The sequence below is a fragment of the Aotus nancymaae genome, unplaced genomic scaffold (assembly GCF_030222135.1).
Source record: "Aotus nancymaae isolate 86718 unplaced genomic scaffold, 86718_ANA_hifiasm-v0.15.2.pri h1tg000053l, whole genome shotgun sequence".
NCBI lineage: Eukaryota > Metazoa > Chordata > Mammalia > Primates > Aotidae > Aotus > Aotus nancymaae.
In genome coordinates, this window is record NW_026988467.1 from 20949153 (window position 1) to 21051915 (window position 102763).

The following is a 102763-nucleotide window of genomic DNA, read 5'->3' on the forward strand; positions in this document are numbered from 1 at the left end:
GGCCTTGAAAAATTCCCTGGCAGGCCAGCAGTGGATTCAGAAAACCCCTCACTCGAATGTTCAAGGCCCAAGGTTGAACACTTAACCTCTGACCGCTTGGCCTTTGCCTTCCTAGGGGGTACAGGGCCCAGAAAGGCCTCAGCAAAACCCTCTCTCCCCTACTCTCTCCAGTGAGATCAGACCTAAATAAATACCAATGGCAGCCTTTGAAGGAACACTCCTAAGAAACAGGAGGGGTTAGGACCTTATGGATTAATTGTACCTATCTGAACTTCTCTGAGCAGAGCAGGTCCCGCCCTGCCCTGCCCCAAATCACCCCACCCCACCCTCACCTAGGAAGGCAGCACTGACCCTGGCCACCTACTCATTCCATTCAGCACGAGGGCACCAAGACCCTCTGTCCAAGCCAGGCCTTGGCCAATTTTCCTCCAATTTCAAGGAAATCCTCATCTCAACCCTCCAGGCCTGTCTGACCCCTGCAGAGAGGAGGAAATACATTTTCAGTGTTGTTTGCCACGGGGATAGTGAAGATTAATACGGTTTTGGCCACAATGCTCTCTTTTATCTGGAAGTGGACAGCGTCTTGTTTAACCGCCTCTTTTAAGACAGACCCAGCAATAGTGATTGGGCTGCTGGGGCCTGAGGCACAGGTGAGGGCTCACCTGGGGCCAAGGCAGCTGGGTTCTGTTCTTCCCAGCAGGCCCTCTCCTTCCAGGACTGAGGCTGCATTCTTCCTGGCTCCCCTCTCCCTGGCTGCCTCCTGTTCTGGCTGATTCCTGGCAACAGAGAAAGAATCTCAAGACGGCACTCTTGCTGCTGCTTCCTTCTCTGCCTGGGCAGAGGATAAGCCTTCTCTGATTTGTTACTTTTCAATAACTATAAAGTTTATTTTTTCTATTAACAGAAGAAATAATATCCACAGAAACAAAAATAAAGCATAAATCACCACTGACCCTAATATCCATAATACTCCCTGGGGTGAATTACTGTTTTCCCTATTCATATAGAGTTTTAAAATAGGAATGGACTAATTTACTAAACGTAAATGGAAGACTTAAAAGTAGGGAATCAGACCCAGATTCAAGACTTAGCTCAGAAACTCCCTGAAAATAACCTTAGTAAGTTTCACTCCTGGGCTTCACTTTCCTCACTTGCAAAATAAGGATACTAGTACTTACATCGTAAGGTGGTTGTGAGAATTATATGAGGTCAAACACTGAGTCCAGTGCCTGGAACATCATGAGGACACATAACTGCTAACAACTGTACTGAAACCACAGTAAATAATGTCCACGGTACTAAGAAAACCTCTGTAGCATCCTTTTAAACCGTAGCGGGCCATGCAGCTACATTCAGGTATCTTAACTTACTTCACTGAGTCTCTGCTGAGGGGTATTTTTATTAATTCTAATTTTTCAGGATTGCAAACAATACTCTGACGCATATCCTTGTAGGTAACTCTTTGCACACAAAGATTATTTGCTTAGACAAAATTCCTATGAGTGAAATTGCTAGATCAAAGGATGAGCTAAACCCGAAAGCCAAAGCTTGGACGGGCTCACTTTCCTTCCAGCAAGGAGGGCACTTGTTTTCCCTTGCCAGTAGTGTGATTAGCATTTTCTTTCATCTTTATCAACTGGATAAATGAAAAAAATAACTGCTTGTTTTCAGAGACTTTTATTTTTAAGGAGAGATTTCAGGGTGACTATTTAGACTCCATGATTTCTCATGTCCAAGGAAGCTCCAGGAAGAAATGTAGGTGGTATTATTGGAAGAACTGTGATAACAATCTAAAGTACAAAATGTAAAAGGGACTGAAAGCTGCCCCTTCCACCACTCTGCAGGCACAACTTCCAGGTCCATCCATGCCTTCAAAGAAGGGCCATATTCTCTATGTAGGGTGTGTGGCCTATCCCTCTACTTAAAAACATTATAATGAAGCTTATACTTTAAATGTTAAAATGTTCAAATGAAATATTAAGGAATATTTTAATGAGCTTTGCTGGGCATGGTGGCTCACACCTGTAATCCCAGCACTTTGGGAGGCTGAGGTGGGTTGATCACAAGGTCAGGAGATCGAGATCATCCTGGCTAACACAGTGAAACCCTGTCTCTATTAAAAATATCAAAAAAATTAGCCAGGCATGGTAGTGTGCGCCTGTAGTCCCAGCTACTCAGGAGGCTGAGGCAGGAGAATCGCCTGAACCCCAGAGGCAGAGGTTGCAGTGAGCCAAGATCATACCACTGGACTCCAGCCTGGGCAACAGAGCAAGACTCCATCTCAAAAACAAGCAAACAAACAAATAGCTGGGTGTGGTGGCAGATGCCTGTAATCCCAGCTACTTGGGAGGCTGAGCCAGGAGAATCGCTTGAACCCAGAAGGCGGAAGCTGCAGTGAGCCAAGATTGTGCCATTGCACTCCAGCCTGGGCGACAGGGCGAGACTCCATCTCAAAAAAACAAAAAAAAAACAAAAAACACCTCACTTGTAAAGAATATTTTAATAAGCTTTGAGTGAGTGCCCAGGACTGCACTTCTGTGACCCCTTAGCACCCATAATGGTATCTAGGATAATGCTTTGAAAGTTGAAGTTCAATCCAAAGTCCTTCACTTAACTAGGGGCACTCTCTCTGAACCCCAGTCTATCTAACAAACGGGGCCAACAATGCACTCTTGTCCTCTCCTCCTGGGGTAGCTGTATGGATCAGAGGAGAGGAAGCATAGGAAAACACTTTGAAAAGAGCTCTGAATATAGCAGAGATTGTTTTTAAGGGAGGTTGAGTGCTGAATGCTGTGAACTTAGCTGTGCACTGAGGCTGGAAATGGGAAGGGGCTGAGAGGCCTTTTTTGTAAGCTGGGTGCTCACTATAACACCAGCTACCTTTTATTGGGTACCTATTTGCCATAGGTTTTACATCAAGATCTCATTTAATTTAATCCCCAGGTTGACCCCACTGAGGCATGATGGGAAACTATTTACAGACTTGAAGTCATGGGTGCAGAGAAGGTATTGGTACAGGAAAATAAGAAGGAGTAGAGGAATTCAAACTTTGGAGGTCTTCCCTGGGGGCAGGGCGGGTAGAAGGCAACACCTAATTTGCCCAGAATGTCAGTAATTTGTGTGAATTATATTCATTCATCCATTTTTCATTTATTCAACAAACATTTATTGAACACCTATTGTGTTGAGACACAGGACAAGTACTATATGAGATTTATTTTCCCTTGTATGGTTTCTGCCCTCCAGTAGCTTACAAATCCTATCTACCTTACAGATATCATCAACCAACCTATCTACTTTTCTTCCTTCCCTGCCTACCATCCCCCTTCTATCTATACATCCTAGATCTTGTTCCAAAAAGGGACTAGGAAGCTTGAAAGGACTATTTCCACAACTTTGGGATCAGGCCAACTTCAGTTTGATTTCATCTCTGTCACTAAGGGGACAGTCAGGTGACCTTAGATGTTATATCACCTCTCTGGGACTTTTGTCTTCTGTAAAACAGGGATACTTAGAGCAGCTACTTCATAGGCCTCTTGAATTATATGGTATATATGTAAAACACTAGAACACTGCCTGACACATACTAAGGACACTGTTAATCTTATTTAATCCTCATAGCAGTCATTTCACTGAGGACAAACTGAGGTAAAAGGAAGTGGAATTGCTTATCCAAGGTCTCAGGCAGTCAACCTCAGAGCTTTAATAACTGGCCAACCATGTGACCCCATTTTACAGGTAGGAATGGGATAGAGCATCTAAAGCAAGCATCGCAGTGTTAAGTGCTCAATACATAACAGTAATTTTAATTGCAAAATCAAAATCAAATCAGATGGCTGAGCAGCCCGCAAGCCAGGCAGCCCCCAGCCTCTATTCCTGTGCCTCCTAGGGGATCACTGAGCAAGGACTCAGTCTTCACTCTCTTCATCCCTGCCCTTGCCCCAGGAAGGATAGGAACACAATGACCATTTGTCAATGGGAACTTATTTTAGTTTAATGACATTTAAACTGGGCCTTTGTATAGAATTTCTAATTACAAGAGCAATGCAAGTTCAATGTAGCCCATTTGGGGGAAGGCAGGGAAAACATTTAAATCCTGTTATTTCAGTGCCCACAGAGAAGCACTGTTGACATGTGGGTATGTGTTCTTTCAATATTTGAATATAGGTCAACAGATTTTCATTAAGCATTTTGGATAAATAAAAAGCATTCAAGTGTTAGAAAAGGATGGCTGTCAGCAGGGTCCTCGTGTCCAGCAGTGCATGTCCTGTCTGGTAAACAGCGCATAGTTGTTCAGCACACAACTTTCAGAGACACACAGAGGAGCCCTGGCTCTCACTGCTCACTCACAGTGGTCCTAACCTTTACTCCTCCCCAGCATGCCAAGGAGAAGCATCACAGTCTTTGGGAACAATGACTTCTGGATGGCATCATCATGGAAAGGAGGGAGGGAAGAAGGACTGTGCATCCTCCACAGGGACTGATCACAGCATCGGAGAAAGAACATCAGTAATCTAGAAAAGCAAATCAAGATGATTTTGATGGGGAACTCCACCCTTACAGTGATTCACCAGTCTGGTCTTATAGAGAGGGAAATTTACTGAGGCTCTGAGAAAATTTACTCAGTCACATAGTAAGTGGCCAGAGGTCTGGCAGAACTTGAGCCCAGGGCACTCCCTTAGTCCAGTTCTGTAAGAATGGAATCAGAAAGATATGGATTCGAATCTCAATTCTTTAACTTATTAGCTTTTGGCTTTTTTCTTTTTCTTTTCTCTCAATGATTCCCACTTACTGGTATTCATTTTTTTTTTTTTTTACAAGCGTCTCACCCTGTTTGCCCAGGCTGAGTGCAATCTTGGCAAAATCTTGGCTCACTGCAACCCACACCTCCTAGGTTCAAGTAATCTTCCTGCCTCAGCCTCCTGAGTAGCTGGGATTACAGGTGGGTGCCACCATGCCCAGCTAATTTTTTTTTTTTTTTTTTTAGTAGAGATGGGGTTTCATTATGTTGGCCAGGCTGGTCTCAAACTCCTGATCTCAAGTGATCTGCCTGCCTTGGCCTCCCAAAGTGCTGGGATTATTGGCATGAGCCACTGTACCCAGCTAACTGTTGACTTTCAACAAATAATTTAAACTCTGAGTCTCAGTTTCTTCACTTGTGAAATAACGTTAGTACCTTCCTCATTAGATTTCAATGAGAATAACGGGGAAAAAAAGGCTTTTCTAACAAGTATATTGAGTGCTATATGCCAGGTGCAGATAATGCCCTTCACAAGATTATCTCATTTAACTCACAATAACCCTATAAGGGGGGAATACAATTTTTACATCCCTTTTACAGGTAAGGAGAGTGAGGCTCAAAGAGCTGTAGCCACTTGCCCAATATCATGTAGCTAGTAAGTGGTTGGGCTGAGATTTGAAAGGAGGCCTGTGAGTCTCAGAGCAATACTATCATATCACATAGGTAAGTCTTGGCACAGTGCTTACAAAATACAAACACTAAACGGCAGCCATCATTATTTACTGTCGTTACTGTGGATATAATCATTATGTTACATTTAATTAGCTGGTCTCTGTTTATGTTTTTTTAAACTCTGTTTTTTTTTTTTTTTTTTTTTGAATAGCTGTTCTGTTTTAAATCTCCTCTACAGAGAAACCAAGAGCTGTGCTGATCCATGAAGGGGAAATAGGTGCCAGCCTTGCCTAGCCTCGGGCCATGTTCATGCCACACAGGAGCAGGAAGGGGGCAGCAGCAAAGCATGGGGAGTGTCTCTTTAAAGGCCTGGCGTCTCTGGGTTGTTGGGGTGAAGGCCTGGAATAGCACTTGTACCTCCTGCCTGGGAGGTATAACTCCTATTGGAGGGGTCTGGTGACCTTGCAAACTGGCTCATGGCGTCTCTGCCTACCTAACCCAGACCACCAGTCCTTCTTCCCATCCAGGGCACTTCTGTAGCCTTCCTGTGTGTGAAGACACAGAAACCCTCTGCCCTGTGATTTGGGTCTCTGCTGATCTCTGAAGATGGGCACGGGTGATGAAAGAGGAAAGACCTAGAGGCAGAGGGAGAGGACCCATTTTTAAAAGCCCAGCGAGCACAGACACGCCACCTGGAATCCCAGCCTACCCTGAGCCCAGCCAGCATGAGTCACCCACAGTCCTTCACCTGTGGGTTGCAACACAGATGGCAGAAACTCCACAGTCTTCCATGATGTGGGCAGACAGGTACATACAGAGGAGTGTGCCATCGTTTGGACTGCAATAAGCTTTGCAGTTATAGTTGGCACCAAATAGCCCTTCTGCCACCAATAACCTCTGTGAAGTGGTTGGGTACCCAGGCTCTGCTCTCGGATTAAATCTCAGCTCTAGCTCTACCACTGCCTAGCCCTGCAGCTTGAGTAGTTTACTTCAGTATTCTGTACCTCAGTTTCCTCATCTATAAAATGGGGACATCGAAAGTGCCTATCTCCCAGGGTTGCTGTAAGGATTAGACGAGACAACGCATGCAAAGGCTTGGCACAATGCCTGGTGCCCGTGGTATACAAAGCACCTACTAGGTGCTAGACACTGGAGATTCCACAGTGAGCGACACAGTCTTTGCTCTTATGGAGTTTACATACCAGAGGAAGGGGAGAAAGACAATAAACAATTAGAAAAATACCATAAGTCACATTACATTATATCATAAGTCCTAAGGGTTCTGCAGAGAACAGTAAGTAGTGTGATCCAGAATGACTGAATGTCTACTTTATGAACAAGGGTGACTGAAGAGGGCTGCTCTGAGGAGGTGGCTTTATTGGTAACTATTATTTACTATTATTTATCAGGGTCCCCTGGACTTCCCCCAACATAGCCTCCAGGGAGAAGTCAACCCCTGACACTTCTCCAACCCAGTACCCCCTCTCCAGAGGCCTGATCTCACTTCAAGAGGATTCCTTTGAATTCTGACTTTACCCTGAAAAACCTCCATAATTGGCAGGAATAGCTGAAACCTCCTTTGCCGTTCCCAGAGGAGAGAGAGAGAGGAGTGGGCCAAGTTGAGGTTCCCAGGAAGACAGAGCAAAAAGATAATCTGCCAAAAAGGGAAGGGTGGGGGAGCGGAGACTAGAATGAGAGAAGGAAAAAAAAGATGCCAAGATCTCTGGCTTAGATTTAATTTCAAACTAATCCTGGAAGAAGCTCTTTAAAAAGCTCTAACATTCTCCTGTTTGTGTCTGTGGATATTCTGGGGTTTACCAAGCTTGTTCTTTATAGAAGACAGCTCACAGCAATTACTCCACAATTACTTCATCTAACAGGCATTGAATTTCTCCCAAGTTCCCAATACAGAATGAAGCACTTGGAGCCTGTGAAATGACCAGCTGGTTGAGGCTTCAGAGGTGGCCGGCTTCAACTTTTCTATCCCTTCTGTGCTGATCAGAGGTATGTGGTTTGCCCACACCCCCTTCACACCCAATAAAAGGCTGTTCTCCTTTACTTCTCTGCCCCGTCACCAACACACACCCCACAGATTGTAAACTCCTCTAGAACTGTGACCCTGTTTTTTTGGCCTCAGTTTCTCCAGAACCCAGAGTAGGGTCTGGCACACAACAGGTGCTCAATGATGTCTACATTGAGGCCACAGACTTTTCAGCTCAAGGGGCAGCCAGATTTGGCGTGAGATGACTGCAGATTGGATCTGGGCTGGGACCTCCCTAGCTGTGCCCTTGGGCAAGGCACTTTACCTCTCTGGCCTCCATTTCCTCCCTCATCTGTAAAATGTGTGTTGAAGAGGAAGGAAAAAGCGATAATAAATCTACCACAGTGGGTTACTGTAAGAACCAAAAGAAGTCACTTGAGTAACTGTAAAATATTATTCTTAAATAAGATATTATCTTAAAGGGGAAACTGAAAAAAAAGGGAACTTACACAAAGATCTACCTGAGAAGAACTGCTCTCTCCTTTGAGAATTCCCTGGTGGTACAGAAGGAGGGGGTAAAGAAATTTGGGGTTGGGGGGATATTTCTGAGTATCTGGGATATTGACTAGAAACAGGAATCAAGTTTCCCTTTAAGCCAAGTTACCTGTTTGTCCCTGTACTTTTCCTCTAGTTATTTTGCTTCTTCACAACATTTTTTTCTCCTTCTCTCCTCCCTCATCTCCACCCCCCACCTCCTCACCAAGGAAGGAATTGGCCAGCTCCACCCAGCCAGTCCCCCTTAGCTCCGCCCTACGCGGCGGGCTAAGAGTTAACAGCTGCACCTGTTGAGGTATACCTGCAGTCGCCGGCACCTGTACCTGTAGCCAATCAGCGCCAGCACTGCTGGGAACCTACCTGTCAGCAAAATCTCGACACCCAAACCTCAACATAAATCAAACACTTCCCTGGGCAGGGAATGTCTGTGTCAGGCAAGAATTAGAGACAAGCGGTCAGCAGAGCCTCAGCGCTGATCGTCGGAGCCTGGGAGCAGGAAGATGTCGAATGAACTTGAGTGAGTAAACATCGGTGGATGCCTGCCGATCTCGGAGCGTGGAGGCTGGATGGGGTTTCCTGGAGGGGGAAGAGCGGGGAGGCCGGCACCAGGATTCACAGAGCAATTTGTAAGGGTAAATGAATGGGCTGACGATCTTACTTTGGCGTGTCAAGGCAAGCCCCAGTCTCAAGCTAGAGGTGAGTGTTTCCCTGGGAAAATAGTTTTTCTCATTCTCTTTGCTGAGCAGTTTCGAGCCAGGCAGGGAAACACAAGACTGAAACTGTGAAGGTTTCTGGCAGCACGTTTTGATACTCTGAAGGGGACTTGGAAATCAGACAACACCCCCAATCCCATCAAGGCTTTCTATCTTCTTGCCAAAAGGAACTTCTTTGAGGTAGTTCTAAGAGCTGTCTTAGGCAGAGAGTTGGGTTTCTCTAAAAGGACTTGTTTGCTGGAACAGTCCCAAGTGGGAAGGTTAGGGTGTGGTGGTTAAGCATGTGCACTCTTTGTAGTGGGCTTGAACTAAGTTCACATCCACGCTCTGTCCCTGAGTGATCTCAGACAAGACAGTCAATTTTTCTGGGCTTCATTTTCCTCATCTGGAAAATGGGTACAAGAATGCTTTGTAGAATTCTTAAAAGAGTTAAGTGTGATAAATGCCGTAAAACGCTGAGCATAAAGCCGCAGTCTGAAGATGTGTTCAATAAAATGTGGTTCATCTGATTCAGAGGCAGTTCTAAGGCTGGGGAAGCCGAGAAGTGGTTTTTGGTAGGTCACCTCTGTTGGCTGGCAGGATGCATGTGCCTTCTTGCTTACATCTGAGATTTAAGATCCCAACTGGCTGATGCTGATCTTCACCATGGGGTCCTGCTTGTGGTCCAGACCTTAGAATAGGTAGGACAAGGCTAGGCTCTGGGCTGCTTTAGGCTGAGTTCAAGGAGCTGGCAGAAGCCAGAACTCTAAACACAGGCTCTTTTTTTTCCTGCCACCCTCAGAGGTGAGTGGGCAGAGGCAAGGATTGTACCATCTTTTTCTAGCTACTCCTCAATGGATTGTTTTAAGAACTTGAAGATCTGTGGGAAGGGCAGTGGTGGGTCCTGATTGCAGGCAGGATTTTATGTTCCAGCTAGCCCTTCAGTTCTTCTGGGCTGGCCAATCATGTTCACAGTACAATCACTGGGGTTAACAGGCACATTTCTTTTGAATGAATTTCCCAGGTTTGACGATGTATTGACAATTTGACCACAACGAAAATAAAAGTAGGAGCATCGGAGCTGACACCTGGGTTCAAGTCTCAGGTCCAGCACTTACAGCTGTGTGATGTTGAGCAAGTCACTTAATCCTCACCTGTGGCCAAGCCAACCGTAGTATCCACCTCATGGGGTTGTTAGGGGATTTGACAATTTTAGAATAGTGATTGCTTTTAAGGCCGGTGGAGAACACGCTAGTAACAACATTGTTACTTCATGTAGAAATAACCAATCAATGAGCATTCCCGAACCTCTTGCTATTTTTCCATACTTTGAACACACAAAAAAATCTTGAGCCGTGTCTCCGTCTCATTTAAAGTTGCTGGCTAAAACTGCGGAGACCGCAGACAAAATCTATCCATTGCTGCACGTTAGGGGGTATGCGTTCTGAAGCTGGGTTACTTAACAGAAAGATTTCCTGCTTTTCTCCTCCCTAATGATTTGGATTTGAAGTCAGATCCGCTGACAGTTGAGGCTTCTCAGTTTGGGGTGCGGTGAGGGTAGCCAGTTGCCTGCTGAGAAATTGCAGGCAGACTCCAAGCCACCATTTGAGATTATAATGGCAGAGCCTGGGGGCTCAGCTGCCCCTACTGATAAAGGGAGGATACCCAGTGCTTGGCTTGCAAGTTCTGAGCTGCAGTGGCTGCTGTGGCCTCCTGTTTCCCCCACCCCGGAGCGCCGGCCGTCCCCGGATCCTCCAGTTAAGAGGACTCTCCAGAAAGTGCCAAGTTAAGAGGACTGGCCATAGCTTACAGCCTGGGGCCTCATGGAATGGCCAACTCTGGCCAGGCCTTGATATAGTGGGAAAAGTGGGACTTAACTGTGACTCTAAATTCTGCCACTTACCAACAGCAGGATCCTGGCGAATTTGTTTGTTCTCCCTGACCCTCAGTCTGCTGATCTGTCTGTAACACCTACCTGGCAGGAACAACTGTGAGCTCCCAAATGTGAAACAGGAGCTCCATCCGCGCCAGCCCGGTGGCCAGGCCCCGGGTGTAAGGCGGCACTTCGAAGGCTGGTCCCTGAGAAGCACGGAGGCCCGGGCGGTGTAGTTAGAAACCAGCTGGAGGTGGCTGGCGGGTGCTGAGCGCCAGGCCTTTCATGTGGTCGCAGCGATCTGGGTGCCTGGAGCCCACAGCCCCGGACGGCCCAGGGCTACCGCAGGGCGCAAGGGATCCTGGGCAGCGGCCGGGGGCGCCGGAAGTCGCTGTCGACCGCCCGGGTCTCGCGGGAAAACGGCCGGCGCCCGCGAGCTGCCCGCCGTCGGGTTTTCCTGAAGGTGTCGCGGGGCCCCTGGGGATTTGGAGCCACTGGGGACCTCGCCGGTGACCTCCTGTTTCCCCCCCGGATCGCCGGTCGTTCCCGGACCCTCCAGGCAGGCCCTGTTGACAGCTCAGGAAAAGAGGGTTTCTCCACGAAGGGGCTTGGCACACAGTAGGTCTAAGGCGCCGAGACAGGAGCGCCCCACGCGGCCTCGCTCAGTGGGCTCTGGGCCCCGCCGCAGCCGCCTGGAGTCTACCCCCAGCCTCTCAGAGACGCGGCTGGGCTAGGGGGTGGGGAGGAGAACCGTCGCAGTCCTGACCGCGGCCGCCGCCGGTCTATCTGATCTCCAGGAGCGCCGGCTCCAGACTGCCTGGAGCGCTGAAAGAGTTAACCAGGAACGCCTCCCCGCTGCGGTTTTGTGGTCGAAACCATGATTGCCAGGAGCAAATTTTTGTCGTGCACTAAGTGTGTTATTAAAAGTGGGAGCTACGCTGCTGCTGAATGAAAAGTTAAAAGGCCTCATTGAGTTCGGGCCGTAAAACCGGCGGACTGGGCCAAGAGGCCGAGAGCCAACCCTAACGGCGGCGGCCCGGGATGCGCGGGGCTCCTGCGGCTCCACAAGCTGCTGGGAGCGGACAGACACCCGGGCTCAGGCCAGGGTCAGGCTGCGCGGTGTCCGCAGCGAATGGCCGCAGCCAGGCTGTCGGCAAGAACTCCCACTGAACTACTGGAGGAGGGTTTCAGGGCTGAAACCCAAATGGGCTCGGCCGGTTTTCTCTTCTGTTAGAACAAAAATGACAGCCAACATTTATGGAGCTCCGACTCCGCATCTGACATTGTGTCGAGTGCTTGATAAATACACGATCTCCTTCATCCCTCCCAACAAACTAATGAGGGATGGGAGTGTAAATGCAGTTTTGCCGAAGAGAGGACCCAGACTTGGTTCAGTCTTGCCCAAGCTCTCACTTGGGATCTTAACCGGGTCTTAGCCCTGGGCCACTCTGCTAACTCTGTGCTTAGACTCTGAAAAGAAGATAAAGGAAATCTGCCAAACTGTTGAGAGTGGTTATTTCTGAGCGGAAGAATGTGGATGAATTCTAGTCTTCCTATTTTTCTGTAGGTTCCACATTGTATTTATTGTATTTTACAAACCTTTGTTACTTTTGCAATCGTTAGGGGGAAGAGAGGGAGTCATTATTTTTGAAAGAGAACACCTACAACAGTGTTCTCAAACTGTGCTCCCTGGACCAGCATCATCATCATTTGGGAACTAGTTAAAAATGCAAACTCAGCCCCGTCCTAGACCTACTGAATCAGAAACTGGGGGGGTAGGGCTCAGCGTTAAAGTGTTTTCACAGGCCTTTCAGGTGATTTTGATGCATGTCCAAATTGTAATACTGTTGCCTAGAAGACCAGGCAGAGGACTGGGAAAGCTGGAAGTTCCCAAATCCACTACTGACCTGCAGTGTAGTTGCTGAGTCAGCAGGCTATGCTTAGTTCCAAGATCACACCTGTGTTTAAAAGCCCAGCTCTGCCACCTATAGATTGGGTGACTTGGATGAGCTCCTTAACCTGTTAGTTTCCGCGCATATAAAATGATGATAAAAATACCCACCTCACAAGGCATGTATGAGAATGAAAAGGCACAAGGCCTGACTGTATTAAATAATTTAGTTCCTTTCCCTTCTCTTGCCTTCCCTCCCCTCTCTGGAACTCAGCTTTCCCATCTAAAATGCAGCAAATAATCCTGGCTGGTTGCTTCCCTCTCTTGATTCCTTTGCCTCCTAAAAACGTTGGAACAACTGACCTGGTCAAAGCCTGGAAGGGAAATTATCTCACCGATATTTGCTGTTATTTTGCTAGGCTTTTCCAGGAGGTCAGAAAGAATTGGGGACTTTCAAGGGGAGGGACAGAAAGGGGCCAGAACAGTGTAGCCACATGAACAGCAGTGGCCTTCACCTTTTTGTCCCCAGCACCCAGTATGTGGCCATTTATAGAGTAATCCTCAGTGAATGTTGAGTGAATCAGTGAGTGAATGAATGAAGGGTTGTGGCACCCTGGGTTTAGAGGAGGATTTCAACTTCTTTCACACCTCAGTTGAACAATAGATGGGGGGAAAAAAAGGAATATTGGACAAGACACCAAGAGGAGAATATAGCATGAAAGAAAAATTGCCATACAGGGAAGAATTTTTAAATGGGGAGAAAGTGAGTTTCTGCTATAAACAGGAAGGGGCACTTAGACAATTTACATGCAACTAAAAGTGTTTGCTGGAGCCTGACCACCGTCAACTTGCCCACCTAGGTCCTGACGACGAAGCTGGTAATGTGTGTTCCTCTTAAGTGGAAATCTCCAAGCATCAGGTCTGATTCTGCCAGCTAGGAACAGATACCCAATTCATAGGCCGGAGAAAGTGAGGCTGTGAATTGTACAGTTTGCTGGGGACTACCCCACAAAGTGAGTATTAGTAATCATCATCATCATCATTTTCGTGTGCTGGCACCATGCTGATTGCTCTACCTGCATTGTCTCATTGCATCTTCCAACAGTAATACTTCACAAAGTTGTAAAAAATAAGACAATGACTAGAAGTTAGCCAGCACCTGGTACTTGGTAATCCCTCAATGAACAGTAGCTCTTCTAATAATTCTGTGAGGTTAGCATTCTTATCGCCTCACATTTTACAGGTAAGAAAACAGAGGCACAGAGATGTCAGCTTGCTTGCCTAAAGTCACACAGTAAGTAGCAGAGCTGGAGCTGGAACCTAGGTGTGCAAAGCGCTGGGCCCACTCCCATAATGATGAGTTAATTCTGCTTCATTCAAACTGGAGTCATTACAGAGCCATGCCCTACACTCTGCCATTTCCCCACTGAGGCCCCCAAAGGAGCCCCCAGCCCATGTGACAAGGCACATTTCACAATCTGCACACCCAGAAAACCAGATGGGCCACTGGCAGGCACAAGAACCCTAGGGCGACCCTGTCATGCCCAGAGAACATCATGTGTGGGGCTGACTGAAAAATGATTCCTCTGTGAGCACTTGTGTCAGGGCCTCCCTGTGGGTGATTAGAGAGTGATTGATCACCGTTAATGAGGCTGGGTGGCTCATGGCAGGATTTAGCAAGTTGTTGACTGGGAGTATCTGGGTGTCAACATCCAGCTCAGGTGGCCCCTGGAACACTCTTCCTCCTCTGGCTAAAGGGAAGTGGGGTCTAGCCTGCTGGATCTGTCCTGTGCCACACGCCTCCTTTGGTGGAGCTTGAGACCACCCCCTTTGATGTTGAGTTTTCTTCCAACCTTCTGGAAAATTGAGTGAGTGCTTTCCTTTCCATTGCTTAAGTACTGAGACCTATCCTGCTGTATGCTGCCTGTCCTTAGGCAGGTTCCTCTCTGGAACCAGATTTTGAAGGTCTCTGCATCCTAAATTGCTAGAATTCTATCAGAAGGAAATGATACCAGAAGTTCTCAACTAATGGCTGAGACAGCATTTGCTTGGTCTTATTGGGGGTTTTAAGTAGCTCAGCCAGAAAGCAGTTGACATTTAGAGTCAGAAGGGACTTGTTCAGATGAAACCCCACTTTACCACTCTAGACTTTCACCGTCCTGGTGCCAAGAATGAGGCATGTTGGAGCCATGAAGGCTGAGGCTGACTGGGCATGGAGCAGCTGGCACCATACCCCTGCTATGCTGAGGGCCAGTGAACTGAGGAAAGGTCCCCCCTCACCTAGAGCAGTGGCCCTGGCAATTTGCACCTCCCCACAAACTGGACAGGAGGCCTCAGGAAGGGAGGCCTATCGGGTAGACCCCTGAGCTCCTCTCTTGATCTTGTTGCCAACTCTCTCCCAAATGGAGGAGAAGCCAGATGGGGAGACTCTTAGGAGGCAGCTCCCTGAAGGTTCTGGATGCTGGGAGCCAGAGACCTCAGTTCTAGGCCGGATGCCTTGAGGTAGCAGCTGGGTGGCCTCAGGCAAGCCAGTGGCCCTCTCCATTTCTCAGTTTTTCCTCAAATGAGGACAGTCATACCTTCCCTCCCTACCTGACAGGGGCGTTGCAGGATCAGAGCTGATGACAGATGTATGAGAAGCACATTGAAAAATATAACACTATGCAAATGTGAGGGATTATCAAATCTTGGACTTGGGTTTCCTCCTTAGTGGGCTGGCCTTCCTTAAAACAAGGTGACATATGCAAAGCACCTGGCTCACACCTTACACACAGTAGGCGGACAAGCTCTGGGAGCTGTCCCAGGCGGATGCCATTGATCTTGTCTTTCCTTTCATCTGGAAGGTCCAAGGTCCTCCCCACTTATCTCCACTCTCTTCCCCTCCACCCCTCTTCTGAACCAACATCCGTCACTCCCTTGGGTTCAAGCAGGTCAGAAGTCCTCTTGTTTCTTTTTCTTCATAGCTCTCTTCACCTATCTAATGTTAGCTGTTTGTTTTTGTGGTCATGTATGTCTTGCTGCCACTAAAACGCAACCTCTGTATCAGCAGAGACAACCTCGTTGTCTTAGTCTCCCAGGACAGGCTCTGGCACATAGTAGTTACTTGATAAATATTTGTTAAAACGAGGGATGGATGGTTACATGGATCAATGCCACCCAGGTTTATTGCTTTTTTAATCTCTCCTACATCCCTTCTTGGAAAGTAGTGTTTTTTTTCCTTCTTGGAAAAGTCCTAGCCACGGAGTTCCCAGGCCAGACCCTAGAAGTCCTGGCTTCATTCAGCCAGTCCCCTGCAACAGGTCACCTAACATCTCTGTTGTACATTTTCTGGTCTGTAAAGTAGGGATAATAACACATCATGTATGTTGGGAGGCTCTATGAGGTAATGAAAGTCAAGCAAGGTGTTATTACACTATCTCTTTTGTTTCTTTTGAACAGAACCTCATTCACAGACAGGAGGCTTGTGGGGGGATAATTTAAGAAGCTCAGGCAGTCTCCCCTTTATTCCCACTCGAGGGTTCTGGGATGATGATGGTAATGATGGCTATTATTAACTGAGCAATTATTCTCTGGCAGGCACTAGGCTAAACACATTTCTTACCTTAATGGACTTAATTCTCCTAACAACCCATGAGATGAACCCTACTCTAAAGTAGCTACCCCTAGTGACCCTCCATTATCTTACTATTAATTTTCTTCATAGCACTTATTACTAACTAAAATTAACTAATTTACCTACTTGTTTATGGTCTGTCTCCCCCAATTAGATTGTAAGTTCCATGGGAGCAGAGCCTTACCTGTCTTGTTTTAGTTGATTCCCAGGGCCCAGAAGAGTCCCTGACTGGCACACTGGCATATAGAAGACACTCAGGAGACCCATTTAACAGATGAGCAAATAGAAGGGCTAAGTGCCTTACCCAAGGACATGTAGTTAACAAACCCATACACTGTGACCCTGGTGCTGCCCCCTCCTACAGTGCTACAGGTTCTAGTGTGCTGTGTCTGCTAGAGATCTGATGTCAGGTTGTCCAGAGCCAGGTCTTCTCCCCTCCTCCCTCATTTCCTTTTCACTTTCTGGTAGTTTAGTTCAGTCTTGGACAGGGACACCAACAGAGAGTTGGTGGAGGCCCTGGGGAAGCTGACCTCATAGGTTGGGAGTCCCCTGGTTTCCCTTCTTTGTCTGGCCCTGTCTCCCATGCATAGGACTCACTCCTTCTTAGAACCCTTTTCACACTGATCCAGTATCAGCTCCTGGGACAATTTTTTTTCTCTCTCTCTCACCTACTAGCTCCTCAATCCTCATTTCTAATCTTTAAGAGAGCAGAGAGCCAAAAGTTCTTGGATTTTAGGATTCAACACACAAGTCAATGCTAACCTTATATATTAAGACTTTCTAAAAGCCAAATGCTTGGTCCCAGAACATTAGGTTGATTGCTGTTATGAACAGGCATGGGACACTGGGACTCCCAGCCCCTGACCGGAAACTCTTCCAGTCATCATCTTGTCTTCCTCTTGCCTTTGGGAAATTCCTTTCTGTTTTGCAGCAGAGAATTAGTTCAATGTATTTTGAGAAGGGAAATTTCCAGAATGGGAAACACATCTAGAAAAGAGACTAGCAGTGAGGTTGAGTACTGTACTGTATAGTCCAACAGCTCCAAGTTCAAGTTGAGCCACCATCACTTACTGGCTAAGTGACCTTGAGCAGGTGATAGCATCTATTTGAGTCTCAATTTCCCCTCCTGTAAAAGGAGACGATCATTCCTGTCTCTCAGGGCTATTGTGTGGAGTAGATGAGATGACACACAAAAATGGATGGCACTATGTTTGCCAGTGGTAAGTGTTTAAAGCACAGAAGCTGTTGTTTATCAAGGAATTAGACTTTGGGATCCCAACAGGATAGACTGGAGACCTCATAGGCCAGAAGAACCACCCAGGTGAACAGCAAACATTGTCTGTTCTTTTGTTTCAGAGTCACTTTATTGTTGCCTTCTAAAATTTATCTTTTTTAAAGGGTAAGGTAACTCCCAGCATCAAAGCTGATAATGGTCATCCCCTAGAGTCGGCAGACTGGGGCTCCAGGCCCAGGCCTGCCACTGACTTGCATAGTAACCATGTCTTCTACCACTCTGCAACCCCTCAATGTCTTACCCCCAAGCTGAACTGGAACACGGTGATGGCTTGTATGAATTCCACATTTATTATGTGCCAGGCACAGTTTTAAGCATTTTTCTTGTGCTGATATATTAATCCTCATGATGCTATGCGGTGGGTGCTTTTATTAGACTTGTTTACAAATGAGGGACAGTGCTAAGCACTGGTGGTCCCCACTGACCCAGGGGGTGGATCCATCAGGCATTTCCCTGCTTTGCACATGCCTGGTTGGTTGAGAGTTTCCATGAGCTCAGGGCTGGGCAGACAGCGATGGTGGCCACTCTGGACCTGCTCTGTAAATTCCTCTAAACCCCAGGCCCAGGAGGCAATGAGGAGGGGCCTCTTCTCGCCTCTCCTTGAGGCCCCTTGATTTATAGCCACAGAAACTCAGGGTGTGCCTCCTGCTCTCCGCACCCCTAGAACAGGAAAGTTTCTGTCATTTCTCTTTCCTGTGTGACAGCTCCACCTCCCTTCCTCTCAGAGCCCAACTCCTCACACCCCAGGGCCCGGTGGGATGGGAGACACTGTCCTGGATGAAGCCCCTGGGAGAGCTGCCGCCTCCTGTGTGCCTAGGTATGGCCTGGCCTGCTGTGCCCACTGGAGTGTGAGGATATGGGCCCAAGTGACCAGGTAGTGGGAAGGTACTTCCCGCACATGTTTGCAGGGGTCTCTGCCCACCCACTAGTCTGCCACCGTGCTGCAGTTTTACCACAAACACAGTTTTCTGCTGTGATAAAGATTGCACTCCTGCAGCAATGGAAAAGCAGTGTGGCTGAGTGGCAAGTGTGTGCCTTTGTGCTCAATAAGGCTCAGCTGAAATACCAGTTGTCTCGTGAACCAGCTGGATGACCCTGGATATTTTCTTGTTCTCTCCAAGACTCGGGTTCCTTTATCTTAACAGATGAAGCAAATGATCCTTACCTTGTAGTGTCCTTATAAGAAACAGTGCTAATGAACGGAGAACATTCATATGCATTATAGTAAATGGCAGCTGGCATTGTTCTTAGGTCTCTAACATGGGAGATCCTGCCTGGCTCATGTAGAAAGGGAGGCACTGGGGCCCCAGGAAATCAGTCAGTGCCCACTTCATCTCTGGGGTTCTCTCTTCATAGCCTGGACCACCCCATCTTCATACATTCTTTGCTCTAAATTGAACACAGCCAGAACATTTCTGCTTCTGTGCCTTGTTTGTGATTAAGAGCATGTGCAGTAACCAATGATTCCTCAAAATGTGGTCCCCAGACTGCCAGCATCAGCAGCACCAGCGAAGTTACTAGAAATGCACATTCTCAGCCACCCAGAGCCAAGGAATCACATACTCCAGGGGCGGGGCCCAGCAATCTGTGTGTTTTTAAATTATTTTTTAAATAATTGACACATAATAATTGTACATATTTATAGAATACAGTGTGGGATTTCAATGCGCCTTTACATTGTATAATGACCAAATCAGGATAATTGCCATATTTATCACTTTAAATATTTGTTTGTTTGTTTTTTGAGATGGAGTCTTGCTGTGTCACCAGGCTGGAGTGCAGTTGCATGATCTTTGTTCACTGCAACCTCTGCCTCCTGCGTTCAGGCGATCCTCCTGCCTCAGCCTCCCAAGTAGCTGGGACTACAGGCACGTGCCACCATGCCCAGCTAATTTTTTGTATTTTTAGTAGAGACAGGGTTTCACCATGTTGGCCAAGATGGTCTCGATCTCTTGACCTCATGATCCGCCTGCTTTGGCCTCCCAAATTGCCGGGATTACAGGCGTGAGCCACTGCGCTGGGCCCATTTAAAATATTTATCATTTCTTTGGGATGATAACATAAAAAAATCTACTCTGCTAGCTATCTTGAAGTATACACTACATTGTTCTTTGTTATAGTCACCCTGCCGTGAAAGTGATCTGTATGTTAACAAGCCTTCCAAGTCATTCTCATGCAGCTGAAGTTTGAGAACATTATTCTGTACCATTGCATCACCTTTCAGGAGCTTGAATCCCCTCTTGGCCACTCACTTACTGGGACCTTGGACAATTCTCAACTTATCTGAGCTTTAGTTTCCTCCACTATAAGATAAGAATAATAATAGTATCTGCCTTGCAGGGCTGTTGCAAGTAACATGTAATTTATGAAATGTGCTTAGCTAGTACCTAACTCATGGTCAGTATTCAATAAAGAATAGCTATTATTTTTAACATTCTCATTATTTGCATGTGTTATGTCCCTGCTCCTTCCCCCCATTGCTGAGTAAAATAATCCCCAGTGCTGAGTTTCCCCAACTAAAATGTCTGCCTGCTCCAAAAAGCCTTTCCCGATCTCTTTCCTTTGAGCCCTTGTGCCTTGTCTCTTGACCTATATAATGCCTTGCATTTGTCCAAGTTTCTCAGCACCAGTACCCAGGTCCTGCCTGCTTCTGTGTGCCCTGACGCCTTCAACTCCAATTCCTGGCTTCTGAGCAGCTGCTTGAAACTCTGCAATAAAATTGGTCTGAAATGCCATTTCCCAGGACCAGGTTCTGCCTAAGAGCTTACTCGCCCTGGCTCTCTCTGTCATAGACCATACTTTCTCCCAGACTTGAAATGATCTACAGCCTTCTGTGCCTTTCATAGTCTTGAGGACAATTTCTTCAGTAGAACTCATGATGGGTTATCTGGAAATTTTATCCTTATCCCATTGCAGCTTGTCAGTGGCATTTCCCATTCATGGCACGAATTCTCTTTGAATAAGAGAAAGTATACTCAAAAAAATACTCTGAAAGTATTTTATTGAATCCACTCTGCAGTCTTGAAGATCAGGATGATGACCCTCATGCTGTAGATGAGGGAACTAAGGCCTAGGTCAACAGTGCCTACATGGCAACATTTGGAATTGATCTAGCTCCAGAGTTTGTGTCCATTCTGCTGCCCCACACTGCCTAATGGTGGCAGAAGAGGCAGTTTCACGTTTTCAAAGCGAATAACTGAATTCCTGGGCATTGGCCCGTGGCTGCCCATTCATGGACCTTCCTCTGGGATAGCCTAAATTTGACCCTCTTATTTGCATTCAGTTTTAGGTCTGTGCGGCTGCTAAAGAACGACCCAGTCAACTTGCAGAAGTTCTCTTACACTAGTGAGGATGAGGCCTGGAAGACATACCTAGAAAACCCCTTGACAGCTGCCACGAAGGCCATGATGAGAGTCAATGGAGACGACGACAGCGTTGCGGCCTTGAGCTTCCTATATGATTACTATATGGTATGCCCGCCCCCTCTGGGGATGACCCTTCTAACTGAATGGGTGTCTTCACTTTCAGGCCTCATGGCTCAGCAGGCCACCATGACCACCCCAGCCCCTCATCTCTGGGCCTTTGCACATGCTGTTCCCTCTGCCTGGCACCCTCCCTTTCCATGGCTAAGCCCTACTCTGAGCTTTGGGTCTAAGCTTAAATGTTACTTCATTCACTCACTGGAGGGGAGGCCTCCTTACCTGGGTGCCCTCAGAAACCACCATCATTTTCCTTGATGCTATCAAGGATGCTTAGAAGCTTGCTGTTTACGCATTTATTTTTTCCCATCTTCCCCACGAGACTGAGCTACTGGAGGATCATTACCGAGTCCTCAGCATACCATACAGCCTGCCGCATAGTAGATGACACATGCGGATCGAGTGGATGGTGCCTGACCCACCCCTTGCCTGGTCTAAGCATGTTCCAAGACAGCAACGCTCTCATACTCCTCCATCTTCTTTCTGGCTCTGTCCCTCGGCTCTTACGTTTCCCTGTCATCCCCACGCACCTGGTCCAGCCCCACCACCTGGAGGGTACCATCTGCTCTTTAACCCATTCCCTTCCTTTGGGTTCCTGCCCAAGGCCCACCTTCTCTTAGAAGCCATCTGCCACCTTATCTCTCCTCTCCTGTCCTTCCTACTCCAGCTGCCATTACGTCTTTTACTGTTCTCTAACTACTTCCAGGACCTTGGCCTTTACTCTGGGAGACTGTTGACTCCTGAGAACAGGAATTAGGCTTCCCATATCTGATAAGTAGAGGTTGGACCAGTCAGGAATCACGGGGGTATAACGCATGACACAGCCCCCTTCCCACCCCTGGTGCCTGCGCCAGACATTGCTAATGGATTGCAGCCTGCATTCTCATGAAGGGCACAGGAGGGTGCAGAATCTTTGTCAATGTAGTAGTCCAGGCAGGCCCTACCCATCCGTCTGGATTGTCACAAGATAGCAAACTGACTTGCTGTCCCTGGGCTGGGCAACTGCTCCAAGAAACTGTCCTAGATTGGGGGATGAGGGCACACAACTAGCCAATTGTTGAGATAACTGGCTCTGAACTTGAAGATTTAAAGCCGCCTTTTACATAGGACCTCAAACTTACTAGCTTTGGTTCTCCTTCTGGAGTGGTCTGGTTGCCCTGCCCTCCCTCCTCCCCAGAAGACGGGTAGCATCCAAAGAGTGTTCAGCCCAGGTCGATGGAAGAGGCATTTGAATGGCTGCCTCGGCTTGGGGCCATGGTAGGAGCCAGAATTCTAGGTCTAGGTTTCAAACTCCAGCTTGGGATTTATAGGTTGAGAATGGACCATAAAATACAATCCAACACCATGTTCCCTTGACGAGAAGCCATTCCAGAGCCAGGATGGTAGAAGAGAGGCTCTGAAGGTGACACCGATAATACTGGTTTTAGCAAAGTACAGTGTCTTGATGAGATACACCTGCCCTGGCCTCCCCATCCCAGAGCACTCTGGATTCAGAGCAGCCCCCTGGACGGTGAGGACATGGGCTGATGGTGCAGAAGGAGCACTAAGTCGGGAGTTTGAGACCTAGTCCTGCCACAAATGTGGCTTTGGGTAATATAGTGCTAAAGGCAACCACTTACAATTTCTTACTGAATGTCCACCACTGCGTCAGGCACCTTCCTTCATACTCTCATGGGGTGTGATTAGGAGCCCAGGCTTTGGAGGCTGTGCTGAGTTGGGGTCCTGGTTCTAGCTGTATCAACCTTAGAAACAAATGAATTAGAATGTTCTAAGATATAACAATATTATAATTATACTTGTGAAAGGTCAGATTTATATAGTGCTCTCCATGTGCTAGGTGCTGTTCTGAGTACTCAAAATGATCCCTGAGGTTGGTGTTATATTATGATCTCTATACAGATGAGGATATGAAGAATGGAGAGGTTAAGGGACTTGTGTAGGGTCGCACAGCTAGTATGTGGTAGGCCTGGGAACTGAACCCAAGAAATCTGGATTCAGAATCCATGCTTCTAAGTACTAAGATGATAGAGTCTCTCTGAGCCCCTGTTTTCTCATCCATAGAGTGATGATGATATTAGTAACCATCTCAGAGTGGTTGTGAGGGTTAAATTAGAGACTAGAAGGCACTTAGTATAAGGCTTAGTCCATAAGAAGTACTCTGTTAAAAAAGTGATTATTTTTTATAAGCAAATATTCATAATCCCCTTTAAGTAGGTATTATAACCACTCACTTGACATATGAAGAAACTGAGTCTCAGAGAGGTGTAGTCCTTTATCCAAAGTCACAGTGCACTTTCAAGTGGCATTTCTAGGACTTACACCAGGCCTGCCTGACTACAAATCTCATGCCCCTTAACTACTAAGCTTGAGGTTCTTCTTCCCACTCCCTGACTTGGGGCTCAGAGTAAACATGGCTAGAGCTCCAGCCAGTGGAAAGGACTGGAGGCTTTTCTAGTGACCAAGTGTATTAGTCTGTTCTCACGTGGCTAATAAAGACAATACCCAGGACTGGATAATTTATAAAGGAAAGAGGTTTAATTGACTCACAGTTCAGCATGGCTGGGGAGGCCTCAGGAAACTTATAATCATGGCGGAAGGGGAAGCGAACATGCCCTTCTTCACATGGCAGCAGCAGCAAGGAGAAGTGCCAAGCAAAAGGGGGAAAGCCCCCTTATAAAATCATCAGACATTATGAGAACTCACTCACTATCAGGAGAACAGCAGCAAGGGAGTAAGTGCCCCATGATTCAATTACTTCCCACTCCCACGTGATTATGGGAACAACAGTTCACGATGAGATTTGGGTGGGGACACAGCCAAGCCATATCACCAAGTTTACTCCCCTGCCTGGCCAAAGCTGCAGGAGGGGGTTGAGGCTCCTACTAGCAAAACCTTAGCCAACAGCTATGCATAAATCCTTCCTTTCTCTCCTTTCAGGGTCCCAAGGAGAAGCGGATATTGTCCTCCAGCACTGGGGGCAGGAATGACCAAGGAAAGAGGTGAGGCTTGCCAACACCCTCTGCCTCTTTGCCCTTCCCCACCTCCACCTGGGGCCTCTTCCACACAGGCTTGACTTATCCATTAGGCACAGGAGGCCTGGTGCTGAGGGCCCACAACACATTTTGGGGTCCATGATAGTGTTTCAATTTCTTTTAGAATTCAAAGGAAAAAAAAAATCAATATAATTTAACTTGGATTATATTTGTCTTTGTACCAATGCACTTATTAAAGGTATTTTAAAATATTTTGGAAGGGGCCAGTGAAGGCTGAAGAGCCTAGGGCTCTTGAAAGTACTAATGAAACTCTGTTTGAAAACACACAAACACATGCACACACAGACACACACACACAAACATATCCCAGATGCCTGTAGGCCATGTGGGCTGGAGTTTACTGAAAACAAACTTCAAAGCCATAGTAATAGAGAAGCCCTGGAGGTAGCTTTTCTTTCCTCTTCCAAAACCCTCTCCCCTGCAGCCCCACAGCCTCTTGGGGAGGGAGGCCTGGGTGGAGGAGGGACATCTGGGTTCCTATACTTCCTCTGGCCTGCTGGGCCTCTGCCTGGCATTAACACCCCATGGCATTGGCGTTCCTTTCCTTTGGAAAGCTGCCCAGGCCATGCTCACTGCTAGATGGGCACCGGGAAGACCTTGCCCCTCTTTCTCCACTTTCTCCTTCCTGGCCAATCAGGTGACTTCTCACAAATGACCCTGTAGGGCCTCTGCTGGGAAGCCTGGAAAATCCAAACAGGCATTGCAGCTCTTCTAGTCACACAGCCTGGGCCTGCGGCTGGCTCAGGGCCCATCCCCTCCACTGCCAGGAACAGTGGGTTTGGGTACATGGGGACATTTCTCAAAACTAATTTTAAAAAATGTCATTAATCTTCTGATTACAAAAGCACCACCAGTTTCTTGCAAAAGTTCCAATTCTACAGAAATGTATAAAGTAAAAAGATTTCCTGGAATCCAGCACCCTTCTCTCCCCCCTTAACAGTTTGGGGTACATCCTTCCAGACCTTTTTCTAAACGTGTTAACTGTACTCACAGATACACATTTGTCCCACCCTCCCTACCTTGTACACACTTCCCCGGGGTTGACTCAATACAGTTGTTTTGAAGTAGGGACATTTTGGCACAGGGACATTTGACTTTGGCTAATAAATAAATGATTAAACTTTCAGGTTTTTTTTTTTTTTTAATTAACAAATACTGTAATGGATAAAACTGATGTTGCTCCCTTAACCCTCAGCCTGTACTTGGTTCCATTCTCAACACCTCCCTGCTCAACCCTATGGCCAAGTGGGCTGCCACAGTGTCTTGTTTCATGCCTGTTGGGTGGGCCTAAACATGACACTGGATCTAAGACCAGCATGTCAGTTGTCTTTCACTCTAGCCAAGGACCCCCCCACTGCCCCCAGAGAGAAGTATACTCAGCCCCTTTTCTTTCTCCCCAGGTACTATCATGGCATGGAATATGAGACGGACCTCACCCCCCTTGAAAGCCCCACACATCTCATGAAATTCCTGACAGAGAATGTGTCTGGAACCCCAGAGTACCCAGATTTGCTCAAGAAGAATAACCTGATGAGCTTGGAGGGGGCCTTGCCCACCTCTGGCAAGGCAGCACCGCTCCCTGCAGGCCCCAGCAAGCTGGAGGCCAGCTCTGTGGACAGCTACCTGTTGCCCACCAGTGATATGTATGATAATGGCTCCCTCAACTCCTTGTTTGAGAGCATTCATGGGGTGCCACCCACCCAGCGCTGGCAGCCAGACAGCACCTTCAAAGATGACCCACAGGAGGTGAGGGTCGACCCCCATTCCCCCATAGCATAGATATGTGTGTGCATGTACAGAAGGAGAGAAGATAGTGAACAGGTCAGAGCTTTGGAATCCATGGGGGAAAGAGTCCTAGAGTTGAGACAGGGTTGCCATGTACCGTTTTCCAAGTTGTATACTGTACAACCTGCATAGCTGTATGCACAACCTTGGGCTGAGGCTCCCCAGAGTGAATGTGACCATTTATTCTCTTGGGACTGTGTTTCTCTGCAGTCGATGCTCTTCCCAGATATCCTGAAAACATCCCCGGAACCCCCATGTCCAGAGGACTACTCCAGCCTCAAAAGGTAACTTGGTCTCCCTGGACCCTCAAACACCTGGGCAGTGGGCAGGAGGCTGCAGACAGAGCCCCACAGTGTCCCAGAGCATAGCAGGCACAATCAATGAGTAAGTGGGGGGTGAAGGCAGATAGATAGAGGGAGAGATAATGATTTCCACATCCCATTCCTGAGCTGTGATGGGGAGCTCAGAACTCGTACCCTATCAGAAAACTGAGGTTCTTTTATCCTTAGTTTCCCCTGGCTTTGTCACCCTTCATGGGTCTCTCTAATTTTCACTGGGCCCTCATTATTCAGCAGGATTGTGGCTCAATAAAGCCATTAAAGAGAACCCCCAAATTGAGGAAACTGGGGCCCAAGGAAGTAAAGTTATTTTCCAAGGTCGTATAGCAAGTCTATAACATAGCCTCGGGCCTCCTGCCCCACTGCCCTCTGGGATACTTCCTGCCTGGGAGCCTGGCCTCACTGTCCTCTCCCTCCTCCCTGCAGTGACTTTGAATACACCCTGGGCTCCCCCAAAGCCATCCACATCAAGTCAGGAGAGTCACCCATGGCCTACCTCAATAAGGGCCAGTTCTACCCCGTCACCTTGAGGACCCCAGCAGGTGGCAAAGGCCTTGCCTTGTCCTCCAACAAAGTCAAGGTGCGTTGGCCTGAAGCAGTTTTGGAAGGGGTGGAATGGGCAAGATGTACTTCCTCCTTGGCTAGCCACAGACCCTGGGGAAAGGTTGTTTGATAACAGCCCATTGCCATGGGGTTGGGGAAACCGAGGCAAAAGGGCAGGCCACTGGACCCAGGCCCTGGGAAGAGGCCAGGAGTGACTGTGACCAACTGTGCTTGCAGAGTGTGGTGATGGTTGTCTTCGACAATGAGAAGGTCCCGGTAGAGCAGCTGCGCTTCTGGAAGCACTGGCATTCCCGGCAACCCACTGCCAAGCAGCGGGTCATCGATGTGGGTGAGAGCCTTCTCAAGCCTCCATGCCAGCTCCTCTCTCTCCCTGCCCCCGCACCAATCAGGCCTCTTTGTTGCTCACGCCTGTTTCCCCACCCCGCTCTGCCCTCTGTCTCCAGGTCACACACTGTGGGGTTTGCAAGGATTTGCATCTATTGACTAGAAGCTGTGGCCTCTTTTCTGTATTGCTTTGGGATAAACAGGGCCCTGGGAACCCTAGCAGTGTCAGATAAATAGGCCCTGAAATGCTGGCCTGTTTGTCCCCATCAGGGGGCTGATGAAGACACAAATACACAAGATAAGGTGCAGGCAACAGGTGGTTTGGAAGGCCCGAGGCACAACACAGCACCACCCTCGGGCTCTCTCAGCAGGTAGGGGCAGAGCAGAGGCTCCCTATGTGTGCCATCTGGTCCCTGTCCCTAGCCCTGAAACAGGTGGGAGGCGCAGCCCACCCTCAAGTCTTCAGCTTTTTGCTCCAACACTCCCTTCCTGGCTGTGTGACCTGTGTCACCTCACCTTCCTGAGCCTCAGTTTGTTCAACTCTCAAATGGGCTGAGGCCAGCTGCCTTGCCTGCCTGTGGTGCTGATTTCTGCTTTGGAGCTCTGTGCACTGGAGAACATGATACACATAGGGGACTGTTTAATGACTCGTCTGAGAGGCTGGATAGCAGAATAGTGAGGAGCATGGGTTCAGGAGCTAGACAGATCTGAGCGCCAGCCCTTGCTCTGCCTTTTATTAGCCAAGAGACCTTAGTCAAGTAACCAAACCTCTCTGAGCTTTGTTTTCCTCATATATAAACTGAATATTCATAGCATAGTTGTGAGGATTCACTGAGGGCTTACCACATTGCAAGTGTTGAAGAAATGCTACTTGCTAGTACTACTACTTTTGCTACTGCTATTGCCCTATTGCTGTTGTTTTTACCATACTGCCATTGCTGCGGCTTCATGAAAAGCATAACCTCCACCCCCAGGATGATGAGCCTATTGGCAAAGCTTGGGATTCCCTCTGGGGCTTTGGCAGATCTGCTTCTCAGGCTGGACCTGTTTCTACATCTGCAGTCCAGGGCACAGAAATCCCTTTTCCTCCCTGGATTGAAGTGTGGTTCACAGGGGAGAGGACGTATGCCCCTGCCAAGAGTGAGGTCCAGTTTTTAATGCCTCCCTCCCAACGTGGCCCCACATCCCTTCCTTCCTGATTCTCCTGGTCTCCTGTGGTTTCAGCTGACTGCAAAGAAAACTTCAACACCGTGGAGCACATTGAGGAGGTGGCCTATAACGCGCTGTCCTTTGTGTGGAACATAAATGAAGAGGCCAAGGTCAGTGCTGGGGGCAGTGACTGGGATAGGACTGGGCTGCCCGGAAGTGCCTATTCTGGGGAAGAGGCACGATCCTAGCACCTAGGATCGTGGCATTTGCTCCAATGTGGGCACCCATGGAAGACACAGGACACAGTGTGGTGTGGGAGCTCAGGCTCGGAGCCAGGCAGGCTGGGTGTGACTTTGGACCAGTGCCTTAGTCCCTCTGAGCATCAGTTGTTTTGACTATGAAGTAGGAGTGGAATCATAGTCCCAACTGGTAGGTTGTAGTGAGGAGCAGGTGAGACAAGTAACAGGTAGAGCACACACCTGGCCCAAACATGGTGGCTATTGTTATTACTCCAGTCCACCCATTTACCAGATGGGAAAACTGAGGCTTCCGCATGGTCACACAGCAAGCAAGCCACTGGGGGCACCCAGGATTCCTGACTTCTTAGCCAGCGCAGAATGTCGCATGCGGGAGAAATGCGAAGGAGTCCGGTGAATGAGGGCTCGAATCCCAGTTGCCTCACTTCTCTGAGCCCATAAACATGAGAACAGTCACCTGCCTGCTAGGATTGGAGTGCAGCTCCCACAAGATCGTGCATGTCTACAAACTGGAGGGGCCTGAGAGATGGAGCCTCTGGTGATGTTTTCACGCCAGTAGTTAAGCCGTTAAGATTCTTCCAGCCTCAGTGCTTGAGCCTAGCCGCGGGCTTGCTGTGTGCTCGTGGGCCTCGCCGTGCCTTGGTTTGCTGTTTAGAGAGCCGGCATGGTGGAGAGGTGCTGGTGTGGGAGTCGGGAGCTGGGTACCTTCGGCCTGTCCCTTCCCCTCCCTGGACCAGGCTTACCTCACTCACCAGGGTCGGGTCTAGCTCATCTCAGGGGCATTTCTGGACAGGCTGGGGAGCTAACCCCTGCCTCCTTGCCTGCCTCTGGGGATGGCCAGGTTGCCTGGAGAAGATGGAGGTGCAGGAGCTGAAAAAACACAAAGGGAGCACAAAGGCAGGGATTATTATTATTCACACAGACACTGGGGGCTGGAGGAGGAGCTGGGGCCTCCGGTTCAGGCAGGTGGGGAGTTTCATGGGAAGGAAGAGATGGGTTTCGGTGGGGATTTTCTCACAGCCTCTTAAGCCCCCAGGCTTGGGTCTTTCTCAGGTGAGAGCTGGGTGGGGGCTGTGGGAGGGCTGAGCTGGCTGAGGGGGTGGTATGTCTGGCATGTGCCTGGGGGCCTGGTCCCCACAGCCAGGGAAAGAAGGGGGTCTGCTTAGACACATATCTCACATCCTGTTTGGGTCAGGGTCATTTCCAAAGGTAACATTCCAAAGACCAGGAGCCAGCCTGTGGTGTAGGGGTAGGGGGCTGTTCCCATGAGCCCCACAGAAGGACGATCACCAGGTAACCTTGCCAGGGTCTGCCCAGCTGAGACTGACCCCAGGCGGCCATCAGTTGGGCATAGGCTTTGGGATGAGACTTCCAGCTGTCCCTCTCGTGGCAACACTCACAACATATCAAGCCTACACCCCCTCACAGCCACATAAGATAGGTTTCATTATCCCCATTCCACAGACGAGGAAACCGAGGCTCAGTGAGGTAAAAGGATTTGTCCGAAGCCATATATGGCTAGTGAGTGGCAGAGCCCAGCTTCCCACCATAGGTGTGGGCGGCCCCACCGCCAAGCTCACTTTGTTATGCCCCATGCCTGACTCTCTGGGGGAATGGCAGCAATTACGGCCCTGCTTAGAGCTTCTATTTCCCTGGCTGTAAGATGGGGTGACTAGGATGGCTCCCTTCCTGTATGTGGGGTGGGATCAAATCAGCTGAAAGAACCTCTCACTAGAGGGTCCTGCGATGGCTGGAGTGGGTGGTGGGTGGAGAGGGGCTGTGTCTCTGGGTCAGCAGGAAAGTGGTCTCCCAGTGTTGGGGGCAGGGGACTCGGCCCTTTTCCACTTCCTTTTTCCAAGTTGCAGAAAAATGAGGCTCTGGATCTTAAGCTCCTAAAGAACTGTTGACATTCCCCACAGTCTCCCCACCTTCGGTTGCCCTTGGCAGTCTAGTGGAAGCCGTACCAACAGTGGTGAAGAGCCTGGGCTGTGAGCCTGGGTTCAAACCCCTGCTGCACCACACACCGCCCATGCCACCTCGGGAAAGTTGCCCACCTCTCTGAGCATCAGCTTCCCCATCTGTGAAGGAGTGCTGATGCATGCCTTCTAGGTGCCCCATGAGGCTTCAGGGTGAGCCCCAGGCACACAGACGGCTAGAGAAATAGGGTCACTGTGGGATGGTGGGACTGGCCACCTGGGCAGGCCACTCACCCAGCTGCCCCCTCTGTCCCCAGGTGTTCATCGGTGTCAACTGTCTGAGCACAGACTTTTCCTCACAAAAGGGGGTGAAGGGTGTCCCCCTGAACCTGCAGATTGACACCTATGACTGTGGCTCGGGCACTGAGCACCTGGTACACCGTGCTGTCTGCCAAATCAAGATTTTCTGCGACAAGGTGGCTGGAACGGGCAGACCCTACACTGGGCCTGGGGAGGTAGAAGGGCTAAGCCCTGACCCATGCATCCTCCTAGCCTCTCTGGGTGTGTGTGTCTGTTTCTATTTTTCTATCCCCTCTCCTCCTTCTTCGTCTCTCTTTCCTCCAACACCCCCACTCCTCCATCTCTCTGTCTCTCTGAGTTTCTTCTTTTCTGTCTTCTGTCTGTCTACCTCTCTGATGGCCTGTATTGACCTCAGGCAAGCAGGGCTAGGCCAGGTGCTGATACCTTCCCATTTCCTGGTCTTGCTCTAGAAAAAGAAGGACCAGAAGCCTGGCCCATATTTAAGATGCAAACCAGCAGCTGTGATAGTAGCCGGCCCCTCCCAGGCCCTTGGTGACCCTCTCGCTTCTCCTGCAGGGAGCTGAGAGAAAGATGCGCGATGACGAGCGGAAGCAGTTCCGGAGGAAGGTCAAGTGCCCCGACTCCAGCAACAGTGGTCAGTGGGGGTCCAGGGCTGGTGGGAAGGAGAGATGGAGACTCGCTGTGGGAGGGACCTGAGTAGAGGGACCTTGGGACACATTGGCTTCCTTCTCCCATCAGGAGTCAAGGGCTGCCTGCTCTCGGGCTTCAGGGGCAATGAGACTACTTACCTTCGGCCAGAGACTGACCTGGAGACGCCGCCTGTGCTGTTCATCCCCAATGTGCACTTCAACAGCCTGCAGCGCTCTGGAGGGGTGAGGCCATAATGGGTGGGGCCTGAGGGAGGAGCCAAAAGAGGGTCCGGCTCCTGGGTGGGGCTTGCCTTAGCACAGACCAGTGGGGAGCCACCTGCCATTTGGCCAGTTTCAATACCTTTATTGAATCCCAGGGGATTACAAAATGTATATATGGTCCTATAGCTTCAGTGACCTATTATATTGAAGAGAAGAATGTTATGAGGAAACAGATTTCATAACCATTGAAATGTTCATGCTTAGGGCACACAAAGAGGAGGCTTCTGATATCTGACTCCCAGTTTGATTGCAGCCACATGGAATTATCATGGCAGCACTTGTGGCTCTCACTGTGTGCCCGGTGTGGCTCTAAGCACTTCCCAAGCATCACCTTCCCTACCCTTCTCTACAACCCTATGAAGTCAATAATAATGTCTCCCTGGATTCATGAGGTAGAAATGGAGGCACAGAGGAGTTAAAAAACCTCATGAGACTGCACAGCTAGTAAGTGGCAGAGCCAGGATCTGGACTGAGGCATCTGTTCAGAATCCGCACCTTTCCCCACTAGCTGCTTTGCCTCTTAAGTAGCCGGGGCTGAGCGCCTGGCAGCCAGGAGTGGGCTGGGTTCCCTGTTACAGCTGTCCTCCGAGAGACTGCACCTGCCCCTTTCCCAGGCACAGTCCCACAGCAATTCAATGGCAGGGTCAAGACCCCAGAGCCTGTCTCCTTGTGTGCTTCCCTACCAGACAGTCCGAGCACTTCCTTCCTGTAAGGACACAGCTCCGCGCAGTTTCTGCAGGAATGTTTATACACATGGACCTTGGTGTACTAGGCATGCTTAGTGTATTGACTTAGAACAATGAGGGAGACAGTGGAGCTGACAGAGGGCTCGGCACAGGCGCAGAGCACTGACTATACCCCTCTTCTCTCTGCTGCCCTGGGAGCAGCACTGTGGCCTCACAGCACAGGTGCACGGGCGGCTGTGGGAACTTGTTCTCTGGGTTCTCCCCACTCTCTCACCAACTAGAGGCCCTGAGTAGGGAGATGACCACTCAGGGTGAAGGCCCCTGTGGCAGGTTGACAGCTAACCTGTGGGGGATGAGGGCGGGGCCCGTCTCTGCACCTGTGAGCCTGGGAGAGGGGAGCAGCGAGCAGTAAGGAACAGAGAGCCTGAGCTTGAACCCCACCTCTGCCTCCTGCTGGGTGTGTCATCTCTAAAGGCTCTCTGCCCTCTCTAGGCCTCAGCTTCTTACCTCACGAGACTAGATGATGCCTGCTCCAGACCACACAGGTGCCAGGCACAATGTAGGGTCCAAGAAGAGGGCCTCCGGCCAGGCTTAGTGGCACACGCCTGTAATCCTAGCCTCTTGGGAGGCTGAGTCGGCAGAATTGCTTTAGCCCAGGAGGTCGAGGCTGCAGTGAGCTGTAATGGCGTGACCACACTCCAGCCTGGGAGACTCTTTCTCAAAAAAAAAAAAGAGGGCCTCTTCCCCTCACCCCCTTTGCCCTCAGCTCCAACTGCCTAGTTACTGCTGCAGAGCCAACTGTAATTCGCAGCCCTTCTGGGCATGCGGGGGCCCAGGTGGGGCTCCGTGCGACTCCACTCTGACAACGTGGCTTTAGCATCTCCTGTGTGTTCATTGAGTCCCTGACCCATCCAGCTTGGAATGGGTGATTTCAGCATCTCAGGCCACTTAAGGGCACTTGTCTGAGCAGAATCAGCTAGAAAGGTGTTGTAAGAGTATTCTCCCCACCTCCCACCAAAAAATATTCCTCCCAGAGAGCCTCCAGCAGCCGAGGGCCCCCTCATCTTCCTGTGTGTGATGGAAAATGTCTTTTCTGCTTCATTGCAGGCTGTCCCCTCGGCAGGACCCTGCAGCTCCAACAGGTATGGAGAGCAGCAGCTGCTCACCTCCCTCCGCACCCGTGCCCTCTGCACCATGCCCACTGCCCCCAGCCTGCTTTTCTCTCTGCTCCTTGCAAGCGAGGGTGTGGGGCCAGAGGAGGAAGCCACCAGCTTCTGCCCCCAGCCCCCAAGCTAGAGCTATGCTCCTTTCTCACTGAAACTTCCTGGGTTTTTATGGGTTTGTTTTATGTGAAAAGTTGGCGAATCTCTGGCGAGACACCCGCTTGTAAAAAGGGAAAGAAAAAGACTCTGGTGGTGTAGACTCAGAAAGCAAAGGGGAAGCTATGCCGGAGGACTGAGCGGGGATGAAAACCCTCCATCTCCTTCCCCCAACACAGCCCTCTGGGGGCCTAGCTGGGGCCAGAGCCCCTTGGCACTTTGGCCTAGGAAAGGCTTTCGTGTCCTTCCCTCTGTCAGCCACAGCCTTGGTGCCCTGAGCAGCCCCTTTACCTCTCTGAGCCTCCGCCTACACATTTGTCAGATGAGGAAATAGTCTTGAGAGGAGGGCAGCATGGATATGGAGTCTTCATAAGTGGGAAAGTGCTTTATAAAGATCATTTGTTGGCCGGGCGCGGTGGCTCAAGCCTGTAATCCCAGCACTTTGGGAGGCCGAGGCGGGTGGATCACGAGGTCAAGAGATCGAGACCATCCTGGTCAACATGGTGAAACCCCGTCTCTACTAAAAATACAAAAAATTAGCTGGGCATGGTGATGCATGCCTGTAATCCCAGCTACTCAGGAGGCTGAGGCAGGAGAATTGCCTGAACCCAGGAGGCGGAGGTTGCCGTGAGCCGAGATCGCGCCATTGCACTCCAGCCTGGGTAACAAGAGCGAAACTCCTTCTCAAAAAAAAAAGATCATTTGTTGTTGTAATCAATTTCTTCCCCTACAAAATGTACTTTTTCACATAGTGCTTTCACCCCAAATTGTGTTGCCACTTGTCACCTCACAACAGCTTCAGAGTTAGGCGAGCAGGGTTATTGCCCTACTTTACGGATAGGGAAACTGAGGCTCAGAGAAGAGAAGTGCCTTCTAGTCCCACAGCTGTTAGGCCGCGGCAGCAGAACTGGAGCCCACGTCTGTCTTACTCCAAAGCCCACAATCCTTCCACCCCCACTGTCTCACATCTGACCTGATTTTTTTTAAAAAAGAACGATGATGATGATGATGATGAGACCACATTTACTGAGGCCCTACCGTGCGTCACACGGTGTTCTAAGGGCAGTGAGCATGGTCTCCTGTGGCCTCACACCACTCTATGAAGTACTGCTCTCGTTGCTTTCTCATCATCCCATTTTATAGACAGGGTCAGTGATGGGCTAAGGGGGTCGCTGATGGGCTAAGAGACTCACCCAGGTCACATAGCTAGTACATGGCAGGGCTGGGATTTGAACCCAGGCAGTCCAACTCCAGACCTGCTGCTTTGCCCACTGTCCCTCTGCTTTGCAGCCACCCTCGTGTTTTCTTCCCTATTTCTAGAGCCCCTGGAGGCCCAGCAGGGTCCTTCAGCCTCTAGGGATCCCCAAGTTCCTCACAAGCTCCCCCACTGCCATCCCCACAGGCTGCCTCTGAAGCGTACCTGCTCGCCCTTCACTGAGGAGTTTGAGCCTTTGCCCTCCAAGCAGGCCAAGGAAGACGACCTTCAGAGAGGTAACCTCCCACCCTCCCTCCCCATTTACTCACAGAGCCCACCCCAGCTCCTGCCTCCCTCATAGGCTTTCCCAAAGCCTCCTGGGGAGGGCCCAAGGAGCTGCTTTACCCCTTGGAGCTAGGTTTAGGTCAAGACTTGTGGGTAGGGGTAAGGAGGGCACTTTAGGCTGCTTGGAGAGACCACACAGGACTGGCAGCTTCTGTCTCCTGACTGCGTGTGGACGTGGGCGTCCTGGGCAGCTGGCATAGTCAACAGGCTCATTATGCTGGACGAGTCCCCTCTCCCCAACTTTTTCTAATGGGGGGGTGAAAGAAGAGTGGGGTTTTCATGTCTGGCTTTCTTGCTTTGACGCTCTAAATCTGTGACTTCTTGGGGTGAGGAACAAGCCCAAACCTCTGGGAGCTGTAGTTGACCATCAGAAAGCAACTGACTAGCAGCTAAGCTCAAAGCTTCCAGCAGCCATGAATTGAGCTGTGCGCTGTCCCTGGCATTTCCAGACACCGTCATTAATTCCCACAGTGACTCTACGAAATAGTGGGCAGAGCCTCCATCTACAAATAAAATGAGGCTCCGTGATGTTAAAATCACATTTGCAAGGTCACCTGGCTGGCAGGTAGTAGAGCAGGGATTCAGACACCACCACATCAGCACAGCCTAAGAAGGCACATGGGAATCTGCAGAGCTGGCCAAAGTGCCGCCCGGCTGTGGGCACAGACCCTTGGCAGAAATCCATCTTACAGTAACGTTTTCAGATTCTCCAGCCCCTGAGATGATCCTGGTCACATGATCTTCCTCGCAACCCTAAAGCTGCCCCTTGCTTTTCAGTTCTGTTGTATGTGCGGAGGGAAACTGAGGAGGTGTTTGATGCGCTCATGTTGAAGACCCCAGACCTGAAGGGGCTGAGGAATGCGGTAAGCTGCCTGTGGACCCCTCACCATGGTCTCCCTCCGGGCTGCTGTCTCTGCTTCTCAGCACACAGTTCTGATTTCACACAGGAGGGAACCTCGGCATGCTGGTGGCCTACCCGTCCCACCCCGTTCGGGGGGCCCGAGGGGCCCTGCCGGTGTGCCTCTGCGATGTTATCTCCCAGCCAGAACCCTGACTCCACCCTGGGAGTCGCACACTCCATAAATCCTCCTTAATCTGATGGCTGCTGTCTGACGGGCCAGGGCTTTTTGTTGGCTTTGCAAACCTGTTTCTGTTTTAATGGGAATGGAACCCAAAAAGACACACTCTTTTTCTTTCCCAGGGGGCCTTATTCCTCCTGCTTGTGGTTGGCTGGGGGCCACTGGCTGGGGTGGCGAAAGGTAATGACTGTGCAAGGAGACCTTCCCCAACCCCCTAAACCACCAGAGAGCTGGCAAAATGGCCCAGTCCTGAATAAAACCCAGAGCTGGCTTTGTGGCTGCGCCAAAAATTAAGCAAACACAGCCTCCACCAGGGCCAGCTGTGCCTGAAGGTGGAACCACTCGGAAAAGCCAGATGGTGTCCAGAGTTCAGGCCAGCAGAGGGAAAATGGCATCAAATAGTAACACTAGCTGGCCTTTATTGAAGGCCCACTATGTGCCAGGCAGTGGGTCAGACATGCCACCTGTGCTGGCTCATGTGCCCTTAACAACCTTGAAAAGTGGGTAGTATCTCCTCATTTCCCATGAGGATGCAGCCTCCGAGAGGTCAGGTGACTTGTCAGGGTTACTCGGCTCTTGGTGACAGAGCCGGGATGACGGCCTAGACTCTCTTCATGCTCAGCTGCTTGTTCTCTTTACACATCATCAGCCCTGCTTGGCATCAGACCCAGAAGTTGGGCTCACAAAAGGCCGTTAATGTCAGACTCAGAGGCTTGGGTTAGACGATCCCTTAAAGGGTCAGCTCCCTATCTAGTGCCTGCACTCCCTCTCTCCCACAGTGCTTCCAAGCTGGTGCCCACTTTCGACTTGTGTGCTTCCAGGAATGGAGAGCTTATTACCTATGGGACAACCCATGGTGTCTTTGTCCAATTTGCCCAATTTACGGTGAGAGAGTTCCTGAGTTCTTCCTTAGATTGACTTGAGATCTTCCTGGTAGCTTCCAGTCACATCATCATTAAAAGGAATAGTAGTCTAAGCACTTTTCTTGCCAGAAGGAATCTGTCAGGTCAGAGAATAACTGAGAAGCTGAACCCAATCCTTTTTCTAAAATGCCCAGAGAGGATGACCTCCCCCTGATACCCAGGACCTGAGGTTTGCTGCAGCTTCTAAGCAGCTACTACTAATAAGCACCAACGTTTTACAGAGCTCTTGCCCTGGGACAGGCACTGGGCTGAGCCCTTTCCATAGTTGGCTCAGTTCATGTGCAGAACCACACTGGGTGTATATCCTATTACTGTGCCCATTTTACAAATGAGGAAACCGAGGCTCAGAGAGGTGAGAGTGACCTGTTCAAAGTTCTGCATGTCCAGGTGGTGCAGCTGGGACCAGACTGGGCCTGCCTGCCCCAGAGGAAACTTCAGAAGCTCTGGGGAGACAGGCTGACTCTGGCTGTGTGATCTCAGACAGGCCATGCAACAAGCCTCTGACCCACAGTCTCCTCATGTAGGGAAATAAGTTCCAACATTTTCGGATATGATGGAGTGAGTGAACCTGGGGTCTAGGCCTTGGGCACATGGCTTATCCTTGTCGAGTGTTTGTGGTGATATAGGAAGGCTTACAATAGGATGGTAAGTAAAAAGGTACATAAAACCACATGGAACCTAAAAACATCTATACACACGACTGTACCCATGACCAAAAGATGGGAAGCCATACACGCAGGTGCTAATGATGTCTCTCTGAGAAACAGGATTATAGATGGTTGTAATTGTCTTCTTCATATTTGTCCACAATATGCATATATTTTACTTTTGTAATCAGAAAGTAAAAAAAAAGTGATGTCATAAAAGACTTGTATAAATCTAGCGTGGGCAGCAGACAATGAATCACCTCTTTTCCTTCCAGATCTCTGAGAAGTATGGGTTCCCTGAAGAGAACATTTACAAAGTCTACAAGAAATGCAAGCGAGGGTGAGTGCCTAGTTTACCCTCCCCCAGCTGGCTGCTCAGTGCTGAGCAGTGTTTGTACTGGGCCTTGGTGGAGGGGCTGAGGGGATGTGGAGTTGGGGTGGAGAGCTCCCCAGTCAGGCCAACGCCACTGGTCACCTCTCCATCGGCAGAGACCAGATATGGGTCCCAATTGGGAAGGATGGGAGTGGGAGACAAGTGGAAAGGTCTTTACATATGACCTCCTGGGTGGTGTGGAGGGAGAAGTGGAGGGTCCTGTGTCAGATGACCCAGGTTCAAGGCCATTGGAAAACCAAGCCATTTGATGATAATGATTATAGTGACCAGCATCCACTTGCCCACCACCATGTGTCAGACACAAGGCTAAGCACGTCCTGCTTAGCCCTCACAGCCACACTAAGAGGTAGATACCATAGTCACCATAGTCCACATTTGACAGATAAGGAAACTGAGGCTCAGAGGTAACAAGCAGTGTTCAGGGGCAGGAGGAGGGGATCAAAGGCACGAGGCAGACAGCCCCAACAAAGTTGCTGCTGGCAGAGCCGGAGGCAGGAAGGGAGTGGCTGGTGATCAGTCTGGAAAAGGAGTTGTGATTGGGAGTCATTTTGAGGAAATCCAGCCAGGGATGTTACACAGGCCTCCTCCACCTTCACTGGAGACTAGACCAGGAGTTAAGCTGTACCCTCTGGGGGGCAGGCAGTACCCGGCTGCCTGCCATGGGATCCTGGGGACCATAGTACCTTTGTTGTCTGCTCAGAAGATCCCGTGGGAGAGGGAGGTAGGGTCACATGGTAACTGCCCTCCAGACATCAGTCCCCTGGTCAGAGACGGTAAGCCTGGCCTCTACAACTTTTCCTGAGTAGGTCCCTTCACTAGCCTGGCATAAGACCCCCAGACAGTGAGGACTTGTTACTGCTGTTGCCAGCCCAGAGGCCCCAGAACCAGAGCCCTGGGAAATGCACTCCCAGCCCCTCTGCCCACAGCTCCAATCTGACCCTCCTGCTGTGGACAGTCTAACTCCAGTGGCATTTGCTAGTAGTCCCTTGGAGGTGCTCGGCCACTTACCCCGTGGCTATTGCATGTGGATCTTCCTTTTTAGAAGACTTTGCAAAGTGAGGCAGGTTTTGTACTCAAGCCGAGTCCCCATCCCATCAGACCCAGGGCCCTGGCCTCCTTCCTCACAGGCCCAGCCCTGCCTGCCTTCCTCCTCATTGGTTCCTACCCAGTCTCCCACAGAAGGTTGAGGGTGGGGGAAGGTGTCCATCCCTGCAGCCCCTAGGAAGGGTTTTTGTTTTGTTTTTTTGTTTTTGGTTTTAGTTGCCTGCCTGTCTAGAGTTTTTTGTGTCTTTTTTTCCAAGTTTCGGTTTCAAACTGAGGCTCACATGCTCTATAGAGTGAAATGCACTTCATGGCAAAGGGCAGGCTCTGCTTTGCCCAGACAAGCCCAACCCCACTCTCCCTTCAGCGCCGGTGCCCATGCCCCCTGGCTCCAGCCCCACCTGTGGCAGGCCTCCATTACCAATCCCACTCCAGGCCAGGCTGTGTGATTATGTGGGGGGTGGGGAGTGGGGGTGCATACAAGGATGTTCCCCAGCCCCACTGGCTAGCTTGCCAGAGGCCTTCCCTTAAGCCCCAGCCAGCTATTTAAATCATAATTCTAAAGCCTTCCATTTATGGGACACTTCCTACATACCAGGGACTAGGCTGCATCGCTCCCAAGCATCATCTCAGTGACTTTTTGAGCTGGGTATGATTATCTGTTTCTATGCATGGGGAAACTGAGGTCTGCAGTAGTTACGAGGTCATGAGCAGAAGCATCCCAGCCTTCTAAAGCCTGTACAGGCATCCACTCTGTTATCCTGCCTCCTACTTGTTCCTCTAACCACTAAGCAATGTGCAAATAAAGGGTGCAGCTAGGCTGGCCAGTTTATTTACCCAGCACCATAGCCCAGGGCATTACTCCACAGCTTCAGAGGCACCCCACATACCCCCAAGTCATGAAAACCTCAGCCCCAGGACTGCCCAAAATGTCTGAATGACAGTATTCCTCAAAATACCTCTTAGGAGAGGAGAGGCCAGGCTCATCTTCTGCCTCCCCCCAAATCCTCATGTGAGAAACAGGAAATTCTGATCAAAGGCCTGGTTTATTTGCATCAAACCCTCCTGAAAGTCCTCTGGACGAAGGTGGATAGAATCAGCTTTATAGGCACCACAGATTGCTGGAAAGATGAGCAAATACATTGTTTTTGCTGGCAGCTGGCCAGGGGTTTAATGTGACCCAGGACTGAAGACAGCTAGAAGGTGGAAAGTGACAAGAGGCCCACATTTGGTGACAGCGGTTCTGCCTCTCGGGCCCGTTGCCACTGACTTCTGAGAGGAGGGGTGTGTGGGCCCATCTGGAAGCCCTCTTGTGCAGGTGTGAGCTCAGGGCACTGGGAGGCCCTGCTGGGGAGTGGGAGGGATCCAGACATCTAGTTGGTGCACATACACACAGTGCCCGGCACCTAGAAGCACCCAACAAACACCAAACAAAACAACCCTGATGCTGACAAAGCGCCCACCCCTCTGCCCAGTTCTGGTCTCCCCCAGTCTGTTTCCAGCCTCCAGTGCCCAGGAAAAGAGTCCTTTGTGAAATGAAGGAACTCCAGGCAGGACCGAAGAAAGGGGAGCCTGTGATTACACATTGGCAGTCAGCACCCAGACCACTGAGAGCCCAAGCCTGGCTCTTCTTCCTGAGAGCGGCAGCTGCTTGACTGCTGGGAGAGACTTCGGGCCCCTGTTGTCTCCATTGCCCTCAGGGATTCCTCGTGCCTGCCACTCCTGCGCCACTTCAAAGAACTCTCCCCTAGCCCTGGCTTTTGCCTTCCTTCTATCCACTGCTTCCTAACTTGTATCTATAGGGCTTTGTTTCCTTCTAAAAATGATACAGTGGAAAGAGACAAAGGTTCAAATCCCAGGCCTGCCATCTATGAACTGTGTGTCCTTAGACAGATAACTTTGTTTCTTTGAACCTCATCTATGAACTGGGGTAATATAAGGATTCATCCTCCCAGTCCCTACTAGATTTAAAACTCCTGGAAGGCAGGATCTAGGTCTAATTCATCTCCATATGGTCCTTGTTTTTGAGCAAGGCCCTGCACATGGAAAGGCCTCAGTGAATGTAGGAGGATGAATGGGGAGATGAAGGACAGGTGGGCAGGTGGATGGAGGATGGTGGATGGGTGAGTGTGTGGGTGGATGGTGGATGGGTGAGTGTGTGGGTGGATAGTAGTGGATGGGTGGGTGTGTGGGTGGATGGTGGATGGGTGAGTGTGTGGGTGGATAGTAGTGGATGGGTGGGTGTGTGGGTGGATGGTGGATGGGTGAGTGTGTGGGTGGATAGTAGTGGATGGGTGGGTGTGTGGGTAGATGGTACATGAGTGGGTGGATGGCTGAGCAGATCCCAAATCTACTCACTGTGTGTGTAGGCGCATGGTAGAGGGTGGATGGGGATGTGAATGGGTGGGTGGATGGTGGATGGGGGTGTGTTGGGTGGGTGGACAGTGGATGGGGATGTGTATGGATGGGTGGATGGTGGATGAGGGTGTGTATGGGTGGGTGGGTGGTGGATGGGGGTGTGTATGGGTGGGTGGGTGGTGGATGGGGGTGTGTTTGTGTGGGTGGATGGTGGATGGGGGTGTGTTTGGGTGGGTGGGTGGTGGATGGGGGTGTGTTTGGGTGGGTGGGTGGTGGATGAGGGTGTATATGGGTGGGTGGGTGGTGGATGGGGGTGTGTATGGGTGGGTGGGTGGTGGATGGGGGTGTGTTTGTGTGGGTGGATGGTGGATAGGGGTGTGTTTGGGTGGGTGGGTGGTGGATGGGGGTGTGTTTGGGTGGGTGGGTGGTGGATGAGGGTGTGTATGGGTGGGTGGGTGGTAGATGGGGGTGTGTATGGGTGGGTGGATGGTGGATGGGGGTGTGTTTGTGTGGGTGGATGGTGGTGTGTATGGGTGGGTGGGTGGTGGATGGGGGTGTGTTTGTGTGGGTGGATGGTGGATGGGGGTGTGTTTGTGTGGGTGGATGGTGGATGGGGGTGCGTATGGGTGGGTGGGTGGTGGATGGGGTTGTGTATGGGTGGGTGGGTGTTGGATGGGGGTGTGTATGGGTGGGTGGGTGGTGGATGGGGGTGTGTATGGGTGGGTGGGTGGTGGATGGGGGTGTGTTTGTGTGGGTGGATGGTGGATGGGGGTGTGTTTGGGTGGGTGGGTGGTGGATGGGGGTGTGTTTGGGTGGGTGGGTGGTGGATGGGGGTGTATATGGGTGGGTGGGTGGTGGATGGGGGTGTGTATGGGTGGGTGGGTGGTGGATGGGGTGTGTTTGTGTGGGTGGATGGTGGATAGGGGTGTGTTTGGGTGGGTGGGTGGTGGATGGGGGTGTGTTTGGGTGGGTGGGTGGTGGATGGGGGTGTATATGGGTGGGTGGGTGGTAGATGGGGGTGTGTATGGGTGGGTGGGTGGTGGATGGGGGTGTGTTTGTGTGGGTGGATGGTAGATGGGGGTGTGTTTGTGTGGGTGGATGGTGGATGGGGGTGCGTATGGGTGGGTGGGTGGTGGATGGGGTTGCGTATGGGTGGGTGGGTGTTGGATGGGGTGTGTTTGTGTGGGTGGGTGGTGGATGGGGCGTGTACGGGTGGGTGGGTAGTGGATGGGGTGTGTACGGGTGGGAGGGTGGTCAATGGGGTGTGTATGGGTGATTGGGTGGTGGATGCGGGTGTGTATGGGTGGGTGGATGGTGGAGGGGTAGGTGGATGGTAGATGGTGGATGATGGGTGTGTGGTTAGGTGGATGGTGGATGGGGGTTGTGTGCATGTGAATGGATGGTGAATGGTGAATGAGTGGGTGGATATACCCAACTCCATTACATGCTCAGAAGACAGCAGGGAAGGGGCAAAGAGAAGGCTGATGTGATCAGCTCAAGTCAAATCTTGGTGAGTCTTTCATCAGGAGGAGCTCCTAGAGGGATGCTCTTTGCTAAAAACTATGGCTCTGACTCCCTGCAGGGGCCCACAGCCACGAAGGTTCTGTCTCTCTCAGATTGACCCAGGTCCTTGCCTAGAGAATATGGGGAGAGAGTGGGCCTAGCCCCTTAAGTCTATTGGACAATCCTCCTGAGATTTCAGCTTCCTGGGGATGCAACTGAGAGGGGCTTGCGTGGCGCCTGCCTCTGGCTCTGGCAGGGACGCCTGACTGACACATCCTAGCCTCTTGTTGAACCCAAACCACCACCCCTCCTGGACTTGAACTCACACTTCAGGTCTGAGTCCTCAATATGGTGACTGAGGGAGCATGGCGTCTCCCCAGATCTACATACTGGTTGCTTGAGTGTCCATCCTCTGGTGCACCAGGAAAGAGGCAATCTGGCATAGTAGCTGTGGCTGTGGGGGCCAGTAGGCCTGGGTTGAGTTGGGCTCGGCCACTGGGCATCGTGCAGTAAAGGAGACTGTGACTCCCCCACCTTGCAGGGTTGTTGTGAAGATCAGAGGGAAAGTTTGTGAGGTGCCTAAAATGTGGCAGGTACCCACTGAGTATGACCTGTCACTCATCCTTGTCACTCAGAAGGCCTGAAGACAGGAGGCCTGCTGTGTTCCAACCACATGCCCTCTTCTCTTTCAGAATCTTAGTCAACATGGACAACAACATCATTCAGCATTACAGCAACCACGTTGCCTTCCTGCTGGACATGGGGGAGCTGGATGGCAAAATTCAGATCATCCTTAAGGAGCTGTGAGGCCTTTCGAGCATCCAAACCCTTGCGACCGGCAAGGGGCCAGTGGCGACGTGGCCCCACGCCACACACAACCTCTCCACATGCCTCAGCGCTGTTACTTGAATGCCTTCCCTGAGGGAAGAGGCCCTTAAAGTCACAAACCCACCGATGTCAGGGCCAGGAAGAGACCTGGGAGGTCCCCTGCCCTGAACCCCCATCACATGCTTGAATCTGCTCCCTAAACTTCCTGCCAGTGCCTCCCGAAACAATGTCACCGTGGTTACTACCCACTCGACAGACTGTTCCCTCCTCCCAAGACCCCATCTGCAGTGGCCTCCTGCAGGATGCCCGTTAAGACGGTGGCAGCACGTGCTCCCTCCCACAGCACCACACCAGCTGGTGCGGCCCCCACTCTCAGTCTCCCTTCAACTTCAGACAAAGGATTTTTCACCCTTTGGTCAGTTAACTTGAAAACTCTTGATTTTCAGTGCAAATGACTTAAAAGACACTATAGTGAAAGAGTCTCATTCTCACAGACTTGCTCAATGCAAGATGTAAATAGCACCAATGACTGACTGGAACAAAGTGACCGCTGTGTATAACTACCGCCTTGCCACTCACTGTTGTATACATTTCTTATTTACGATTTTCATTATGTGTTATATATATATGAATATATTGTATATATGTGCAACATTTTATATTTTTCATGGATACATTTTTATCATTTCAAAAATGTGTATTTCGCATTTCTTGGACTTTTTTTTAGCTGTTATTCAGTGATGCATTTTTGTATACTCACGTGGTATTTAGTAATAAAAGTCTACCTATGTATTACTTCATATGCTGTGCTTGTTCCTTTTGGGAGGGTCTGCTGGGAAGAGAGGGCTACAGTGGTCGGGGCCTGGCTCTTCTTTCTCCCTTCACTCTGGCTCTGGGCTGAGAGCAGGTTGCCCTGGACTTGAAGGATGGTGGGATGTGCAGGGCACTGGTGGGGCAGAGGTGCCCCCTCCGGCAGGCAGCAGATTCCTGATGTCCAGATCTTTGTCTTTGAACGTTACAGCCTCAGGATCATTGACTCTGGAGAGAAAATCCCTGGAAGGGGGCAGAATGACCTTGAAGAGGACCTCACAGCTGGGGCCAGCAGGCAGCACCCAGGGCTGGGAGCCATATGACCTGAGTCTTGTGCCAGCTTTGCCCCTACTGTCTAGGCCAAGCCACTTTCCCCGGAGCCAGCTCCTACAGCTCACAGAAGCAATTGCATGCATCTCTTCCCAACTCTGCAGCAGTGTGGTCATGTTGGCACATTGAAATCAGCCATGGGGACAGTCAGAATTTGACAAATGCTACAAATCAAGGCCTTTATTTTCCTTTGAGAACAAATCACAGATTCAGGCTTGTTTTCATTTATCTTTTTTAAGCTGCCAAGGTGAAGTGGGTCTTTCTTCCTTTGGGAGAGCAGACTTACCAGCCACCGCTACCTGTATCCCTCCATTTCTCACTATAAAGGGCAGGACTCGGTCTCTGTTGGCTGTTTGTAATTATCATCTTCAGAGCCTCAGGGCTCACTGGTGGTTCTCCAAGACCACCACAGTGTGAGGAAGGGGCTGCAGCAAGCCCTGTGTATCCCCCCTAACTCCATCACCACAGCTCTGCTTCGCTCCACTTAAATATTAGGGTTTCTTGTAAACATTTGTCTGAATAAAACTTTTTTTTTTAAGTGTGAAAACCATGATGCCTCTAAAAATCTCCCAGTGCAGACAGAGTCTGTGGCCCCAATTCCCAAGCCCTACCTAGAGTCAAGGCTATGGGTAGGTGAGTCTCTAGCCTATGGTACAAAAACGAACGGGTGCCCAGAAGCTCAATAGTCAAGATAAGTAAGTTTAATTCAATATTTTTAAAATTAAGGCTGAAACAAAAATCCACGGTGAACAAAACAATTTTTAAGACAGGATTCGTGTTACTGATGTTTGCTTTTGTCTCGGGCTCCCACGGCTTGCCTGCCACAGAGGGAGGGACTCGGTGGAGCACCGGAGTTGCTCTGCTCAGCCTAGGCCTCACTGGCTGTGACAGCACCCTCAATGTCAGAGCCAGGTGATGTGTGAAGGTTACATGACAAAGGAGTGTGGAACCACAGCCACACTGTAGCTGCTGCACGTGTATAAAGTTCCCACTCCTGAGCTTCCCGCCCAGCAGAGCCAGCTGGGAAGCTGGAAGGTGGCGCTTCTCAACCTTCACCTATCATTGGAATCATCTGGGCAGATTTTACCCACACCTCCCTCCTCCCCACTGCCCAGATCCCACCCTGGAGGAGTTAAATCAGCATTTGTGGGAGGACCCCAGGCCTCAGTACTTTTCAAAGTTCCCAGGTGATTACAGTGTGCAGTCAAGGCTGAGAGCCACTTCTCTGGACAGGCCACAGTTGTGCAGGCCTTGAAGCCTTGGCAACTGCTCCGTGTCTGCTGGGGTTAATGCACAGCCTTCTCGCATCAGTCAAAGCCCCAGTCAAAGCCCGCCTGGAGATCAGGAAAGGAGCCAGGCAGCTCCCCACCCCCCGGGCATCTGTGCAGCCTCCACCGAAACCACCAGGGCACATTTCTTTTTCGCCTCCACATAAAGAGACAAAGGATATCCTGCCTAGAAAGGTCATTGGGCTCCATGGAGGGCTCCAGAAGCCTTGAGAAAATTCGGTCCCACCCTTAGAGAAAGTCAGGGAAAAGGGCAGTTCCTGAGCCCAGCCGCTGCCATTCTAAGATGATCTCCCACTACAAAGAAGAAAAAAGATCTAAAAGGAGTAAAGAGAGGCCTTTCCAAACAGATGGTCACTTTAGAAAGGAATCTGTGGGCTGGTGGAAAAAGCAACACCAGCCTGCAGGTAGCTTTCACCCAGCAGACATACCGTGAGTGAGTGAGGTCAGAAAGGGACAAATGAGAAAGGCAGGAGTGAGGGAATGAATGAACGTGTAATTGAGTGAAGGAATGAAACGGGGAAGGGTGGGGCTTCTAGGCTTGGCCACCTTCACGGTGGACTGGTCCTCCTTGAATCTGCGCTTCAGGAATCCTTAAGTCTGCAGCGGGAGTCGTGCTGGAAGCCAGCCTGGATGGGTGCGTGGGGAAGCGGCCAGGGGGCTCTGTCCACCTCCCTCTGCTCAGGAAGCCACTGGAGTCGGTGGGGCTGGGGTGTAATCTCCAGGAGCAATGTCTCCAGCTCGAGATAAAGGCAATGGCAGCAGCCCAGCTACCACACCAGGCCAGAGTGGCAGAGCCATCCCCCAAGTTGTCAGCTGCCACACACATGATTGGTCTCCTCCTGAGGGATGTCCTGGGGAAGCTGAGTAGGGCGGGCTGGTGGCCGGGGTTCTCCTCGATCTTGTGTGACATCCCTACAGCACCGGAATCCATTTCTTATCCTCGTTGTAGAGGAAGGACTGCTTTCCTGGGAGTTCTGGCTTGTATGTGGCTGTGAGGGGAGAGAGAGGCAGAGGCATTAGGAGAGAAAAGCCCCATAGCTGCAGTCTCTGGCATTCCACCTCGGAGCTGGAAAGGCCTGGGGACCCCTGTGCCAGCCCCTGCATCTTACGCGTGGGGAGACAGGAAAGAACTGGCACCAGGTGGCAAGGCAGAAGTCAGACTCTGGCTTCCTACCTTTCTTTAATTCTTCTCAACTTCTTTAACAGAACAAAATTTACAAAACTGTTTTCCATGAAATTCTAAAGACCTTGAGTAAAGCAATATTCTTTTTTTTTTTTTTTTTTTTGAGGTAGAGTTTCACTCTCGTTGCCCAGGCTGGAGTGCAATGGCTCACCGCAACCTCCGCCTCCGGGTTCAAGTGATTCTCTGCCTCCGCCTCCTGAGTAGTTGGGATTACAGGCATGTGCCACCACACCAGGCTAATTTTGTATTTTTAGTAGAGACAGGGTTTCTCCATGTTGCTCAGGCTGGTCTCAAACTCCCGACCTCAGGCGATCCGCCTACCTTAGCCTCCCAAAGTGCTGGGATTACAGGCATGAGCCACCGTGCCCGGCCAGTGATATTCTTAAAGAAGCAAGGTGTTAGCTTCATAAAGTGTTTTTTTGATTTAGTTCAGGGGTTTCCATAAAAGCAGAGCCATGAAAATTGTGGACATGCTTCTCTAGGAGATGAGCAGGGCTTGAGAACCGCAGCCCCAGGTGACCAGAAACTCTCGTGTTGATACCAACTCGGTTAATGAGGGTCTCGTGCACGGCCTCTCTGTTCTTATACTTGGGAAGCTGCTGGGGGAGCCCATGGCAGTTCAGGTATATCTGAGTTTACTGGAAGCTGAGCAGGCAGATGCCAGCATGTGCATGTACCCAGGAAACCCCTCGCAGAAGCCCACCTTGGCATGGGTCTCTGTGTGCCAGGTGCCTAGCACCACACAGAGCATGGAAAAGGCTTTCAGGCAACGCTTCTAGAGGATGTGGCCGAGCAGGGTCAAACCAGGATCCCTGCCCGTGCCCCGCTCTCTCTGGAGTTCACCCCTTGTACGGAGCATTTGCATGTTTGGCCAAAACTGAGTTCTCCTCGACTGAGCAGATGAGTCCCAGATCAAACCTCTACAGCCTTGCTGGTATGATTATCACCACATTTGCAAGGCCAAAGCTATGAAAATGACCTTCCTCCTGCCCAGTCTGCCTTATGTTAGTCTCACCTGTGAGTGTGGAGGGGAAGGAGTCTCCCTACCTGACGGCAGCCTCTGGGAGCAAGCCCGGGACCCAGGTCATCTCGGCTCCCTAGCATGGGAGCATCAACACTCACAGAAAGGCTGAGTGTAACCAAGCTGGGGGCCATTGCTGCTCTGCCTTCGTCCTCTTGTGCCACCTGCCACATGTCGGTCCCAATTGCTTTGGCCACAGTCAGGGTGTAGTAATTGTGAAAGCGCTCTGTAGAGAGCTACAAATAGGTCAGGAAGCACAGAGACCACGCACTGGAGTGAGTCCCTCATGATATTAACTCCCAGGAAGATTCCAGATGTAACAGGGGATCCCTGCTTATGCTTGCCTGTAAAAAGGGCGTGGCGCTAGATGGCCGAAAAGAGCTGCTCCATCGGATGGTCCTTAGTTAATTTCATTAACAAACAAGGCATAAATAGGAAACACCTGGCACTGACCGCCAGGAACTCACCGTGGACTGTGGCCAACTTGCTCTCCAGGGCTTCCCCATCTGTAAAATAACCTGGCCATACTAGACCAGTAGTTGAAATATTTTTAAGAAAAATTCTGGCTGGGCACGGTGGCTCACACCTGTAATCCCAACACTTTGGGAGGCCATAGTGGGGCAGACCAGTTGAGGTCAGGAGTTCGAGACCAGCCTGGCCAACATAGTGAAACCCCGTCTCTGCTAAAAATACAAAAAGCAGCTCAGTGTGGTGGGACGTGCCTTAATTCCAGCTACTTGGGAAGGCTGAGGCAAGAGAATTCCTTGAACCCAGGAGGCGGAAGTTGCAGTGAGCCAAGATTGTGCCACTGCACTCCAGCCTAGGTGACAGACAAGACTCCATCTCAAAAAAATAATAATAAATAAAAGTTTTTTAAAAATAAAGAAAAAGAACTTTTCTGACAATCTGACAAAAGCTATGGCCCCCTTTCCCAGGAAATAATGTCTGTATGTGCCAAATCTGCAGCCAACTGCAGAGTCACAGACCCCTTCGAGACGACCTTTAAGCCTTATAGATGCTGATGGTCCTCAGTTATGAATCCCTGGCCCAGACCATGTCTAAGAGCCCTTTCACCTTAAAAAAACAAAACATTTTTATACTGTGAAAATGTGAACTGATAACCCTTCCAAATCTACTCTCATCCCTGTAACTTGTTTGGGAAACAGCCTGTGAATCAGTGGCATTCAATGACCCAAGAATGACGAACAATTCCAGAAGATTTGGTTTTGATCATCATTTGAAACAATCCTCTGACCTGGGCCAGGCAGGCCTGGCTGAGATGGCGCCGCGGTCCACCGGTTGGTGTTGGACACGAATGATGCACTAGAGATGAAACGCTTGTGGGGCCCTAAGTAGTCCACGATCTCATACTGACCAGGACCTGGGAGAGGCGGCTTCGGGGGCAGAGGCAAAGGCTGAGCAGAGAAGTTCAGGATGGGGTTTTTCCTTTGGGAAAGATAAAATGGGAAGATGTCACGAAGGCAGTCTAGTGGGGAAGGCACAGTTTCTAGACACAGCCAAGACCTGCACAGCACCAACTTGTCTGCAAGAGGACTGGACGTGGCACCTGAGCCCTAACTCCACTGTAGTGAGCTGGGGACCCCTGGATCTGTTTCCTCATCTGCACATGGCAATCGTAACAGTACCTACATTGAGGTCACGGTTGTCAGGATAAATGAGATGATGTGCCTGAAACATGGTACTCAGGACAGGGCCTGGGACACAGTGAGAGCTCCGTGTGCAATGTTGGAGACGTGGAGCTAATCAGGAATGGCAGGCAGTGTGTATCTCATGTGCCAACTCCAATTGATTGGTAGTGCCTGGCTGGAGTTCTGTGAAAAAAACTGAAGCTTCGCATGGAGTCAATGAGAAGAGGCCTTGGTGATCCACTTGTGATGTCTGCCATGGCAGGGAAGAGAAAGAGGCATCCCACATTCCAGAGATTTGCCTTCCCAAGACCAGCAGGTCTCTAGAGGCCACTGTAACACTGATGTTCCAGAATCCTACTAAATATCATCCTGGCAAGGCAGGAGGCAGGAGTGGAAAAGCGCTGGGTTGGAAATCAAGAGGCTGTGTAACCCTTACCACTTATACTGCCATTGTTTTCAGGTCTGTCTTCACCTCCTTCAAGAAAGGGAGTCTATCTTTTATCTCTGATATTGAAACATTAAATGAAAGAGAAATAGGACCTGTACTTGAGTCCTAGCTTGGTCATTAATTCACTCTGGGCCTCAGTTTCCCCTCAGTAAAAGGAAGAAGTTGGGCAAGATGACCTGTGAGGTCCCTTCCTGCTGCGACCTTTCATGAGGCCTTGATTCAAAGTTCCACTGGATTGTCAGAAACTTCTGGGCTTGTTACAGGAATCATGCTACTCTCCCGACCACGAAATAGCAAGGCTGCCTCCTCCTGCCTCACATTCAAGGCTTCTTCTAAGGCCTCTCACCAAAAGGGAAGAGGAGGTTCTCAGCACTGAATGGCCAAGGGAGCCTGCCCCAGCACTCAACGACCAAGGAAGCTAGCCCATCCAAGCAGAGGAGGGGACTCCTGGCCACGGGGGCACTGCTGCACTTTATCCAACACCTTCTTAAACACAGAGAGCTTGAGGGGGCCCAAGTGATGTCTTCTCAACCTCCTTAGTTTTCTAAAAATGTTGGTGTACAGAGAGACAGAGTAACTGATCCAAAGTTAGAGAGCATGTTCGTAGGAATGCTGGCATAGAACGCTTGTCTTTGGAGCCTAGCCATATGGAGAAAGCATGACGGTGGAGGGGACTGAGTTTGAGACACACAGACCTGAGACTGAATTCTAGTCACCCCACTTACTGGCTGCAAGACAAGACCCCCGATCTCTCTGCAGCCTAGTGTCAGTGTACACAGCACGGCAAGGAACAATAACACTAACTTTATAAAGGAGTTATGATGAGTAGAGAAAAGGTGTGTAAAGCACCTAGTAGAGCACCAGCACACAGTAGGTGCTCAATGAAGGCAGTTGTTATTCTTCTGATGAGCCCTGTGTCAGCATCACTGTGTGCTGCTTGGTGGCAGGGAAGCAAGTGAGCCTTGTGAAGGACTGATTTCGGGGCCTTCCATCCCAGAGTCATGCTGAGGCAGGGGACACCCTTCCCGCTGTCAGGGAGGACACCAAAAGCCATCATAAACGTGCTTGGGTTCACATCTTGTAGGGGAGGAGCAGCTGTCGTGGATGCTTATATTTAGAACAAAGGTACCCACAGGGAAACGGGGGACCTGCTGCCTCCCTTTTTGCTCTGAATCTACGTGGAAGAACTGGTTATAGGGTGTAATCAACAACCTCTCCCCTTATAAATAAAACTGGCTTCTCCTTGTTCTGGCTTGCGGCTCCCCCTTCAAAACACCTCCAGACATTTGATGAGTTTGTGGCTGGCATCATGGAGAGACAGGTTTGATTCCTGGAAATTAAAGCTGGAATGAATCAACCATTGTATGAGGTCACGCCATCATTGGTCTGGGTCACTCCAAGTCCAAGATTCCCACCCTGTTCTTTGAGAAAACCATGAGGTATCTGCTTTCTTAGCCAAGGACAGCCTGCAGGAGGCTGGAACATGCAGAGTTAATGACTCACCAGTGTTCTTGGCAAGATGGGTTAGAGAGGTCCCTTGTCTTCCACTCCCTCAATATGCCCAGGAGAGGCTCAGAACCTTCAGCCCAGCTCTATGGATGTTTCATGTGCGCCAGCCATGTGTGCGGCTCTGGGCCAGGCATGCTTGGGAATCCAGACTGTTCTGTACTAAGACACGGACCTGAGTATCCTTAAGGGCTTGACAATCCACTGCCAGCAACAGTCAGGACTGGTGGCAACTTCAGGCAGTACGGGCTTTGCACTCACACAGAGCTGGGTCTGAATCCCCACTTCCCTGTTCACCAGCTATGTGTTCTTAGAAAAGGCTCTTAACCTCCTCAAGCCTCAGTTTCCTCCTCTATAAAATGGTGAAAATGATACCTACCACCCAGGATTTTTAGGAATTTTAACTAGTGCTTTACTTGTAACATTTGTTTAAAAACGAAATCTGTTAGAATAGAGGTAAAAAAAAAAAAACTGCATTTAGAGCAGAGAGAAAGAGACAGAGAAAGGGACAGAGACAGGGGGACATTCATTCCAACAGGATGAATCCAGAAATCCACCCAGAAATCCAGAAAATCCTCAGGTGGGGAAGGGCATTTCCAGCAGAGGGAACAGCGGAGCAAAAGTGTGGAACGGGGAAAGCTGTAGCTGCTGTGGTGGAAATTGGGACACAGGAGACGGAGGCTGAGCACCTAGACTGCCTTCAACCTTCCATCCTCCCGTGATTCCTGGGGCCTTCACTTGCTTCTGATCCTCCCCACTTACAAACTCTGATGAAAAGTTAAAGGCAAGATCTATCTATGGCCTCTCAATCCAGCCTAATCTCCCACAGTCCCATCGCTTCCGTTTTGCCTTCCAGAAACACCCAACACAATACGCTTCAGCAACTCCATGTTTCACCCCATCCCCTCTGTCGGGAACACCAACTTTCCCTACAAACTCGAATTCAATTCTTGATGTTCTCACTTGCTTCAGGGAAACCTCTCCTCCACCCACACCCCGTCTCACCACCCCCTACCTGACTGTCTTAGATGTTCCCATCCTGTGACTCAAGAGAGGAACATGGGTTTTGGAGATGGGTTTCAGAGGCAGAGGGACCTGGATTCAAATCCCAGCCCAGCCACCGTAAACAGCCTGCACTTCACCGTAAACTCGGAGTGACACACCCGCCTGGAGGAGAGGTGGAAGGACGATGCCAGATCACATCTGAGAGCTCTCAGCTCGGCGTATGTGGCCCCTGAGCACATTCTGGCTATTGCTTTGCACTTACAATGTTGCGTTTTCCATGGATTTTACTTGCCTTGCTCTTTAAGGGAAGGGATTGTGTCTTCCTCAGCTTTGAGGCCCCTAGCCCTATCCTGGGAACATTTGCTCAAGTGCAGAGAAAAGCAGAGGGCTTGCAGCAGGTAAAGGAGCCCAGGCATCTGAGCCCACCTGATGGTTTCATCCTCATCCAGGGCTGGTCCCTCCATGCCAAGGTGGGGCCAGCAAATCACAAAGGTCAGGCCGGATCAAACCCACAGAGCATTGTGACCAGAGCTTTTATGAGCCTCATTGCTCAGTTATAAAAGCCACCCTGGCCCTGCCCCGTGGAAAGAAAACATCTATCAAAGCCTCTGAGTTGGCCACAGCTGGATTAAGTGTGTTTGCAGCTTCCAATGTGAGCTGTTTGCAAATCACCCAGGAATAATGAATGTGTTAGAGGACTCAGCAGGCCACTTGGGGAAGGCATCCGAGACCCTCCAGACACTCCCAGGCACACATTCACTCTGCCTCAGGGATTCCCAGGGTTGGGAGGGATAAAGGGGCAATTTTTCTCATCATTAAAGGGCAGCTGATTGCCTCTGGGGTGGAATGCAGTATCTGTTTAACAGGGTAGCGGGTGACAGATTACAGCCGCTTGGGAAGAAGCATCCCATATCTAATTGAAAATCCCAGAGGAAGTTAAGGTGGGTCCAATCTAATTACCAAAACTGGAGCGGGGCCAACAGGGCTTGATTTTTCAGCTCTGGCTGTGACAAGACAGCGTGCCTGTGCAAATCCAGTGGCTTACAACTCCAGGATGCAGATCAAGGGTTAGAAAGACAGCCCGAGTATTGCACCTCAGTGCTGGGGAGCGTGAGTCGGAAGGCAGCGCCTAGGAGGAGCTATTTTGATCTCCAAAACCCTCACCCTGACTCACCCTAAGTCATTGAGTCACCACTGGGACAGATCTTGAAGACCTAAAGAAGTGAAACCTTGGCTGACACTTCCCTTTGCTTCTGAAGGCACCCTGGAAGCTGAGAAATCCTCTTAGCTTTTGAGTCAGCAAGGTGGCCATGGCCACGGAACACCTGATGGCGTGACCTTTAGCGAAGAAGTCAGAAATGTCAGTGCTCACAGCCAGCCAGCCCCTCACACACCCGACGGCATGACCTTTAGCTAAGGAGTTCAGAAATGCCCGTGCTCACAGCCAGCCAGCCCCTCGCACAGCATCCGCCCTACAGGGCCACACTTGAAACCCTAGGACGACACAGAGGACCCACTCACCTGTTTGATAAAAGTACAGGTTACCCTATGAGTTATGTGGGTTATCTCCTTTTATCCTTGCAACCACATGATGAGGTGTTCTTATACCAGTTCACCAAGGATGACTTTGAATTTACTGGGAGTTAAGTGACCTTCCTTCCCCCAGGCCCACAGGGCTGGTGAGCGGGGAAAGTGGAGTTTCCACAGGGCCTGTGATAACCCACTGCCCATGCAGCCTCCATGGCCTCCCCAGGAGATGTGGTCAGCTGTTCCCTGCTCTAACAGCAGCCTCCTGAGCTTTGATCATATCCACCCATCCTCACACGGCTGGGCTTTACATTTTTTGGCCAGTAACATGGGACTAAAACCTCCAGGGAGAATTCACATCTGCACTGATTCTTCCTGCACTCTGAAGAAAGCAGATCCAGAAGAACATTTCTGTAGCTGTAACTCTGCCTAAGAATGAGGAACCCATCAACTCCAACCCAAGACAGATGAGGGTAGGTCTCCTGCTGCATGGCTCATGTGTGTTCCCAAATGAGAAACACGGCAGCGAGTCACCACTGCTCCATGTAGCCATGGAGAGCTAAAGAGGATTAGGTCTGATGTGGACACAGTCCTAAGGGAAACTGCATGCAGATGGTGTCACTCTCAGGGGCCTACCGATCTCAGGACCCCGCGTGGCTCCTGTCCCTCTCTTCCCTCCAGGGACACAGGAGGAAACAGAACTGGAATTTGAGAAACTGGATTTTGGATATTTCCTCCAGAAATCCAGAAAATCTTCAGGTGGGGAAGGGCATTTCCAGTAGAGGGGACAGCAGGAGCAAAAGTGTGGAATAGGGAAAGCTGTAGCTGCTGTGGTGGGAACTGGGACACAGGAGACGGAGGCTGAGCACCTAGACTGCTTTCAACCCCCATCCACCCCTGATTCCCAGATCCTTCACTTGCTTCTGATGTTCAGCTGTCTTTTCTTTTCATTACATCATTTTCTTTGTCATTCACCAGGAACAGATGGTTGCTTTTTTTTTTTTTTTTAGAATACTCCAAAGCCCACCAGTCTTATCTTCTTGCTTTCCAAATAAAATTATAGATTTCTTACCTTTATCTTTTCCATGTTAATTTTAAAGTACATAATCTGGACCTCCTCTGTGGGTCCAGGCTGGCTCCACGTTCATTGCCCCTTGTGTGCCCTCCTGAGTGCCGCAGTGAGCAAACCTGGGATTCTAATGTGTCAGAAATGCAGATACCCTTCTTTTCACTTGTAGAGAAATGAAGACCCAGAGAGGTGCCCAGAGCAGCCCCAGACCACAGAGCCAGCTACACAAATGTCCTGTTGTAGAGCCTGGGCACCATTCACTCATCAGGGTGAACCCAAGTTTAGAAGACAACAGGTTAATAGGTTCCTTTACTGCAGACCTTCTCAGAGCCTTTAATATGCCTGTGCAGATGGACTGCAATGTTCTCAGGGGCGGTTGCTATGCAGTGCTTCCCAGGCTTATTAACCAAAAACCTTTTATTTATGAAGCACTGACAGAGAGCCAGAGAGCCTTGGATGCCCCAGACATGCAGCACTGTGCACGGCCCAGTGGGAAGAGGGCCCCTTGGGATTGCATGGCCACACACCCCTGGGGCCACCTAACCCAGCATTTTGCTGCATGCTTCTCCACAGCTTCGAGACTGTTCCCAGATGAGGCTGGCTGGAGGGGTGGTGTCCTGTTCACCTGAGCCTCCAGGGCAGAACTAGAACTCTGTAGAGCCTGCTGACTGACAAATGCAAATGCCATAAAATAAGAATGATCTCGAACTACCTGTTCAAACTTGAGCAAAAGCCAGAAGATACTTCACCAGCTAAAGCAGTTAAAAACCAAGCGACCTCCACTCTTACGCTATTTCACCATTTTCCTTGAAGAAGCTTCCAAATTTGGGCTTGGAGCTTGAGCTGCCATGCCAATACAATAACCACAGCTATCATTATAAGGGTAATAGCTATTTTTTCTTTCTTTCTTTCTTTCTTTCTTTCTTTTTTTTTTTTTTTGAGACCAAGTCTCATTCTGTCACCCAGGCTGGAGTGCAGTGGCGTGATCTTGGCTCACTGCAACCTCCACCTCCTGGGTTCAAGCAATTCTCCTGCCTCAGCCTCCCAAGTACCTGTGACTACAGGCATGTGCCACCACACCCAGCTAATTTTTGTATTTTTAGTAGAGATGGGGTTTTGCCATGTTGGCCAGGCTGGTCTCAAACGCCTAGCCTCAACTGATCCATCTGCTTGGCCTCCCAAAGTGCTGGGATTACAGGCATGAGTCACCGCGCACAGCCAGGAATAGCTATTTTCAAACACCTTCTCATCAAATCTTCATGGAATCCCTACAAGATAAGATTCTTATCTCTACTTAATAACATGAAACTGAAGCTCAGAGAGAAGTCTCTGGGTTTCATACTCTGGTTGGCCAACCCCAACACCTGTCCTCTTGACCACTCTTTCCCTGGCAGAGTAAGGGAATGGTTGCTTCTGGAGGCGCCACACACCAGCCTGGAGGTGGGAGGTCTTTGGAGAGAGACTTACCAGAGAAAGAGCTATTCTGGAGACTGGCCTGCCCCAGCCCCTAGCCCTACAGCCTGTTTAAGGCCAGCCTGCAGAGCCCTAGAACCGGGACTCTGGTGGATTCCAGCTGAGGTCTCAATCCCCTCTCCAGATCTTAAGTTCAACCTGGCAGATTCACAACTCTCACCTCTCTCTAACTGCGGTCCCCTTGCCCTAGGCTGATGATCAGACTACTCTGAATGTTGTCAGGCTCTCTGGGTTGCCTGGACTTCTGATCCACTGTGGCTAGGGCTCCCACTGCCTGCCTGATCTCTGTGGAGGGGCTCAGGTAGATATATGGTTGGTGCCACCCGGCCAGCCCTCCCAGTGGTCAGCCCTGCCTGGAGGGGATATCTAAGGGTGAGAGCTGAGAAGGTAACAGCGGGACTAATCCTAACTGCAGTTAGCTCCAGAAGTTCTAGAATCATTCGAGAAATAAAGAAGCCCTGTGAGTATTTAAGCCTCTTAGGTGAGAGTAATATAAAATGTGCAGGATATTAAACAGGGTAACACAAATCCCTGAATTTACTTTTAAAAATCTGTGTTAATATTGAGTCACCAGCTGCAATGCCAATTCCAAACATATATTTTATTTACTTTTTTTTTGAGACAGGGTCTCACTCTGTCACTCAGGCTGGAGTACATGGCACCACCTTGGCTCACCACAACCTCCACCTCTTGGGTTCAAGTGATTCTCCTGCCTCAGCCTCCTGAATAGCTGGGATTACAGGCATGCACCACCACGCCTGGTTAATTTTCGTATTTTTAGTAGAGGTGGGGTTTCTCCATGTTGGTCAGACTGCTCTCAAACACCTGATCTCAAGTGATTCTCCCACCTCGGCCTCCCAAAGTGCTGGGATTACAGGCGCAAGCCACTGAGCCCAGTCAAACATATATTTTTAATTCTGAAAGCAATCCCTATGAGGCAGGAATTATTCCCACTTTACAGATGAGGGCATGGAGGCTCAGAGAGTTTAGAACTCTGCCCAAGGTCACACAGTATAAAAACAGCAGAGCTGAATTACAAATCCAGCAGGTATGACCAACTCCAAAGTCTGGGCTTAAACTTCCATCAGTATAAAACTATGAAAGCTTGATTGCTTCTGAATGTCTTGCCACTGCAGCGAAGATTTGATGTTATAAAAATAGAACAATGTCAGCAGCAGAGGAAGCCAGCCTCACAGGGGATGAGGAAAGACTTAGACAGCCCTGAGCCAATTAATTCCCTGTGGCTCCTCGACTTGGCTATGTGGACTTAGGCAAATCTCCCACCAAATCTGAAGCCTTGCTTCCTCCTCTATGGGGTAAGAATAACAATTCCTGCAACAGGATTATAATGATAATGGAATACCATTTTAAGTTCCTGGCACACAGCCGTTGCTCAATAAATATCAGGCATTCGACAGGCGTTTGTTGAGCACCATTATGTGTGACTAAGGGCCGCTGAGGTTCTGCCAAACAGTGACACCCCTTCCTCTTCCCGGTGTTGGGCTCCTTCCCCACAACCACCTTTCAAGAGAAAGATCAGAATGATTGGAACTCACGGGAAAAGAGTCTTTTTTGGAACTTTTGTGCCATCACTGGGGTTGTAATAACCAGGTCCCGGGCCTGTTGATGTCACTTTTAATCCACGGTTGGTTTTTGATTTAAAACAAGACATTAACGTATTTGACGACTGCTTCACAAGGGATTCGTTGATGTTATAATGCCCTAAGGAGAAAGAAATGTTATGACATGATAAGGAGCTCTTCTCAAGTAAGTAAAGAGCGGTACCTTACTCCTAAGAATGCACTTGATGGCTGCAAGGCAGCATCACTCTAGGATGGCCAAATGGAAGGCTGCCTGAGACAACCAAAAACAGTCCTCACCGCGGAGAGCAGGCGGCACAGGAATCACACACTTCGCTGATTTAGCTCTCGCGCTAGCCTGGCAAGATGAGTATTACTGCTTTCATTCGAAACACGAGGAAACTGAGACTCAGAGATATTAAATAATTTGCCAAAGGACATTCATCTAACCAGGGACGCAGACAAATCTCTCTACCTTGCTGAAGCCCAGTTTTCCTTCTCCATAAAGTAAGAATAATAATTCTGCTGACATCAGAGTTGTTATGATAGTTGAATAATATTTTAAGTTCCTAGTACATAGTGGTTGCTTTGCAAATATCATGCAATCAACAAGTATCTTTTTTTTTTTTTTTGAGATAGGATCTTGCTCTGTTATTCAGGCTGTAATGCAGTGGCACAAGCATAGCTCACTGCAGCCTTGACCTGCTGGGCTCAGTGATCCTCCCATCTCAGCCTCCCGAGTAGCTGAGACTACAGGTATAGACCACCATGTCCTACAAATTAATTTTTTCTTTTTTTGTAGAAATGAGGTCTCATTATTTTAACCAGGCTGGTCTTGAACTTGTGAGCTCAAGCAATCCTCCCACCTCAGCCTCCCAAAGTGCTAGGACTACAGGTGTGAGCCATCATGCCCAGCTAACATGTATGTATTGAGCACCAATATATAGAGACTGGTCTGCTTGTCTCCAAGCCCACACTTCCCCACCATGCCACAATGCCTTGTCTCGAGAAACTGTGACAGAATAAAATGAATTTGTGTTCAAAGCTTGAAGGAAGAAGAGAATGACCAAAACTGGGGTGAGGAGGAAGCGGTCTCACCCCTAAGTTGTCAGCAGCCCTGTGAATAGATGTTCTTCACCACTCTATTCATATTTGCAATCAATTCAAAACAATCTCAGTTTCCAATAAAATAATACTGTTTCCTTAATTTATGGTACTATCATATAATAATATACGGTATATCTATTTAATATGATGTTCCGAAAGGATTTTTATTAACATGAAAAGATGTTTCCAGTATTGGCCAGGCATGGTGGCTCATGCCTATAATCCCAGCACTTTGGTAGGGTGAGGTGGGCGGATCACTTGAGGTCAGGAGTTTGAGACCAGCCTGGCCAATATGGTGAAACCTCATCTCTACTAAAAATACAAAAAAAAAAAAAAATTAGCCAGGTGCGGTGGTGCATACCTGTAATACCAGTTACTCTGGAGGCTGAGGCAGGAGAATCACTTGAACCCAGGAGGTGAAGGTTGCAGTGAGCCAAGATTGCACTACTGCACTCTAGCCTGGGCAACAGAGTAAGACTCCCTCTCAAAAAATAAAAATAAAAATGTTCCCAGTATATGCTTAAATTTAAAAAAAAAAACAGATGTCAGCAGTATTTACAATATTAGATAACTATCTCTCATATTATCTGTTTCATATATATATATATTTCTACTAAAAAGGTTATAGCAACACTTGAATTACAAAATATGGAAAACAATGAAAGGTAAAAGCAAGGAATAGAAGGCATTTATGCTGCCACTACCAGAGAGAGCCAATTGCCAGGAAGCGGGGTCGGGGGTGAGCTGAAGGTACCAGGTATTGAACTAGATGGGCCTGGATTGAAATCAAGCAGTGCGGTCGGGCCGGTGGCTCATGCCTGTAATCCTAGTACTCTGGGAGGACAAGGCGGATGGATCACTTGCGGTCAGGAGTTTGAGACCAGCCTGGCCAACATGGTGAAACCCTGTTTCTATTAAAAATACAAAAATTAGCTGGATGTGGCGGCGCATGCCTGTAATCCCAGCTACTTGGGAGGCTGAGGCAGGAGAATCACTTGAACCCAGGGGACAGGGGCGGCGGTTGCCGAGATCATGCCACTGCACTCTGGCCTGGGCAACAGAGCAAGACTCCAGCTCCAAAAACAAAACAAAACAAAACAAAAACAAAAACAAAAAGAAATCCAGCTGTGGGACACTGGGCCCATCGCCTGCTTTCCTGTCACCTTTGTCTGTGAAGTAGGGAGAAATTAAGAATAGCTCACACTTGCTGAGCACATGATTTTGCAGCAAGTACCTGCTCCATGGGGCTTTGGAGGATTCAATGAGATCATGAATGTAAAGCCCCTCACACCCATGGGGAGCTTTACAGACGCTAGTACCCACCCTTCCCCTCCTGTTCTGTGTTATAAGGGGCTGGGAGCTTTTCAGGATCCCCCCCCAGGAGGGAACAGGCACATATGGTGGACTGTGGAGGTGCCCACATCCCAGGGCTCACTGACAGGGACTCTGGCCAAACCCCGGGGGATGCCGGCTTTGTTCTTCTGTACAAACAGACAAGGCAGGGTTTTGCCCATGGATGATGCAAGGCAGGGACTTGAACTGGGGCTGAGCCTCCTAATTAGTGCTGGTTTTGTTATTCAGTTTCAGATTGATCTTTTCAACTTTAATCTGGATTTGCTGAAATCTGACATGCACTACAATTTTATCCACACCCCTCTGCAAGAGGCATGATTGCAGAAGCAACCTTCCCTGCTGCTCCTCTTAATTCTGGGTCCCAAGGCTTCTGGGACAGCTCTGGTGCCCAAGGCTCCTGGGGGTGGGGCGTGGTCTGTGGGGCCTATTTGGGATAATCTAACATAATGAGCGCTCCAGGACTGGAGGTCAGAGAGCACAGGAGAAGCACAAGAGCTTTCCCCGAGCCCAGCAGGGGAAACACTTGCAGGAAAGCTCTCGTGTACTCCTCAATCTTGGGGGTTCCAGAAGGGGCAATGAAATGAGGGGGGAAATGGGCTCCTTAGTGAGACACCTCTGGGCTTGTGTCTGCCATTTACTGGCTGTGTGACACGGGGCAAGTCATTTCAACTCTCTGAGCCTCCATTTCCTCATCTGAAAAACAAGGATAAGTGAAAACCTATGACGACAGACCTGCAAGGCTGCGTGGAAACCACTCAACGTGGAGGGGGTGCTCCGGAAACAGACCTTCCTCCTCTGTTTTATGACTAGATGATGAAGTCACCTCTAGCATAGGAGAAAAGGAATGTGGCAGCTGAGTGTTGAAGGAACAGGATGTATGGTCATACCCTGTATCTCCCGCCCCTCCCCGGTGGCCTCTGATGGCACCTGGGTTATAGGAATGTGTACACTTCTGAGGTGAGAAGCCACTTCTCCACTTGGCTGCCCAGAGCAGGTATGCCAGGTCACAAAAGGGGAGGCCAGGAAGCTGCTGTGGAGGTGCATTTCCAGAGCCAGCCGTTGTGCTCCTGGCGGGGAGGGCCGGCCGTCTTCTCACCTCTCCTCTCTGTTCAGCACCTGCCTCCTACTCCTCCCCACCCAAAGACTAAATCCTTCCAAAGACTCCTTATGAAGAAGTAGGTCCCCTGCAAATCAAATCTGGGACATTAACCCTCGGGTCAAGGCCAGTGCAAAGTAGCTGCTTACCTGGGGGAGGTCCTTTACCAGCAAAATCAAGAGATCCTCTTTGGGTTTTTGACATAAACTGGGCTCGGGCACAGACGTTGTTTCTCTGCTTGCAGCAAGAGACAGAGGCCTAGAGGGAGAAAACCCGCCCAATGTGCTCAGTGCCTTTCCTTTCTTTGTCTTTGTCATCGTGCCTGGGCAAGTGGCAAATCTAGATAAAAAAAATCAAACTGAAACCTGTCCTTCTTAGCAAATGAACAGATATGAGCTGTAAAGGTCACACTGACTGTTGTGGCTTCACCGTCATCCCAGCTCAAGTGGTCTACGAGTTTGTGATCCCCAGAAAATGCTGGTCACTCAACAAGGAACAGAACACACGGCTAGCTGCAGGCCAGCTTCCAGGCTCCCTTCTGCTGAGGACAGGCTGTGTGGCCCTGCATCAGTTCTGTAACCTCTCTGAAACTGAGTTTTCTCATCTAAAACGGATTGGATAGTCAGCTCCTCTTGCTGTGGAGTCCCGCCAGGGGGTGGGGGTGGCCCAACAGAGATTACCTCTAGGAAAGTGTTGTTTTTTTTTTTTTAAAGTGTGTAATGCTACACCTGCAAATTCTCTTCATTATTTTTGCTACTTTTTTTTTTTTTTTTGAGACAGTCTTGCTGTGTTGCCCAGGGTGGAATGCAGTGGTGCCATCTCAGCTCACTGCAACCTCTGCCTCCCAGGCTCAAGCAATCCTCCCACCTCAAGCAATCCTCTTACCTCAGCCTCCAGAGTAGCAGGGACTACAGGCACACGCCACCACACCTGGCTAATTTTTTTGTATTTTTTGTAGAGATGGGTTTCACCATGATTCTCAGGCTGATCTTGAACTCCTAGGCTCAAATGATCTGCCCACCTCGGCCTCCCAAAGTGCTGGGATTACAGGCGTGAGCCACTGCACCCGGTTTTCTATTTTCACTGTTTTCAGGCCATGTACCCCTACCAATCCCCATCCTCATTCCTAGGTGCATTGCTCACTGTTCAAACAGCCCTTCTATAAATGCAGCATTTGGGGCACACAACAAAATCGTATTGTTTAAGATTGTGATCAGATTTGCAAGCACTCCCTTGTCTCGACTTTTCTGAACTGACCAGAAATTAAGAATCCTGGTCAACTCACGAAATACATTTGAGAGTGTGCAATGTGTCCAGAACTCTAAAAATAATAGGAAAAAAACCCCTGAGATCATTCTTCTGTTACACATGAACCATAAATATTTTAAATGTCAATGTGCAGTCAGTCTCCTGTACTCATTGGAGAACAGAGGCAATACAAATTAAACCTGTGATTGCTGGGGATGTTTACTGAATGAGTGAAACTATTTGCTAGGGCCAAGATGGTGTGATTTGCTGTGATACTCCTTTGTCAAAAAAAAAATGTTTCTTGAGAAATGCAGATGGCATTTTGATTTTGTGTTGACAAAGGTGGAGGAATTTAGCTTTTCTCAGGGCCTTAATGGCTAGACGGCATGCAGAGAGGGCAAACAAAGAGACCAGATGGGACAGGTTAATTACTGGACACGGGGACGGGGGGAGAGGAGCCAGGTTGCCAGAGAGAAGGTAATAACACAGTACCGAGGAAGAGGACTCAAATATACAAGTGAGGGATCGCGGCAGCAAAGGCAGAGAAAGGCTTTGGCAGACTTCAAAGCAGTGTGGCTAACAGGATTACCGCATTTCTACTCCCCACCACTTGACTCAACCATTGTTCTCCAGGCCTGAAGAAAAGCCACCTGTAGACAAAACAGTACTTCAGCTTTATTTTTCGCCCAGACAGAAAAGCAACTGAAAAGGGGGCATTTTTGTATATGCTGAGTGTGCGTCACTGGAAGATTTCCCCATGAGGCCAGGAAAAGAGTCAGCAGGTTAAAAAAGACGGAAGCAGATTTATTGTATTGCCATGGAAAGAAATCTAAGAGGCAAATGCATGTGTACTGTGTATATATAGCATAATGCTCATATTGGTGGAGGGACAGAAGGGGAGAGAATAGGAAAGAAATTGCACCTGGTTTTTGTTTGGTTTGGTTGTTTTTTTGAGATGGAGTCTCACTCTGCCACCCAGGCTGGAGTGCAGTGGCACGATGTTGGCTCACTGCAACCTCCACTTCCCAGGTTCAAGCAACTCTCCTGCTTCAGCCTCCCCAGTAGCCAGGATTATAGGCATGTGCCACCACATCTGGCCAATTTTTGTATTTTTAGTAGAAGTGCGGTTTTGCCATATTGGCCAGCTAGTCTCGAACTCCTGACCTCAGGTGATCTGTCCACCTTGGCCTCCCAAAGTGCTGGGATTACAGGTGTGAGCCACTGCGCCTGGCCTGCACCTGGCTTTTGATGCAGTGGTTTGCTTTGGGAAGTAGAATTATAAGGGACTTCCACTTTCTAATTCATGGGTTTCTGCAGGGCTTGAATACATTTTATGATGAGCGTGTATTATTTTCAGGGTCATATTAAGACAATAATGAACAAAAAACATGCACCTAAATGTATCTATTGGCAGAAGGACACAATTCTGACTTGGGAAGTGGTCATTTCTAGATTAACAGCTGTATACTACTGGGAAGTTCTTCCTTTGATGTCATAAACATTGATTGGATGCTTACTGCATCCCAGGACTCATGCTGGTCATTGGAGACAGGAAGCAGGGTGAATGAGCAGACATTGAGTTGGGGAGAATCGCACAGGAAACACTGACTGTCGCATCCTTCAGGTACAACCAGGAGGCTGCAGAGAGAGGCAGCCACACGGACAGTCAGTGCCAGCGTCTGTCTCCCAAGCAGGCTGGTTCCCACTTGGGATTGACAAAGGGCAATGGCTAAGCCCCTTCTGATCTCTTTCTTGGACCACACCTTGTCCTCTCTCCTGTTAGCACAGTAGTCTCCTTGCTGGTTTTCCAGAACCCACTCTCCAACCCACACTGCAGTCCATTCACCACACAGCAGCCGGAAGGAGCTTTTTTCTTTTTGAGATGGAGTCTTGCTCTGTCACCCAGGCTGGAGTGCAGTGGCGTGATTCTGGCTCACTGCAACCTCTGCCTCCTGGGTTCAAGTGATTCTCCTGCCTCAGCCTCCCAAGTAGCTGGGACTACAGGTGCGTGACATCATGCCTGGCTAATTTTTTTTTGTATTTTTAGTAGAGACAGGGTTTCACCTTGTTAGCCAGGATGGTCTCCATCTTCTGACCTTGTGATCCGCCACCTCAGCCTCCCAAAGTACAGGGATTACCAGTGTGAGCCACCGCACCCAGCTGGAAGGAGCTTTTTAAAAAATACATCGGATCACACCACCCCACACCTCCAACCCATGAGGGGCTTCCTAGGACCCAGAGAACAAAATGTGAACTTCCTCCTGGGATCTTCAGGGCCCTGCATGAACTGGCCACTGCCTGTCTGGCACCCCCTTCTCCCCTCTCCTCCTAGCTCATGCTACACCAGCCATTCGACCTTCCCGTAGGTCATTGTGGGCTGAGCTCCTTGCTGTCCCAGGACCTTTGCACATGCTGTTTCTCCAACCCTGGCTCCTCCTCAATCCTTGGGTCCCAGCCTTGGAGCCTCCTCTGACCATCAAGTCCAAAGTTTGTGGTATTGCCCACCTCCATATTCCCACATATTCTCTCTCAGGCTCCAGCTGTCCCTCAAAGTTGACCATGGTTTGAAATTATTTTGTTTGTATACCTGTTCTTTTCTAAATTCCTCGCTGGAATCTAAGCTGTATCATCAGCCTGGCGCAGAGGAGCAACAGGATCCACAGAGGGAAGCCTGTCAGGGCTGGAACGAGGTGCCTTTGCCCATTCCCCGGCTTTCCACCCCAGCTATCCGCCAGTGCCTGCTGATGTGCAAATGATGCCTTCAAGCTGGGGAACTTGGGCAAGTCCCTTCACCTCTCTGAGCCTCAGCCTTCTCTTCTGTGAATTGGGAACAAGATAATCCACTTCATGGATTCACTTGTGAGTATTAAATATGATTAATAGATAACTCTTAGACCAGCACTTAGTACATGAGAAGTGTTCCCTCCTCCTCCTCCTCCTCCTCCTCCTCATCATCATCATCATCATTTTCAGGCTCTGATTATGCCAAGGGAAGGCTGCCCAATATAGTAGCCACAGGCTGCATGTGGCTATTGGCCCTGGAAACATGGCTGGCCCAAATTAAGATGTGCTGGAAGAATAAAAGACACTGGATTTTAAAGACCGAGTACAAGGAAAATAATCTTCCTCAAACAGAAAATTAATAATTTTGATATTGATTAGTGTTGAAATGATAATATTTTGGATCTGTTGTTAAAAGGCATTACTCAAATTAATTTCATTGCTTCCTTTTTCTGTTTAGATGTGGCTACTGGAAAATCTTCAATGACTTCTGTGGCTCCCATTTTACTTCCAGTGGACAGTGCTAGCCTAGCAGGCACTTATAGGACTTTGGACACATATATAATTGCTTGACTCCATCATAGAAGGTGGGCAGGATCTTTGTAGTCAGAAAAATAATTATTATTTATAAATATTATGCAGGAAAAAAGGAAATGGTATAACAAATGTGTAAGATGAAAATAATTTGAAAAATGGCATATAACATTACTATCTTAAGTGTAATTTGTATCTTAGGCACTTCAGAGTACTTTCACGTTCCTTGCCTTATGATCACCCTGTAGGGTGAGTAGAATTGATTCCATTTTACAGTGGGGGCTGTGACTTACTTACTTATCTCTTATTTAAGGGTAAGTAAATGCCTTAATTTGCTAACAAAGATGGCTCTACCAGTCTCCATGTATAGTGCGGTCCTTGGGTGACTGCTGCTGTCCTGGGCATGCGGCATAGATTATCTCATTTAATATTTGCATTAACACTATGAGGTGAACATACATCTCCATTTTACAGATCAAGAAACTAAGTCCTGGAAAGGTTAAAGGACTTGCCCAGGGCCACACAGTTAGACAGTGGCAGAGACGAGAGCTAAACCAAACATCCCGAATCCATCTCTTAACCATCCACGCCATTCTGCCTCAGTGGATACAAAGTGATCATAGTTGGCATAGCAGGGCACGGCTGTTAAAACACCTATTTACTGATATGAAAGAAGTTTCTTTTCCCTAGAACCGAAAAAGTAAATCACTAGTGGCTACAGATAAGTGGTAACTAATCCACCCATTGTTATAGATGAGAAAACTATGTCCCAGAAAGGCTACAGGACGAGACTAATTAAAGTATGTGTTTCTCAGGGCAGTGGTCTCTCCACAGCTTCATAATGGCCTCCATGTTGCCCACCTTGCTCTCTGGGGTCTGCAAATTCCCTGTAAGAGTCTTGTATAGCCGGCTGGGCGTGGTGGCTCATGCCTGTTATCCCAGCACTTTAGGAGGCCAAGGCGGGTGGATCACAAGCTCAGGAGTTCGAGACCAGCCTGGTCAACATGATGAAACCCCATCTCTACTAAAAATACAAAAATTAGACGGGCGCGGTGGCGAGCGCTTGTAATCTCAGCTACTCAGGAGGCTGAGGCAGAAGAACCGCTTGAACCCGGGAGGCGGAGGTTGCAGTGAGCCACTGCCCTCTCAAAAAAAAAAAAAGAGTCTTGTACAGCCTTAGGCACCCATTGATAGGCAACAAATACTAACTGGCTTGACAACTGCATTAAAATGTGATGTCCCCAAGATCCCCTCTTCCTTTTATTTTAGTAAACCATTCATTTGATCTATATTTAGCAAGCATATGCAGAGTTCTTACATTGTAATAGTTTGGTGCAGGAGTTTCAAATTTGAGAACTTTCGTAAAGCTTGGCAACTGGAACATGCTGGAACACGAATTACTGAAGTCTCTCTTGGAAATAAAATCTGATGGGATAGTGTATGCATTTGCTGCAGGATATTTAGAAATGTTGGTGTCCAACCGGGCGCGCTGTGAAGAGACAACCAAAAGAATCAGTATTGTCACATCATCCAGTGGCTCTGAAGGACAGATGTCAAAAAGATGGCAGCCGGCACAAGGTTTAAATGCATTTTATAAGAGGCGAAATTCTGGCAGGTAACAATGATAAACTGACCTCAGGCTTTGAGGATCTGCCCTTGGAAAATGCAAGTTCAGACCTGTACTCGCTTCTGTAAACTAACTCAAATTATTCATCTTCTGTTTGGGACTTGGCAAAAATGATTTTGCCATAAATGCATTTCCACCCAATCCTGTTCCAGGCCACTTACCCTTGACTCATCAGCTGTTGGGTAATTTATGTGATAGGAAGCTTCAGATGCTCTTCTCAGCCTAGGCTTTTCTTCTGAGTAAAATCTCACATCTTGTTTCTAAGGTTAAAAGATCCGAACTGCCTAAGCAACGAGTTTGCTTCAAACAGAGCTCCAGGGGGCTTGCTGTCCACCCGTGCCTCCTACCCTCCACCAAATTACTGTTTTCATCAAATCCAACAGTATTTTCATTGTTTAAGAAAACCAATCCCACTCCTTTCAGGAAGCCACGATAAATTATCTTCAGTTAAAAAACAAACAGAATCAATGTTTGTCAAAAGAACAGGGACAAAAGTCACAGAAACTCGGTGATAACATCGCGTTCCCCTAAGACAGCATGGCAAGTACTGGAGTCTGATAAAACAAAAAGTTTCCCACTATTTAATGGTTAAAAGCTTGAGAACGTTGTCCTGGATTTTCTCACTTGATAGGAATCAGTAACTACACAAACACAGAAAGTGGGTGAGCCCAAAGGAAGGCATTAGGGGCCCCCACTACTTCACTCTGTGCTTGGTGGTGACAGTTCTCAGCGCCTGGTTTACGGACCACCGCTGGCATGTGGGTGGGTGTAGCACCAGAACAGGGGTGTTCTTGTCCAGAGCCTAACCTGGGTTCAAGTCCCAGCTCGACCTCAACCTCTTCAGTAACGGGGAGTTAACTCCAAAGCTGGTCTGTTCCTTGAGTATCCAACTCTGCCAAACTCGAATTCCAGTAAGAAATGGCTACATGTAGTGTGTAAGGATTTGCTGATGCTCCTAGAAGTAAGGTCACCCCAGCCTTGAACGCGTGCTTCGCCTTTTTCATTCTGGCTAAGAGTTAACCAGTACCTTTAGGGGATTTTTGTGTTTCATCCTCATGACAACCCTGAGCAGTGGATCTTATGATTATCTCCACTTTACAGATGAGGAAGCTGGACTTCCTCAGCTAATTCAGGCAGAGGACCAGCATTCCTACCCAAGTAGTCGGCCTCCACTACGTGACATGGATCACATGGCTCATTCTAAAGAGAAATGGGTCGAGTGGTGATAGCAAGCCCATTCCATCACTGACTCTTTTGGTTTAGAACACCTACAACTTACATTTTGAAAATGAAAAACTCTTCTTCCCAAAAAAGTCCCAGTAGAGGCAATGTTTTATAAAGTATCGAAATAGAATTAGTCTCAGAGTGTGGCTACAGTGACATCACTCACCAACACTACACACCCCTTGGTTTCCTGCCAGGCCTGTGGCCTCCAATCTGGCCATCAGCTGGCATTTATGAGCCTGTCTCCAGCACCTACCAATTTTTCTAGAGCCACTCCTGCTGGCATGCAAATACAGAGAAGCCATCAAAGTCTCCACTCTCTTACCTCATCTACTTTTCCTAGTCAGTCCTGTGGAAGATTCTGGAGCAAAGATTCGGAATATACTAATAAAGCTCTTTATATCATTCGGACTTAGAGAGATGTCAAGTCTCTCAAAAGATTGGGTGTGGTTGTCTCAACAGTCATGAGGAGGTTTCTAAAATGTATAGACCCACAGAGTTTTCTGGTCAGCCTTATCCATAATCATATCCCTACTGGTCATTCCGATCTTTCTCTGATGAGAGCTACTTTTAATTCCCGCCGAGTCTTGGGATCTAGAAGTGGAGGAGGGGCTGAAGGTGAAAGTTACTGAAAGAGTCAGTGGGGTGGGAGGATATGAAATTCTCATCCAGTTCATCCAGGAAGGAGGTAAGATGCAGGTATCTCCTGATAAAGCTCCATGGACTGCTTCAGGCACCCACCCCAGGTATAGGACCTTAAGTGTTTATAGTTGAGTGTAACATAACTATAAATACAAATTCCCATATTTGTCAAATGGAGGAGAAGAGGAAGCCTGAGCAACTCAAAGTCTACCTTCTTTGGGGTTTGGTTCTGAATTTTTTAAAGGCCTGAAAGGCATGGCTAGGTTCTACAACACTCAGATCTTTCCCGGGGCCCCTTCTCCTCCAGATGGTCCGGCTTTTCATTTGGAAAGTTACTGCGTGCAAAACCCAGTAGAGAACTGATTGCGTGCTCTGATTCAGTCTCTTTTTTGGCACCAAGAAGGAATGGGCAGTGCCATTGTTTAGCAAAGAAGTTCTCGGAGAGAAAACCTAGGTGTTGCAGGAAGTATTGTTTGTGACTCAGGTGGTAACAATCATAATATTTAGCATGTTTATAGTGCTTCGCTGTTTCAAAGAGTATTTCACTCATTGCAATGTTAATTTGCCCAGTGCCTCCAGGGAGTCTCCACTTTCATGAGGCAACTGGGACACAGAAGGGTGACGTGCTTGAGGTCACGTCAAGAATCCACAGCTGAGTCAGGATCAGGTCTTGAGTCTTGTCTTCTAAGCCAGAACTTCATGAGACGGCACTTCTTTTGAGTTTCTGTCCTAGCAGAGCTGGTGGTAGAATAATAGGTAGAGGCATGGCTGTTGTGTGAACCTACCGAGGCCATGCACAGACTCAGCTTCTTCAGTAATGGGGAGTTCACTCCAAAGCTGGTCTGTTCCTTGAATATCCATCTCTGCCAAATTCGAATTCCAATAAGACGTGGCTACATTCAGTGTGTCTTAAATGGTCCCTTTGTGTGGTTTAAAAAAAAAATCAGGCTGGGGACGGTGGCTCACACCTATTATCCCAGCACTTTGGGAGGCCCAGGCAGGCAGATCATGAGGTCAGGGGTTTGAGACCAGCCTGGCCAACATGGTGAAACCCCATCTGTACTAAAAATACAAAAATCAGCTGGCTATGGTGCCACCCACCTGTAGTTCCAGCTACTTGGGAGGCTGAGGCAGGAGAATTGCTTGAACCCAGGAGGCGCAGCTTGCAGTGAGTCTAGACTGTGCCACTGCACTCCAGTCTGGGCAACAAAGCAAGACTCCATCTCAAAATAAATAAATAAATAAATAAATTCCAATGTCAGGCATCATAATACATCTGTGCAAAAAATTATTACAACTTTTTAAAAGAGATAAGATAGCATATGTTTGTTAATTTAATGTTAGAGTCTGGGCTTGATTTCTTTTTCACTTGTTTTTGAGACAGTCTCCCTCTATCAGGAGTGTGATAGTGTAATCATAGTTCACTGCAGCCTCAACTTCCTGGGCTCAAGTGGTCCTCCCACCTCAGCCTCCCAAGTAGCTGGGACTACAGGCACACATCACCACTCCTGGCTAATTTTTAAATTATTTTGTAGAGATGCAGTCTCACTATGTTGCCCAGGCTGGTCTTGAACTCCTGGGCTTAAGTGATCCTCCTGCATTGGCCTCCCAAAGTGCTGGCATTATAGGCATGAGCCACCGTGCCTGTCCACTTCTCGCTTTTCTTCGTCAGGTAGCCTTACCCTAGTTTGTACCTTTCCCTTTGCTGTATCTATTTTTCTTGACCATTTATAAATATTTTTAAGAAGAAGCCTATCTTTGCCCAACTCTGGTCACAGTCATTGGCAATTCATATAGCTACTTGATTGTTACAGTCCTCAACAAAAATAAAGTCCCATCTCTTACAAAGAGAAAGAATGGGGGTGGGGGCCAGTACATTTCAGGCCCACTGCCTTTTCTTTTTAGTCCTATCAGACTTCTCAATACTTTGATAACCCAACTAGATTAAGCATTGTAAAAATCCTATTACAGTAAGATGTGTAAGAGTAACAATTTCCTGATATGCCTAAAAATCTCAGGAAAATGCTTGCTTAGTCCACTCAGTGATGACAAAATTGGTTTGGTAGGATCAAGTTCTGAATATTCCTCTGTCTTCTCTTCCCACCCTGGCAAGGGGTGAAGATGGGAAAAAGTTACTTAGAGACACAGGGTCCAATTTACCTGCATGAAATTTGAGGAGGCAGTGACTCTCCTAATTAGAACCATGGGCCTTTGGAGAGAAAGGACCAGATGTCCAATATATAATTATGCAATGAATGAAGGAAATTACGGACCAGTTCATGCTTTACTCAAGAGAAGTGACTCTCACCGTAGAGGGAAACGTGCATGTTCCTTTCTTGGACAACGAGACACTGTTGGACACTGGCGACTGGTGAATGACATTGTAGGACCCGGGACCTGGGATATCATTCTGAAAGGGAAGAGAAGGTGGCATCATCAAGACACTTCAGTTCCATTGTGCTTTCCCACAGGCGCTACATCCATTCACACTAAGCCTCACCGTAATCGCACAGCACAGGCGCTACCATCACTTGGCGAGTGACAGCCTGGCTCCACCATTTCCTGTCTTGCCTGCTCAGTTACCAAGGGGTGGGGCTGGAATTCCAATCCAGACTAGGACTCCCAAAGCCCTTGCTCTTTCCACTATGCCATGATGAATTCTAAAAGAACACGGTTATTTTTTCACGTCATTAGAGAAATGGGCATAAAATGGGACACTGGACGCGGCTGAGGAGCAAGTCAGCGGGCAGCGATTGGGTAAGCCAAACCCACGGCGAGGGAAGGGTGAGTGATTGCACGTTCACCCCACCCCACCTGACTCAGCTTCCTCCTCGGCCTTTCAGAAGAGAAACCAGGGAGTGTTTCTGTTTATAAAGCAAAACGAAACAAAAACAACCTTCATCCCAAACAAGGCCGTTTCTAACTCTCAGACAAAAAGAGGCAAGCTCTTGAGGCTCAAGTGCTGCATGGTGCAGGCATGTGAGAGAGGAATAAACAAGAGGTCGATTCCAAGTTCATTTCTGCTGCAGCAGTTTATCGGGCTTTCATCGCATTTCCCATGCTGGTTACCAGGGGGAAGTAAATGCTGACAGAAGCTGGCCGAGCACGCGGTATTAGATGCTAAGGATGCTCCCCTGTCGCAAGATGTTCCTGGGTACCTGCTTGGTACCAGAAGTTTTTCAAAGTTTGTCTCATTTTCACCATCGGCCAGGGAGGGAGGGATTATTGTCCCCATTTGATAGATGGAGACACTGAGGGCACATGGAGATGAATTTGCCCAATGTCCCACCGCTGTTCAGTGGCAGTATCTGACTTCAGTGCTAAGTGCACAGTGTGTGCCATCTCGTTTACTCCTCACACAAGCCTTTTACGGTGAGGTATGGTCAGGGTCACTTTAAGGCAAGTGAGGCCCTGAGACACTGGGCCATAGCTAGTAAGTGGCAAACCCCGGAACTGAGCCCAGACAGCACGACTCCAGACCTTGCTCTCTCCAATCTCTGCTGCTTAGGCCTGGCCTGTCTCCACCATCCCTCCTGCCTTCCTTAGGGTAGAAAGCTCAAGGCACCATCAGTGCCTTCCAGGACTTTCCAGTCTGGCTGGGCAGTGTGTAATTATGGTTTTATATAAGGGATCAGGTTGATGTGCTATTCACAGGTTCTTCTGTGCTGACTTTTAAATTCAGTGAGTCCTTTCACCCTTGCCCCATGGCAGGTGGGGACAGGGGAGCTGATTCCTGCTTTAGGTGAAAATGATCCTGGCAGATGGAAGCGGAACTGACTGCCATGGAGGGTGAGGCAGGCAGCAGGAGGCGCTGCGGAGCCAGGTACTCTAGCACCCCAGGCCGAGAGCTCAGGAGAACCCTGGTGTTGTAGATGCAGATGCAAAGGGCCATGGGGAGACAAGGAAGAGCCCTTTCTAGGCAGCTGTTTCAGGGAAAGCATCAATTTACTGAGAGCTCACTGTGTGCCATGTACTTTCCTGAGGACTTTATGTGTACTATTAGCTCGCTTAGTCTCCATTTGAAAGAAGTTGGTGACAAAAGAGATAAGGCCCACATAACTAGTAAATGTCAGAGCCAGAACGGAGGCGCTCTGACCAGAGTCTGCTCTTAACCACGAAACCAAACTAACTCTCAAATGAGATTGTATAGGATTAAAAAACAAAAAACTGCTCGGGCACGGTGGCTCACGCCTGTAATCCCAGCACTTTGGGAAGCCGAGGCGGGCAGATCATGAGGTCAGAGATCGAGACCATCCTGGCTGACATGGTGAAACCCCATCTCTACTAAAAATACACAAAATTAGCTGGGCGTGGTGGCACCCGCCTGTAGCCCCAGCTACTTGGGAGGCTGAGGCAAGAGAATCGCTTGAACCCGGGAGGCGGAGGAGGTTGCAGTGAGCCAAGATCGTGCCACTGCGCTCCAGCCTGGGTGACAGAGCAAGACTTTGTCTTAAAAACAAACAAACAAACAAACAAACAAACAAAAAAAACCAATGGCTTATGAATCAGAATTTCGTCTCAGTGCTGCTACAAGCTAAGTGATTATTGAGCAAGTCATCTCTCTGGGCTTCCTTATTTGTAAGTCCAAGGTGCTGAGCCTGGGGGTGCTTTTGAGCTTCAGAGTCCCTGCATCTAGGAAAGCTGACACAGGAAGTGTCACTGTGAATTTTCTAAGTTTAAATAGTAGATAATGAAGACACACACCTCCAGCTCCTGGTCTATCACCACACTCTCAACCTGACCATCAGTTCACAAGAATTTTCTGAGCACTCGTATGTGTCTGAGGAGCTAGGGTTTCCAGATAAAATACATGCTCCAGATGCCTGCTGCATCCTACTGTCCAGTTAAATTAGAATTTCAGATAAACCGCAGATGGTGATTTTGGCATAAGTATATCCCATGCAATATTTGGAAAATACTTGTACTAGTAAAGTTGCCATTTATCTGAAATTCTAATTTGACTAAACATCTTATATTTTCATTTGCTGAAGCTCACAACTTTCCTGAGTTTTAATCACACTTTAATTCTGCCACATTGCAAACTGGCTTGAGTCCAGGGCAAATGGGAAGCAGGCTGTTACCACTCAGCCTGCTGGAATGGAGCGCTGCTTGTGTGCTCTTAGTGAGCAAAAGGAGAGTCCTGCAGGCAGCAGCAGCTGGAGCTGGCTGTGGCAGCTTGTGAGGAAAACTGTTAAAAATTCCAAAATGTTGCTGGTACTGGCTTGCAATTAGCCAGGTGGGAGTATTTACACCACAAAAAGGGGCAGATGCTGCATCCCAGCACTTTTCCTTGAGGAGGGTACGTGGTGGTTGACCAGCACACCACCACCTGCGAGCAGCACCTGAGCAGGTCTCTGGGAGGGAAACGTCAAGCATTCTCCGGCAACTTCGAGAGGTGGGTGGGTGGCACCCTCGGAGAGACTGTTCGCCTGTGCGGTAACGGTTCCTGTGACTGACATCCTGTGACTGACATCCTGTGACTTGGATGAAGTTAGGCCTCTCAGAGCAAACCCCAGAGAACAAGAATCCAAGTTATGACTGGTGTGAACTTAGCCACTCCTTGATTTCTTGGCAAAAAACAAATAAACCAACAAAATAAAAACATCCTGTGTAGGGAGGGAGTAAGGGAAGAGAACTCAGGTTTACTAGCACTCTATGGAAGCCTGGTGCCAGAGGCCCTACCCACTGTCTCCTTCACTGCCTCTTAGTGTGAGGGTTAAAAATACACATAAAGCAGGCACAACAGCGCGGAGGCAGCCCACCATCACCATCATCACCACCATCCCCACACATGATGCTGCCTGTCACTGCCTCCACGGAGCCAGGACCCTCCCTCGGGAGTCACAAACCTTCAGAGTGGGACTGAGCAGCTTATTAGCAGCCCCTTGAAGTCCCCTGAGTGGGATGGGGGCAAAAATGCAATTCAGCAGACACTGATTGAAAGCTGCTGCGCATCAGGACCTGTGCCTAGAGTGGAAGATACAGGCGCAACCTGTTAGCAGCTCACAAGGTCTAGAAATGGGATGAAGGAGATGCATCACAACTGAGCTAAAGGATGGATGTGTGCTCCAGACTCGATGGGAAATGCACAAACTTGAGCTGGGGTCATTCAACCCACTTTTGAGGGATCTGTGGGGTCTGGAAAGGACAGCAATGACTGCTGTTCAAGGAGCCCCTAGGCAGGTTCTAGAGAGAAGATAGCACACACATTAACCTCGTGTCAAGGGCGTAAGATGGGCTGGGGGAAGTGCTTCCACCTGGGGAAGATGCTGGGGAAACAGGATCTGAGGAGCATGAGCTGCTACCTGGTTCATCCTCACTCTGCCCGGCCTTGACTACACAAGCTACTTCACCTTCTTTTCATCTCAGGATCATTATCTGAAAAGTGTGGATAATGATGGGATTTAGCTCACAGGGTTATTATGGAGATTAAGCGAGGCAAAAAATGCAAAGGTCTTTGAGGGGTACCTGGCACGTCATCGGTGCCAGCCCAGCGTTTGCAGACCCCTTAGGAGGGGGTACTGGTGACTGACACAGAGAAGTCAGGCTTCACACAGAGCAGGGTGCAGGGCAGACCCTACTGTGGGTCAAATATGCAGCTGAGGGCACCCTTGAGGCAGCTGTCCACTTGCACAAGGTGACCTCTGCAAACTGAACTTCCTTTCATTTAAACATCCCTGGTCTAGTGTCATATCACATTAATAAGTGAACAAAATATTAACTTTGTTCGATTTCACTGCAAATTAACCACCAGCTGGCTTACTATTTGGGAGGGTAGATTTACTGCCAGGCTATGTATGTGGTATTAATATATATTTTTAGACTATGCCCATCTAGAGTACATGGTCCCTATGTCCTACCAGTATTTATTTATTCAAGCCTGGAAGGGATGAGGTTTAGAACCATGAAACAGTCATTCCTGACAAGGGCTTACCTACCTATTACAACATCTTTATTTTTAGGATGAGGAAACAGTGAAGCAAAGACATGAAGTGGTGTCCTTAGGGGTACTCAGTTTGGGAAACAGTGACCACAATCCAGGGTGAAGTGGGGACAGAACCAGGGAGGCGGGGGAGGAAAATGTCCCGCAGGCTGCTGGGCTGTGCTGTGTCACAGATTAGTTAGGCATGTCTCTTCACGCACGCAAAGTCACCAGCACATCTGTAAATAACTCGAAAATGTTCAGGAAAACAGACTTTATTTCTAGCAGCCAAAATTGCCAGTCCAGACACTAAGCTCTGTGAAGGATTCCTTGTACCCAGCAGTAAGAATCTCACGGGGAATGTGAGCTGGGCCAGGAGGCCCTGATGGTTCACTGCAAAGTTAGCCTGATAAGGTAAGTGCACATTCCCAAGGGCACTGATTCTCCATGTCAAAGATGTGTCCAGGGGACCGCAGGACTCCTGTGAGGAGGCAGCCATGTTCCATCAGGAGCAAGGGTGTGCGTGGCTAATGCTTTAAGAAGGGTGGTGAGGCTCTGGAGTTTTAAAATCTGTTTTTAATTTGTATTGCCTCACTAAACCATCGGGTGATGTCAAACAAGATCTTTAACTGTCAATGCCCATTTCCTTCAGGAAAAATGAGAATGAGCATAGAGTAGGATTTTGGTTTTCTGTTTTTATGCCTTGAGGAGACCTCAAAAATTACATAATCCAAATGTTATGTTTCAGTTGAGGAAACTGAAGCCTAGAAAAGTCAAGTGATTGGTTTAAAGGCCCACAGCCAGTGACAGAGTAGGACACAGAACGCCTGATTTATGGATCCCATGCCCTTTCCATAAAACCTCATGCTTAGTTATAAAATGTTTGCAAATGCTGAAATGAAAGCTTTCATGTTGTCAAGAAATACGACCACATTTGAAAAGTTGGAACCCAATCTCAGCAATTTCTGTCTGTATTCGATGCTGCCTATAGATTTGGCTCCCTGCCCCTTGGTTCCTTCAGTCGAAAATGTTCTGAAAAGCAATCATCTTTTAAAACACGAACTTTACAAGTCAGCCCATTTGGTTTCTGAATTTGAGTGTTCACAACTAGATCACAGAGGATGGGGCCCAGCACGTTAGCTGACATCCTCCCCTGTCTTCAGCTTGGTCTGTTTTGCTGAGGCCTTTTCAGAAACTTGCTGACTTTTGCAGGCCACAAAGGCAGGTGTGGTGCAGTATGTGGAAAGAGCAAGAGGCTTTGGAGTGAACTAGACCTGGGCTGAGATCTAATTCTTTAACATTGATTCAGCACGCATTTATTCTGAGCCTCTTATGTGCCAAACCCTGCGTTGTGTGACCTTGGGTGGGTCATTTAACTTCCCTAAGCCTCAATTTCCTCTTGTGTTAAATTAAAATAACAAACCCTTCCTTTCAACATTGTTCTGAGGATTAGAAATAAAAGTACACATAGTAAGGGTAAGTAAATGGTGGCTGCTGTTATTTTTATCGGAGGCTGGGCTGCAAATATCCTAGTGATGAACAATATATTATCATTAAATTGACAAATGGGAAATCAGACAGAAAATGGGAATGAGCCAAACAGTGGTAAAACCCCATCTCCACTAAAAATACAAAATTTAGCCAGACATGGTGGCAGGCACCTGTAATCCCAGCTACTTAGGATGCTGAGGCAGGAGAATCGCTTGAACCCGAGAGGCATAGGTTGCAGTAAGCCAAGATTATGCCACTGCACTCCAGCCTGGGGGACAAGAGCGAGAGTTCGTCTCAAAACAAACAAACAAACAAAAAAAACAGAGAAACTAGAGACAGAAGAAAACTCCTGAGCGAATATGTATCATCTTTGGAGAAAATCTACAAGTTATCTAAAACTGTGTGTGTGAGTGTGTTTGTGTGTATACACTCTATTCTTTATTATTTGCTTTCTTAGAATCCTAAAATATCAGAAGTGGAAGAAACTTAAAACATTCTCTAGTTCAGCGTTCTCATCTACCAAGGAGGAATCAGGCTGAGGCCACCAGGGCTGGCCGAGGCCCCTCACTCCATGCCTTGGCTCTGTTCAGAGCCTAGATCTCCTCATTCCCTCTCTGCCGTCTGGGGAAGGTGATAGGATAAAAGCCATTTTTAGAGTGCAGTGAAAGATATCTGAAATGATGACTCCTCCAAAAGAACATTATTCCAAAGGTCTTGCTTAAATGAATGAATGAAAAACTTTAGACTGTAAGGACGCCTGTGAGTTGCTTCTGCCCCCTGCTGGTGAGAGAGGAGAAAGTCAGGTCCCAGAAATCTCAAAGATTAAATAAGGACGGGTCAGGAACCACGCATAACTTCCCAGGTTAGACAGGAAGAGATGCGGCAAGATTTAAGGAAGGGGTGGGGGGTGCGTAACACAGGAACATGGTAACACATTTTTTTTTTGAGATGGAGTCTCAGTCTGTTGCCCAGGCTGGAGTGCAACGGCACAATCTTGGCTCACTGCAACCTCTGCCTCCCAGGTTGAAGCTGATTCTCCTGCCTCAGCCTCCAAAGTAGTTGAGATTACAGGCGCGTGTCACCACTCCTGGCTAATTTTTGCATTTTTAGTAGAGATGGGGTTTCACCCCGTTGGCCAGGCTGGTCTTGAGCTCCTGACCTCAGGTAATCTGTCCACCTTGGCCTCCCAAAGTGCTGGGATTACAGGTGTGAGCCACTTCACCCAGCCAATAACACATTAAGGATTTTTTTTTTTTTTTTTTTGAGATGGAGTCTTGCTCTGTTGCCCAGGCTGGAGTGCAGTGGCGGGGTCTTGGCTCACTGCAACCTCTGCCTCCTGGATTCAAGCAATTCTCCTGCCTCAGCCCCCTGAGTAGCAGGAATTACAGGTGTGAGCCACTTTGCCCAGCCAGAAGTGTTTTTTTTTTTTTAAAAAAGGAGGGCAGTCCTTGTTACAAAGGTATTTTTTTTTTTTTCCACACAGGGTGTCTCTCACTCTGTGACCCAGGCTGGAGTACAGTTGCTCTATCTCAGCTCAGTGCAGCCTCAACCTCCCAGGTTCAGATGATTCTCTCTCCTCAGCCTCTTGTGTAGCTGGGACACAGGCACACACCACTACATCCAGCTAATTTTTATACTTTTTTTTTCTTATAGAGATGCGGTTTCGCTATGTTACGTGGGCTGGTCTCAAACTCCTGGCTCAAGCGATTCTCTCACCTCAACTTCCCAAAGTGCTGGGATTACAAGCATAAGCCATCACACCTCAAAGGTAATTCTAGATGTATTTGACTCTTCTATTCCTCTCATGTTATTTGAAGTCATGTGATTTCCTCTCATAAGGATAGGGAAGTTTTTTTTTTTAACCTTTTACTTAATTGATAACACTTGGGAATTTTTTAGTTTTATAATGATTTTTTAAATATATATTTTTTTTTCTTAAAAGAGCCTTGCTCCAGCTCAGTATTGGTGGCCCCATAAATCCGGACATAGATGTTTTTCCCTGGATGTCCCATTTTTCAGGCCTCTTCTTACAGTTAGTCTAGTTGGTGGCCCTCAGTGGCACCGGTGTGGTGGCTCCTGGGATCACCCTGCCCTCCACTGTCCACAGAGAGACACAGCAGCCAGGCAGGACATGCCTATCCCACGAGGCTAAAACTAAAGAATCCCTAAGACAACGTCATTACCTTCTTATGAGAAAATCTCTTGGCTTGACTATTGAATCCTTTTTTTTCTGATTCTGGAATTATCCAACCTTGGGATTTAAAATAAATGGAGGATTGTGTTGGATATGCAGCAGTAAAACCTAAACAATAAAAATGAAATAAAAGCAAAATGAGTACAAAACAATGATTGACAAATGTGGAAAACACAGAGGTATATGTTAAAGTTTTATTTTAAATAGCGGAGAAGAAAAATTTGCCTTCTGGCAGGAAATAGATATGAAACCAAATTTTTTTTTAAGAGGGTCTCGCTCTGTCACCCAGGTTGGAGTGCAGTGGCACGATCTCAGCTCACTGCAACCACAGCCTCAATACCACATCACACGCCGGGGCTAGGGGAGGGACAGCATTAGGAGAAATACCTACTGTAGGTGACGGGGTGATGAATGCAGCAAACCACCATGGCACATGTATACCTATGTAACAAACCTGAACGTTCTGCACACGTACCCCAGAAATTAAAGTACGATAAAAAAGTTTTTGAAAAAAGTATTCCCCATTTTCTTTCCCTCTTGGCAATTTGTCTGACTTCCCCTCTTCAGCTCTTACACTAGTGAGATATGGTCACATAAAGTGCCTTAAAGCAGGCTGTCCTAGGGAAAAGCACAGAGACGATAGAAAAGACATTCTTGCCAGGCAGGAAGGACATGGGAAAACTATTCTGGGAGCAGCCTGGACAAGGTGTGGGCAGAGGACACAGGAAGTGTCCTCGCTGCTCCTTGGCCTAGATTCAGACACCAGCATTAGGCCGTTAAAATCCAAAGAGGTCAGGGAAATCCCAGCTTGGGGCCGGCTCTCACTTTTCAGGACACTGTGCAAGACAGGCGTTAAGTTTTCGTTTCTGCTTTGGGCAGACATGGGGTTAAAAAGCAGAAAGGGGTCATCTATACAAAGTGAAGTTAAAAGTTTGTATGTCTAGGTTGTGATGTATAAATACACGTCTGGTGTATAAACTCCCCTCCTGCTGAGACTTCCACAACCGCTAGAACTGGGCAGCATCAATCTGCACAGCAAGTTGATTACAGATCCTAACCTGTAAGTGTAATGGACTCTGACTCCAGTTTTTTGATGTTTTGTGGCTGACAGCTCTTCACTTTACCACTCCCTCATTCCCTTCTGCCCCACCACTGGGCAAGCAGATGAGAAAGCCCAATGCTCCCTCCTGTGGCACCAGCTGGAAGTTCAAACCACACAAACCCCTGCCCTCAGTCCAGCCCCATTTTCCAACGATAACAAAACCCCCAAGCCAGGCTCCTTTCCCTGCTCTCTCAAGCCATTATTGGATCAGGTGAGGAAGGCCGTGCTGCTGTCCTCAGAAGGCCTCACTATGCAGGTGATAAGCCTTTTTCTATACTCTTGATGAGCGTGTGTGTGGCACTATCAGTCTTGACATCTAAACCAAATTTTGGGTGGGGGGTGCATCCTGACTCTGTAGGCCATTCACAAGAGTAAGCCAAATTATTTTAACATCAGAATCCTAACCCTCAGAGAGAAACTGTGTGCAGAAATGGTGGCAGGGGGGAAGCAGTCAAGAGAAGGAAAGAATAAAGTATGTGTCAGCCATGGCAGAGAGCGGTTTGTATGGAAACCGTTGGTAAGGCTCATTTCTTCATCTCTGAATTTTTTAAAAAACAATGCTCCTTTTCAGAGCAGGAAGCTGGAAGACAATAGTGACCCCTCAAGGGGAACTCTCTTGAACCAGCTTCACAGATGAGGAAACTGAGGCTTAGAGGGATTATGCTACGCATCCAAATCACCCAGCACTTAGTGGAACAGGTGGGGTGTGCACGTGATTTGCCTTATGAGCCCAGGCTCTTGAGCTCTGAGCTAGCTGTGCTTCCTCTTCCTGAGCTGGCCTCTAGTAAGTGCTCAATAAATGGATGACAGACACGATGGGGAGAGGGACGCACGAGCCTAATCTGCGTGGGTGAAGGATGAAGCAAGTCAAAGGAGCTGAATACATGTTTAAGCAGAAAATATTTGGGGATATTGATATACAGTATATTTATTCTTCTCCTCCCCTTTCCTCCCTTCCCATTTATGTAGGTGAATGGCTATGTTTTTGGTTTGTTTGCTTTAAGAGAGCTATACAGCAAATCAAAAGGCAGAAGCAGCTGCAAGACTTCCTGGCTTTTGTTTCTAAAAGCCTAAGCCTATGGAACAGCTAAGAGAGTGTGCAGAGGAGGCACTAAAGAAAAGGGCGTTATTTAGAAAAGGTTCAAGGAAGGACATTCTCCTGGGGACAGGAGAGGTTTCTGCCTGACTGGAAGGAGAGCGAGGCTTCTGGCTCTAACAGAATGGCCGTGTCACAGCAGCCCTCTTGATGAAACAAAGAATTTTTGAAAAACACTCTGGATGACTGGTCTCCTGCTTCTAACCAAAACGGGACCAGATTTGCCCTCCCAGCTGGAAAAAAAGGTTAAAAATGGGCAAGATGTATGAAGCAATCAAGACACCGGATATCAGGCAACAAAGGACAGGGATCTCTGAGAGAGGCAAAATAAATGAGGCTGGCAATAAGATGGCCCCAGCTTTCTGCCAGGAGAAAATCTCCAGGCCACAGCACAGGAAGAAGGGATCCGGATGGGGCCCCGTGGTCTTCCTGAGTCGAGGAAATGGATCTGGGAGTCCAGAAAGGCCAAGACAGCTGAGTTCACAGAGCAGAGTACCAGAGAAGAGAGAGCTACGGAGCTCTGCAAAGGGGCCCCTGAGTGAGTTCCCGGGTATCACCCAACACGGGCGCATCAGAAAACTATCCAAGGCTGGAGAGAGAGCCGCCTGACAGAATTCAAGTGAGCAATGCCTGAGGCTTCCACAGGGCCAGGAATAGCTCCTGTTTTCATGAGTCACAGTGGGAAAATCTCGTAATTCATGGAACATAAGGTATGCAGCAGGGTTTTGCCTCAGAAATAGGGCAAAATTACCCCTAGACTAAATGCTGCTCTGGTTCCAGCTAACAAAGCTTAAAAGCCAGACCTGAAAAGATCAAACTGTTTCCAAATAATTCAACTGCATCTCAGAACAAAGCACAAGAATATTTACGGGACTACAAAAATAGACAGCACCTAAGAAGTAAAATTCAAAATATCTGGCATTGATAACTTTAATAGGAGAAAGAAGGAAAAAATATACTTCAAAATGGGGGGGAAAATAAACAAAACCAACTCAGAAATGATACAGATGATAAAATTAGTGGAGAAGAACATTATAACTGCTACACTAACTGTATTTCATATGTTCAAGAAGCCAGAGAAAAGACTGAACATATTAAGTAGATATGAAAGATATAATAAAAAGATCCAAGATATAATAAAAAGATGCAAATCAAACTTCTAGATATGAAAACAAAGATGTCTGAGATTAAAAATATACTAGATGGCCAGGCACAGTGGCTCACACCTGTAATTTCAGCACTTTGGGAGGCTGAGGCGGGCAGATCACCTGAGGTCTGGAGTTCAAGACCAGCCTGACCAACGTGGTGAAACTCTGTCTCTACCAAAAATATAAAAATTGGCCAAACATGGTGGTGAGTGCCTGTAATCCCAACTATTCGAGAGGCTGAGGCAGAAGAATCACTTGAACCCATGAGGGAGAGTTTGCAGTGAGCCAAGATTGCACCATTGCACTCCAGCTTGGGCAACAGAGTGAGACTCTGTCTCAAAAAAAAAAAAAAAACACTTGATGAGATGAATAGCAAATTAGACATTACAGGAAAAATGATTAGTCAACTTGAAGATATAGAAACAAAACTATATAAAATAAAACACAGAGAGAAAAAGGACAAGAAAAAGGATTAGTGAGCTGTGTGGAAACTTTGAGGAGCCTAATACATATGTAATCAGACTCTCCAAAACAGAAACATGAGGACAGAAGAAATAGAAAAAAAAAATGGTTCAAGAAAAAATGGTTGAAATTTTTCTAAATTTGATAAAAACCACAGACTCACAGATTCAAGAAAGTCAACGAACCTCAAACACAAGAAACATGAAGAAAACAACACCAAGGCCAACCGTAATCAAATTGCTTAAAAAGTGATAAGAAGAAAATGTTAAAATCGGGCAGAGAAAAAAGACATGTCACATACGAAGAAACAAGAATGACAGCAGATTGGTATCGAAAACAAACCTCTGAGGTACTAAAAGGAAAGAAAACCTGTCACCCTAGAATCCTGTACCCAGTAAAAATATCTTCCAAAGCAAAAGCAGAATAAAATTTTTAAAAAATATATAAATATCAAAAGAATTAATCATCAGCAAAGTGGAGCTATAAGAAATGTTATGAGAAGTCCTTCAGGCTGAAGAAAAATAATAGCAAATGGAAATCTGAATCTACATAAAGGAAAGAAGAGCTCTGGAAATAGTAAATATGTGGATAAATAGAAAATATAAAATGATGAGCATAAAGTGAATAATTTAAATATAACATTTAAAACATTTAAAAAGTAATGATTATGGGCCAGATATGGCATCCTGTAATCCCAGCACTTTGGAAGGCCTTCTCACCTGAGGTCAGGAATTCAGACCAGCCTGGCCAACATGGTGAAACCCCGTCTCTATTAAAAACACAAAAATTAGTCAAGGCACGGTAGCAGGCACCTATAATCCCAGCTACTCAGGAGACTGACGCAGGAGAATCACTTGAACTCGGTCGGGGCAGAGGCTGCAGTGAGCCAAGATCACACCACTGCACTATAGCCTGGGAGACAGAGCAAGACTCCATCTCAAAAATAAAAATAAAAAAAAAGATTATGTAAAGCAAAAAGAACAACTGTTTTGTGGGGTTTATACCGTATGTACAAGTAAAACGTTTAACAACAGTAACACAAAGGCCGGGAAGGGAAAAAGAAAAATATACTGTTTTAAGGTTCTTCTATACGTGAAGTGTTACAATATCATTTGATGGTAGACTATGATAAGTTATATACTATAAACTCTAAAGTATGTGGGGATCAACAAACTTTTTCTAAGGGCCAGATAGTACATATCTTCTCTATCTATCTGTCTGTCTGTCTATCTATCTATCTATCTATCTATCTATCTATCTATCTATCTATCTCATCTATCTCTATTTTGAGACAGGGTCTTGCTTTGTTGCCTAGGCTGGAGTGCAGTGGTGCAATCATAGTTCATTCCAGCCTTGATCTCCTGGGCTTAAGCACTTGCATCAGCCTCCCAAAGTCCTGGGATTAAAAGTGTGAGCCACCATGCCCAGCCAGATAGTAAATATATTAGTCTATGCAGTCTATTTAGCCTCTATGGCAACTATTCAATGTTGCCATTAAGGAGTATAAGCATGCATAGACAATACATAAACAGGGGTGGCTGTGTTCCAATAAAACTTTATTAATAAAAATAGGCAGTGGGTCAGATCTGGTCCAAGGGGCAAAGTTTGCAAACTCTTGCTTTAAAGTAACCACTAGGAAAATACTACAAAGAGTTGTTCCTAATAGGCTAACAAAGGAGATAAAATTGAACTAAAAATACTCAATACAAGAGACAGAAAAAAGGTAAATAACAGATGGGACAAATAGAAAGCAAGTTGAAAGATGATAGACTTAAACTTATACACCCATAATCACATTAAATGTAAATAGTCTAAATATCCCAATTAAAAAACAGAGATTATCAGATTGGATGAGAAAGAAAGACCAAACCATAAGCTACCTACAAGAAACATACTTTAAATATAAACCCATAAATAAGTTAAAAGTAAAAGAATGAAAAAAGATTTACTATGCTAACACTATTCAAAAGAAAGTTACATATTATCAGATAAAATAGATTTCAGAGCAAAAAATATAACCTGCAATAAAGAGGATCATTTCATAATGGGTCATTATGAGGAGTCAGCTCCTCAAGAGAACATAACATGCTGATGTACTCAATAAGAAGAGATTCAAAGTATAAGAAGCAGAAACTGATAAGCCTGCAATAAAAAATAGAAAATTTCACAATTACAGTCAGAGATTTCAAAACATCTCCCTCAATAATTTAAGTAGATAGATAAGTAAAGATATATGAAACTTGAACAAAACTATTACCTAACCTGACCTAATTGGCATTTATAGAACACTCCACCTATCAGTTCCATACAAGCTGTTGCAGAAAACTGAAGAGGGAAAGACTTTCCAAACTCATTCAATGAGGTAAGGGCTCCCTGATACCCAAACTATGTGGCATCACTACAAGAGGGAAAAAGATCACTATAGATCAACAGCCCTCATAAACAGAAATACATAGATTCTTAAAATAATTTTAGCAAATCATGTCAGATAATATATAAAAAGATAATATATCATGACCAATCCCAGTAATGCAAAGATAGTTTAACATTTGAAAATCAATATAATTCATCATATTAAAAAACTAAAGAAGGAAAACCATATGAATATCTCAATAGATTAAAAAAATCATATACCTGTAACAGGTACTCTTTTTGCCTGGCTTCTTTCACTCAGCATAATTACTATGAGATTCATCTCTGTTGCTGATATATCAATACTCCATTGCTTTTATTGCTGAGTAGTATTCCATTGTATAAAAACACGATGTTTATTCATTGATGATGTAAATTTGAGTTGCTGCCAGTTTGGGGGCATTACAAATAAAACTGCCATGAGCATTTTATCTACAAGTCTTTAAATGGATATAAGTTTTCATTTTGGGGGGTAAATGCCTAGGAGTGGAATGACTAGATCACATGTTTAACTTTTTAAAAAACTACCAAACTATTTTTCATAGTCGTACTTTTGTACATCGCCACCATTAGTATATGAAAGTTTCTATTACTTCACATTCTCATCAGCAATGGGAAGTCTTTCTAATCTCAGGCATCCCATTAGGTATGTAATGGTATCTCACTGTGGTTTTAATTTGCATTTCCCTAATGATTAATGATGCTGAGCATTCCTTCATATGCTGTTTTCCCTCTGTATATCTTTTTTTTTTTTTTGGTGAAGTATCTGTTCAGTAGAAACAGAAAAAGCTTTTCATAAAATCTAATATCCTTTGATGATTAAAAGAAAAATCCTAGCAAACTAGAAATAGGAGCAAACTTTGTTAATCTGATAAAAGGTGTCTATAACAAAAGCCTATAGCAAACATGATACTGAATAATGAAATATTAAAAGCTTTCCCTTGAGATAGGGAGTGAAACTAGTACAACTGCTATTCAACACTGTCCTGAAGGTCTCTAGCCAGTACAACGCCTCCATAAAATATATTAAAAATACATAAAATATATGGATGAGAAAGGAAGAAATAAAGTTTTCATTTTCACAGACAAGATTGTACATGGAAAAATTATAAAAGAATCTATGGATACCCTATAAGAGGTAATAGTTGAATTTAGTGAGGTCACCAGAATTGAGGTCAATATACAAAAATCAATTAATTTTTTTGTATACCAGCAACAAACAATTTAAAATCAAATTCAAAATTACCATTTATAACAGCATAAAAATCAGATGCCTAGAATAGATATAATGAAGATATGCAAGACTTCTACATAGAAAACTGTAAAATATTGAGAACAATTTAAGATAAATAAAAGAAAGGACCTATACATGGATTAGAGAAGTTAGTATCTATTATAAAGATGTAAATTATCTTCAAATCAATTTCTAGAATCAATACAATCCAAATTAAAATAAGAGTAGAGTTTTTTAAAGATATTAATAAGCTAGCTGGGTGTAGTGGCTCACACTTGTAATCCCAGCACTTTGGGAGGCCAAGGCGGGTGGATCATGAGGTCAGGAGTTCAAGACCAGCCTGGCCAACACAGTGAAACCCCATCTCTATTAAAAAAAAAAAAAAAAAGATTGTTAAATTTTTATAGCTACCCAGATTTGATCATTACACATTGTATGCTTGTATCAAAATATCACATGTGCCCCATAAATATGTACAACTATTATGCATCCATAAAAATTAAAAATAAAAAAAGTAAAATAAATTTATACGGAAATGCACTAGGGTCAAGAATAGCCAGCATAAACAAAGAAGTACAAAGTTGAAGGGCTTATGCGACTAAAGAGTTGTTATAAAGTTACAGTAATTAGGACAGTATGATATTTGAACAGGATAAATAATCCTGAAGCAGAGCTGTGTATGCTTGGACACTTGATCTATGACAAAGATATCAACAGCAACACAATGTAGTAGAGAATGAGTGGCCTTTCAATAAATTGTGCTGGGTCAACATGGAAAACAACAGACTTGGGCATCTTCCTTACACAAAAACAATTTCAAGTGAATTGTAGATCTAAACAAGCCCATTCAAAAATGGGCGAAGGATATGAACAGATACTTTACAAAAGAAGACATACATGAGGCCAACAAGCATATGAAAAAATGCTCATCATCACTGGTCATTAGAGAAATGCAAATCAAAACTACATTGAGATACCATCTCACGCCAGTTAGAATGGCGATCATTAAAAAATCTGGAGACAACAGATGCTGGAGAGGATGTGGAGAAATAGGAACACTTTTACACTGTTGGTGGGAGCGTAAATTAGTTCAACCATTGTGGAAGACAGTGTGGCAATTCCTCAAGGACCTAGAAATAGAAATTGCATTTGACCCAGCAATCCCATTACTGGGTATATATCCAAAGGATTATAAATCGTTCTACTATAAGGACACATGCACACGAATGTTCACTGCAGCACAGTTTACAATAGCAAAGACCTGGAACCAACCCAAATGCCCATCGATGATAGACTGGACAGGAAAAATGTGGCACATATACACCATGGAATATTATGCAGCCATCAAAAACGATGAGTTCGCGTCCTTTGTAGGGACATGGATGAACCTGGAAACCATCATTCTCAGCAAACTGACACAAGACCACAAAATCAAACATCACATGTTCTCACCCATAGACGGGTATTGAACAATAGGAACACATGGACACAGGGAGGGGAGCACTATACACTGGGGTCTGTTGCTGGGGAGTCGGGGGGACAGCAGGGGGTGGGGAGTCAGGGAGAGAGAGCATGGGGAGAAATGCCACATATAGGTGAAGGGGAGGAAGGCAGCAAATCACACTGCCACGTATGCACCTATGCAACAACCTTGCGTGTTTTTCACATGTACCCCAAAACCTAAAATGCAATTAAAAAAAAAAAAAGGTAAAATAATAGAGGCTCTAGAAGAAACTATCTTGGGATGGGCAAAGATTTCTTAAGTATGAATAGAACAGACATATACACTAAACATAAACAGATTGATAAATTGGGCTACATTAAAATTAAGAGTTTCCATTTCTGAGCACATTGTTAAGAGAGTGGAAAGGAAAGTCCCAGGCTAGGGGAAGACATTTACCAAAAATAGCAAATGACTTGTTTCTAGAATGGTTAAAGAATTCTTATAAATAAGAAAAGGACAGAATAGTTTAAAGAACTCCTGGATGGAAGGGAGGGAGGGAGGGAGGGAGGGAGGGCGGGAGGGCCCAGCAGAAAAAAATGGGCAAAAATGTTGAACAGTCACTTCTCCAAAGAGAATATCCAAAAGGCCAGTCAACATGAGAGTGTTCAATCTCATTAATCTAAAGGCAATGCAAATTAAAACTATTTTGAGCTAAAAATGTTGGTGAGGATTTGGAGCAGCTGGAATTCACACACATTGCTTGTAAGGCGGTAAAATGGGCACAGCTACTTTGGAAAACTGTTTTGCAGTATCAACTAAGCTTACCTTAAACATACTCTATGACTCAGCAGTTCCACTCCTCAGGTATAGACCCAAGAAATAACATAAATATGTGTCCCACAAGACAGGTACAAGAATAGTTACAGAAGTTTGTATTCATAGTAGCCCCAAACTGGAAACAACCTAAATGTCCTTCAATAGTAGAATAGATAAACGAATTGTGGTATATTCAAACAAGAGCAATAAAATGAAGAAATTACTGATACATAAAACAACATGAAGTTAAATCTCTGAAATATAAGTGAAAAAAAAGCCTGAGAGGAAGAGTTCATATTGTATCATTCACATTTACATAATGTTCAAAAACAAACTAAAGTTATTAATGATATGAGAAGTCAGGATAACTATAGTGTTTACTTTTGCAGAGAAGGGAGATAATATCTGAGAAGGGACAAGGGCTTTTGAGATGCTGCTGACATTCTATGTCTTGGTCTGAGAAGCTATTCCATAGGTGGTGTTTTCTTTGTGAATATTCATTAAGCTATACAATTATGATTTGTGCAATTTTCCTGAATATATAGTTATGCTTCAATTTAAAGAAATGTTAAAAAGAGAGTGCAAAATCAGAGGACGGGAAGAAGAGAGATCTCTCTGGATTTGAGAGCGCAGTGACTCTGGAAGCCCACCAGGGGCGGTAATAGCCTCAAAAGAAAAATCGCTGGAGCCTAGGAGGATCTCAAAATGAGGTTTCCAGTCTCAGCAACAATTCCTCAACCACAGGTATGGCCCAGAATACACCAACAAACCAGAACACTAGTTTGCCAGAACACTAGCAAAACCAAAGGAAGCACATGAGCCGGGACACTGGACGTCTCATCAATGTGGACGGTTGATCAATGACCCGAGTATTCCTCCCCTCCCAACCCAGCCTCCCGGCATCACACTATCAGGCAAGTTCCAAACCTGAAACAACCGTGAGGGAGATAGGATTTATGCTGATAATGGCTGGAGTTATCCTTTCAACCCAGCAGAATGGGGGCGTGCAGTCATAACTCGAGTTTTAGGAAATAAAAAAAGATCTCTTACATATCTAAATTTGAGGACAGAGATTCTTATGAGATACATGGAAATAACAAGTCTGGGTTTTGTTAGTTTGTTTTAAAGAGACTTCCTCCTTTTTCCCTCATCCTTTCCTCTCACAGTTTCTTCCCAATCATCACACTTGAAACAGTAGGGCCTAAAGCCATCTATCTGGTATGCCTTTAAGGATGTGAATATAACCCAGGATTTACTATTCCCCCCAAATTTGCTCTGATATACTAAAATAAACATATGTCAGGAACTATCTCCTCCCTGCATAGACACATGTTACTTAAGAGTTCACCAGACCTTTCTGTACTTTACTGGCATGTCTGGGATGTTTGCCAGCATGTTCATTTTTCTGTGCAGAGTTGTCCACATTAGCAAAATTCTGTGATTCTGTGACATGTTCCATTTGTTTGATGAAAACCTCTACTGCATGTTCTCCTAAGCATCTGAAACAGCAAAATACAGCATTTGTAGAGATCATTTCACATTGGTTAGTTAATTATTGTGAATGGGTTCTGTTCTATCTATAGGGTAGACTGAGAAATGGTGCGGGTGCTGGCTGAGATCCACCAAGTCCAGTGACCCAAAGTCCCGAGCACACTGTGCTGCCTACAGTAGGAACACCAGGAGAAGTCGTTGATGGTGCTTACAGAACTACTGAAGCCTTGGATTTTATTTTATTTTGTTTATTGTTTGAGAATTGCTTATGCCCAGGAGATCAAAGCTGCAGTGAGCTATGATAGCACCACTGCACTCCAGCCTGGGCAACAGAGCAAGGTCCTGTCTCAAAAAAACCAAAACCAAAAATAGTTGGTTTAACTGGGTTATTATTGAGTTGTAAAAGTTAATACATTCTGGATACAAGCCTTTTATCATATATTTTTTGAAAATACTTGCTTCCAGGCTGAGGTTTGCCTTATTTTCTTAACATTATCTTTTGAAAGCAAAATTTTAAATTTTGATCAAATTTGTCAAATATTTTAAGGTTTTAAGATTTCTTTCATCAGATTTAAGTGATTTTTGCCTAACTCAAGGTCACAAATGTTTTCTCCTACATTTTCTTTTACAAGTTTTATAGTTTCAGCTCTTACATTTAGGCCTAGGATCCATTCTGAATTAAATTTTGTATATGGTATTACGGTAAGGGTCAGGTTCATTTTATTGCATTTGGAGATTGAATTAATCCAGCACCATCTGCTGAAAAGAATATCCTTTTTTCATTTAATTATCTTGGCACACTCATCACAAATCTACTCTCTCTGTGTGTGTGTGTGTTTATTTACATATATATAGTGCTATTTCTAGATTTTCTATTCTGTTCTTTTGAGTTCTATGTGTATCCTTATACCAACAGCACATTATCTTGCTTTAGAATAAGTTTTAAAATAAGGTAGTTCCAACTCTGTCTTATTTTGCAAAATTATTTTGACTATATTAGCTCTTGTATTAGCCCTTTTGAATTACCATATAACTTATAGGTCAATTTCCACTAAAACAAAAACTCCCTGGATTTTGGTTGAGATTATATTAGATCTATAGAACAATTTAGGGAGAATTTACCTCTTACCTTTGTTGAGTATTATGATCCATTAATATGGTATACTCTCCATTTATTTAGATACTCTAATTTCTCAGCAACATTTTATAGTTATCAGTGTACAAATATTGCACATATTTTCTTAAACCGATTCCTATGTAATTCAAATTTTTATTTCATTAAAATGGTCTTAAAATTTTTTAAAATTTCTAACTGTTTATTGCTGATATACAGAAATACAAGTAATTTGTATATATTGATGTTGCATCTGGCAACTTTGCTGAACTTTTTTTAGTTCAAGTAGATTTTTGTTGATTAGGAATTTCTCTATATATAATCATGTCATATATAAATAAAAAAATTTATTTCTTCCTTTGCCATTTGTATGCCTGATATTTCTTTTTATTGTAATATTGCAAAAACTAGGGCATCCAGTACAATGTTGAATAAAAGTGACAATAGTGGACGTCTTTGTCTTGTTTCTGGCTTGAGTGGGAAAGCATTCAGTCTTTCAACGTTAAGTACGATGTTAGTTGTAGGTTTTTTATAAAAGTTTGTTATCACTTCAAATCTTAGTTTCCTAAGAGTTTTTAGCAGGAATAGGTGATCAATTTTATCAAATACTTTTTCTGCATCTATGGAGATGATCATATAATTGTTCTCTGTGAATATATTAAGTAAATTGTATTGATTGCTTTTCAAATGTTAAAACAACCTAGTGTTCCTGGAATAAATGCTGCTTGGTCATAAGATAGTATCGCTTTTATATACTGAAGGATTCAATTTGCTAAAATTCTGTTAAGGATTTTTGCATCGGTGTTCATGAGGGCTACTAATCTGTAGCTTTCCTTTTCTTTCTAAAAACGTCTTTGATTTGGACATCAGGGTAATGCTTGCTTCATGAAATGAGTTGGAAGGCGGTTTTTTTTCTCCTTTAATTGCTGGCACAGTTTGTGTAAAATTGGTATTAGTTCTTCCTTAAATTTATCAGTAAAGCTGTCTGGGCCTAGAGTTTTCTTTGTGGGAAGATTTTTTAATGACAAAGTCCATTAACTCAATAGATAGAGGGCTCTTCAGGCTATCTATTTCTTCTTAACTGAGCTTTGGTAATTTCAAAATTTGGTAATATTTTGTAATGATAAAGGGTCATCATAAAATGTCAATTAGGGTCAACCTAATTGACATTTATAAAAAACTCTATTCAACAACAAATAAGTGTTTCATTTGTTCTTCCCTTTCTAGCTTTTTAGGTGGAAGCTTCAATCATTGAATTTAGACGCTTCTTCTTCTTCTTTTTTTTAAGATGGAGTTTCACTCTTGTTGCCCAGGCTGGAGTGCAATGGCACAATCTCGGCTCACTGTAACCTCCAACTCCCAGGTTCAAGCGATTCTTCTGCCTCGACCTCCCAAGGCTGACCTGACCTCAAGTGATCTGCTGCCTCGGCCTCCCAAAGTGCTGGGATTACAGGCATGAGTCACCTTACCTGGCCCCTTCTTCCTTCTTAATACGTGTATTTAATATTTTAAATGTTCCTGTAAATTACCAAATATTGGTATTTTTTATTATTTTTATTTCAAGGAAATTTTTCCATTTCATCTGTCAGGAAACTTACTGGCATAAAGTCATTTATCATCCTTTCAATACCTGCAAGTTCTGTGGTAATGTCCCTACTTCATTCCTGATATTGGACAATTTGTGTTTTACATATTTTTGTTGATAAGTCTGGCTAGAGGTTTACCAATGTATTGATTTTTTCAAAAGAAAACAGCATGTGGTTTTATTGATATTTCTCTATTGTTTTTCTATATTTTCTATTTCATTGGCTTCTACGATTATTTTTTCCTTCTTTCTGCTTACTTTGGGTTTCATTTGTTCTTCCCTTTCTAGCTTTTTAGGTGGAAGCTTCAATAATTGAATTTAGAAGCTTCTTCTTCTTTTTTTTTTTTTTTTTTTGACATGGAGTTTTGCTCTTGTTGCCCAGGCTGGAGTGCAATGGCACAATCTGGGCTCACTGCAACCTCCAACTCACAGGTTCAAGGGATTCTCCTGCCTCAATGTCTCAAGTAGCTGGGATTACAGGCACCCAACACTATGTCTGGCTAATTTTTTTGTATTTTTAGTAGAGATGGGGTTTCACCAGGTTGGTCAGGCTGCTCTCAAACTCCCGACCTCAAGTGATCCACCTGCCTTGGCCTCCCAAAGTGCTGGGATTACAGGCGTGAGCCACCTTACCCGGCCCCTTCTTCTTTCTTAATACGTGTATTTAATATCTTAAATGTTCCCATAAGCACCATTTTAGTGGCATCTCATATACTTTAACATACTATGTTTTCATTTTTCTTTCAGTTTAAAATATCTTTTATTTTTCATTGTAATTTCCTTTTTACACATGGTTTATTTGGAAGTCTGATGTTTAATTTCCAAGTAGTCAGGGGGATTTTCTAGTTCTCTTTTTGTTGTTGATTTGAATTTTTCCTTTTGTTGTTGAATAGGGTTTTTTAATAAATGTCAGTTAGGTAAAATTGGTTGATAGTTTGTTCAAGTCTTTTACATCCTTACTGATTTACAGTTTATTCATTCTATCAATAATCAGAAAGAAGTATTGAAATTCTCATATTATTGTGAATTTGTTTATTTCTCTTTTAAGCTTTGTCAGTTTTTATTGTGTATTTTGAAGCACTATTATTAGGCGCATGCACATTTATAATTTTTATCTTTTTGGCAAATTGACCACTTGGTCATTATAAAATGTCCCAATTTATCCCTGGTAATATTCCTTGTTCTAAAATCTATTTTTTTCTGATATTAAGACAGCCATTCCAGCTTTCTTTTGATTATTATTAGCACACTATATTTTTTCTATCTTTTTACTTTTAACCTATTTGTGTCTTTATATTTAATTATTGAGTTTTCTTCACACTTCAACTGGCAGGAATATGTCTATATATATATATATATATATATTTTTTTTTTTTTTTTCCCCCATGGGCCACCAAGTTAGAATGTGTCTTTATATTTAAAGATGGTTTGTTAAAGACAACATATATTAAGTCTTGGTTCTTTTGTCTAATCAAACTCTGCCTTTTGATTGGAATGTTTAGAACTTTTACATTTAACGTAGCACTAGATATGGCTGGGCTTAAATCTATCAATTTCCCACAATGTTGGCCCTTGTTTCTTTTTTCTTGGATCCGTTGAGATTAAACACTTATTTCTTATGGTCCCATTTTATCTTCATTTCTGACTTATTAGCTATACTCATGTATAGTGATTGATTTATGGTTTACAGTATACATCTTTAATTTATCACAGTCAAATAATAGTATGCTACTTCATATATAATGTAAGAAATTTGCCATACACTTCCATTTCCCACCTTCCATCATTTTTGTTACTTTTGTATACATTTTACTTCTACATATATTATGAATCTCATATTATTTTTAAACACTCAACTTTTAAAGAGATTAAAATAAGAAAAAATGTATTTTATATTTATCATTTTCAGTGCTTTTCAATTCTTTGTGTAAATTCAAGATTCTGTCTAGTGTCATAGTCCTATTTACAGAAATTCTTTTAACTTTTCATATAGTGCGGGTCTTCTGATAATGCATCCTCTAGGTTTTTGTCTGTCTGAAATGGTCTTTATTTTTATTTTATTTTGGGTATAGAATTATGGGTTTGTAGGTGTTTTTTTCTCTTCCTGCCTCTCCCAAGAACTTTTGTATTATTCCATTGTCTTCTGACTTGTATAGTTTCTGATGAGAAGTCCACTATAATTTTTATTTTGATTCCTCTGTTAAGTAATAATTCTTTTTTTATCCATCAACTTTTAAGCTTTTCTGTTTATCACTGTAACAGTGATAAACTCTGTAAGCAATGATTCCTTTTTTAATCTATCAACTTTAAAGCTTTCCTGTTTATTACTTTAATTCAGCAATTTGATTTTTCCCAGTTTTTTATTATGGTAAATTACACATAACATAAAAATTTGCCATCTCAATCATTTCTAAGTGTACAGCTGAGTGGAATTCAAATTCATAATGTTGTGCAACCATCACCACTATCTGTCTCCATAAACCTTTTCATTTTGAAAACTGAAACTCTATACCCACTAACCAATATGGCACTTCCCCAGTATTTCCAACAATATGGTGTTTCCTCAGTATTTCCCCCTTCCTTTTTCCCGGCAACCCCTGGCAACCACCATTGTACTTTTTATTTCTATGACTTTGACTACTCTATGTGCCTCTCGGCAATTTGATTTTCATGGTGACTTGGCATAATTTTCTTTAGGTCTTTAATGTTTGGGTTTTAATGAACTTCTTTAATCTATAGGCTGTAGTTTTCATCAAATATGGAAAATATTCTGCCATAATTTTTCAAATATTTTTTCTACCTCTGCCCCCTTCTTTCCTGGGTCTACAGTTATATTAGATCATTTCATATTTTCTGGAAGGTTACTGAGATTCTGTTCATTATTAAGTCTCTTTTCTCCCTATCCTTCATTTGGTTAGTCTATATTGTCATGTCTTCAAGTTCACTGATCTTCTGAAGTGTCTAATCAGTTGCAAATCCCATCTATTGTATCCTTATTTCAAATATTCTATTTTTTTCTTTCTAGAGGTTACATTTGGACTCTTTTTCTATGTCTTCCATTTCTAGCCTCATCATGTTCACAGTTTCCTTTACATCCTTGAGCATATTTGTAAGATTCATAATAGCTGCTTTATAGTCTCTTCGTACTAATTCTATAACCTGTCTTTTTTTTTTTGAGACAGAGTGTTACTCTGTCACCCAGGCTGGAGTGCAGTGGTGCAATTTTGGCTCACTGCAGCCTCCTGGGTTTAAGCGATTTTCCTGCCTCAGCCTCCTGAGTAGCTGGGATTACAGGCATGCACAACCACACCCAGCTAATTTTTATATTTTTAGTAGAGATGGGGTTTCACCATGTTGTTCAGGCTGGTCTCAAACTCCTGACCTCATGATCCACCCTCCTTGGCCTCCCAAAGTAATTTTTAAGTCTGTCATTTTTAAGTCTGTTCCTATTGGTTGATTTTCTTCTCAGATATGGGTCATATTTTCCTGTATCTTTTCATGTCTGGTAATTTTGTATTAGATATTGAACATTTTAAATTTTACGCTGCTGAGTGCTGGATTTTGATATATTCCTGTAAAGAATGTTGCATTGGTTTTTTTCTGGCATACTTTTCAGTCACTTGTAGATCCATCTGACCCTTTCAAGCTTTCGAACTTTGTTATGGCAAGTCCAGAGCAGTTTTTACTCTGGGAATAATTTATCCCGACCACTAAGCTGTGACATTTCTGTGAACTCTACCCAATTCTTATCTAATACCATGTCTCTCCATTCTGGTTTATGGTAACATGAAACATTCCTAGTTCTGTTTAAGCCTGTTTAAGCCCCCAGAAATCGTTCAGCCTTCAGCCTTTTGGTGGGTATTTCACCAGTCTTAGTTTCTTCTCATGCATGTGCAGATTACTGCTCAGCCAAAAACTTAAGGAGACTTCTCTTCAGGTTTCTGAACATTTTTTTGTGTGCAGCTCCTTCCTTTAGGGTTCTCCCTATAAATCATAGCTTCTTTGGCCTCTCTGAATTCTTATTTTTATCTTCCCAACTCAGAAATCTGGAATTCATTTGGATTTCCTACAATATGGCCTTAAAAGTGACCCCAGTACTAAATGGGGGCAATTGTAGGACTCACCTTGTTTTTCTTCCTTCAGAGATTGTTGTACTGTGCCTGTTGTCCAATGTCTAAAAAGAGTTAACATATTTAACTACTTTTTAGTTGTTAATAATAGCAAGGGCACAATTTAATTTTCGAAATTATTTTTCATTAGCAGACTTGGGTTTCATTTTGCCCATTTTTTTTCCTAAGGAACTTATACCATTTATAAATACTAATGAGTAAAGGATCGAATAAATGATTTCATGCTCTACCAGTCCTTTCCCTCCAGTATTTGTTCTTTACTTTGTTCTGTCACCCTCACGGCAGCAATTTTCAACTTTTTTTGGTAGACAAGCTATACTAAAAATGTGATATTTAACAGAATTATTGGCAATATTATTCAAGAAATTAAGAGATTCAAAACAACAGAAACAAATCAATAATGATCAAAGCACAATCATCAATCCAGCTTAACAATGAATGGTCTTTTAGTGTCTATAAAAGCAGCCCCTAGGGCCGGGTGCAGTATGCCTGTAATCCCAGCACTTTGAAAGGCTGAGGTTGGGGGATAGCTTCAGCTCATGACCAGACTGCGCAACATGGTGAATCTCTATCTCTACAAAAAATATAAAAATTAACCAGGCACGGTGGCATGTGCCTGTAGTCCCAGCTACCTTGGGGGCTGGGGCAGGAGGATCACTTGAGCCCAAGAGGTCAAGGCTGCATTAAACTATGTTCACACCACTGTTCTTCAGCCTGGGTGACAAAGTGAGACCCTGTCTCAAAAAACAACCGGAGTAGCCACTATTCATTTAGTACTCCTCAGTGCTATACCATTTTAGTAAGAACTATCTATTGCCCTAGCTTTAATAAAGCTGTTATTTAAAAATGTATGAGTGTTCTGGAATTATGAGTGATTAGAAAAATATTAAGCTTCCTGTTATATAGTAGTCCACCCTTGTCTGTCACTTCATTTTCCAGTTTCAGTTACCCACGGTCAACTGTGGTTTGAAAATATTAAATGGAAAATTCCAGAAATAAATAATTCACCAGTTTTAAATTATGCACCATTCTGAGGCATGTGATGAAATCTCACATCGCCTGGCTCCACCCCTCCTGGGATGCAAATCATCCTTGTCCAGCACATCCAAGCTGTATTTGCTACCCCATTAGTCACTTAGTAGCCATCTCGACTGTCAGATCCACTGTCACATTGTCTCAGTACTTGTGTTCATGTAACTCTTATTTTACTTAATAATGGCCCCAAAGGACAACAGTAGTGATGCCAGCACTTTGGACGTGCCAAAGAGAAGCTGTAAAGTGCTTCCACTAAGTGAAAAGGTGAAAGTTCATGACTTAATAAGACAAGAAAAAAACTGTATTCTGAGGTTGCTAGTATCTACAGTAAGAATAAAACTTTTTTCCATGAAATTTAAAAGGGGGAAAAAAATTGGTGCTAGTTTTGGTGCTTTATCTCAAACTATAAAAGCTACAGCCACAGAGCAGGATAAGTGCTTAGTTAAGATGGAAAAGGCATTACATTTGTGAGTGGAAGTTATGAACAGAAACAGTGTGATTGACAGTAATCAGTTTGTGTGTGATCTACTGTTTCACTGGCATCTACTGGCAGTCTTGGAACTCATCCCCCTTGAGTAAGAGAGGACTATTGTAATACTAATGTATGTACTCTGTCAAAATTTAATATGAGAAATTACAAAAAAAAATTTAAACAATCCCCCATCCTACCACCAAAAGACCACATCGTTAATAGTGCTTTCCGGTCTTCTCACTGCATACCTGTGAAGTCACGATGAGAGCAGGTGCAGGCCAGATGTGAACACAGCACCGCCCAGGAGTGCCTCACTGGCCCACTTGCTTGTACAACTGTTCATGACAGGATGGCATGGGCCTAGAATCTAAGAAAGAGCAGCAAAGATATACCACCTTCCAAATCAACAACATATGTTTAAGCAATTCCTAGGTGAGGGCCAGTGCAGCGGTCCAGAGTATCCCGTCTTGGGTTTAAGGTTATGCTCTGCCACTTAATAGCTCTGATTCTGGATGAGCCACTTAACCTTTTGAGCCCATTTCCTCCTCCATAAACTGGGAGTGCTAACAGCACCTTCCTCTCAGGCTGATGCATGTGAAGTGGTTAATACTGCCTGTCCTGCAATAGGCTTCTATTAATGTAGGGTTTTAATATACGCACAGGGATGTCATATAAACAACTTAAAATAACAGCTATCATTTATGGAAACTGTACAGTACTAAATGCCTTCTGTGGAATACCTCATGAAATTTTTACAATAATCCATTGAAGTATAATCCCCATTTTTACAGATGAGAAAACAGAAGTTTGGTGGGGGGTTAAGTGACGTGCCCAAGGTCACATTAGAAGTAAGGTGGAATCAGGCTTTGAGCTCAGGAAGTTTGACTTCTACTCACTCCTTAACATCTCACACTAAATGTTAACTTGATAAATTTTGACACTTAGCACCCCTGAGTGCGTGTGATTGGTTTGTTATTATTATTTTTAGAGACAGGATCATATGCTGTCATCCATGCTAGAGTGCAGTGGTGCAGCCATAGCTTACTGCAACCTCAAACTCCTGGGCTCAAGTGATCCTCCCACCTTAGCCTCCAGAGTAGCTAGCTAGGACTACAGACATCTGCCACCACACCTGGCTAGTTATAAAATTATTTGTAGAGACATTGGTCTCAAAATCCTAGCCTCAAGTGATCTTCTCACTGGGATTACAGGCATGAGCCACCATGCTTGATGTGGTTGGTTTTCTGAAGTTAGAATATTACATATAGTTTTCAAAATATAAAGCAAACAAGGGATGGCTGGGTATATATGGGCAGTTATATATATGGGAAATGTTTGACTCTCTTGAAGCAGAATGCTAGGTTTCATCAGAACACAGTTTTAAGACTCCTGGGGGAAGTTCACTGTTGGGCAGTCCTAATTGCTGGAAAGTTCCTTCCTGTATCAAATCTGATTTTCTTTTTTTTTTTTCTCCACCCTAATTCCAACGTTTGAAACCAAGTCAGAATAAGTCTCATTTCTCTTCCACATTGGTGATCTTCAAAATGCAAGTCATAGTCTGCAGTCTTTTGTGAAGTTTCAGTTGTGCTGGGTCACAATATAAAACGCATTTACCATGAGTCACAGTCAAAATGTTTGAAAGCCACTGTTCTATATGACTATTCTGAAAGAATTTGAAGGCAGTTGTCACACCCCACCACCTAAAGACTAATCTTCTTCTCTGCATGGGACCTCCTTGGCTTTTGCCACAACTCCTTGCTGCACGGGAGCTCCTTTTCCTCACCGTACCAGGGCATCGACCTATGGTCCTGTCACCAAATTCACGAGACTCTCTGCTCAAACATTCTTAGGGATGACTTCCCTGACCACCCACTCTTAAGAAGTATCAACCCATCTCTCTCTAGCCCCTTACTCTGCTTTAACGTTTTCAAAGCACTTTTCACTACCCAACATTATATTGTGTTTATTACTTTACTTGTTTATGATCTTCCCCGATACAAAGTTCATCTCTAAATCTTCAGTCTATTTCCTGGCATACAGTATTTGCTCAATTGGCTGGGCATAGTGGCTCACACCTGTAATCCCAGCACTTTGGGAGGCTGAGGGGGAAGGATGGCTTGAGACAGAAGTTCAAGACTAGCCTGGGCAACATAGCGAGGCTCTGTCACTACAAAAATAACAATAATAATAATTGTAATGAGAAATTTTTTAAAATAGTATTTTCTCCATAAATATTTGTGGAATTAATGAATGAATACTAGAGGTAGGCACATTTTAGTAATAGTGTGTACAGATGTGCTCATAATTCTTTCCTTCAGGAGTTAGATTCTATAAGGAAAGCTCACATGGTTACAACTATAGGCACAGTTCCATTTTATCATCTCTT

General features: G+C 46.4%; 2 protein-coding genes across 5 annotated transcripts; one reads left to right on the plus strand and one right to left on the minus strand.

Moving 5' to 3' along the window:
- Positions 1-8254: 8254 nt before the first annotated feature.
- GRHL3 (grainyhead like transcription factor 3) lies at positions 8255-53232 on the plus strand. 4 transcript variants are annotated; one of them, XM_012439964.3, is made up of 16 exons: positions 8255-8466; positions 20596-20782; positions 23729-23790; positions 25245-25590; positions 25840-25913; positions 26394-26547; positions 26748-26859; positions 28080-28174; positions 30495-30653; positions 31054-31132; positions 31237-31370; positions 33203-33237; positions 34817-34905; positions 35732-35817; positions 37879-37943; positions 52936-53232. In XM_012439964.3, exons 1-16 carry the CDS (start codon positions 8450-8452, stop codon positions 53006-53008), a joined length of 1767 nt encoding a protein of 588 aa, XP_012295387.2. In that variant the 5' UTR covers positions 8255-8449; the 3' UTR covers positions 53009-53232. The 4 variants fall into 4 exon arrangements, with proteins under 4 accessions (XP_012295387.2, XP_012295388.2, XP_012295386.2 ...); XM_012439965.3 differs by lacking the exon at positions 52936-53232 and adding an exon at positions 43592-44530 and having other exon boundaries at positions 8255-8645; XM_012439963.3 differs by lacking the exon at positions 52936-53232 and adding an exon at positions 43592-44530.
- Positions 47006-100901, minus strand: STPG1 (sperm tail PG-rich repeat containing 1). The gene is made up of 10 exons (XM_012439972.3): positions 100626-100901; positions 98865-98914; positions 91904-92049; positions 80826-80944; positions 72538-72639; positions 68055-68225; positions 62323-62431; positions 58594-58759; positions 49616-49806; positions 47006-47145 (listed from the first exon to the last, which is right to left on the minus strand). The coding sequence occupies exons 3-10, from the start codon at positions 92007-92009 to the stop codon at positions 47069-47071; spliced, it is 1041 nt and encodes a 346-aa protein (XP_012295395.2). The 5' UTR covers positions 92010-92049; positions 98865-98914; positions 100626-100901; the 3' UTR covers positions 47006-47068.
- Positions 100902-102763: the final 1862 nt, after the last annotated feature.

Excerpts from the sequence above, each read along its gene's own strand:
- GRHL3 (XM_012439962.2), top strand. The coding sequence starts at position 12,046 with ATGTGGATGAATTCTAGTCTTCCTATTTTTCT. Across the intron at positions 25,914-26,393 it reads GACTACTCCAGCCTCAAAAG|TGACTTTGAATACACCCTGG; the intron begins GTAACTTGGTCT and ends TCCTCCCTGCAG. Across the intron at positions 26,548-26,747 it reads TGTCCTCCAACAAAGTCAAG|AGTGTGGTGATGGTTGTCTT; the intron begins GTGCGTTGGCCT and ends CTGTGCTTGCAG.
- STPG1 (XM_012439972.3), bottom strand. The coding sequence starts at position 92,009 with ATGGAACATGTCACAGAATCACAGAATTTTGCTAATGTGGACAACTCT. Across the intron at positions 62,432-68,054 it reads CTGCACCAAACTATTACAAT|GCCTCTGTCTCTTGCTGCAA; the intron begins GTAAGAACTCTG and ends TTCTCCCTCTAG. Across the intron at positions 58,760-62,322 it reads TGGTAAAGGACCTCCCCCAG|GGCATTATAACATCAACGAA; the intron begins GTAAGCAGCTAC and ends CTTTCTCCTTAG.